Here is a 144,179-nt window from a genome sequence, read left to right as displayed (position 1 = left end):
CTCATCCGCAATCATCTAGTGTCCAGAATAGATTGTCTTTGACCTTAGAGGTTCCAATGTACTAATTGTGTTTCAGTTTCTGAAACACGCTTTGCCGTGAACGACAGCTGCCAAAGAAAGTGATTATTATATGTCACTTTAATTGAAAGTAATTCCCTCTGCTGATTACAGCCACTATTGCCCTGATCTCACCTTGCCTCTCCTTCTCTCATAATTTCTCAGTTTATGTAATGCGCCAAATTGCAAAGTGAACTCAATTCTCCTTGATCAGCTGCCTTTTACCTCCTCAAAATGACTCACTTGTGTTCGAACTCTTGAGCTTGAGTGAGAGACATGGAAAGGGTTGAGGTGACATGCTGAGACATGAGATGAGAGGAAATCCAAGTTGAATTATTCAGACCTACAGTACTGCAGCAAAGGAAATGGGTGAAGGAGAAATACATGGATTGACCCAAATGGACCAGTGTGTTCCCATTGGAGGGTCCACCCTAAGGGGGAATGTTACCATGGACAGCCAAAAGATCTCAAAGAGGAGCAGAGGTGGGTAACGATGCGTTACATTTACTAAATTTAACTTTAGTAACTTGGGATACTTGTTGTACTTGTTGGAGTAGTTTTAATGCAACATACTTATTACTTTTATCTGATTGTTTTTGTTATGAAGAAACACAACTTTTAGTCCGTTACATTGAGCTAGATTTCACTTACTACTAAATTCTATCTACAGGTATTGATTATTACTTGCACAGTCTAATTTGTCAGAAACGATTGAGTTAAATGACTCTGTTTCCCCAATCCAACATAATATCCTGTGACGTTTGACTCCATTTCACCAATTAGAGTCAGCGAGTCACATGACTGTACACAGTCTCCATGGCAGTGCAGCCACACGCCGAAGCAAAGTTTTCAAAGTGACTTATTTATGTGAAACATGGCAGATATTTTTATTTACCTGATGAATAGGCTCCAGCTCACCCGAGTGAGCGAACGAGTGAGAGTAAGTACAGACAAATGATGTATGGACTACCAAAAAGAACAGCTACTCTATATTATGCAGTGTGATTTCTGTCTGTCTAAAATGCATGTTTTTGGGATGTGGGAGGAAACCGGAGTGCCCGCAGAAAACCCACCCAGGCACGGGGAGAACATACAAACTTCACACAGGAGGGGCCGGGATTTGAACACATCCCAAAATCATGAGTGGTAGGTTGATTGAAGACTCTAAATTTCCCACAGGTGTGAATGTGAGTGCGAATGGTTGTTTGTTTATATGTGCCCTGCGATTGGCTGGCGACCAGTGCAAGGTGTACCCCGAAGATAGCTGGGATAGGCTCCAGCGCGCCCGCGACCCTTTGTTTCGGTCAAGGTCTTGAAGTCTGTGAATACTTCCTGAAGTGTACCTCACCCTGTGAACATGCACACTGAGGAGACAACGTTCTCTAGACCTTGTGTGCACCCGATGCACTTTTAACGGAGGGAGTGAGAGGGAAGCGAAGAACTCGTCTCCAGCTCCCAGAGATGGTGTGCCGCTGCGGGGATAAGTGCTGCAGGAGTGCGCGGCCTCCTCGTTCAGCGATGCTGGTGCTCCTCTGAGACCGAATGAATCCTTTTCATCTCCTTGTCTCCGCAGGGTGAGCAACAACAAACCATCCATGGAGGACGGGAGGAAAACATAGAGGCAGAAAAAATTTGGGCTAAGTAGGGGAGTAAATCATCCCAGCGAGGGGTCACCCTATTTTGTTCGTCTGGGGCCATTCTTTCGAGCAGAGGTTGGAGATGAAAAACCAAAGCATTCTTTTTCTTACATTATCTGTGATCTATTCTCTACATCAAAGCATCTGCTCAGACGATAGGAAAATAAGTTTCTGGTATTGATGGTGTGAGCCAAAATGAGAACGGGACTTCAAAAGCGGTGATTGGTTTTGACAACATCAGGAACAAAGGAAATATTCAAACATTACACGAAAAAAAAAGGAATTCTTTGTAACCTCCACCTCAACCAGCTCTCTTTCCCTCCCTCGTTCCTCTGTTAATTGCTGCTCCCAGAATTCTTATTTCCCTCTTGTGTCTTCCTCCTGGGCACCCCACGTCCCAGTCTGTCTTCTTTACTCTCGTTCTTATCTTGTCTTTTCGCAATCTCCTTGCCTTCCTCATCTCCTCTCTTCTCTCCATTCTCTCTCATCTCCTTCACACTCCTCGCCTTCGCTCTGCCTACATCCCGGGATGAGATGGAGGCAGCTGGCCGTCATGGAGGCAGTGACTAAAATGACGATAAAAATCAATGTTTAATTCAGATGACTTGAGGCCATTGACAGAATAAGCCAGGCCTTTCATCTATAAAAAGGACAGAGAACAAGGGAAAAAAGAGGATTCATGGAACCATAATCTTTGGTAGGGAGCTGTATCCATCGCTCCTCTGTTGCCACCCCTACATAAAGTAATCATAAATCGTGTATGTGTGAGAGCGAGTATGTAAATGTTTTCCCCTTTCACCTGATGTTCTTTCTTCCTCAGGTCTTTCCGTATCCATCTGTACCCCTCCTCTCTTTCTTACACTTTCTGCACATGAACACATTATATAATCATCATCTAATCTCATAAGCGAAGGAATGTCCAATATGCAGCAGCACTTACAGTAAATAAGTTCGCTTAAGAAAATCCTTTGATGCTTGCTGAACTGAACTACTTTAGGGCTTGTTTAGAAACATATTTTTCCAATATACTGTTTGAACTACAAATTGTATGAGCTCCGGGGTGTTCGATTTTAGACATCCCACGGTAAACAGGTACAGTCGTTGCTGTCCAAACCAGTCTTGTCGAAACTGTTTGGCAACTGCTAATTAAATAAAGGCGACAACTTCCTGAACTGAAATTCAAACCCAGAACCTCAGACAAAGATGTAGATGTGCTGACCACACACACACACAAAAATATATATATATATTTTTTTTTTTTTCCCCATCTTTTTAAAGCAGTTAGGGGTTTAAGTTCAAGGGACAGTATTGTTTGTTGCCTAAAAATGCACAGCTTTTTCACATACCCTAGAAATTTCTTTGTTTTATAATACTTGTAGCGACAGTGTACTGTATTCTTATAAATTCATGCATTCACACGCACATATATTAACACGCACGCCTGTCAGCATGTGTGTGTGTGCGTTCACACAGACAACATCACGTGTACATGGTGAGCATCAACCCCGCTGTCTCTGTGTTCAAATGTCAGACCTTTAACCTTTTGCATTTGGCCTCAGGTAGCATCCAGTCATGCAAGTGGCTGCCTGCCACATGCAGGAGATCAAATATGGCAAATAAGACATAAAATATAATAACTAACATAAAATGCTTTGAGCTGTTGTGGAACAGCTTGAAGCGTCATGCAGAGAGAGGAGGGACTCGCTTCCCCATACAGGTGGTGAACAGAAGGTGAAGGCTGGGTGGCGGGGAGGGGGGTTCTGAAGAGGGTGTGAGGAGAGGAAGGGGTGGAGGGAGGAAAACTGTAACTCTTGTTACATAATGACTGGAATGAGAAGCCATTGGAGGTATTTGCTTCTTCTTCTTTTCCTTTCGGCTTGTCCCTTTAGGGGTCGCCACATCCTTTTCCATGTAAGCCTATCTCCTGCATCCTCCTCTCGAACACCATCTGCCCTCATGTCTTCCCTCACCACATCCAACAACCTTCTCTTTGGTCTTCCTCTCGCTCCCTTGCCTGGCAGCTCCATCCTCATCATCCTGCTTCCTGTTGTCTTCAGTGCCACTGGCTCCAATCCGTACATCATGGCTGGCTTCACCACTGTATTATAAACTTTGCCCTTCATCCAAGCAGAGACTCTTCTGTCGCATAACACACCTGTCCCCTTCCTCCACCGGTTCCAACCTGCTTGGACCTGTTTCTTCACTTCCTGACCACACTGACCATTGCTCTGGACTGTAGACCCCAACTATTTAAAGTCCTCCACCCTTGCTATCTCTTCCCCCTCCACCCCTCTCATTCATGCACATACATTCTGTCTTACTTCGGCTAATCTTCATTCCTCTGCTTTCCAGTGCATGCCTCCACCTTTCGAACAGTTCCGCCACCTTCTCCCTGCTTTCATTGCAGAACACAATGTCATCTGCAAACATCATGGTCCACAGGGATTCAAGTCTAACCTCATCTGTCAGCCTATCCATCACCACTGCAAACAGGAAGGGGCTCAGGGCTGATCCCTGATGCAGCCCCTCCTCCACAATAAACTCATTTGTCACACCTACACACACCTCACCACTGTTCTGCTGCCCTCGTACATGTCCTGTATTATTCTAACATACTTCTCTGCCACTCCAGATGTCCGCACGCAGTACCACAGTTCCTCTCTGGGTACTCTGTCATAGGCTTTCTCTTGATCTACAAGGACACAATGTTGCTCCTTCTGACCTTGTCTGTACTTTTAAATCAACACCCTCAAGGCAAATAATGCATCAGTGGTACTCTTTCTAGGCATGAAACCATACTGTTGCTCGCAAATACTCACATCTGTCCTAAGTCTAGCCTCCACTATTCTTTCCCATAACTCATTGTGTGTCTCATCAACTTTGTTTCTCTATAGTTCCCACAGCTCTACACATCACCCTTGTTCTTAAAAATGGGCACCAGCACACCTTTCGTGTATTCCTCAGGCATTTTCTCCCCCGCTAGAATTCTGTTGAACAAGCTGGTCAAAAACTCCACAGCCACCTCTCCTAGATGCTTCCATCCCTCCACATGTATGTCGCCAAGACCAACTGCCTTTCCATTTTTCATCCTCTTAAGTGTCTTTCTAACTTCCCCCTTATTAATCATTGACTACTTCCTGGTCCACAACACTTGCCTCTTCTACTCTTCCTTCTCTATCATTTTCCTCATTCATCAACTCCTCAAAGTATTCTTTCCATCCATCCAGCACACTACTGGCACCAGTCAACACATTTCCATCTCTATCCCTAATCATCCCAACCTGCTGGAAATCCTTCCCATCACTATCCCTCTGTCTGGCAAACTTTTATAAAGCCTTTTTTCCTTCATTCGTGTCCAACCTGGTATACATACATACATCATATGCCTCGTTTGGCCTTTTCCACCTTTCCCTTCACCCTACGTCGCACCTCCATGTATTCCTTTCTTCTCTCCTTGGTCCTCTCAGTGTCCCACTTCTTCTTAGCTAAGCTCTTTCCTTGTATGATTTCCTGTACTTTGAGGTTCCACCACCAAGTCTCCTTCTCTCCTTTCCTACCAGAAGATACATTAAGTTCTCTCCTGCCTGTCTTTCTGATCAACTTGGCTGTAGTGGTCCAGTCTTCTGGAAGCTCCTCCTGTCAACCAAGAGCCTGTCTCACCTCTTCTCGAAAAGCCACACAACACTCTCACATTTCTCCTCTTCCACCACATGGTTCTCTGCTCTGCCTTTGTCTTCTTAATCTTCCTCCCCACCACCAGAGTCATCTTACACACCACCATCCTATATGCTGTCTAGGCACACTCTCCCCTACCACTACCTTACAGTCACTAACCTCCTTAAGATTACATAATCTGCACAAGATGTAATCCATCTGCATGCTTCAACTTGCACTCTTGTAGGTCACCCTATGTTCCTCGTCGTTATCACCCCTGTTTCCTTCACCAACATGTCCATAACAATCTGCACCAATCACGACTCTCTCTCTGTCTGGAATGCGCAGAACTAGTTCGTCACTGTCATATCCTGTTTTGTTTGCTGTGTGGAATTTTCTGTTATGTTGCCGTCCCTGGGTGCAGGTCGGTGGGCGGAGTCTCTCGCGATGCAGCTGCTGGTGATTTGTCATCAGCAGTGTATTTAAGCATGGGAGACGCAGGAAGGAAACGCTGAGAAATGGTACTTCGCTTGTTGCATTACCTTGCCAGCTTTTTTACATTCTCGCGCATTCCCACATTCATTCCATCCTGCCAGTAGTTATTTTCGTCTGTCTTTTTCTAGTAAGTACTACTTTGTTTTTCTGTTCTTGTTTCTCTTCCTCGTGTAGGTTAGAGTTTGTTCTCCAAGCTTCCTTTAGTGTTTTCCTCCTGTGGCTCTCCGTCCACCGTCCTTATTTAAGTACCGGTCCGGTAGATGGTTTTCATGTTGCCCTTCTGTCATGTCACTTTCTGTTTATAGTCATCTTTTCACATCAGCATGCTCCCTTTGTTGAATAAAGTCTGTAAACACGCATCTTCTGTTGTTTTGCTTTGGGGTCTAAATATATTGTGTTTGACGCAGCCGTAACAGTCTAGCTCCTTCCGGAATTTCTCTTTCACCTCGAGGTCACATCCTACCGTTGGGTCATAACATAACACCCTGAATTTCAAGTTTTAGCTTTATCACTTGATCTGACACTCTTTTCACCTCCAAGACATTCTTTGCTAACTCTTCCGTTGAAATAACCCGTACACCATTTCTCTTCCCATCGACACCGTGGTAAAATAATTTGAAGCCTGAAGACTTCAAAGTGCCCACATTCAGTTCTACGCTCTGTGCTTTCCTCTTCTCTTTCTGCCTGAGAACCCCCTTCCACCTCTCCTTCGTCTTCGACCCACAGTAACTGAATTTCCATTCAATTCAATTTCCATTGGAGGTATTTTCTTCATATTAATTTAATTCAGCTCTCACTTACAGCCACTGAACGTAACATCTTTTATGAACAAAATCTACTGCAAGGAGATTCCATTGCCTTTGAATTATATTTTTAGGGAGCTTAATCACCTTAGTCATAAAGCTAACCTGAACATTGACGGTGGAAACTCTATAGTCTCAGGCACTTGAGGTTGTACTCTTCAGAAATGACCCAATTTTGGGCAATTTATCTCTACAGAAGTTTGAACCACCTTCAGGACTGTTGTCTGCATATCACCCCACGACAATACAATAAGAACTCAGTTCATCGAGTATTAATCGATTTTCCTGAACAAGGGCTGATCAGATAAGAAGAACATGAGAAGTGGTTATATTAAGTAAGCAGACTCCCATTCAAGTATTATTGTTCAATGTTAGAATTAGAAGTGGTTAACTTATAATTGTACTTATTTATATAGCTTAGACAGTTAAAGGCGAAATTTGCATTGTTAAAAAAAAAAAAAAAAAAAACTACGTCATATACTGTATGTTAAAACTGTATGACCGGACAGTAAATTATTTAAATGATCTTTTGAAAACTCATCCCTCTCCAGCCCTATGTAATGCCTCTAATTTAATTTTAATTATTATTTTAAAAATTGGCCAGGCACGACAAGGAGCTCCAATCGGACACTGTACAGATTGAAATCGTGACCCTGGACTGTGTCTATCATTTTCTTGTGAATGCGCTGAAAATCGCATTACAGCAAAAGACTTGCAGTAGCTCTATGGGAACTGAACCTATGGAAAATACAAAAATGGCCAATCCCTCTTTTGCCAACAACTGGCTTTACTGCGAGAAAGCACAAGCAGAGCAAAAAAAACAAACAAAACAGAAGGATAAAAAGGGGAGGTGGGGGGGGGGGACTAAGCTATACATAGGACATGAATTTCAGAGCAGGCGGCAACTCAGGGACCGGATCAGACTCATGGTTGACATGGAACTGGCTAAGTTTCTGCACGACTGAACATAACTGAACTGTTCGCCCCTCCAGGGTCTCAACCAAGCCAGTTGTGGATACTAAGCTCACTTTGGAACTTAAGAAAATCATTGAAGCTGAGGTAGGGAAGATCATTACAAGGTCTGAAGTGCTCAAAGGCCAGGGATGCTTATGAACTTGATACCGAATTCATAAACAACATATTCTGATGCATGCTAGCGTATGTTTTTAAAAAGGCAGCGGGAGCAGAACTGAGTTCGGTTGTACTTTATTGAAGTATTTAACAATGTTCTCACGTTATTTTTTGATCATTCCTCATCCACAAATCCCTCATCTTCTGTATTTGAAATGAACAGCTGGGCAAGTTCTCAATCAAACACACCAGGTTCCTTCTTGTCATTGTCGGAGTCAGTCTCGTTGCCGTGCGGCTCCTCAGAAATGATCCTGGCTTTTACGAAAGCTCGAACAACAGTGCAAGCAGACACGTGAGCCCAAGCATCCACAATCCATTCACAAATTGTGGCGAAACTCGCCCGGCGCTGCCTCCTAGTCTTAGTAGAGCTGCGTTTGCCATTTGTCATCCATGGGTCCCACGCCGTTCGCAACTTCACTTTGAACGCCCTGTTTACACCGATGTCCAGCGGCGTTCCTTCGTCAAGCCTCCCGGAATGATGGCAAGCTCCGAGTTATTGCACTCAGTTGAATGGTGACTTGAGACGCTTCTCCCGGCTGTTCTTTGCTCATTAATCCATTGCTCGAGTTGGTCTTCCAACTCGGGCCACCTTGCCTTTTTTCCGCGTTTTGTTTTTCTTTTTTTCCACGGAAAGTCAGCTTCGTCTTCTTGACTTGGCGAAGCTCGTTTTCCTGCTTCCTCCACTTGCAAACCATGGATTCGTTGATCTTGAATTCTCTCGCGGCTGCGGCTGCTCGATTCCCATGTTCCTCCGCGTAATTGATAGCTTGCAGTTTAAACTGTGCTTCGTAAGCGTGTCTCTTCATAGGGGCCATTTTCGGGGCTCCTTAGCCAAACCGATGCCCATACCGGAACTATATACCCACTGGGGGCGTCTTTAGCCTCCTCTGTCATGCGCACCCTTCCCCCTTTACGTCCGCATGCTGTCCTCAGTTATGTCCGCCTTCCTCTATATAAGCAGCGTGTCGGCAGGAAATGCTCCCAGTCAGTCAAGCGGAGCGCTCATTAAAGTCACACAACAACATTTACAGATTTTGGAACTTGGTAAACACACATAGAGCGCGCCGCATTATAAGACGCCCCGTCCATCCATCCATTTTCTGAGCCGCTTATCCTCACAGGGGTCACAGGAGTGCTGGAGCCTATCCCAGCTATCATCGGGCAGGAGGCGGGGTACACCCTGAACTGGACGCCAGCCAATCGCAGGGCACATATAAACAAACAACCGTTTGCACTGACAGTCACACCTACGGGCAATTTAGAGTCTTCAATTAACCTACCACGCATGTTTTTGGGATGTGGGAGGGAACCGGAGTGCCCGGAGAAAACCCACACAGGCACGGGGAGAACATGCAAACTCCACACAGGCGGGGCTAGGGATTGAACCCCGGTCCTCAGAACTGTGAGGCAGACGCTCTAACCAGTCGTACAGCGTGCCGCCAGCCCTGTCCATTTTCGAGAAAATGTAAGACTTTTAAGTGCGCCTTATGGTCGGGGGGTTAAATTTGCCGCTGCGTTTAGTTATTTGCTGTTGTGTTTTGCACTTCAGGGCCACTGAAGTAATAACCCATCAGCAGCAAATTGAGAGAAAGAAAATTACTTTTGGAACAGGAAACCTGGTTCATATTTTTGAAATATGAACTATGAACACAGTTCTTTTTTAGAACAGTGAACTGAACTTTTTTTGAACTAGTTAACCCTTTCCCAACACTGACGTTACTTACATGCAGGGTGCTTAAAAGTTTTGCACAGTCTAGTCACTGTGTGACATATGGCCAATATACTACCATCTGATCTGTAAGTGGGTACACGTTGAGACATGTAGGTGAAAAATATGGCAAATGTGGTCATAGAGGAATAACGTGTCAAATGGGCTATGTACCCAAACAGAAGAGGGTTTCGTAAGATACTCAAGTAATAAAATATTTGATAACTGCAGCCCTACATTCAATTCCCCTATTGTATTGTCATATTTGTATTGTTCATTAAAACCCTTGCTTCAGATCCCTGTGCAATAACCTGCAAAAGATTGTTCCTAAAAAATTAGAAAGCTGCTCCTCAAATGTTTCTCCACTTACCTTAATAGAAGCCAATGTAGTCATGGGATCCGGCAAATCTTTGTAATTCAAATGTCGAGTTAATTTTTAGAATCTGGGTCTCTTTCTTTAACCTACTAACCCATTTCTCCTCCTAATTTAATGTTTTCATGCAGTGTAGTTTCCAGGAAAGCAGGTTCTGAGACAGCAATACACAAAATAAACTGCATGAAAATCTATGGTTGCTTATAATGCTCGTGAATTTGGATGACAATATGTATATTGGAACACATCAATGTTCATGTTATTGTTTGTGTTGCTTTTGGAATTAAAAAAAGAATACACTCACACACACACACACAGTGGGGCAAAAGCGTATTTAGTCAGCCACCAATTGTGCAAGTTCTCCCACTTTAAAAAGATGAGAGAGGCCTGTAATTTTCATCGTAGGTATACCTCACCAATGAGAGACAAAATGAGGGGAAAAAATCCAGAAAATCGCATTGTCTGATTTTTAAAGAATTTATTAGCAAATTATGGTGGAAAATAAGTATTTGGTCACCTATAAACAAGCAAGATTTCTGGCTCTCACAGACCTGTAACTTCTTATTTAAGAGGCTCCTGTGTCCTCCACTCGTTACCTGTATTAATGGCACCTGTTTGAACTCGTTATTAGTATAAAAGACACAACCTCATTGTGGACAGGTCACACTCTAAACTCCAGTATGGCCAAGACCAAAGAGCTGTCAAAGCTCAGAAACAAAATTGTAGACCTGCACCAGGCTGGGAAGACTGAATCTGCAATAGGTAAGCAGCTTGGTGTGAAGAAATCAACTGTGGGAGCAATTATTAGAAAATGGAAGACATACAAGACCACTGATAATCTCCCTCAATCTGGGGCGCCACGCAAAATGATCACAAGAACGGTGAGCAAAAATCCCAGAACCACACAGGGGGACCTACCGAATGACCCGCAGAGAGCTGGGACCAAAGTAACAAAGTCTACCATCAGTAACACACTACGCCGCCAGGGACTCAAATCCTGCAGTGCCAGACGTGTCCCCCTGCTTAAGCCAGGCCCATCTGAAGTTTGCTATAGGGCATGTGGATGATCCAGAAGAGGATTGGGAGAATATCATATGGTCAGATGAAACCAAAATAGAAGTTTTTGGTAAAAACTCAACCTGTCGTGTTTGGAGGAGAAATATTGCTGAGTGGCTTCCAAAGAACACCATACCTACTGTGAAGCATGGGAGTGGAAACTTAATGCTTTGGGGCTGTTTTTCTGCAAAGGGGCCAGGACGACAGATCCGTGTAAAGGAAAGAATGAATGGGGCCATGTATCGTGAGATTTTGAGTGAAAACCTCCTTCCATCAGCAAGGGCATTGAAGATGAAACGTGGCTGGGTCTTTCAGCATGACAATGATCCCAAACACACCGCACGGGCAAGGAAGGAGTGGCTTCCTAAGAAGCATTTCAAGGCCTAGCCAGTCTCCAGATCTCAACCCCGTAGAAAATCTTTGGAGGGAGTTGAAAGTCTGTGTTTCCCAGCGACAGCCCCAAAACATCACTGCTCTAGAGGAGATCTGCATGGAGGAATGGGCCAAAATACCAGCAACAGTGTGTGGAAAACCTTGTGAAGACTTACAGAAAACATTTGACCTCTGCCAACAAAGGGTATAAAGAAAAAGTATTGAGATCAACTTTTGTTATTGACCAAATACTTACTTTCTACTATAATTTGGTAATAAATTATTTAAAAATCAGACTATAATGCAGCCCTGCGACTGGCTGACAACCGGTTCAGGGTGTAGCCCGCCTCCCGCCCAAAGATAGCTGGGACAGGCTCCAGCAGCCCGCGAACCTAGTGAGGATAAGCGGTAAAAGAAAATGTATGGATGGGTGGATGGATGGATGGAGGAGAAGCGGCTCAGAAAATGGATGGATGGATGGATAGTTTTAAAGCATTACAGGTCACATAGGAGACTAATGGATTACTCCTTACTTCCAGTGCCAATATTTAATATTTAACTTACAACCCCATAGATAAGCTTTGCATCTGTCCTGTATTTTGAGCTAAAATGGTTAGTACCATACAGCAGTGGCTACCAACCAGGGGTCTGTGGCACACTGGTGTGCCATGAGAGATCACCAGGAGTACAGAGGGAAATGATCCAATTTCACTTAATTTGTCTGAAAATTACTATTTATTCATTACAAGTATATTATTATTTATCTATCTATGCCAGCAACATAAGGTGACAGACAGAACAGTTAGATTCCATAAGATGGCAGAAGGTACAATAATTTTCAGTCAAGTAAATTTGTGAGTTTATGGAGACGAGATCATCATTATCTCAGTATACTGTACATACTTTTTGGGACATTTTTGTTTGGTGGTGTGCCAGGGATTTTTCTCATATAATATGGATGCCTTGGCTAGATAAAGTTCAGTAAACACTGCCGTACAGGAGGTATTTGTACTATAAACTGTATATTATGTTACAAATCCTATATCGGATAAACGGCAGTAGCATGAAGTGTGGGATAGCGTGTGAGATCCCCAGTCTGATTGAAAAGAGGTAGTCTATTAGTGGTGATCGGTATGTAACTTGTCATTAGTCATCCAATCACAGACCTCCTAAGTGTGTGAATGTTTTACTTATTAGCAATATGAAAGTTAAAAACATAAAGACTGTGCAGCTGCAACAAGCAATGAGGGGGTAAAAAAATTACAGGTTTAGGCAGTTGCTCTTGTTCAATTGTTCAGGCAAACGTAGCATGAATATCCTTTGATAAAGCATATGTGTTGAATAATGCCTTCTTTTCTTCTTTTGCATTTAAAAGTTTGGAAAAAGTAAGTTTGAAATTGAAATATTCGTGTTTCTTTACTTAGTAAAACAGTATACCTAAGTCTTATAAAAACACGGAAATTAATGTCTATACATGGAGATTTTGTATATTTGTCACTGTTTCAAGCGTTTGTGCTGTGATAACACTAATAGACACATTGTAAACATTTTCTGTCCTATATTTTGTTGTACTCGTGCAGTTATGCCAGTATACGCGGTGACCTTACAAGCAGCTAAAAGAATGACAAGTGGCCAAAGTACAAAGAAATGTCAAGCTGAACAGGGTGATTGCAGGGAGAGGGAGGGGGCCGACAGGAGAGGCGGCGGTGGTGAAGGGGGGGGATAGAGACGCAGCAAGCCTGCAGTGATGAGGACATCGCCGCAGCTCCTGTCACTTCCTATTAGCTCCCCATACACACTTGCTGTAGTTGTAATTAATTCATTGCGCGCTCTAAAATGTGAGTGTTAAAGTTTGTGTGTGCATGTGTGTGCGCATGTATTTTATGCGTGTGTCATGCTGGGGGTTAATCCAATAAATTGCGTCTCCTCTCACTGTGACTCCATTACCCATCCGTACGTCCTGTCATGCCCACTCACGGACCACACCTCAGCGATTGGCCAGCTTTATGGCAGCTGCTGAACAGCATCAACGTGGAGAAGTGTAAGGGCCCAACTTTTGTGAACGGCGTAAATCCGGAGCAGCGCGGCCCAGCGGATCTGAGAGTGTGCGTGTGGCCACTGTTGGGGTGTTTACAGCCGATGTGATGCGCGCCCAATCAGAGTGGTTCCTCTCGATCCGTTTAAATGTGCCGCACTGACAGTCTCGATAGAGACGTCACTGTGCAAAAGAGGACGATGCGTAATCTCAACGATCCGTTATGAGTGGAGCATTGTCACTGCTCTTGGGTGTTTTGGCAACAAACCTTTAATACCCTTATTAAATACAGACTCTTCTTTTCCTTTCGGCTTGTCCCTTTAGGGGTCACCACAGCGCGTCATCTTTTTCCATGTAAGACTACCTCCTGCATCCTCCTCTCGAACACCAACTGCCCTCACGACATCTCTTTGGTCTTCCTCTAGCTCTCTTGCCTGGCAGCTTCATCCTCATCATCCTTCTACCAATATACTCACTATTTCTCCTCTGGACGTGTCCAAACCATTGAAGTCTGCTCTCTCTAACTTTGTCTCCAAAACATTGAACCTTGGGTGTCCCTCTGATGAGCTCATTTCTAATTTTATCCAACCTGGTCACTCCGAGAGCGAACCCCATCATCTTCATTTCCGCCACCTCCAGCTCTGCTTCCCGTTGTCTCGTCAATGCCACTGTCTCTAATCCGTACATCATGGCTGGTCTCACCACTGTTTTATAAACTTTGTCCTTCATCCTAGCAGAGACTCTTCTGTCACATAACACATCTGACACCTTCCTCCACCCGTTACAACCTGCATGGAGCCGTGTCTTCACTTCCTGACCCCACTCACCATTGCTCTGGACGGTTGACCCCAACTATCTAAAGTCCTCCACCCTTGCTATCTCTTCTCCCTGTAGCCTCACTCTTCCCCCACCACCCCTCTCATACATGCACATATATTCTGTCTTACTTCGGCTAATCTTCATTCATCTGCTTTCCAGTGCATGCCTCCATCTTTCTAACTGTTCCTCCACCTGCTCCCTGCTTTCACTGCAGATCACAATGTCATCTGCAAACATCATGGTCCACGGGGATACCAGTCTAACCTCATCTGTTATCCTAGCCATCATCACTGCAAACAGGAAGGGGCTCAGGGCTGATGCCTGATGCAGTCCTACCTCCACATTAAATTCATCTGTCACACCTACAGCACACCTCACCACTGTTCTGCTGCCCTCGTACATGTCCTGTATTATTCTAACATACTTCTCTGCCAATATAGACTTCTGCATGCAGTACCACAGTTCCTCTGTGGGTACTCTGTCATAGGCTTTCTCTTGATCTACAAAGACACAATGTAGCTAGCTCCCTCTGACTTTCGCTGTACCTTTCCATCAACATCCTCAGGGCAAATAATGCATCTGTGGTACTCTTTCTCGGCATGAAACCATACTGTTGCTTGCAAATACTTACTTCTGTCCTGAGTCTCGCCTCCACTACTATTTCCCATAAGTTCATTGTGTGGCTCATCAACTTTATTCCTCTATAGTTCCCACAGTTCTGCACATCACCCTTGTTCTTAAAAATGGGCACCAGCACACTTTCCTCCATTCGTCAGGCATCTTCTCACCCGCTAGAATTCTATTGAACAAGCTGGTCAATAACTCCACAGCCACCTCCACCTCCACAGTAAGGTCATCAGGACCAACTGCCTTTCCTTTTTTTCATCCTCTTCAATGCCTTTCTAACTTCCCCCTTACTAATCATTGCCAATTGCTGGTCCACCACACTTTCCTCTTCTACTCTCCCTTCTCTCTCATTTTCCACAATCATCAACTCCTCAAAGTATTCTTTCCATTTATCTAGCACACTGCTGGCACCAGTCAACTTATTTCCATCTCTATCACCCTAACCTGCCGCACATCCTTCCGTCTGGCCAGCTGTATAGATCCTTTTCTCCTTCTTTAGTGTCCAACCTGGCATACATGTCATCATATGCCTCTTGTTTGGACTTTGCCACCTCTACCTTTGCCCTGTGTCGCATCTCAATGTATTCCTTTACATTGAGATGCGACACACTTTTTTTTAGTAAATATTTATACCTTTTTATCTTAAGCACTCTGCCAGTCAAATGCATGTGTAATAAGATTAATATGTTATTTGCATTTAAATGTGTATTTAGATCTGGGACCATAGTGACATCAGACAACTGAAATGTCAAATGAGTATGTAGATCAAGTTAAACCATTTCTGAGCTGGAAGTACAGAATCGGAAAAAAAAAATGTCTCTTTAAAACTCTAAAATGATATATTTGGAAATTCTTGAGAGATTAGAATATTGCTGCTCGAATATGCAGAAGTAACATTCATTTGCTGTATGTGTTGAGAAATAAGGGACAGTCTATGCATTAAAATTAAAGTCGGGGAATAATTGTGGATTTGTTTGTGCTCAAGGCTCCCGACAGTCTAAGTCTCAAGATCAGAGGCTAAAGAAGCAAAGCCAATGAATGTACTGCATGTGGTAAACACTCACAAAATTATCCTTGTATTATAAGAGCATGTCTTGAAACAATTATAATGTAGTTTTTTTTCTTGTGTGCACCACCGTTTGTACAAGCACCGCACAAAACTCTGATAATAAAGTTATCACAAATGATGAATGTGGTCCTGTCTTGACTGAGCCATATGTACATTGTTGATAGCAACGTCAGTGTAAAACACACATTATTTCAAAGCTGTTGTTTTAAAAGAGACATATTGTGCATTTTCTTTCACAATTAAAAAAGTTGCAATGTGTCATGAAAACATATTTGTGCCACGCTTTCATCAAAATACCAAGTACAATAAATACATTACACTTACATCCTCTAATTTTTGCCTCACTTATCCCGTTTTGAGTGAACAGCCCGGTCTCATGCAAATGAGCCACTGCGCATACAGTATGTACTGTGAGGCCAATGTCGAGTACAGTTTTCCATACCTCACTTGCTGAACACCGAGTCTAGAAAGTGAGTGTGAACTGCAAAGCACACAGGAGCCTTCTCAACGACATGATGGATTTTATTTTCACTCATGTAGTCAGCACTTCATCACCAAGCTGCCAAATGACACTTTTCAATTAATGTGCAGGTGAGTGTATAGGGCACATGCAGCCAGCACTTTGCCAAATACAAATACCTCCGCCAACGACCCTCACCTTGTCCACAACTTCACTGACCAATCGAGGATGTTCCACTTATCAGATGCCGATAGTGTTAGCCAACACGAATCTGAATGAGAGCAATGTTCGCACAGCCTAGCTGCAGTACCAAGTCATGGGTGAAAAACTCAGTGTGGGTTGATTAACTGTTTAAAGAAGATGACTTTTGAGATTATAAATTCGAAACAGATCACTGACAGACCAATTTTTGGAAATAAGCAGCTAACAAAAGATTACTCGGTTGTTTATTTTCACACTTGGTGGGTGGGCAGGCACGCCACTCCAGAGACCCAACTATTTGTATACAATCAATTGAAAAGGAAATTTTCCATAAGATTTTCCCTGTAAGGAAGATTTCAACATGTGGTTACTTTAAAAGGATGGTGGATTTGAACACAAGGCTAGATGGACAACACTGAAGGCATCATCTCCTTAATCTAAAACCCTTTAGTAATCCACATGGTATTAACGCCATATTATGAATTTAAATTCATAAGTATTTATATCTGCGTCACATACTTTTGAAAAGGTCTTACACTAAGGGGACATTACAGTTTTCAAGAGCTGAACAATACAAGCTCCTAGTAGAAGTGTGTCTAACAAAACAAAACCTCTGTGTCAGATCCAGGTCTGCCCAGAAACCTGTAGGTGGTGCTTGACGAAAAAGGCCCACTAATCTGAGAGTGGGCCCCGGCCCAGATCTCACTGAGTGGAAAGCACCCGGCCATCTGTGGGTCTACACACCCTCCTGGCACTGTGCACTACAAACACACTTGCACAATGACTCAATGGATGTGCTTTGAGTGCAGCAATGTACAAGGAAATGCACTTTGCCAGAAGTGGACCGAGCTAAATGAAAGAGATGAATGTGACACCAAAAGACAAAGAGGACTTTCAAAATCAAAGCTGCGTTTTTATTTGTCTGCTCCGTTGAACAGACGATATTACGGCTACACCTGTCTAACGAGCAAGACGGCTTTCAGTATCATCTCCTCTGGAAGGTGGAGCGGTCGTGTCGACCTTCTGCGTTGGCTGGGTGGGAGGCCAGGAGGACACCCTGTGCCCTGCCCTCACCCGCCGCGGGGCCATCTGGACAGGGGAAACACACGCAGAGCACCTGGCCAGACCTGGAACGTGCACAATGACACGTGCATGGACACACCTACGGCGCTGCATAGCATGGTTAGGCATATGCCTCTACCCACGCCTGCACAAAAATTAGGCAGCATTCATAATTTTATTCTGACTCAGCCAATTATATTTTGGATCTAGGTCTTCATTAAGGTCTGACCAATGAAATGCATGTATTTACATATTTGAAGAGCATTTTCAATTTATTTTGAAACGCAACACAAATTACTTATTGTTTATCAGGTCAAATGAAAACTCAAGACAAATACGACCGAGGATGTATAATTTGACCAAAACTTTGGATAACATGCAAGTCTGAAGTTCCAGGATCACACAAGACTTGAGCAAATCTACCGACTTCAGCTCAGTGAGAATGTGAAAGATTTACTCCTCCACAGTTGTACGCCACATAACGGAAAAATGGGGGTCTGCTGTACCTCAACAGTTTTTACAAACACCCCCGCTCCCACACACACACCTTTTCGTCTTAGAAAAAAGCCCTAATTATTCATTCATGTCGATGATTAAACATGCATATGTGTATTGTCATTCAATCAGGTCGCAGCATTCTCAGGGCACTGAATCGATTGCAATTTGACTGTTCTGGTTGTCTTAGAAGACGTTTCGCCTCTCAACCGAGCAGGCTTCATCAGTTCATGCACATACGCTAAATAGGACAGCACTGGCCTGAGTGTTGGTGTGGAAACAACTATTTACAGGATAGCTAGTTGAGTTAATTTGGGGATAAAATTCTGGATTAGGGGATAACTACACTATTTGGGTAAGTGGAAATCCAACTATTTATCCCCTAAATTGGGAATAAAAAGTTTGAAAATGTGTCAAATTGAAAAAGAGCGCCAAATGTTAAGCAAACGCTGTATGATTTGATCGGTTGTGGCCAACAGCACTTTGAATGTGCGTGCAGCTACGAGCATGGAGGTTATTTGACTACAATTAACACATTTTCAGGCTTAAGAAACCATCCTTCCATCCATCCATTTTCTACACTTCTTATCCTCGCTAGGGTCGCGGGCGTGCTGGAGCCTATCCCAGCTATCCTTGGGCGAGAGGCGGAGTACACCCTGAACTGGTCGCCAGCCAATCGCAGCGTACATAGAAACAAAAAACCACTCACGCTCACATTCACACCTACGGGCAATTTAGAGTCTCCAACCAACCTACCATGCACGTTTTGGGGATGTGGGATGAAACCAGACTACCCAGAGAAACCCCACACAGGCAGGGGGAGAACATGCAAACTCCACATAGGTGAGGCCGGATTTGAACCCGGGTCCAGAACTGTAAGGCAGACGTGTGGTTTTTGAGCATGAACGGCCTTTTTAAGGTCCTGCCACTGCATTTCAATCAGATTCAAGTCTGGACTTTGACTAGGCCACTCCAAAACCTTCATTTTGGTTTTTTTAAGCCATTCTGAATTTGACTTGTTGGTGTGTTTTGGATTGTTATCCTGCTGCAGAACCCAAGTGCGCTTCAGCTTGAGGTCACAAACTGATGGCTGAACAATATCCTTCTGAATCTCTGCGCCCTTTGCACAATGGTCATTACATCAGACTATTGTTCTATTAGTCATTTCAAATTGTTCTAATTCCTAGAGGACTCTGCATGTTTTTGCACATTGTCAAAAAACCGGCATTACCACATTACTTGTAACCTTTTATTGCTCAGTGACCGTGTTTTTTATGTCTTTATGTCTCAAAGTATTCTCTGCCAATTGACTGTCTGCTGTCGTACTAGAGCGGCTCCAACAACCGGAGATAAATTCCTTGTGTGTTTTTGACATACTTGGCAAATAAAGATGATTCTGATTCTGTTAAAGAGCAGAATTAATGGTTCCACCAATCACAGCACATTGTCCAGGTCCTGATGGAGAAAAGCAGCCCAAGACCATCACACTACCACCACCCTGTTTGATTGTTGGTATGATGTTATTTTTCTGAAATGCTGTGCTACATTTTCGCCAGATGTAACAAGACACACACCTTCCATTTTCTGTCAATCATCTGTTGTCAAATTTTGTAAAAAAAAATTTTTGCAAATTTCAACATCAATATTTTGCTCTTAGCTAGAAACGTTTTAATCATGAAATCAAATTAAATGAAACAACAAAATAATTGATCTGAATTAAAATTTTCCTAATTGTGACGCTATAACTAGTATAGTAGTCCAGGATGGAAACATCTCCTGTTCTGGAGGAAGTCTGAGAATCTCCTGAAGTCTCCAATAAAGCCACAAAAAGTGGCTAGATTTGTTACTTACTTGCAAAAAAAAAAAAAAAAAAAAAGGTCAATGGAGGGGTCGAAAAAGTAGCTCAATAGCGCGACAAAGGTTATCATTTGTTGATCATTTGGCAAAAGTAAGTCGCCGCTGGTTCGTTGCACACCCTAGCTCCACTCCAGTCGCACTGCCAACGAAAGCCGTACTCATTTGCGTTTGCCATCATGTCATTCACTTAACTCGAGAGATGACTGTTTAGCAGAATATACATTTGCTACATTATCACTCCGACCAGCATAACCCTACAGTACATTTTTGTCGACTCTTCAAAAAAGACCTCACTGACTTCTGACCTGGTATGCATGTCATAGCCTTTATTTGTTGTTGGTTTTTTTGCCGATCATTTTGACATTGTTATTGTCTGGATGCAAAACTTTGCGATGCAATTTCACCTGACATTTGACTCTTGCAGTCCATGTGCCTGCCATGCAAAAGTTTCTTTCTGTGGACTGTAAACTAACTTTTTATTTCATGTAAACCATTTTTGAATGTTGAAACAAACAGCAGTTTTAGCCAAAAGGTTAGCCCTTGCTAACTTAGCTTAGTTTAGTTTAGAAACACGGCAGTGAGTTTCAGTACTCATGCACATTAACACCCTCAATACAAGGTTCACACAAGCATTGGTTTACTGTCATTATTTAACAACGTTTTATGGCATCTTTCTGTTTTTTTTTTTTGCTAGAAATATATACAGTACGTTTAAGCAGCAGCTCCTCCCCATCTTCAGTCGGTTACCGTCTCTATAAATGACGTGCAGTCAAGGACAGATACATGGTTAAAAACATAAACTAACTGTGACACTACCAAAATGCATCCATCCATCCATCCATCCATTTTCTGAGCCGCTTCTCCTCACAAGGGTCGCGGGAGTGCTGGAGCCTATCCCAGCTATGATCGGGCAGGAGGCGGGGTACACCCTGAACTGGTTGCCAGCCAATCGCAGTACCAAAATGCAAAGTTTATTCATTTATCTTACCAATGTCAACATCGCTCCTTCCATCCAAGTCTGCAGTGCATGCGCAAATCACATTCAACTAAAGAAAATCCTTTGGTCAAAATTTTAAATTTCAATTTGGTGCCCTGTAATGTAAAGAAAATACAGTTACATCGCTTGAAACAAGCAAACTAATATTTTTTACCAATTTGCATTTGAAAATGTTTTTAAAAACAAATGACAACTTTGTTATACTGTTTACAGTGCAGCGGATAGAAAATCACAAAACAAAGTTATAAAATGTTACACACTATATTTGCAGTTTGTACAATCTACTGTATGTATATTGCACACTGCTGTGGCACAGTTTTACTTCACACATTGGTGCAAAAGGTCAATATTTAACATAGTGCTTACATAAATGTATTAGCACTCACTCACATTATATTCAGCCAAGGCGGTTTGCATTTTATTAAGTGTTAACTCGGTTTCAAATGCCTGTAGTGCTTTTGTGTACATTAACCAACTCACTGCTGTGCACATTTCACATCAGCTGCAAATGAAAACTGTCGTGTCGCCAACAAAACGTAATAGTTTGATGTCGTTATTTGAAGTTGATAATGCATTTGAAAGCATTTGATGCCCCAAAAGCCAGTTTCAGATTGTGATGTGTAATCTTTTGAGCTGTTAAACAGGGACGGATATGTGTGCGTGTGCGTGTATATGACTTGCAAAAGGATCTTTGTACATTATATGTATAATCAAGACGACATCAGGAGACTTTATCTGAGCTGGAGACTCCCACTCAAACCCACACATGCCTTTCACACAGCACTCGTCTGTCTGTGGTGATGTTAATGTTAAGCCCCTCTGCTTCTGCCTGTAGATGAGTGTTTTACATTTGCTTCCAACAGACTCTGCCTGCGCTGCTTTGGAGAGTGCTACATTTGGTTAAAAGCCATTATTATGGTAATGTGAGGGTGCTTGAGATAATGGCAAGATGAGAGCAACTCGACTGCTTCTGACATAACAACCCTACTTTATCTATCTCTTCAGCTTCTTCCCGCTCGCACTCGCTGTCCCGGTTTTTGGCCCACTTTCTCACCCTGACTCACCTTTCTCTTTTCCTGATCGCAAAGCAATTTTTCACGAGATGCCGAGCTCGCAGCACAGCTATTTTATCATCACAGTAGTCCAACATTATTGCGCGAGGGTTTCTGGTGTTTGACCGTCGCCTGTCAACCATTTTTGTGGCATTAAATGAAAAATGGTATCGCATCTAGCTATAGCTGTGTGGCAGTTAAGTCCAGGTGATACATGTGACCCGAGGAGCTCGTCTCTGAGGAGAAGGCAGAATCGCAGTGAGCGCCGCTTCAGCTCAGACAAGAGAAGCCAACGTGTAAGTCACCGGCAACAGATTTTTCAGGTCACTGGCATTGAAAAATTGAAAGATTGTGATGCTGACAGATAGAAAGCAGAGCAGGAAGAAATGGAGTGAGAGAGTCAAAGAGAGGAAAAGGGAGCAAAAATGAGAAAAAGAAACAAGGGTGGGCGTGGGGCGAGGGGGATTGAGAGCAATGTAATGCCATGCACATCGAATTTTCCTTAATATGATTTTGTGTTCTGTGTCTATTCAAGTCAGCCCTGATTTGGTTGTGTGTTCTAATCGCATCAGAGCAGGGATTTGCTCAAGCTTTTTCACTGCTGTTGTGTTGCCCCCCCTTATTGCAGTTGGCATCAGCCGTCATGACACAAATCCCCTCTGATAAATTAAAAATGATTGATTCAGAGTCAACGATGGAAAGTGCACCGCAGGGAGTGAGCAAGTGTCTCCACTTGTATATGTTTTTGCGTGTGCTGACTTGCACTCGCAACATGGAGCGCAATCCTTCCGTTCCACGCAGGCGTATGTTGTGTGTCTTCTGCTACAGTGTGCAGGTCTCATCTGTATGTACGCTCTGCGAGACACAATTGTGGGCTTATTCCACAGGATTCCTGTCAGCTGAAAAGAATGTGAGAAGATGGCAGCTACCCGACGTGTGAACCTCAAAGCCATCATCGTCGATGTAATGCTCTAAGCGGCGCATCGTGCCAACATCAACTAAATGCGTGAAATCCTGGACCAAGAAGTGTGAAAATCCGCCAAGAACACGGAGCGAGCTGTGAATATCTACATAAGCACAATAACTTACAGTCATACGCCAAGTAAAAAGTGTTGCAGGTTTAATTACGGGAGCACATGCACGTCTAGTTTGTCTTACATTCACTTATTGCTCCTAAAACAGATATACTCACTTCTACACACACGCACATGCACATACTCGGGTTGCGGGCTCTGGCTCCCCCAATTAAGCGGAGGAGTGTTGTGGAGCATCGGTGTCGGGGGATTCTGCTTTCTTCTCCTCTGTCAGGTCCCATCACAAAGGCTCCTCATTAGTGTCACCCTCAGCTGTGCCACCACTTTCTCCTTCCCTCTTCCTCACTCCCGTCTCGCTTTGACTTTTCCTCTTTCCGCATCTTCATCTCTCCGCCTCCCCGCGTGTTTGACTTACTCGCACACCTTTTATGACTGAATACTTCCACAAAAGCGGACGCTGATCACCCTATCCTCACTCCTGCCGTGCCTGGACATTGTACATCTTGCTGCTTCAAACCTATACATTGTGTGCCGAGCAGTGGCGGTTCTAGGCCATTTTTTAGCGGCGGGCCATACTGGGTGCAAGGGTTTTTCAGGGGGGCCTGAATACACTCGTCGACGGGAGGGATATCGACATTTTTGACAAACTAGTCCAGTCACATCCTATACAGCCCCCCCCCCCCCCCTCCCCCAATTTGGCTGATGACCAATCCAGGGTGTACCCCACCTCTCACCTAAAGTCAGCTGGGATAGGCTCCAGCTCACCTGTGACAAGCAGTATTGAAGATGGTTGGATTGATCTTCATCAAGTATTATTAAATATTTGTTTGAAAAAATTTCGGTGTGTGTAGTTATTTCTCAAGAGGAGATATAATCAAATTTAAATCAAATTAAACTTCATTGTGATGATGTTGATGTGCCAAAACACTGACTCAGTCATTGTTTCTTTAAAAAAAATTTTTTACATGATACTTTGTCATCATATAGAGTTTTTGCTTATGTTAGTAATGTCAAGATTTTATTCTCCCCAAAATGTATATATATATATATATATAATAGTGCAGCTTTACAAGAGTTTAACTTCATTAGAATGTTTTCCTCAGAAAATATGTTTTTTTTTTTTTGTAATATGATTGGTTTATTCTTGTAAAAATATATATTTTTTAAACATAGGAAAGGGGAGAGTTGCCCGCAATTAGATGTCAAATTGTCTTCTTGTCAGAAGATTTAAAGATTTTTTTTTTTTTTGCAGTTTAATTATGACCTAGTCTTAATATTTTTACCCACGTTATTTTTTTCCCACTTTCAGAGTAGCCCTGATACTCCTTCATACACTTGTTATAATGACAGCAAACAGGTGTCTTTTTGGTTCTTTGCGGCAATTCGGTGAAAATGAGTGGAGAGATCCTTCAACAAAAGCAAAGGTTGCAAAGTTACTGTTGATCATTAAACCCCCCGGAAGGCTCGGAAGCAATGTTGATTTGTGCCTCGACAATGCAGTATCATAGACACATAATGATGATAATGATCAATGCTCTGCCAACAGCGCAGTACCAACAGCATGAAAACAAGGCAACAGGGGAGTTGGCGTGGAAGCGTGTAGTTCAGAGATCACGGCGTGCGACGGCGAGGACGGGATGTGTGGAAAAGAGGCAAGCAAGATAAAACAAGGCGATTGTTGTTTGTTTGTTGTTGCCGTTGTTCCCCAGACTAACAATTGCCCCCTTCTTACAGCAACCCCTTCTGTTCCTCTCGTCCATCTCTCTCCTCCATTTGTGCATCTCATTTTATTCTGCAATTAAGAAATCTTGCTTTGATTTCAAGGAAGGGTTATGGGTGTCATATAGGGGAAGTGTGTAAATTTCACTCGCAAAGTCCCCAATCCTAATCTGAACCTCTCTATAGTATATACTATCTGCCTCGCTTTCGCACTGTCTTTTTTCCGCACAATTTGCTATCAAAGACATGATAATTAGGCTGAACACAAGTTCATCTGGCTTCTATTATTTCTCTTTAATTAATAGTGTATAATAATGACATAGTTACTCCACTGCACTTTGTGACTCATTGCATGTGTGTGTGTGTGTGTGTGTGTGTGTGTGTGTGTGTCTGTGTGTGTGTCTGTGTGTGTGTGTGTGTGTGTGTGTGTGCTCGCGCGCACAAATACTTGAAACCAAGCCCTGCATAGATAAAAGGCGCAAGTGTGTCAAAAAGTTGCAAACTTTTCTCCCTCTCCTCGCCTCCTCCTTCCCTTCCTTTTCCTCTCCTCCCTTCTCCTCACTCCTCGCCTGTGTAGCTCCTCACTGCAGACCTAATGAGGACATTTCTGTCACGGTCTTCAATCTCACACACGCAGCTGCCAGCCTCGACCAGCTACAAGTCGCAGGTAGCCCCCCCAAACAATGCATTGAGAAAAACAAATTGAAGCACGTTTAGTGCAGTGGGCGATTGAGGGAGAAAAAGCAGGAGGGGAGTAAGTGAAGGAAGACTTAAAAGGAGACTCAGCGAGAACAGAGCAGGGCTGAATTCACTAATCTCGGTGAAGGCATAAAGTGAACATGCCAACCACCTTCGGCTCCAAGCAAAAGAAAAAAAAATCCGTTGGTTTGGTGATAAATAGGATTTAAGTTGGGGTGACAGCTCTTCTGTGTGAGCGCGTGCACGTTCGCTTCAATGTATGCTCACATCTGTGTTTGTGTGCGCATTGTGCACATAAGCACATTCGACTGATACGCGGCAATGGGCATCCTTCCAGCTAGCCCCGCATGCTTTGCTGTGCGCCGCTTGTGACTTATCTCTCAGAAACAAAGATGGATGTGTCAGCGTGCTTATTAAAACATGCTTTTAGCCCTGGCCGCCACTCTTCAGGAGGAAATCGCTTTCTGCCGGAGATTGACAGAACAGAAAAGAGAAAACAACATCCTCATTTAAGCCCAACATCTTGGACATGATTGCTCGCTTTAAGCCGGGTGTTCCTATTGAGTTTGTTTTAATTGTTGTTTGCTTTTTTTGTGGGGGGGGGGGTTTCACCGCTCCAAATTTATAAGCCATGGTTGGAATCTTTAATTACCTTCAATACGTGTCCCCTTATTTCAAACAATTGCACAGATAATGTGGCACAGCACAGTGTTTAAGTGCTGTTTTTCCTTCCGGCATCCTCAAAAACAACCCAGTTCAGTCAACAAACTTCTTGTTGGTTGGCCTGTTTTTTTGTTTATTTTTTCAAGGTGCCGAGCATCCGATTTTGACGAGGCCTCTATCACACCATCGTGCCAACATGATGTCATTTTAGAGAGGAAATGAAAGGCCTTGTGGTGACAAATCAATGCTGACAAGAGTAGCTGAAGAGATCCATCCAAGCTTCACACAGGATTAGCTGTGTGCCATCGTACAGAAAAACATGGCCCAGGTGTTGCGATTTACACCACAGTGGAAAACAAAGGCATGGGGTGCAGAGGAAGGCTTCTCTTAATGCCTGGCAAGATGATGGACTCTCTTCATTCCGTACAGCAGATTAGGCATATTCTATGAGCCAATCACTCCCGATGATGTGAGTACAGTAACGCAGTAGGGGGGAAAGTGGGTTTGTTTTTTTTTGTTTTTTTTTTAGCCTATAGATTTATAATTTAAGACGGAAAAGCAATATGGAATGGGAAACGTTGTCATGTGTAATGATGCGTCTTTGGAGCTCCGCTTTTAAGAGAGTGAGTGTCATTTGAACCGAAGTTTGGTATGCCGTTGATTTGAAACAGATGCTTTATTGATGAATCACATGGCTAAACTGCCATTATCACATGTCAGAGAGGGAGAATACACATGCCATGGAACCTCTGAGGTTCCTTGAAGTCTTTTTTTTTTTTCAGATTTGGAAACAAATGATGAGGACACTAGTTACCCCACGGTGGCATCCTAGTTAGCACACCTGCCTCACTTCCGAGGTCGGTGGTTCGAATCCGGGCTGCGGCCTTCCTGTGTGGAGTTTGTATGTTCTCCCCGTGCTAAATTGGGTTTCCTCCAGGAACTCTGGTTTCCTCCCATATTCCAAAAACTGGAGGTTTACTGGAGAGTTTAAATTGCCTTTTGGTGGGAATTGTTGTTAGTCTATTTGTGCCTGGAGGAAACGATTGGTTGGCCACCAGTCCAGGTCCCACCCCTCACCCAAAGTTAGCTGCAACCAACAACCTCTAACCACTATCATTTTTTTTACATGTAAAAAGGACAAACCACCCAACCTTCAATGCCGAATGATACACGTGTAGACTGGTATACATGGTCTACCTTTTTTTCTTAACATCCCAACTCCTTCTTTTGGAATAATTTTCACAAAAAGGCAGGCTTAATTTCTGCCCAGTAATTTCAAGAGATTTGTTTCTAAATACATTATAGAAATACATTTATATTTATGTTTGAAGATAATTGCTGAAAACATGAAAAGACAAGGGACTCTGTAGTACTAAATTGCAGAGAGCTGTTAAAAAGTGTTTTGTTTTTACCATTTCTGTGTTCCTAATTTTTGGGGGTGTGGCTAAAACAGCCGCCCAGTGAAGTGGTTGGGAAACAAGGATGTGTTCCCCCTGCCCCACTATACAAACACTTGCGAAAACTAACTGATAAAGTGACAACTTTGTTTGGTTATGCTAGACCAGTGGTTCATAACCTGGGTTCGGTGAGGCAGTCGCTGGGGTTCAACGAAGGACTCGACACACACCGTGTGTGGGTGTGTGCAAGTATCCGTGAAAGCCTTTTTCGACTGCATTTTGAATGCAGTGTTCATGCCGTTCAAAACGTGTCAAGGTGGGCGTTTACCACTGCGCTGCTGCGCCTCGAGTTGAAATGCTTTGGGTTTTTTTCAAACTATATTTCTTTAACAACATTTCAGCGTTACACTTGAGTTGAGTAGCATTTGCTGTGGCATCAGACAGCACATCCAATAATAAAAAAAGGAGCCCAAAAAAAAATTATCGATTAAGCCTTTTCGAGGATTGTAGAAATAACGAAAAGGAACAGATTTTGTTGTGAATTTTCACAACGAAGTCCGTTCCTCTGGCATGCGAGTGGCACTTACCAAGGGGAATGGCAACAGCAAAATTCACATTCACTTACAGTAGATTTTCATTGAATTGAGTTTTTGGTTTGTTTTTATGCTTGAAATTCAAGTTTTGTTGGTTTTGTTCTTTTAACAATGATTTGGTGTGCAACTGATGCATGGTTCATTTTGTGCATAACCTGGATGACTGAGAATCTATACAGGGTTACCCGTTTTTAATTTGAAATAAATGATATTTTATTTTTCAAATTAGGAAGGGTTCCGTGAACTCCAGATGAAACTGGCGGGGTTCCGTACCTCCAACAAGGTTAACAACCACTGTGCTAGACTACTACATATTGCTAACTTAGAAATGGGAGGGAGAAAAAATTGCCATGCTGCCGAAAATATGCCGTGATATATTGATGTCATGCATGATGGCAGGCCAAACATCGGACTGTAGCGGCTTAATTTTCCAATAAATATCGGTTTCATTTGAAACTGTACAACGTCAGGGCATACGACTTGACTCCACCAGTACTTGTCTGATAGCCATGATGAAGTCACACAATGGTAATTCTTTGTGTTCCGTTTCCTCATTCCCTTCTGATGTCTTGCCATAGGAATCAAGGTAATCTCAGGGAGGACACTAGGGAAGAAGTGCATAGAGCATAGAAAGTAGGGACAGAAAGCCTGCCAGCATGTGAGCTCTAAGCTTATATAAGTCAAACTCCCTGGATTTACCTCTTGAACTTGGTCCATAGCAGACAAATTATGCTGAGGTTTTCTGTCTAATTCCATGCAAAGTCGCCACAGACTGGAAGTGTATATGGAGCTGCATGATGGCTCCCAAACTCTGAGACTGTATCGACCATGAAAAGTTGACTATGAAGTTGCGATGGTAGCGGTGCAGCCATTCCAGGTCTGAACAGACACAACAACTACATAACATAGAATCAAAGTCCTTGAAGTTCTAACGAAGTAACAGGAATTTTCAGGTTTGAACTTTCTTCTTCTTTTTCGACTCAGCGCTCTACTGATCAATCCCGAAGAAAATGTAGGGTATTTCTCTATGTCAAAGCCTCATTTCTCTTGAAATGATAGCAACCAGTTCAAAAGTGGCTGCAACACAGCCTCAGTTCAATTGAAGAGTGAAGTAACCAAAGCCAGTCAGACAGGCACTGTGTACGGACCGGGGCTGAACACAGGTAATGCAAGCTGAACCAAGCAGTTTGTTCGACCTGTCATGCACACAGCTGAACTACCGAATGGAGCACTGATATGAATGTAGAAAGCAAAGGGAAGCTGCAGAAATTGAGTGGAAAAACCAAGTTGTCATCTCTCTGGAAAGGTTTGTATATTTCTAAACTCCTCAAAGGCAACTTTTCGTCAGTGTCCTCTGTGACATTAGACCTCCTCTTCAGAATATATTCTGTTCCAAATTTTATTTTGCTGTGCTTACAGAAAAAACTAAACTCTGACACTCAATACGACACATGGTGGAACGCTGAGGACCACAGTCTTTGGAGTCTCTACCCAACACTAAAAACCTCTACCAGTCACATTTTAACAGCTCTCATTCAAGATCCAATGAATCAGTCATGCACAGCACAGTATTGTCTCCCAGCAATAATGTTCCTGGGTACAATAGTCCGTTTAAATCAAATTCTGCTTGGCTTCCCCTTCGTACGGTGTGAACCAAATTGGATCTAGTCTATCTGTCTGTGACCGCCAACAAGAGATAATCTCCCAAGGGTTCCATACAAACTCTGCAGCTGTTCAGTCAACAAATCAAGTTTGACCATAAACAGGGATAGTGATGTACTGTAACTAGGTAGCTTGTAAACGGATGAGTGTTTTAGCATGTACTGTATGTGTTTAACATGTCGTCTAAAAGCAGCACATCTTTTTATTGCGTGAAGAGGAATTTCGTCACAACGTCCCCTTGTGCACTCAACTTTTTTTTTTTTTTTTTACTTTTTTGTACTGGAGCCTGCTAGATTGTCCAGACATTTTTTTCAAATGATCAACAAAGGCCAGTTTGCTTCACAGTGTGTTCATTAGCACTGTTTCACTCACTAGCTTGATGCCACCCGTCCTACGAAATTTCTGCCAAACTCGAACAGAAGAGCGCAATCACATGTTGTTTGTTGTTGTGAATCTACCTGACGTGATTGGGTTTTCGTGGTGTTGAGGCAAAAAGGTGGAGTACCCAAGTGCAAGGAAGCGGGGCGGAAAGGCAGGAGTGCAGGAATCTCAAAAAGGTATTAATTTCAACAACAACAAAAAAGGCAAAGAAGGATCATGAACACTAAACACTAAATTAACAAAGTAAAAAAAAATCTAAATTCAAATTTACAAAGAAACACATGGAAACAAAAGACCACAAAGAAACATGACGGGAATAAAGAAAAATTGGATATGAAGACAGATGACAATACACCAACACAGACTGAAAGAAAGGACGGGAACTAAATACAAGCAAACTGACAAGACAACGATGACCATCTGGACAAGACATGAGTAGCTGGAAGTAGCTGATTGGTAGACACAAGGGACAGGGCTGACGAGAGCAGGTGGAAATGAAAACCTAACGCGCAAAAATAAGACATTAACATTGACAAGGGACACGGAAAAAAAACATGACATGACAAAAAAAAAAAATCTAATCTAATCGAAACAAAGTCAACAAAAACACGGATCATGACACCTATCACCAGATACAGGCATGGAGCAAGCACAATATACAGTATATGCGAGAGGGTACGTTTCTGGCATAACAGTTTTATGTCAGAGTAAGAACACTATCATCCATCCTATGAACAAGTATGGACCCCTCATTTCTCACCAAGTCCAGTACCAGATGATGCACAACTCTGTCAGTTGCTAATAGGGCCTCAGGTTTAGGAGAGGTGGAAGGTGCACGCTAGAAAAGCCTCTGTCTACTTCCTGCCATGTCCTGGGGGGACAGCCCTGGCCTGTCCCATGCCCTCACGTGCCACCCTGCCCAGTCGTGTGGACATCTGCCAATCTGACTGCTGTCAGCGCCCGCTGTGTCTCTGTGGCTAATGACTGCTGACACCCCCGTAACCCCGGGCTTGGCGCTGCGCTGAGTGGTAGGCATCTCGTTTGTGCGGCGCATCTACAAATCACCAGACACATTGACCTATTCTTTTGGCTTTAGCGTCAACGTCAGGCAGCCGCCCGGTGCCTGTTCACGCCGAACACCTCCAGATGGACCCGCGTGCCACATAAACCATTCAGTAGAACTACTTCAAAGAGACAAATGAACATGCTGGCTAACACAGCTATCAGGGGAGCTGGGAATTAACCCCTTCAGCGAAGCTCCTCTGAGACGACTTCAAACACTTAACTATGCCAGGGGCAGGAGCAGTAAATGATTACCGCAGCAACTGCCTAGAGTGGTTGCTATAGCGACAGCTCCGAAGAAATTCAAAGCATTCAATCGGAGGCCTCTTATTAGCCAACATAGTCCAGGTTTTCAAACTTTGGTAGAACTGTGATCAGCAGAAGTTCCTTGTAAACTTTGAGGTAGACACATCATCTGCACATCAGCACATCAAGCTCCGACAGGCCCGAATTAAATGACTCTGCTGTTGACCAGCCACGCTATGGATCCGCTGTGTGCTATATATCCTAGACATATTATAATAAAATTGCTAACTTGGGGCCAGCTCCCACTTTCCAACGTCTGCCCGCACTGATTTCATTCTGCCCCAACGCGCACATTTCGTACTGAAAGACGCAGCGTGCCTTTATTTCTGTGCATGCTGCAATGAAGACAAGGGCGCTCTAAACCTACCCTTCAGAGGAAACACATGAGGATGAGTGCCTGTCTTCAACAAAAAAAGAAAAAAGTGACACAGTTAAAAGAGTGAAAAGAGCATCGGGTCAGTGAAGAGTCCCACTGGTTTCAAGACCATCAAGTGCTAGCTTGCAGTCTTTATATTAGATCATTGTATAGACATTATAAGAAAGAAGGGCCCAGGGCGCGTTTGTACGAGTCCCAGTTATTATAAATTATGATTACCTATGGTGAGATTATTCTCAGCTTCATAAAGACCAACGTTCAGAGGCGTGCAAGTGAGTGTACATGCACTTTTTGTTGAACTTATGTATGCATTACATTACAGTCCAGGAACCATCGGGCGCGCCGCTGCACCAAAAGATCCATTTATAGGGCCTTTGCGTGGTCACTCTTTCTCAACAGTGAGAAAGAAGAGGTGATGGAACAGTATGAGAGTGTTGTGGACTTATAAGCCTCTGGGCCTTTAAGAGATTACTGCCTTATTGCTTTGAGACTTTCCAACTGACATCAACTGTGTAACATCAACAGCTGACCACGCACACACAAATGTGAGCACAAAACGAAGCAGTAATAAACCAAAGTCAGTGGCATACAGCAATGATGCAGCGAGTAAAAAGAAAAGGAAAGCTCAGAGAGAGAAAAGGTCAAAGTGACATGTTTCATACAGAAGTGGTGCTAAGGTCGATACAAAAGCAGAACAAGTAAATATAGAAGAAAGATGTCTGGGAGCAAGGGGAGTCAAGCGGGTGGGTGATGAGGTTTTAATGTCCCATGGAAAGGTTTTTCCTTTACCAGTGTGGATCTCACAGGGACCTGAGAGGGGGGTGGGGATGTGTGGGGGGTCCACCTATCCATGCAGCAAGTGTGGAAAACCCAAAAGGAAACAAAAAAGTGGAGGGACCTCATGATGTGGAGAGTGGTGTGAAAGAGATGGTGGAGGAGGAAAAAAAAATAGGCACAGGAAGGGGATGCGGTGTGTGTGCGCGAGAGAGAGAGAGAGAGAGAGAGAGAGAGAGAGACGAGGTAGTCCCTCGCCCCCTCAACCTGGTGACTGTGGAAGAGAGAGGAGAGCCTGACTGCTGCTTCTTCTTGCCACCCACAGAGCAACAGTAGCCAGGGGAGCCCTGCTTGCCTCCCACTCTGCATCCAGCATCATGCAGCAACTTTCCACCCACCGCCATGCGACTTGCAGGCTCTACCTATTACCTCACCTACCCCCGCACTCAAACACACACAGACGACTGATTCATCGATAAAGATGGAAATGAATTCAGAGACAAATGGTGTGAATTCGTGTGACATGGCATGGTGGTGTCACTGCTCCTCTGTGAGGTTTCCACTGGCATTTATTATGAGTGGCAAGATATCTGCAGATTTGTCACAATGCCATGAAACAAATACAAATCCCAGTGTGTAAGAGTCCTACAGTATTTACATCTGGTTTTACAAAAATATGTTACCATTCCACAAAAGCAACTTTTCCTCATTCCTCTACCCAGCAAAAATAGATTTTTTTGTGTGTGCAGTTGTTTGATTTGACTAATATTTGTGCTGTTTCAACTTATCACCCTGCCCATTCTCGTACACCGAAATACACAACCTCTTTTTTGTTTTTTAAACTTTAATTTGCCTCTTAACTCATAATCACCCTCCCTGTCACAAAACATTTTTTTTCTTTGTGAATTAATTAATGACTTGTTGTGATCATGATTGGCAATATACTGCCCTCTACCTGTTTGGAGTGTGATTGGGCAAAACTGTGGTTATGCAACTTTTAACACCAAGTACCAACATAATGGCCAACAATAGACTACAGTAAAAAGAAAATAATAATAATACAGTGGCCGAGAATTTAGTAATTGAAAGCACATTTACTGCATTAATATAACAGAACTGTACTTTAAAAAATGTATTGAAATTGAAGTAAAAATTTACTGTACAGGAAACTTAAAAAAAATACTAAAAAAAAAGCCTGTACTGAATTTTTTTTTAATGTTTAAACGAGTCGTTATGAGTTTTGAAATGATCCTGAATTAAGAGATTTGAGTTTAATTCAGTCCTTGCTCCTGCTCGTAACTCAACACATTTGTATCTCAAACCATCTTTCCCCATTGAAATGAATGGAAATGCTATTAAAACCAATTCAACCCCCCACACATTTTTGTAATGTATTTTTAATAACAAGAATAGCACCCTATAATATTATACTTCATACAAACATACAGCTGTAACAGAGTTTTTGCCAATTTTCTTCCTTCAGTTCAATCAACATTGTGTTGCTCCGTCTGGTGTGCACACATTGGCCATCTGGGGGCCGTGTAACACAAGCACACGGATGCACATGGGGCCATTCAAAACTCCTCAGTAAGCAACAGTAATATTAGTTGTTCTTCCGGAGGATAGAGAATATATGCCTGTAAGTATTGTTATATTTACTGTCTACTTGTGTTGCTCCACCCTTTGTGTTCAACTAACTATCCATCGCGTAGAGCGTATGTGTCAAACTCCGGCCCGGGGGCCAAATTTGGCCCACAATGTAATTATATTTGGCCCGCAAGACCATATCAAATGTGTATTAGAGCTGGCCCGCCAGCATATAGCAGATGCGCCACTAATATTACAAATCCCAGAATGCTTTGCTAGTGTGTTGGCCCATCAGTCTAGACCGGCGAGCGCCCCTTCCCTTTCTGTTGCAGTCGTTAGCAACTATGCTACCAGTCTCCTCGAGCAAATTTGCACTTCCCCTTCCCAAAAATGGCCAAACAAAAGATGGACAAATTTTAACTTCCAAGACAGGTGGGAGGCAGATTGTTTGTCGTGTGCGGAGCAACGTGGCTCTAACAAAGAATATAACATCATTGAATTAATGTTTTTTTTTTTTTTTTTTTTAATGCCTTTTATCAACTCCTAGGCAGGGACTGTTAATAGTTTGAAGTTTGGATTTTTATTGAAGGACATTCTTATTTTTCGGGGTTGTTTTGTTGTTGGCCTTTGAAAAAAGATTTACATCAAAAAGAAAGGTAGTTGGAGATAGATAAATAGAAGATGGAGAGTCAGAAGAATTCATGTTATCTATTTAAATATAAAACAGCAATACCACTGATATCTTTTATCGCAAATTAGATTTTTTGTGTTTATAATAAAGTTTGTTTATTCCAGATTCAGTGTTTAAGCAAAATTTAAGTTTGTTGTCAATGATTTTTCATTAAATATTGAGTTTGGACGGCGACGTTGTCCCGAATTTTAATTTTGGCCCACCATGAACTTGAGTTTGACACCCCTGGCGTAGAGGGTAATAACACTGCGACACCGATGCTGTTAGTTAACCCGCCTTTGGCGTTTTGCATTGTTTGTTAGCATCATGCCAAACGAACTTATCTAAAGAAAAGCTATGTGGTTATTTTAAATACACAACGTGTAATTCTTTTTGTTTTATGTTTAGTTGAACAGTAAAGTTCAAGTGGAAGCAGCAATTAAGAGCTACAAACCTCTTTTTGTTTTGAAGAATTCTTCATTATCGGCCATACTGCTGTTTGGTGTAAAGTGAGTTGAGTTCAATGGCACGATACAGCGCTCATATCGCAAATCTTTGCTCGTAATTCAAAGCAAAACAAAAAATGAAAATCAAAGTCACTCGTATCTCAAGGCAGCACTGAAGTCCTAAAGGTGGAAGAATAGAAATATGATCCTTATCCATGTACCATCCTTGTCAATTGAAACTTTGAACCATTCATTTTACTGGAAATGCAGCAAGGCAGTTTGGGAAACATGGTGGCAGATCTGTTCAAAGAGGTGACTATAACCCTTAAAACACCCAAACTCGCACTCTCTAGCGAGGGAGACATACTGAATCAGTGTAATCACACCCAGAAATGCTGAGTGGGTGGAGGTTAGCCCTTGGGCATTTCCCCCCAGTAACAAACAACCTCATTACAAAAGCAAACATGCGTACACATGCATGCACAAAGGGCTTCCCTTGTTGTAACAGGCTCCATATCAGCGCAAACAACAACACCTAAATGGAAAAGCAGGTAAAACATGTATTATTCACGGAGCTGCCCCCTCTTAGTGCACCATGTTTTTATGAATCACTCACTGCACACTGCGAAAGTAGTTTGTATCATAAAGAAATTATGTCGAGGCAGATTGTTACAACTATACTCCAGATTCATTTAAATGACACAACACTTCCAAGCACTTTAAATTATAGAAGCGCTATACAGAGTACAGTATGCCGTCCCGCCAAAACCTATACGTACAAATTGGGTCAGTGTCATATTTTTTCACAAATCGATAGTATTGGTCAGTCCCACATGGGTCTGTAATTTTTAGAAATTATTGACCAATCCTAGGGGTTGAAAATGACTTGCTGTCTTTGACGATGCAATGTCAATGGGGGGTTTCCTAAAAAGTGACAGTTTTGGAGATACAGTACAAGGATTACACCCTCCGCCAGCAATATGCATATCGATATCACTTTTATAAGTAGCCGATAAATCCTCCAAAAGAGGAAAAGCTTTTCAGGATTTAGTTTTGTTTGTGTTGCTGCTACCAACCCATAAAACTGTAAAGATTACGTTGAAGAAAAACCCATTAAAGTTAGATTGGCAATGCAATATTCACGAAGCCATATCAAGAAGGTCACATTTCATTATTCAGCGCATGCAGTAGTTGCACTGTGTGTGTGTGTGTGTGTGTGTGTGTGTGTGTGTGTTAACGGACTAACCTACTGAAGCAGCGGATGTGGGCGATAAAGGGCTTTCCCGATGACATGAAAAGTAGAAAGCCAGAAACTCTTACGTAAATGTACATTCAAAGGCTCTTATCTACACCATACACCTCCTACACACACACACACACACACACACACAAGAAAGCAGATGTTATATAAAGATAAATAATGGAATTATCAACACTGGAATACAAACTGGAATGTGTAATAATCAACACATCTTCAAAGGAACAAAAAAACTTCAAACACATCACTTGGCACCTATAGTAACATAGTTTAGTTTAAAGTATTTATATGGTCTACATATCATATTTTATACATTGTTTGATTTCAACTTATTTATATGCTTGACACCCGACTTTAATTTGTTCTGTGACCATGCTCCTAACTCAAAACACTCGTATCGAAATTTGTATTTTCCTATTGAAATGAATGGAAGTGCCTTTAGCTAATAAGTTCCAGCCTCCCAAAAAACATCTAAAATGTTGCGGTGACCCACAAGAGGGAGACATTCACCACGGGCGAGTGTCTTAAACGAAGTGGCAGGAGATACAAGATCAAAGGCAGTTGTTGGCTTCAAAGGGAGAGGTTGGCAGTTCGATGTGAAAACACTCACTTCGTATGTGGAGAGTAAAGTGACATGACAGGTTCTGGTTTCAATGAGCTTTAAAGAAGAAAAATAGCACTTTCCTGTATAATATTTTCATCAACAACACTGATAAAAAACACTTATAAGGTCATTAAACAAAACAAAGTTGTATTCCTTTATTTGGACAGAAAATAAGTAAGTAACCGATGGGATTGATGTCTCCAAACAGACAAAAGTTCATCCAGTGAGGTTGGTGGGTCATGTAAAAAATGAGCACCAAGCAACAACCTCTGATGCTCATTTGAGAACCACACCAAAATTGTTACGCGCGCCCCTGTTTATGTGGTGTCACCATTGTAACTGACCACCTGATGGCGAGCGTTACTACGATGTGGCCTGCAATGAAAACAAGTTCGGCTAACATCCATCCATCCATTTTCTGAGCCGCTTCTCCTCACTAAGGTCGCGGGCGTGCTGGAGCCTATCCCAGCTGTCATCGGGCAGGAGGCGGCGTCCACCCTGAACTGGTTGCCAGCCAATCGCAAGGCACATACAAACAAACAAGCATTCGCACTCACAGTCACACCTACGGGCAATTTAGAGTCTCCAATTAATGCATGTTTTTGGGATGTGGGAGGAAACCGGAGTGCCCGGAGAAAACCCACGCAGGCACGGGGAGAACATGCAAACTCCACACAGGCGAGGATTGAACCTCGGTCCTCAGAACTGTGAGGCTGACACTCTAACCAGTCATCCACCGTGCCGTTCGTCTAACATAATAATAATGATTATAATTATTGTTATTATTATTATTTTTGTTATTATTATTGCAGTATAATTACACCAATTAGATTAATATAATAAAATCAATAAATAGATTATATAATAATAATAATTATCATTATTGTAATTATAATACCAATTATATAATAATAATTATTATTATTTTATTATTATTATTATATAATCTATTTATTGATTTTATTGTATTAATCTAATTAGTATAATTATATTCCAATTCTTATAATTATTATTTTTGTTAAATCTCTGGCACACAGATAGGCTTGCTTACGCACTGTGGTATCCTAGATACAATGGCAATCAATACTATCACATTCCAAAGATTTATATGGACAAAGTAGTCTAAAAAGTATTTTTTTTTTATTAAATGAATAAAATGGAAATCAGTGAGAGTTCATTTTCAAAGAGCAACTCTCTATTTTTATTTCAGTGGCTGTGCCTTTCCGCTCCGCTTGGTAACCGCAATTTTATTCTTTCACCTGTTTAATGCCCATTTGTTAAGCTCGCACTCAAACACTTCAGTGTGTTAATGCTACCATTTGTCTGCTGGGTTTTGTGGAACACTGTGAATCATTTGTTCCGTTATCTACCAAATTGTCTTCATGTTTATGTTTCCTGGTTGGTAGCGCCCTCTTCAACAAGCTGCATGCTGTTTGTGTCTGTCATGCAAATTAGAAGTCCTTGTTGTATCCCCGGCCTTATTAAAGCACTTATTGGAATGTTAATTAAATTTGGCTTGATGTTACATTATTATTCATTTATGCTACAATTAAGCCAGAGTGTATCTTATAAAGAGCCAACACCTGAGCGATCACTGCTCCTTTATGTTGCTTTTAATGTTTTTTAACTGCTCTTTTTCTTTGCCACCCTCTCTGTCGACACGTTGACGCTCAGTGGAGTTATTGTGACTCACAACCTCTTGTTCATACGTGTGTGTGTGTGCGTGGGTGGGTGGGTGTATGTGTTGTCCTGGTCGGGGGGGGGGGGGGGGGGGGGGGAAATTGGTTTGTTTTTATTGTTCACCCTGTGCGTGAGGTCGTCCCAGGCAGCTCACGATGAGTGTGTGTCTCTCAAAGGCGACTCTGCAGGATTCCCTCATTCACTGTCTGAGCGCTCAGACGACAACAGGCACGACCATGCGTGGGCGTGTGTCTATGTGCGTATCAGCGTGTGCAGGTGAGAAATAAAATGTACTTAATTTAAATTTAATTTAAATAAAATAAAACATCCTCTCACACATGCTCTCTTACCAAAAACAAATACATTTGGTGTATGCGAGCGATGTTTTGGGGAGTGTGAGAGGGTTTTTTCGGTTGATGTAAGAGTCTTGAGTGTTTTGAATTCTTTGGGCGTGTTTAAAACTTTTTTGTTGTGTGAAAGTTTCTTATGTGACTGAGAGGTGTTTTGGTGTATGTGAAAGTTCTTTTGGGGTGAGCTTAAAATCTTTTTGGTTTAAGAAAGAGGTATTTTGGTGTATGTAAATGTTTTTTTGGTGAGTATGAGAGGTTTTGTGTGTGAGAGAGTTTTTCGGAGGTATATTTCGGTGTGAATGAGGTGTTTTGTTGTACATTTTTGTTGTGTGAGTGAGACGTTTTTTTGTGAGTGAGAGTTTTGGGGTTTGTGTGAGAGATTGTTTTGGTCTGAATGAGAGTTGGATTTGAGAGTTTTGGGTGAATGTGAGAGGTTTTTCCTGTGTGAGAAGGGTTTTTGGTGTGAGTGCAAGTTTTTTGTTAGAAAGTGAAGGTTTTCTTTGGTGTGAGTATGAGATGTTTTTTGCGTGAGTGGTCTTTTGGTGAGCGTGATACGTTTTTTAAGTATGGGTGTGAATTTTTTTGTGTGTGAGAGGTTAGGGTTAGCAGTTTGTGTGGGTGTGTGAGAGAGGTTTCTTTTGGTCTGAATGGTTTTTTTGCTGTATTTGAGAAGGTTTTTATATATGTGAGAAATGTTTGTGCATGTGAGAGATTTGGGGTGAGAGTTAGATGTTTTATTGTGTGCGTGAGAGTTTTTGGGCAAGTGCGATAGTTTTTTGGGGGCTGTGAGTGTTTGTGTGAGTTTTTTGTAAGATGTTTTTTTTTTTGGATGAGTGAGAGAGGTTTTTTTGTTGTACGTGATCGGTAATTGTGCGATATGCATGGACTGTTCAGATACAAAGCGGGGAAGACAAAATGTGAGTACAGCGGCGAATATATCGGCACTGCTGCCACAGCGTTTAAGAGCCTGAAAATGCAAACGTGTCTCAAAGCAGAAGTATTTGCAAATGACAACATTATCGTTTGTGTCACCAAAACAAGAATGAACACTACTGCGACTAGTGGAGTCGCAACACCACAGTGGTCATATGGAAATTGGGAGACTAAAGAATGTTAAAATCCATCAATTTTGGGGCCAGAGTTTTGTCAGAGGGGAGCACACACACACACACACACAAACGCACCATATTGTCTAAATTGATTTATTCTTGGTATTTATTAGATGTATTGGTTAATTGTAAATGCTTTTGTATTCAGTATATTCTTTCATTGTATTCTCAAGTCTGACCAGGGACTCGTCAAATCAGCTCGTGATACGCCCTACGCATTGTAACACAAGTCTTACTACAGCACTGTGTAACAACTGTATGGAGGGCGGGCCACAGGGGCATCCAGGCAAAGTGTTAACGAGGCAGCGGACCCCTTAGATTCTCCGTCCATGATTTGAGCGCTAGGCTGGGCAAAGAGCCACGATTTTCAAGCAACGACTACAGTGAAGCGCTATCATGTAAAAGACAAAAGCTAAGCAGAGCTAGCTAACAGCGCTATTAGAGTTACCTTCTGAGAAGTCGCACATACTTAAACATTCGAAGAAGTTGTCCATCTGGGAGTGAATATTTTTTGGGCAATGTGTCCACTGCATGTGTACATATTCGCTACACAAACTAAAAATTATAAATCAAAGGATTATGGTGAAGTGCTGCCTCCATGAGTGAAAATAAAAATTATGTTGGTTTGTCTTTATGGGGTTTTGCTGTTTTTTTTTTTTTTTTCCACTCTCAGTTGTTGGAAAACAAGGAGCCGCTCACCAAATCTCAACACCATAGCTCCGCCCCTGGACGAAAACCATCCTCTCCATTGATCCTGGCGGTGCGAGCAGTGGCTCATTTTCATGAGACACAACTGCCCCGAAAACTGTGTGATTTCAACTCGAGTGTTAACATTAACATTCGATATTTGGAACTGTTCTGAATTGTGGGGGGGAAAAGCATACTGTAATTTCCTTAGAATTGTGTCCAGATGTATAAAGAATTTCTTTAAGATGGGACAATTGATCTCATTTTTGGAATATCCATGTCTATTTGAAATCTAGCCAGCGACTTAAGGCAAGTTACACTTAGTTGGCTTTGTTCGTGGAAAGTATGCATGCATACAATATCAAAAGGTCTTACAGCAACATTTCTGGATCGCTCGCAGCATTAGGAAGAGATGGGAACTTCGGTGTGGCCCCTTGTTAAACCTCCCTGTGTGGAAAGCACTCCGGGGAGAGGATATCCTCTTGTCTGTGCGTGTAATGCAGAAAATTTCCAACCCGGAATTCACCCCCCGTAACCCTACGCATGGCAGCAGTGCCTACCCCCCACCACCACCTTAAATCTGTCTCGGTTATGTAAAACGCAAGGCGAGGAGGATGGGAAAGGTCCCCTGAGAGCAACGTTGTCATCATACATTAAACAGCACCCCAGGTCTGACTAAACACCAGCTCATTAATAAACTATGAGTGGTTAAATATAGACCCCCACCACTCCCCACTTAGCCTCAGTGTTCTTGTTCTGACAAGAGTCTCTCCATATGGAGAACAGCAGAGGACGACTGCAGCATCCTGCCTTGCGATGCTCCGCTCACTTTGGGTTCAGCACCAAGGAGAGCAGCACTACCGCAGCTGCAACTCTGTGTGTGTGTGTGTGTGTGTGTGTGTGTGTGTGTATCTGCGTGCGTCCATTCTGAGCGTGCACCTCTGTGAACACAAACCCCACTAAAAGGTATTGATGTCAAAACTCCACCGACTCATTGCTCACGTCTTTCAGCCTGCCCTTCGCTCGCTCTATCCATCCTCTACCTCATCAGTCTGAGCTTTTGTCCCTCCTGTACCCTTTTTCATTGTAACCCCTCAACATCTATCACTCACTCCTGACCTCTCTTTTAACACCCTCTTCTTAACCACGTGTAATGTCAGCGCTTCCCTCGTCTCCATCAGCAAATATTTCAACGTTTCCTCACCTCATTGCTCCTGTAAACACTTCCTTTTTCCACCTCCATTTTCTTTTCTTTCCTAAGGACTTCTATCCATCCTGCTGTCTGATTTAAGCCACCAGACTACTTTTTACTCTTTCCTCTAAAGGGCAGATGGATTTCTTTTTGTGAGCCTGAAGAGCAAGAAAGATGAGCGGAATTCCGAAGCCCCAGAGAGGGACAAAGAGGATGGGGCAAGAGAAGTGAGGGATGCATGGAGAGTAGCGCACACCTTGAGAACATCGTGCGCTTTTGTCAGAAAGACAGCAGAAACATGGCAAACCTCGTCTTAGTACTGAAAGTCCTAGGTTGAATGATATATTCAGTGATGCAAATCCCTATCATCACGTCTCGGGAACATTCTGAATATGTTGTCAGGATCATTTAGTCTCATCTCAGTCAAAATGAACACACGCCACCAGAAAGACTGCGAACAACACTAATATTCTTAATATGAAGTTTTGTATTAAAGAATTATGTGTAAAATAAATCTGTACAGTAGATTACAATTTCTGCTGTTCAAGAGGGTCTTTTGTTAAAGGTCTTGCTGCGCTTGCAATATATAATACACAAAAAATTCTAATGAAATGATACTAATCAATTAATCGCCCAGCACTAACACAGATTGATCTAAATGTTAACAAAAGAAATTGACGAATGTAGGCTATACGACAGCATAACTGGGCTTGACAATAATAAATGACCCTAACTGTATGTCTGGCAGGACTGTTTACCTTGCTCACTACTGCACTAAAGTAGACCAATCAAATGACATTACATTTACACACGTCTGTGCTGTAATGAACAGCCTTCCATTTATAGGAATACATAATCGGATAATAACTGTAGTCGCAATAACCAGATGGTTACCTAGCAACGACAACTATAGACATGCTAGCGCTGCACTCTGAGACATTCCTGTAAATTCTACAGTTACCGTATTTACCACATACCATACAGTAAATAGTGACACTAAAAGTGATTATACAATAATTAAATGTAGTTTCCACTGCACCAGAGGATTTTGGTTTATGTCAAACTATATAAAAATAGAGTTACTGTATTTATTTTAATTGATGTTAGGTCTGGGGATGAGGAGGGCCTGAGGACAGCCTGGGCCAATCTGTCCCATGGCATCAGGGAGGCCAAGAGGGAGTACTCCAGGAAGATCACCCACCGCTTCAGTGACAGCAGTGACACCAGGAGTCTTTGGGGAGGTATTCAGACCATTACGGACTATAAACCCTCCCCACAGAACTGCAACAGCTCCACCTCTCTGCTAAATGAGCTGATTGACTTCTTTGCTCGCTTTGAGGCACACAACAGCACCCCTGCACATAAGACTCCTGGTGACCGAGTGCTGACACTGACCCGGGACAGTGTGAAAAGATTTCTCGATAGGATCAAAACACAAAACGCCCCGGGCCCAGACAACATACCTGGTCATGTTCTGAGGGACTTTGCAGCTGAACTCACAGATGTCTTCACGGACATCTTAAACACCTACTTGAGTCAGGGTGTTGTCCCAACGTGCTTCAAAGCCACCACCATCATCCCAGTCCCGAAGAAGTCGTCTCCCTCCAGCCTCAATTACTACCGTCCGGTAGCGCTCACTCCCATCCTGATGAAGTGCTTCGAGCGGCTAGTCATGCTCCCCACGTCAAGTCCCCCACCCCCCTTGGACCCCTTCCAGTTTGCATATCGGTCCACCCGGTCAACCGATGATGCCGTCTCCGCCGCCCTCCACTCTGCCCTCACACACCTGGACTCTAAGGACTCATATGTCAGAATGCTGTTCATAGCATTCAGCATTCAATATCACCATCCTTCAACAACTGATCTATGAACTGGACCAGCTGGTGCTCAACACTTCGATGTGCAACTGGCTGCTGGACTTTCTGACAGGGAGACCACAGGCAGTACGGATCGGCAGCAACACATCCAGCACCATCACTCTGAACACGGGGGCCCCTCAAGGTTGTGTGTTGAGCCCCCTCCTCTTCACCCTGCTGACCTATGACTGCACACCGAAATACAGCTCCAACCTCTTCATCAAGGTAACAGACGACACAACTGTGGTGGGTCTCATCAGCAACGGGGACGAGACAGACTACAGGAGTGAAGTGAGCTGCCTGGCCGGGTAGTGCACGGACAACAATCTCTCCCTGAACGTGGAAAAAAAACAAGGAGATTGGTGTGGACTTCAGGAGAGCGCACTCCCAGCATGCTCCCCTGAACATCAACGGTGCTGCGGTGGAGAGTGTGTGCAGCACCAACTTCACATAACCGAGGACCTCTCCTGGACCAGCAACATCTCATCACTGACCAAGAAAGCTCACCAGCGTTTCTACTTCCTGCGCAAGCTGAGAAGAGCCAGAGCTGCGACCCCATCATGTGATGTTCTACAGAGGGACTATAGAGAGCATCTTAATCAACTGCATCACTGCGTGGTACGGATCCTGCACCGCATGCCACCACAAGACTCTCCATCGCATCGTGAGGGCGGCTGAGAAGATCATCGGAACCTCTCTTTCCTCCCTGCAGGACATTTACAGCACCCGCCTCACCCGCAAAGCCCTGCGCATAGGGGGGGATGCCACCCATCCGTCACACAGCCTCTTCAGTCTGCTGCCATCAGGCAGGAGACTGCGGAGTCTTTGGACCAGCCGACACAAAGACAGTTTCATTCATTAGGCTGTCAGGAATCTGAACTCTCTGCCCCTTCTGCCCCCTGTACCTCTTCTGTCCTCTGCCCACCATTTTATGAAATGTCTGACAGAGTGGACAACTTACGGCAAAAGCCCATAGAAACACGCTAACGCTGGACAACTAACAGCAAAAGCCCATAGGGACACGCTAACTAGCTAACTGGCGAACTAACGGCACAAATCCTTTGACATGCTAACGCTCCACTAACTAGTAGTGACAACTGTACAGTGACAGCTACAACAGTGTAATTACCAGAAAAGAAACAATTAGATACACAACAGGAAGTTTTGATCTAAAATGTCAATGATGTGCTTGAATTCAGCATAATAACATAAACCTAGTTACAAAAGAGAGGTAGTTCAGCCATGATGTTAGCACCACTCGGTGAGAAATACGCCAGTGCCTGACAATGAATGAATATTTAAACAAAAACATGAAAAAAAAGAGGCCATTTGTTAGTCATGAGGTATAAAAAATATAAGTTGTGTCAATACATGTGCATGTTTTTCTGACTGTTTTTTTCGCATTGTTTGTATTTTGTTCAGGCCGTATAATCATATAGCCGTATAGTTTTCCTGTATTTTTGAGGCGTGGCTAAGACAGGGCCTAATTACACACTTGGGCCCCAGCATGAGTCACGGTCCCCTGCACTTTATAAGAACTTGAGTGCCTTTGTCTGCATCAGCGGTTATCTGGCGCAACTGCGACCTGCAGTTAGCTAGCAAGCTATGCCTACACCCTTTGGATGGTCTGCTGGAGCGCCCATTTTAGAGCGCCTCATTGTCGGCATTGAGTGTGTGTACGTCATGCATTTTATTTTTAAGTCTGACTTGACCGCTAGTGTGTGGACCTGGGCGTGGGTTGCGCCTTGTTGTCGCTGCATGGAACAGCCGCACGACAACCCGTTGGGATATATTTAATCCACAAGAGGCTTTAAACTGATACACCGCATTTTACAGTATGTTTAGACATTACCTATAGAAGGATTTTATATTAGGTAGCAATCATTTTGTCAGGTCCTAGTAGTGGTATTTTATTGACAGTTGAGCAGAGCATGGTTTCAACGCATTCAGTGGACAGGCCCAGAACGGAAAGAGCAGATTTATTTTACTTGACGATTTTTTTAAATCATTCAGATTTGGCAGGGCTATTAACACCACTTGTCTATTGTGTGTCAAATTTAGAAGACATTTTCACTTTACAGCTACTTTTAGAACTATGTATTGCTCAGAATAAGCCTGTGTTTATCACTGTCATCTAAAGGCACAGAATAACATAGATGGTTTTCTAAGGTAAGCTAATCAGATGGTGTTGGAAGTTCCTGGAGGCTGTGAAGGTCAAAAGCTCCACCCCTGCTTGGTGGCCAGTTGTCTGTCTGCCCAATCCAGTGGAGCAGGCGAGGGTGGGAGATTGGCTTCTTTTTTTTTTTTTTTTTTTTTTTTGGAAGGACAAGAGCCAAAGAATAGTGAAATTTATGACACCCCCAACCCAGACAACAGGAAGATGTTGCATCGCAAGGAGAGTGCTGGCCTGACAGCCAGGTATGAAAAGGAGAGAGGAGGTGTGAAGTTGTCAGTGGAGGAGAAATGGAAGAGGGGTGCATGGAGGAGATGTTGCTCAGAAGGTGAGCCAATCTCCCTGCTCACTTGACCCCCTCCAATTACCACAGCGACGGTTAATTAGTGCAGAGGTAAGCTCTGGTAATTACCACATTGTGTCTCAGACAAAAGGCAACACACGCACGCGCAAACATGTTGCTATGGATACTTCCCCATCCTATCTATTGCTGCACTTGAGGAGAGAAAATGGAAATAGATAAAAGAGTTTAGAGGAATAACAAAATGTGGAGACAGAGACCAGGCAAACAAACGCGCTACAAAGCAAAGCAAGAAGTAACAATGTTTAGTTCAGAGAGGGCGGCTGGCGGTGTGTCATCCACGTTAACAACTAACTCTGTCGAGGAATGACAGTTAAGAAGGCAGTCATCATGTGCGTCAGTAAGGGAAACATGTTCAGCTCACCAGCTCACAAACATTCCGGGTGGCAAGAAAAACTTGCTGGAGTAGATCATATACGCACAGTATGTTTGCAACAAGCTGAAACATGTATTTATACAACTAATAAAGGAGGCTAAAAGTTACATTTCTCTCCTCTGATGCCTCTGAGCCTGCGTAAAGTAACACTTGTGAAAATATATTACGAAGAATCGCAGCATTCTGACCACTTGCACAATCTGACGAGATGCAATACAAGTGCTTTATCAAAAAACAGGTGCCTAACTCAAGGCCTGGGGGCAAGATACGGCCCACTGCATCACTTCATGTGGCCCACTAACGCAAATAAAGTGTGCCTACCTCACATTTCTTGCTATATAGGTTTGCTCTTTTCATTTTGGGAGAAACTCTGTTGTAAAATTAAAATTTTTCTTAACTTTTAACTGACATTACAAAGCATACAGAGCACTTTTGTTTCACCAAATCCCTTAAATTGAATATTTCTACACTAAAACATTTCACACTTGACTTGATTTCAACTTGAATTTGGTGTTAATCTCAAAAACAATCAATTGCGTCAACAGTACGTAATGTCTCGGGGAAAATGTTTACCCGTTAATAGACAAGAGATAGAACAAGCACTTTGTGAATTTAAGACATAAAAACCTCACATGCAAGGAGACAAATGATGAATGGACTGCACTTACAGTATGTAGCACTTTATCTACAACATGACAGTGCCCAAAGTGCTTTACAAAGCCCGACAATCACCCAGTCATACACACATTCATAGATCAATGGGCAGCTGCTGCCATGCAAGGCGCTGCCAGGCCCACTTGGAGCAAATTTGGATGCAGTGTCTTGCCCAAGGACACTTCGACATGCAGTCGGAGCCAGGAATCAAACTGGCGACCCTTCGGTCACTGACAACCCACTCTACCAACTGAGCCACAGCCGCCAAATACAACCTATGTTTCCTTAGGCGAGCTCATATATACAAACATGAACAGGCAGTTATCATCTGCCTCAAGTCACTGCCTCCCCCAGCAGACATCTTGCTTTGTCTAAAGTGATAGTACAATATAAGGGGGAGAGAGAAACAATGTCTACTTTCTAAACTTTGCACTAAAATAAAAGATATGATGTTATAATTACAAAATAATTAATTCTAAATAAACTTAATAAGGGAAAAGGCATATATTTTTCTAACATGTAATAATATGATGAGGTGACAGTACATTCATATGGTTTCCACAGTAATAACTGACCTCTGAGGGAAACCATAACTCCAAAGTGGCCCTCAACAAAAAGATAACGTTTGAGACCCCTGCTTTACAATTCCAATAATGTCTTTTTTGATACTATCAGAGCGATATAGTTAATGTTTATTAAGGCTTTTGTTCACAACAAACATTCATTCATTCATTCATTCATTACCTCTGATTGAAAATTGGGCATTGGCATCTTTGTAAAGGATCCTTTTTTTTTTTTTTTTTTTAATAAATACAGAAGTATATCTTTATATTGTGTAAGTGGAAATAATGCTGTGGCTGGTTAAAAGGTATGACCAGACGGGAACATTTCCGGTTATAGTAGGCGACAGCGGGGCCTATTTTAGATACAACCCCAATTCCAATGAAGTTGGGACGTTGTGCTAAACATAAATAAAAACAGAATACAATGATTTGCAAATCATGCTCAACCTGTATTTAATTGAATACACTACAAAGACAAGATATTTAATGTTCAACCCGATAAACTTTATTGTTTTTAGCAAATAATCATTAACTTAGAATTTTATGGCTGTAACACGTTCCCAAAAGCTGGGACAGGTGGCAAAAAAGACAGAGAGTTGAGGAATGCTCATCAAACACCTGTTTGGAACATCCCACAGGTGAACAGGCTAATTGGGAACAGGTGGGTGCCATGATTGGGTATAAAAGGAGCTTCCCTGAATTGCTCAGTCATTCACAAGCAAAGACATGGCGAGGTTCACCTCTTTGTGAACAAGTGTGTGAGAAAATAGTCAAACAGTTTAAGGACAATGTTCCTCAACGTACAATTGCAAGGAATTTAGGAATTTCATCATTTATGGTCCGTAATATCATCAAAAGGTTCAGAGAATCTGGAGCAATCACTGCATGTAAGCGGCAAGGCCGAAAACCAACATTGAATGTCCGTGACCTTCGATCCCTCAGGCGGTACTGCATCAACAACCGACATCAATGTGTAAAGGATATCACCACATGGGCTCAGGAACACTTCAGAAAACCAATGTCAGTAAATACAGTTTGGCGCTACATCCGTAAGTGCGACTTGAAACTCTACTATGCAACGCAAAAGCCATTTATCAACAACACACAGAAACGCTGCTGGCTTCTCTGGGCCCGAGCTCATCTAAGATGGAATGATGCAAAGTGGAAATGTGTTCTGCGGTTCGACGAGTCCACATTTCAAATTGTTTTTGGAAATTGTGGACATCGTGTCCTCCGGGCCAAAGAGGAAAAGAACCATCAGGACTGTTATGGACGCAAAGTTCAAAAGCCAGCATCTGTGATGGTATGTGGTTGTGTTAGTGCCAATGGCATGGGTAACTTACACATCTCTGAAGGCACCATTAATGCTGAAAGGTACATACAGGTTTTGGAGAAACATATGCTGCCATCCAAGCGACGTCTTTTTCACGGACGCCTCTGCTTATTTCAGCAAGACAATGCCAAACCACATTCTGCATGTGTTACAACAGCGTGGCTTCGTAGTAAAAGAGTGCGGCTACAAGACTGGCCTGCCTGCAGTCCAGACCTGTCTCCCATTGAAAATGTGTGGCGCATTATGAACCATAAAATAGGACAACGGCGACACCGGACTATTGAACAGCTGATGCTTCTACATCAAGCGAGAATGTGAAAGAATTCCACCTAAAAAACTTCAACAATTAGTGTCCTCAGTTCCCAAATGTTTATTGAATGTTGTTAAAAGAAAAGGTGATGTAACACAGTGGTAAACATGACCCTGTCCCAGCTTTTTTTAAACGTGTTGCAGCCATAAAATTCTAAGTTAATGATTATTTTCTAAAAACAATAAAGTTTATCAGTTTGAACATTAAATAGCATGTCTTTGTAGTGTATTCAATTAAATATAGGTTGAACATGATTTGCAAATCATTGTATTCTGTTTTTATTTATGATTAACACAATGTCCCAACTTCATTGGAATTGGGGTTGTGTGTGTATATGTGTATAAATATATATAAATATATATATATATATATAAATATATATATATATATATATTAAAGTTGACTCGGATTTGGATTCTTATGTTGGTTTAACATGGACCACACACTCACCAAAGCAGGACAATTAGTCATTCTGACCAACATAAACCTCTCAAACGCACTCATTTGCATATTGTGTGATTCAAATAGACACACAAACGTCTTCCTTATTTAGATGATGTGTTACATAAGCTGTCGAGAAGTGTATATCTCAGAGGTGCTACACTTCAGCAGCCCCTCAAAGGTCACATGACGAGCCATGTTGGGGTTAAAAGACATGACCTTAGTGCCCGCAAGCGCCACATGGCATACTATACTACGTTTGAAAGGCTCATAAATGGGCATACAATTCTCTGAAGTGTTTACATACTGGAACACTCCTGCACAACAGATGGCTTCGCTGGTCTTTATAGGGTTGATGGCGCCCCCAGGTGTTTAAAATATACATTACATATTGTTTGACACTACAGTACAGTAGTTTCCATGGCACGGTGGCTGATCGGTTAGCAGAGGCGTGCAGAGTAGCCAAATATTGTACTCAAGTAAGTGTACTAATACTATGGAATTAAATGACTCAAGTAAATGCAAAAAAAATAGTCCTCTAAATTATTACTAGGGTAAGAGGAAGAACATTCCCAGTGAAAGATCTACTCAAGTAATGAGTAACTTCTCATTTATTTTATTTTTTTTTAAATCAGAGCATGAACGTCAAATAAAATAACTAAATTAAACATGAATGTGCAAATTCAGATATAACCGAACAATATCACTTCATCTAAAACAAATAACAGCTTTATAAAAGAAAATAACAAATTAAGGCAAATTCAGCTCCAAGAAATGGTTATAATATATTGTTTCTATTTGTTCAACAGCACAATACTGTAAGATGACCAGGCAGATAACAAAAGCAGGAACAAGGCTGCAGTGGATATAAAAAGTCTACACACCCCTCTTCAAATGCCAGGTTTTTGTTTAAATAAACAGCTGAAAATAAACCTGATTGACTTGTGACTTGGAGTTTAACTTGCTGCAGGTTACCACTCCAAAAGAGATGTTCTGTTTTAACTGGTCTTTCACCTGGTAAATAAAGTAATAAATAAAATAAAAAATAAATCTGGTTGCATAAGGATGCACTCCCAAAACTCATGTATAAATGGGCTTGTGACTATAAAATAGGGCTAATGTTGCCATATGCAAGTCAAAACAACTGCAACTTAGCGCAAGGTGTTTTCTCAAGTTAGAAGTGGGCTGAAATGTCCAAGTTTGGGCAGTGATAAAACTACAATGCGTGTTAAAGCTGTTGTTTTCGTAGTCTGTAATGTAAACACGAGTACCGTGCGGCTGTCACTTCTCACTGTGATTGAGCCGCGAAGCCCAATAGAAGACTTTGTGTGCGGACATGTGACTTTCTTGTGTCGTTTGATTGGGGAACTTGAGTCAAACGTCACTGTGGTAACATTTGATTGGACCAACCGCGCCTTTTGCAGAAGTCGAAAATGAAAAGCCTAAAAATAGATCGCGCACTCAATTTGTGATAAATGAAAGTATCGAGCGGCATGTAGCTTATTGTAACGGAGTAAGAGGACCGCTTCTTCTCAACATAAATACTCGAATAAAAGTAAAAAGTATGATGCATTAAAACTACTCTGACAAGTACAATTTATCTAAAATGTTACATGAGTAAATGTAACGGAGTAAATGTGGCGTGTTCCTTCCCATCTCTGCTGGTTAGCACATCTGCCTCGCAGTTCTGAAAATCTGGGTTCAAAACGGCCTCGCCTGTGTGGAGTTTGCATGTTCTCCCCGTGCCTGTGTGGCTTTTCTCCGGGTACTCTGGTTTCCTCCCACATTCCAAAAACATGCATGGTTGGTTAATTGAAGACTAAATTGCCTGTAGGTGCGAATGAGTGTTTGTTTATACTGTATGTTGCCTGCGATTGGCTGGCGACCAGTCCCCCAAAGATAGCTGGGATAGGCTCCAGGACGCCTGCGACCCCAGTGTGGATATGCGGTATGGAAAATGGATAAATAGTTTCCATAAACTGATATACTTTGTTACATACAGCTTCCATTTTTTTAAATAGCAAGTAATTTGAGGACTGCCTGCGAGCGACATGCTTCCTCTAATGTTACAAAAATACAGAAAAAAAATAAAGTTTTGTCAAAGAACTACTGACAGCAGCTTGAGTGGATGCCTTTTAAAATTCAAGGAAACCTTACAATAATTTTGTTATTTTCTTCACATAAATGCAAGCATATCGATGGCGAGTGCTGTATTCAAAATTTACTTCATGTAGGTTAAATTAACCTGAATTAACCCTGACCCCCTCATCGAAGTTCTTAGTCATGCAAGTTTAGAGTAATAAGCTATACAACAGAGCCCGTTAGACTAAAACCACAGCAACATACAGGAAAGACTAATGACATTTAAATGGATGAAGATTATTTTTAATCATACTAACATTAACCTCCACATAGAAATTCAGTTACATTTAATAGATGTATAAAAAAAATTAAATGACACGTCCGTCCATTCTCCTTTATTAGCAGTTTTAATACTGATACATGAAGATACCATTCCAACGCACACACCTTTGTGATTCACATGGAGTTTTGAGAATTTGCACAACTATACATGTCGGTGTACGATACTACTATAAACTGAATGTAAACAATAAATATTTTGAAAAAAAATGTTTTGTTATTCAAAGTATTCCAGCAGTTGGGCCATCAAGACTTTCCAGTCAATCTGGTTCTACAGGGAAGCAAAGTGTAAAAGTCGCCGTGTCTGGAATAGTCTTTGTGTGTAATACATGAATAAGTCTCTGAACACAAAGTTAAAAAAAACCAACCAAAAAAAAAAAAAAAAAACTTCATTGGAAACTAAATGACCCTCCACTTTTAAAACTATACTTGATCGAGACATTGACCTGAAAATGCTGGATAAGAAAACAGCTGAAAGCCCAGAGAATAAGATAAGGCAAGCAAACTCGCAATATTTACAGTCGTTTTTCTATTTACATTATCAGTGGTAGAGGCAGACTTTGTCTCCCCCTACTGCTTCCACCTTGTTTCACACTTTCAGCATCTTGCTTAAAATCCCATTAGAGCAGGCAGCACCCAAGGAAAACAGAACCCAATAGAGCGGCGGCCTGGTGGGACACCTGTGGAGCCCTGTGAACCAGAAATACCACAGCCAAGTCCCAACACTCTCTCCGGATAGAAAACAAAAGGGGATGAGAAGAAAAAACTGCCATTAAAGAGCCAAATAAAAATAACAAAACAGCAGTCACAGCTGAGCAATTCGAGTGATATGAATGGAAATATGTGGAAATAGCATGGCTCCACCTATCTATTTTCTATAGTGTATGTCCTTATTGGAGTCATGTGTGAGCTGGAGACTACTCCAGCAACATTTTGTGGAAGCTGAACTGCTTGCCAGCCAATAGTAGGGCACATAGAGAAAAACAACTATTCACACTAACATTACCACCTATGGGCAATTTACTGTCTGCAAGTCACCTAACAGGCATGTTTTGGGAATGTGGGAGGAAGCCAAAGTACTTGGAGAAAATCCACACAAGCACAGGGGGAGCATGCAAACTCAACACAGGACCTATCGCTCTGCCATTTTCCTGAATTCAAGTCCAGCAGACAAATGATCATAACTTCATCCAACTTCAGAACTCCAAAATGAAGTCAGCAAAAGGTTGCAACTACAGTACACAATTGGAGTTTTTGAGGAAGGAAGCCATTGCTGTAGGGTGAACCTGAGCTCGCTGAGCCAGATTCACTTAAAGCGGACAATCTCTTGGCTGTGGGGCCCACAGGTCAGGGCCAATTTTAAAAATATGAAGAAGTAGGAATCATATATTTAATTTGTGCTACTTGCCTAATGCATGTCAGTCTACATACTGGTCAAGTTACTTTCTCATCTAATACAGTCACACTCTACATCTAAAACGAGAAAAGAACATGAATATAACTTTTAAATAAAAGCTTAAAAGAACCACTGGGAACACTCACTACACAGAGAGACAAATTAAGAGAACCACAGAGTGGGAAACATCAAAAACTAAATGCAGACAGCATTTGGTGCTTAATGTTTTTGTGTTCATGTGGAGACCAGACATAGGAGGGGTTGCTGTCAGGGTGTGGGTGGAGAGAGTGTATGCCCGCAGACATAGAGGCCCTCATGGGGGTGTCTCTGCACTGGATGTGGTCTTTTTCTTTGGTGCCTTCTTCACTATCTTGCATTGTGCCTTCCCAAGGGAGAAGCGGGATGGGAAAGAGGAGAACAAAGAAAAGAAAAAGAAAAAAAGAACAGTTGTTGAAGTTGTAGGACAATCTACAGGATTGCATGAGAAAGCAAGTCTCACACGAGAACCCCTGTACGAAGACTGTGGCTAATATTTTCACTTGACAATAAATACAATGAATGCGCTAGTATGCATCAAAACTGGTAAAGCAGAGCCGGGATTCAACTCAAACTGATGTTCCTGAGACAAGGAACCTAGCTCAAATCATTTGACAATGACATCATTTGACCCAACATCTTCATGGACCTTGTCTTAGTAAAATGAGGTCCATGAGGAATTTGTGTGAGGCGCATCCGCACTGAATCGCCTTCGCATTCTACAGGTGTGTCAGTGGCGTGAGGACTGAGTGTTTTGTTTTTTTCTACTTTATTGTTATTATTATCTTATTTTTATTGTTGTTATTATTATCTTATTTTGTGTACCTCTGTCTTTGCAGCAGGTTTCTTGGTTGTCTTGGTGGTGGTGGGCCGCTTGGGGGGCTTTTCTCCTGCATCCTCATCAGAGTGTTCAGTTCTTGCATCTGATTGGTCTGAGCTGTGTTGGGATGATATCTCATCTGCAAGGGACGTGTGAGCCATAGAGCGAGCTGTGGATTTGTACAGAAAAACTGTAATGAGAAACGTATTTATGTCTTTGATCTATTTTAAACTGCTGATGCAACAACTGGTTGTGATTTTTGCTAGTTTCAAAGCTTTGTGGTGATTTTATAATACACAAATAAATGGAGCAACACTCCACAACAAGACTTTCAGGCTCCTGAGGTAATGACCGGATTACCTGTGTGCCTCAATGTTGAAGTCTATTATGTTGGCCCAACAAATTATTTGATCGATGACAATAATCAAAATAGTAAGGCATAAAGTAGTCACATTTAAGAATTTTAAGAACCTTTTTAGGGTGACTTAAATGAAATTCAACACTTTACATTAACAAAATGTGACCCGCACCTAAAAATGTATTTATATTAAATTAAAACTTCTGTTGATGTGATGTGTGATGGGCTTATCTGGAGCCTTCACAACAGAAAATATTAGGAGTGTCCCAATACAACTTTTTAAGTTCCAATATGACACAGATATAGCAGCCTTGATTATTGGCCGATACCGATATTGATCCAATGCGATATCAGCATGAATCATACATACTTTTACCTATTTTGTAGTATGGAATGTTACAAAAGGCTTCCATCAAGTGATATTACTCAAACTGAGAACAATAGTCAGCAACAGTAGGTATGAGGAAAAACTGACCCATTCATTGATTATCAATTAACCTTAAAGATAAGAATAATATACTACAATTGAATAAAATAAATAAAAATTCAATTAGAACATGTGGGAAAATAACCTCAATAAAACCCATAAAAACAAAAATATAAATTGCAACATAACCACTATGATTAACTTAAACATAAGCATATTGTACAATTGACAAAATAAAAAGAAATTAAGCCCTCAAAAATAACCTCAATAAATCAAAGAAATACAAATTATACTTGTAAAGTGCAAAATAACAATTCAATTCACTTCAGTTATTTTTTTACTGTCAGTATATTGTGGGAACAGCATTTGATTCCTGCACGTGCGGAAATACAATCTTGAACTTGTTTATGAATCTGTGATATAGTTTTACCGACAGTGTCGTGGCAGGTAGGAATAATGTAGTGAGGCCTCAACATGCGCAATTCAATATTTAAATAAGATATTAGTCACCCCACCTTTTACCCCGTACCAGGGGAGCTTGCCATGCTTTGCAAGTGTTTCGCACAGCATTGGTTGTTTGAGAGAGCAAGAGGTGTGTGTCTTCGCCTCTGTGGTCTTCACAGAGAAAATTCACATGCGGTTTATTGTGACGCTGCTTCAAATGCGCAATGAAGTTGGTCGATTTCAACTTGCTCGGTTCTGTGCCACCGCGGAAAACAGAACACCAATGTCTTTTTTGGACGAAAATGGAAAACACTGCCACATGGCCGACATCACACTTACTCCTTAGCATGTTAGCAGATGCTGCTGTTGTCCTGCAACGGACCGTTTGTATAAAGGTGCTTATATCAGAGATTTTAAAGCAAGTCTGATAGAATCAGATACTCATTTTTATTTTATGACAACAGACCGTTAACAGACATTGGATTGGGACCACCCAAGACAATAACCGCCGCATATTTGCGATTCAGCATTTGCAAATTTGCCTGTCAGTATTGCTTTGGCACCATTTGGTGGCATCTTGGTGTCAAAAAAGGATGCTGAAGTCAGTTGAGGAGTTTCATTTAAAAATTATTAATGCTTTGCCCCCCATCTTGTGGCCTCTAGAGGCAATTACAAATCTTTTGCGGGTGGGATGGGGGGGGGCTCTACAGGCTCAGCTTATTAAAATCACATGACATCAAGCCCAAGTTGCCCCAGTTTGAAATTAGTCTTTTGGTGGGGTGAGTGGCATCCAGCACAATGAGAAGTACTAAAGTAGTTACACAGATATTTGCGCAGTGACGGACATGTGATCTTACTCTGTCGTGTAGCGGCGCTCTTGGCCCGGGGAAGCGTGCTGGCCCCCGAGCTCATGTCGTCCACAGAGTCTCGTCTCATGCGACCGTCTGAAGAGTGCAGAGACAGCTCATCCTCGGTGTTGATGAGTGTCAGGTCCTGCATGCTAAAACTGCGCAACTTGTCTGACAACACACCCTGGCCCTGCACAGCAATCAACAAAACACGCATTAGCTACAGTATGTGACAGCAACACAATGGTTGAGGATTATAATGTTGGGAGTAAATCATCTGAGAAATACAGTGCATAGCAATAACTAGATACATAAATATCTAGATGCAGTTTGGGGATAAAATATTTGCCTCCTTCCTGATCAGTTTTTTTTTTTGTTTGCGTATTCATCACACAATGTTTCAGATCATCAAGAGGGTGTACCTTTACATCTGGTGTAAAAATAGTAACATTTGATAAAAATAACATGATGGCAGTGTGATGGTCTGGCTGCTTTTCTTTTTTTAGGACCTGGACTACTCACTGTGGAAAAATTAATGGAACACTGAATTCTGGTATCTACCAGAAAATCCTTCAGGCCAACGTCTGCTCATCAGTTCTTGCCCTCAAGATTAAGTACTCTGCAGCAGGACAATGATCGGAAATATATGAACAATTCCACCTCTGAATGGCTTCTTTTTTTTTTTTAAATAATAAACATTTATAAAGTAGGTTTTGGATAGACCAAGTCAAATTTCAAACTTAAAACCAATTGAGATGCTAGGATATGTCAGTTAATGCTCGAAAACCCTCCAATATGATCAAATTAAACCAATTCTGCAAAGAAGAGTGGACCAAAAATTCCTCCACAATAACACCACCAGGTATCGCAAGAGCTTGATTTTGACAACCAGTTATTAGGTTCTGGGGGCAATTACCTTTTCCCATATGGCTATACAGCTTTGGATGTTTTTCCCCTTAATAAATAAAATGCAATTTTTACTTTGTGAGATATTAAAATTGGCTTTATGATTGGAAACTTGTGATAACTATGACAAAAATTCAAAAAGTTAAACTTTTTATGCAGAAAATCAGGAAGGGGGCAAAGGTAGTTTGTCATGGTACTGTAATACTTGCAATACATGTTCATTGCGTGACCACATTCCTAACTCAAAACACTCGTATGTCAAAACATATTTTCCCATTGAAATGACTGGAAATGCAATTAATCCGTTCCAGCCTCCCCAAAAACTAGGGATGCACAATAACTGCTTTTTTTATATAGTTTATATCAGGGGTCTTCAATGGATTCCAGGCCAAGGACCCCCAAACTGATGGAAAGCTGGAGCGGGGAACCCCTACTTATGTACATAACTGTATTTTATATCAAACTGGTCCAATAAAAGAATTCATATACATTTAAAATTATAGTATTATATTATTGTATCATATGTATAGAAGAATAAAAATGCCTTTATTGTCACTATACACAAGTACGATGAGATGTATTAATGTACTTTATTGTGCAATCAATACTATAGTATTGATAACTCAAAATGTTTTCTTGTCAAACGAGTAATATACAAATTCAAATATTCATGTCTTTTTTATTTTAAACAACATAACAGACAATTATTCATGTTAATGGTTATTGGAAGAATTTGGAATTTGTGGCTGAGCAAAGAGTGCCAGGGCGAGGAGGAGTGTTGATGCTGAGCAAGCTGAGACGAGAGTCATTAGTGGTTATGTGCTTGCACTTTCCCCGGCAAATGAAGTAGGGCCATTGTGTGTTTTGATATTAATTCCATTTGTAGATAATATATTGTCCAGTGAGTGAAAGTTGTAGAGCAAGATGCATCGGAGTGGTGTTCCGTTGGGGTGAGCATTTACCTTAGCTGTTTGCCCACAGCGACAATTGTGATTCCGCATGTGGCCAAGCCGCCCCCGCTGCTCCTCTGTCGACTTGAGCTGCTACGCGAGTCAGCTGCTGCGTAAGCCGCTGGGTCTCGCCGCAAGCGTCGTAGTTACGAAAAAGTCACTGGATGGTCGTAATTTCAGCAAGTGCTGGCAATCATAAGCTAATTTACTGCGGATATTGACTATTTTTGGTGTGGTAGGTGAAGAAATTTGGTCATAATATCCATGACTGCAAGGAGTCAATACAACTTGCACACCAGCAAAACCACTTCTGAATGGCTGAAGAAAAACTAAAAAAAAAAAAGAAAAACTTTGGAGTGGCCTAGTCAGTCCTTAACTGAATCCTACTGAAATGCTGTGGCATCCCCTTAAAAAGGCGGTCCATACACAAAAACCCTCCAATGTGGCTGAATTACTGTAATTTCTCGTGTATAATGCGCACCTATGTATTATACACACCCCCAAAGTTGACCTCAAAATTCTGGAAAACCCTTCTACCTACGTATAATGCATTTTTACAATGCATGATTTTGCTTCTACCATGGTCAAAACATGAAGTCCATCCATTTTATTTACCACTTATCCTCACTAGGGTCACGGGCTGCTGGAGCCTATCCCAGCTATCTTCGGCGGGAGGTAGGGTACACCCTGAACTGGTCGCCAGCCAAGCGCAGGGCACCTAGAAACAAACAACCATTCACACTCACCTTCACACCTATGGGCAATTTAGAGTCTTCAATCAACCTACCACGCATGTTTTCGGGCTGTGGGAGGAAACCCACACAGGCACGGGGAGAACATGCAAACTCCACACAGGCGGCGCCGGGATTTGAACCCCTGGTCCACAGAACTGTGAGGCAGAAGTGCCAAGGAGTCGTCTACCGTGCCGGCCAAAACATTAAGTATTATCTGTATTTTGTTAGTTTTTGTCAAATAATTATTGTGAAGCACTTTATTTGAACACATATTTTTTATTATTATTACTCTTTACTTGCTCTTATTTTGAAATTCACAGCCCTACTTTTATTTAGTAAATGAGAAAACACACAGTTGTGCTCATATGTTCGATTACCCAGATAGAATTTGTAAGATGTGTACAATGGAGGGGGCTCGGTTATGTTCTGGGGCTGCTTGCTATAATGGCACAGGGTGTCTTGAATCTCTGCGTGATACAATGAAATCGCAAGACTATCATGCTATTCTAGAGAGAAATGTGCTGCCCAGTGTCAGAAGGCTTGGTGTGAGTCGCAGGTCATGGGTCTTCCAACAGGATAATCACCCAAAACAAACTGTTAAAAACACCCAATAGTGATGTGAACGGCAGTTTTGAGTGTACTGAATCATTCGAATCAGTTCAATAAAAAGATTCGTTCACCGAATCATTCAGTTCTTTTTCACAAATTCAAGTGCTTCTTCATTCGTTTAATGAGCCATCCCTGAGGTTCATGTTCACTCAACACTTTCACCGAAGGACTATGCGTTGTTGTTGTCATGTATTGTAAACTAGGAAAGGTGGAGAGATTATTAAAAAAAAAATTAAACTTTGGCTAAATGATCACCTACCCATCTATCTCTCTCTCAGCAAGCTCTCGAACACTCTGCTTCGGTTATGACTCGTGAACATGCGTGCACCGAGCTCAGCTACCGAACATCCTTCCGCGTCCACTTATGTCCAGCGAGGCTCTCACCAGCCGGCATGACTTTTCTGCATTCCACCGCGGTGGACAGCGTCGCTGACACCAGCCACCACTAGACGGGCTTCCTGCTCACTCACCTAACTGTTATTGTCATCTGATGAGTGGAAAGCGGCTTTGAGTGTCTTCAGAAGCGCTATAGAAGTTTAATGTGTTGTTATTATTAATATTATGAAATAAAAAGCTTTAATAATCGTATTAGAGACACAGAGGGAATTATATGTAAAAACATTTATTAATTTACATTTATTTTAAATGTGTGCTAGTTTTCATGTGCTTGACTGACTCAACATTAGCCGTTAGCTTGAAGAAACGGCTGCTAGTGAAAGCTAACCCCGTGAGGACGTCTGGACTTGCGGTTAAAATCACTCATGAGTACGTTCACTGCATAGTACGCCGCCATTCCTTGCGCAAACGAATCACTCATCGTACTAGTACATTGCTCCTTAGTGGATCACAAACAAAGAAGTTCCGCGAACGATAAGTTCCATGAACGAAATACTCTTCAGTTCCTCGGTACATCAGTTGACTGAACGAATCACTCAGTTCACTTAAGCCCCTCACCTGAAGGAATCACTCTTCAATTCCTCAGTACATCATTTCAATGAACGAATCACTCAGTTCACTTAAGTCCCTCCCCCGCTTGCACGGCGATGTCTGACACTGGTTGCTCATTGGTCATTCGCCGAAGTGAGTGAGTGACAACGCTGGCGAATCACAAACCATATGTAGTACATATAATGAAGTCCCACCCCCGCCTGCACGCTGGCTGCTCATTGGTCATTCGCCGAAGATTCAGAAGTGAGTGACAGAACGCCTCAGCAGTTCCATTTCTGCTCCCAGCCGACTTGCTTGCTTGGCGGCGTGTGGCGGCTAAAAGAACGAATCATTTCATAAACTGATTCGGTTCAGTTCGTTCACTAAAAAGATTAATTCTTCTGAACGAAACAACACTAACACCAAAGAATGGCTAAGAGCCAAACATGGGACTATTCTGAAGTGGCCTTCTACGAGTCCTGATCTAAATCCTATTGAACATCTCTGCAAGGAGCTAAAACATGCCATTTGGAGAAAGCACCCTTCAAACCTGAGATAACTGGAGCAGTTTGCTCCGGTTTGCTCCAGAGTAGGCCAACATATCCCCTGAGAGGTGCAGAAGTCTCAGTGAAAGATACAAAAATCGTTTGATTGCAGTGATTGCCTCAAAAGGTTGTGAAACAAAATTCTGGGTACCATTATTTTTGTCCAGCCCTGTTTCATGAGTTTGTCTTTTAAAATAATTCTGTTGACCCACAATTCAAAAGCAATCTCTGATATTCATTGGTTAATTTTCATACACAGTATTTTTACTTTTATCAGTTATTTCTGTGACCACTGTGGGTTTTACATTCATTAACAGTGGGGTACCAAGGTCAAGTTTATTGTCATATTTATATAAAAGTACAATGTACATTCCAATTTAATGAAATATGTTGTGCCCTGGCACTCTCTCAGCCGTAATGTTGATAGCCAACTAATAAATAAAACACATGACATACTGTACTTCCAACTCCAATATTGACAACCAACTAAATAAATAAAACAGCACCAATGAAACAAAAATGCACATAATACTTATCATGTTGAAGTGTTAGGCCTACTATTTAGTTTGCAACAATTTTATCCTCGTGTGTATGTTCCACCACCGATCTCGAAGTCTCGCGTGTAGACACTACTGGGTGTGCGCCGATGTTACCAAAATGTTTTTGAGGGGACCAGAGGCGGGACAGTTGTCGTCAAAAAAAAAAAAAGACTTGCTTTGGAAATTTGTGTCATCTGGGGACCCAGTTTTATCGAAAAAAAACGACATTTAGTCGGACGTTTAAATTTACTCCCGCTTCCTTGTTTATCAGTCAGGTCACTTTTGATTGGCTACCTTCCGTTTCACTTCGCAATTTACGGTATCATGACTCGAGAAGTAGTCAGCTTTCTCCACATACAAAGATTTTTGGTTTTAAATATTTAACACGTTCAATGTCAGCTCAACCTGTTTCGAACAAATTCACTCTTAACGCACCTCAGTCCAAAGGATAATCTTATAAAACATCAAATAGTCTGGCATTTAACGTCCTTGGCCTGGAAGGGGCTGAATCGGGACAAAAGCAGCCTGATTGTCTTTGCGTGTACCGGGCCTTAGACATGATACACAGCAAAGCTCCCTCACCTTGGTGGCTGCAGTTACTGCAGCATTAGCAGCCAAGTTGAGACCCCTCTTTCCAAATCTCATCATGGTTTCATAACTCCTGTCTTTGGCCTGTGCAATATAATCGTCAATCTCCTGCAACATGTGACATAAATTAAGATAAGACAAAAAACACAATTGAGCCAAATACAAAAATCTGATAAATTAGGAAACCATCTGAGTGACTGTCTTACCTTTTCCTTGTTGGACAAGGTTGGGTGGACAAACTTGCGATAGAGAACACTGGAGCCCTTGGTGTATGGGGACAAGAGCCAGATCACAAAGGCGATCTTCAACTCAAAGTAAAAAGGAAACCTGTAGAATTAAACAACGGGGGAAAATGACGCCTCAATCACTGTTTGAGCTCATTTTAAAAAAGAAACAGTAGTGTTAAACATATCCAGCACACGTGGTGGCACTGGAAGGCTCATGAATGAGTCAATTGATATTATATAAGAGTTTATTTATTTAAAGCGTGCTAGAATGATCATGATCTGACCGACCATGAGCGGCTCCTGACTCACCAGGATAGGAACAAGTCTGTGGCCGTCTCTGCCGTAGAGAACAAGGCAAATACTATCCAGTACATCATCCACTTCACCTGAATGCATAGAAACACACAGGAAAAAATATAATAGCACCTGAACGCTCACAGCATTTAGGAATCGTGCCAAGAAACAAGGCATTTGACAAAATGTGCTCTTGCTAAATGCAAAATATGCGAGTCATGCCAATGCACATCAGTATGCATGGTTTCATCTCCCAGAGACAAAGGGAATGTAGGGCATCACTGCACAGAATGGAATGACTTTCGTACAAAATTATCTTAAAACAACTATCAAATCTATACACATACTGTAAATATGATTCAAAAATAATAAAGTTGAATCCAGTTACACCAAACTGGAGCAAACAGAAATTGAAAACAGTTCTAAAAATGGTGTCATACACACACGCTCCTTCTGTTGCCGTCTGCTCGAGTAGAGACAGAGAGAAAGGTGGGTTGCTATGGTAACCTACCAGGAAGGAAGAGATTGTTCACAAGTGCGAATCCAGGCGCCGGGCCAGTGTACTGATGCTTCCCCCCCCCCCCCCCCCCCCCCCGCCCCCCCGGCGGACCTCCTTGTTGTCATCCTTTGCAGTGATGAGGCAAGCAGGGGGGGAACTTGTTTAAGACTCACACATGCACTAAGGGTTGTCACTTAACTGCTGGCAACTCGCAGAAATGGCCATCTAATAATAAACTATAAATCTACCATTATAGGTACAATGGATATTAAAAAAGTGAAGACATCCATGTTAAAAATGTTTTTTTTTTTTTTTTTTTTTTTAAAGTTTGAAATGGTAAAATAAAAAAATGAATTGCATTTCAAAATCTAAATGTGATGCATTATGCATACATAAAAATATATGAAAAATATAAATAAAGGATATTTCAAAAATAATTTCAAAACTACATTAAAAATAAGACCTGTGCAATACAACTGAAAAATCAAATTTGTGAGGGGAAAATATAAAGATTTTAATTTATATAATTTATATACTGTAACTTAAATGTTTTACCCTGGTTCCTATTATCAGGAGAATAATTGTATTTTAACATGGGTGTGTTCACTTTGTTTTCACTTTCTATCCAACATAAAAACTTACTGCCTTTACGAAATATGCTCTGTACACCTAATGAGATCAAATACAAGAACATTATTCAGCTTAAGGGGCAAAAGTACAAAAAAAAACATCTGTTAGTATGATCCAGTTATATCCCAAGCAATAAACACATTGTTAAATTACCACCCCTCTGACAATATTGAGGAGTTATTAATTTTGCAAAGGCAGAATTTATGAAACAGAAACCTGTATTTGATGAGGTGCATCTTATCTTATGGCTGATGAACAATAAAGCTGATTTATTTCAAATGCAACTTTGCCTCGCCTCTGTGTTATCAATGGCTTAGTAATGTAATACATTTAGTATTACTTAAATTGGTTAGCAGGCTCGACACCCACTGGACAAAAATCTGCCCTGTTGTTTTGGTCAACCCAGCTAACACAAGCCACTAAGAACTCATCAGTGGAGGTAAATACAGTTGACAGCATCCTGAGGCTAAACATCCTGAAACTAGAACAGCAGAAAGTGGTCTAAAATGATGCGTTTGGATTTGGAACTAGCGGAGCTACTCACATATTCCTTCACATTCTTCGTTTTGACAGCCTTGTATGACGCATACGCTGGATAGAGCGTCCCAAAGGCCAGGCTGGGGGGGAGACAACAACAAAAAAAAGAAAGTTCAAGTTAGAGGAGATAAAACACAAGTGAACACAACCTCCTGATGTTTATTCTGAAACATAAAACAAATTACTTTCGGCTTAAAAAGCAGGTGAGCCATATTTTATCTCGTACTGTAGCTTTCTATATACTAGCAGCCCCTTTGTGCTGATGTGATGGGCAGCGGTTTATCAAAACACACAAACATGATGCATGGAGTCAGGAAGTGAGATAAGAAGTCTGCCATGGGTGTGTTGCTTTATTTCTGGCATGCATTCTCACCCTCGTGGTGATTAGTTTTGAGGAGACAGAAACAGTGAGATGACAGCAGAGAATGACCACTGAAACTGCAAGCTTTATTATTATTAATATTATTATCATCATCATCGCAATAGTATGTCCCATTACACTAACTCACGATTGACGCTTTTGCATTGCAAATCCAGGTACTATTTATTGCATCAACCTTGTAATGAGGAGCCAGAATCAAAGTATATGAATTTCAATATGCCATCGTAATAGAGTTGCGTCTATGGATTAATTAGCCTTTACCAATTCTCTAGTCAACCGTCATAAAGAAAGTAAGTCTATTAAATCAGATTACAGTAATCAGATCTCGCAAATCTAAATTGTCTCTATTTTGTGCAATGTACTTCTTGTACAAATGTCTTCTCTTTCATGCTATTTTTGTATTTTCCGTATCCACTATTGCTGTTGAAATGATGCAATTTCCACATTGTGGGCCTACAGTAATAAAGCTAATTTTATATTCTTATTCCTTTAAACTTATAGGCCACTGTTCTGAGGTGACGTACTAGTTAACTTCCGGTTCCGGACGGCATCCTGTGTAGCTGTGTATTATTTTCTCTCCAGACACTTATTTGCCTGCTGTTTTGCTGTCCGCTACAATGTGGTTCCAGACAGACCAATTAGAATGGCTTATCTGTCTTTCTCCTGTTTATTACTCCTCATCCTTCCTTCATGACAACAATACTTGTGCATCTTATTTGCTGCCGTGGAGGTGACAATTACTGATTTATGAGTTGACACGAGACACATAGCAAATTTTCACCTCTGCGGCTCCACATTGTGTTTAGCCGCATTTGCTAGCCTAGCCAGCCATATATTATCTTGCACTGTTGCTGTGCCTGAGCTAATACTGTGGATATTATACAGCAATACTTTACTGCAGGGGTCCCCAACCACTGGAGCAGTACCAGATATTTGGGAGAATTAGACACCAGACCACAACCGAGAGATAGTGAACCAGGCTCTTGGGTCTCACAAATGTTCATCTGATTGAATGGATGGATTGCAGAGACTCCAAAGTTTTCCCAGAAGTTAAAAACAGTTCTTCCATTTTAACTCCCAGTGAGTCCTGATCCTTCTTTACAAACAGTATAATGCATGTAATACACACTGTACATAGATTCTTGTTTCACAGCACTTCGAATCTCTGGCTTGGGTTTGAAGTAGGTCTTCTGTCGCAGTACATGTGAAATCCTTCACGTGCGTGACGTAAGTGCACCCACTGAAGAACTTCAATACAGCAGATGCCCCACCTCTCCATCATTACAATGTGTTCCATCTTGAGGCCTTCCACCTCTGGTGCAGCACTGCGGAAGGGCCAGATGGATGCTGTCAGACGGTAACCATTTGCAGCTCTGCTTATGCAATCAGAGGAAGATAATTATAGACTCATGAAAAAGCACTAATATTCAGACACCTTGCGAGTTTAAAGGATTAACCTGGCACCTTTATTTGGCTACATAACGCTGTGAGGAGCAATGGAGCAGTATAGTGAGTCAGTGACATCTGCTGACTTTAGTCGAGTCATTCCTTGTCCATTAAGAGGCCTGCCTAAATGCTTGAGTCAGCCTTGAACGTCCTTCCATCACATTGTCGTGTTCCGTGTGTTAAAACATGCTTCTGCTGCAGTCCTGACAAGCGGGGCATCCGTTTCGCCTTCGACAAACTAATGTGACCATGTGGCGATGAGAGCGTTACATATGAACCAAAATCCATCCTTCCTGAGTGAGCAATAGGTTTGCTGGAGCGAGTCGTCCCATATTAAACTGTTTTCGGGGCCAAATAAGATGCTAAAGTGCTCACAACTCCAACCAAAGCTGTCAGTTGGTAACGTGACTGACTAGCTGTTAGCTACCAGCGACTGCTAGCTTTCAACGCGTCGTGTTCATTAATTAGCGGTTAAATTGAGCGACGTCATTTTAGTGTAATTCAGAAATGAATGACAGTTTGAAGTGTTTCTTTCTACGTGGGCTGGGTAGGAGCACTGCATCACAGTTGTCAGGGGAGACAGCCTCGTTGTTCAGCCGGCCACAACAACAACATCAAAAAAACAGTCTCTCTACTCACACAACCATCCTCGAAATCATCCACGACACCATCTTGCTGGACCTGTGGTCGCTGGCCTTTTCCGCCTCGAGATTGAACCGGTGACTCGCTACTCGTGGGCTGCGGGCGCCCCCATACCGCTCGTGGACGCGGCTTGTGGCGAAGAAGCTGGGGACGGGGAGAGAATCGGCCGGCCGGCCGACCGTCCGTCAGGTGCGGTGGGGCAGCGGCCAAGGATGTGCTGCAGTCTCTCTGACTGGAAGCTGCTTTGCGTCTGCGTCGCCGTGTGAGGCTGCTGCAAGCGTGAGTGCTTCTTAAAGCAAAAGTATGTCTTTGGTGCCCCTCCCATTCACTCGCACAAACACAGCCACCCAACACCTCCATGGGGCACTAGAAACACATTTTGATTTGGGGGCCCTCTATTTCTATTTCTATACAACATTCCAAGTGATAAAGCACTAAATGGGATACTGAATTTCATCTAAGCCTACTAAAAGTACAATCTATTTACTGTAAAACTGTCATCTGCTTATATATATCTCCATCCATTACTGCTGAGAGGTACATACAGGTTTTGGAGCCACATATGCTGCCGTCCAAGCAACTTTGCTTTTAGGTATGTCCCTACTGAGTTCAGTGAGACAATGTCACGTCTGCACGTGTTATAACAGCATGGCTTTGTAGTAAAAAAAAAAAAGTGCAAGTAGTATGCTAGACTGGCCTGCCAGCAGTCCAGACCTGTCTCCCGTTGAAAATGTGTGCCGCATTCTGAAGTGAAAAATGCCACAGTGGAGACCCCGGACTGTTGAGGAACTGAAGTTGGACATCAAGCAAGAATAAGAAAGAATTCTACCTACAAAGCTTCAAAAATTAGTGTCCTCAGTTCCCAAACACTTACTGAGTGTTGTTAAAAGGAAAAGTAATGTAACACAGTGGTAAACATGCCCCTGTCCCAGGTTTTCTGGAACGTGTTGGAGGCATCAAATTCAAAATGAGTGAATATTTGCAACAAAAGAAAAACAAAAAAGTTTATGAGTTTGAAATTTCAATATCTTGTCTTTGTAGTGTATACAATTGAATATAGTTTAAAATAATTTGCAAATCATTGTATTCTGTTTTTATTTACGTTTTACGCAACATAACCAACTTCACTGGAATTTGGGTTTATACAAATACACCGTATTAGTACATGATATAATATATATAGTGTACACAACATCAAGGCACAAGATAAATCACAGTAAATACATCTAGATGTAAGGTACATAGTTGCAAGCAGGTGGAGACTGAGTCCAGATAGACTAAGTTCAGCACAATATGGAAATACATAAGAGCAGGATGTTTGACAATGAGTAAGCACATATGTTTTAAAAATACGAATAGAAGTGATCGGTCCAAGTGAATAAGGTGGAATATTCCGGTCAAACTTAAAATGCACAGCAACGGATTTCTTTCCTAAATTATTGGTGAAAACAGGAATCAATTATCATTCATTCATGTACCTACCGTTCCGCTTATCCTCACTGGGGTCGCGGGCGTGCTGGAGTCTATCCCAGCAATCTTTGGGTGAGAGGCGGGGTACACCCTGAACTTCTCCCCAGCCAATCACAGGGCACGTAGAAACAAACAACCATTCACACTCACATTCACACCTACGGGCAATTTAAAGTCTTCAATTAACCTACCCTGCATGTCTTTGGGATGTGGGAGGAAACCGGAGTACCCGGAGAAAACCCACGCAGGCATGGGGAGAACATGCAAACTCTAAACAGGCGGGGGCGGAATTTGAACCCCGGTCCGCAGAACTGTGAGGCAGATGTGCTAACCAGTCGGTCACCGTGCCGCCAGAATAAATTATCAGTGTGCCTTAAATAATACTGTGAGCCAGAAGAGGCTCTTTTCCGGGTTGGATCTTGTGACGTTCCGCATATAGCAGATTGAAGACTACATTGTTCTCAGTCTTTGTACGTTTTCAGCAATGGTCTTCAAACATGTATCATATATTTAAAAATGAATCCCTGAATTAACTTTACAGGCCCAAAAGACTGAATTGTATTGAATTTATTCATGAAATGTGTGTCCACACAGAAGCATCCATCCATTCATCCATCCATTTTCAATACCGCTTATCCTGTTCAGGGTCGCGGGGCTCTGGAGCCTATCCCAGCTGACTTCGGGCAAAAGGCGGACTACACCCCTAAATGGTCACCAGCCAGTTGCAGGGCACAGATAGAGACAGACAACCACTGTCACTGAGTGGCAACTGAACCCACACCAAAGTCAGGCAAATGTATCATTACACCATCAGTGACTCGAAACACAGAAATACTGCAGTATATATGCCAGGCCTGTAAATGGTGCCGTAACCAACAGGAAGTCACCAAAAACAGAGAATAAGAAACCTGTGTGATGTAAACATCTTGTAATATCTGCAACTCTGAGTTTGGGTTGTTAATGCATAGTATGTAACTTTTGGCACACCCCACCCCAAGCTCCAATTCTCTATTACATCAAAAGAACACTGCTGTTGCATCAATATGATGTAGACAACGCATGATATGCCCCTTATATGATTCTACAACATTTAGTTATTTGTTTTTTTTGTTTTGAAGGACATGCATCATTTCAGTGCTGTAATTTCCAATGCGCCACCAAACGGGCCAGCATGGGAAACGAATAGGGCATTCACTAAATATAAAAAATAAGATACTGACAAATACAACAAGATGTTAGAGGAGCTGAATGGCCCAATCAGGATTGTGTCATCTCTAGTATTGGCTTGGGTGAAAATGATTTTTTTAAGCAAGAAATGTTGTGGATCATTGCTTTAAGGGCTGGACCTGGTTGTGACAAGATGGAAAAGCAAATGGACATTTAGGCGTGTGGAGCTGCTGGGTGTGAATTGTAGCCTCTATCAGTACATGGAGTACTTTCTGTTACCGTTGATGGAAATAAAGCGAGTGAAGTGCATAGTCACAATGTCGTCCTGGACGGTGGACCACATACGTACGAGGTAACTACACACGACTGCTACTGGAGGACAGGAAGTTTCGCGACTCTGGCGAAGGTAAATGAAGAAGCCGACGAATAAATAATTGATATGCATAATTGATATCCAAGCTCTTCGACCGGATGAGCTGCACTTGCACGTCTAGCTCGCCCACCCCGCAGTCCTGGGTGAGGGAGATTACAGCTATATTATAATACAGCCCCTCGCGGTGTTATTAGGATTCCCCCCGTTTCTAGGCAGGACACGCCCTGTTGCACTATTAGTGGCTCCAGAACACGCGCCGCTGCACTATGATTGGCTGTTCTATCTCTGCAGAATACGCGCTCCTGCTTCCAAACAGGAAAAGCGTTCACGTTTCCCACTAACCCTTAACCCACGCTAATCCTAATGTTAACCCATCCTAAATCGCTTAAAGCCTTAGCCCTAAACCTAACTATAACAAACTTGTTTTTATTTCGTAAAAATGAGACACGTTTCGGACGGTCATCTCGTTGCATCGGCGTGGTCTGCCCTTCTCGCGACGCAGGAGCCAATCAGGTTGCAGTGGGGCGTGTCCTGCCCTGAAAATTTGTGGGAATCCTAATAACATCCCCTTGGGTGTCTCGTCAAGACGCATTTGTGGCAATTTCAAGGATTTTGTGCAAATTTATCAGTTGTATAACATCTTTTGGCCACTGACTCCCTTTTGATGACGTATAGGTTGGGGGGGGGGGGGCTACTTGCTCGTCCATATTGCACTGGCGTCGGACACATCTGATCTCTATGTACATATGAAAGAGGCCTGGGACGGATTTGAAAAACAATCGTAATTGTACTGTTCACTCTGACATGAAAGATTCACCTATTTGCTGATGGTTTTTTTTTCTTTCAGATTTTTAAAACTTTATTTTTGGGGGACATTTTTTATGCAACAACAAAGTTCATCAACTGTTACCAGATTTTTGCTATTCCCGGTAGTGCCCAGTCCCTATCCCGTGTATAGTGGAGGTCCACTGTAATACCAAAATATTTCTTAAAAAAACACTTTCAAATGGGTAAATGCTCCAAGTAGCGACTTTAGTTCAATATTTCACAAATACATTTTATTGATGATCAACAAAACAAGCAATTAGACAATGACATAGTTGCTTTATGAAAACACACACACGCACGCGCGCACACGCACGCACACACACACACACACACACACACACACACTTCTCTTAACTTTATTGTGAAAAATCAAACAGACTGCTAAGATCAATATATATTGATACAATGCTAATGGCCAGTAGTTCTGTTCAGCTGCAAATGTGATTTTAGAACAATGTTGTTGGAACTCTTCAGTTATTCAGCCTGGGAAACAGTTACCCAAAAAAAAAAAAAAGCTTCTTCTATGAAATCCTCCTGATCATTACCTATGCAATGATAAAGGGGGGTATAAAAGAAAATTCTCCTTAAAGTATAAACTAAAAATACAAAACTTTGGTCTGCTTCCTTCACTGGCTGCTTCACAAATCCATTTTCAGCCACTGAGGGTAGAAGCACCCAGTTTGAAAACTGCAAGAACAACAACAAAAATCTACAAAAACAGGTTAACCTTGCATCTATTGAAATACATTGTCATTAAAATAGAAACATGAGTCTGGAACGCACATATCAGTTTCTTATATGGTCGCTGAACATCTGCTCCGAAGGCACGTCAGCTTTTACCTCCCTTGCTCACACATTGTACATATACAATGGAAACAACAAAAACAAACACATTGACCTTAAATACAAAGTTAATCAAAAAAAAAAAAAAAAAAAAAAAAAAAAAAAAAACAGACAAGTTTGCACTTACTGTGAGACAGCGATTAAGGACTTCCTTCATTGGCGCTCCAACAAGCACAAAAAAACAGGTCTAACCCCTCCACCAAATTTGACGTTCTATTCCACCATATACAAACTGTCACTGCCCTTGAAAAACTACACTTGATGTCTGTACTCTGTAGTTTGATAGTGGGTGTGTGTCATGTCAAGGTCTTATGTGGTGGAGTGAAGTGGTCTTGGGAGGCTAGTCGTCACGGCAAAGAGGTCAGCGGCTACGGGCGGGCTAGTTTTGGGTCATGCGCCTTTAGTGTGCCGACTGCGTCCTTCACTGCATGATAAATGATGTTTTTCACCTACATAAAAAAAAGACAGCATTAGTTACCTGCCTGCATACATAATCACTGTCATATGTGCCATATATACAATTATATAATGTGCATTTTGTATTAGCTGGTTTGGTTCTGACAAATTCCACATTACTTATAAACCCCACTAGGGGACAGTATCACATTGCAAACACTCCTGTTACCGCTCCGATAATGTGGCTGTCAAGTATTTTCGAAGGGGAAGTCGTTTTTACTTTATTTTAGTTTCATAAAAAAACAAGTGGTTAGCTTCTCTTTATGACAGTTGTTAATTTTTAAATTTTACATAAAACATTGTAGTTAAAACATGTTTTAGAAATCGAATTCTAGTTGATTTATTTGCCCTGGGTCACAGGTAGTGTACTGGTACCGGATGCGTGGTACAGACTGCTGCCTTTCATGCAGATGGCATGGGTTTGAATCCCAGCCAGTGCCCAGCTACTGCTTATCCCAAGCCTGGATAGAAAATGGGTGGGTTGCTCAAGTATCTGGCATAAAACTGACAAAATCATGTGAGTGACTCGCTGTGACAAGCTCAGAGTGACGACGACAACAACAAATCCTATGAAAAACCCGCCCCCGAAAAAATAAATAAAAATCAAAACTTAACAAGAGCATTCAGACAGCAAAGAATTGTATCTCGAGCACCCGGGAAAGCAGGAAGGATGGGTAACTGTTCGACATAGATGCATGCACGGCTGACAGATCCTCCAACATTGCGATCAGAGATGCTTGAAGCAGCAAGTGACAAGTTGCCGCTTCTTGGGGGAATTTTCTAAAAAAACATGCACTTCAAACGCTTCTAAAATCCTCCGTAACAAATAAATTAATTAATTTATGATGAAAGAACATGACTTGTTTGACTGTCTACACTGCTCTTCTCACAAATGTTCTATTTGCATTGTTTTTTGTAGTGCAAGTGACGAAGTTAAAACAAGACGTAATTTGTAGTGGGTCAACTTGGAGCACACCATGGAATTTCTGTCCATACGATCTGATTTGTGGATATTTTTTGCAAAAATTTTTCAGTTAGTCGAAGAAGGGCTTTCCTTAGTAGAAAACGGATGATGAGTGTGGCTGTGGACGTAGATGCGAGTCGGAAAATAGAGCATTTCCCAGTGAGCATTGACATTGTCGCCGTTTAGTGTATTTCTTAAAACCCCATAGCAACTGTTGATATAAAAAAGTTGTGCATCATTGCAGTTTTCTGCTGCAGTTGAACTTCGAAACGAGCGAAACCACGGGCTGCTGTGACTGACACATTCGCGTTCACCTCTTCCTCGCTGTCCCTAATGAAGTGGCCCATTCACCCACAAAAAAGGGGGGAAAAAACAACAGCAATGTTGTGCTGATGTAGTTTGCTTTGCTTGTTGGTAAAATGTAAATGATTGTGTAGTCTTGCAGTTTTGTCCAAAGAATGAGCATGAACTGAGCTAAGCTACGAGGCTATCTGTCCACGTTGAATGCGTGTATATGAATTGTAGGGCAATCTATACACAACTGTACTATTTATTCAAGATGACAGCTTTAAAGATTCATAGCTTTGCATTGCAAATGAGAATTTGCGACCATTTATGAGTATTTTCCAAGACAGACTAGATTTGTGGGGGCGGGGGGTCTTATAACTTCAGGCATCTATTGCATCCAGTAGAATTAATTGTGTAACACGAAACTTCATAGTAGCACACAATAGCTTTATAAGTAGGTGCATAAAAAGTTTCAGCTAAATCCATCTAGTCGTTCCTGAGAAATAGCGTTTGTAATGAAATAATGTAACTATTACCAAATTCCTGTTACTGTGGCAAACAATGGTGACATTTTTAAGTCCATAATGGGTTGATATATTAACGTCCAAATTTGTATCGCTTAGCTTCCTTATTTCCCTTTTTAAAATAATAGACCATCCCTTAAAAAAAATTATGAAATTTGGACAAACATTTTGTCAATGCATGCTAATAAGAGCCTTTACATGAGCATCTTCATAAGAAATTAGTTCAAAATCGATTTTAGCATGGCCAATTACATTAGTGTATGAATTTCTGTAGCGATACAGTATGTTGAGAAATGATGAAGTTATACTGTTTTACTCAAATTTGAAGGCATTTTTTTAGCCGGATTTCTGACAGGCGATACAACACAAAAGCGTTCCCCCCACCCACACAAAACTCAATTTCCCGAGAAGTAGTACTCAGGCTGAAGAGGCCGTTCTTTATGGAAAACTTTAAGCCATTTTCACACTGAGGCAGATACAATGACATCATCAACTAGTGTTATTGCGATTGGTAGTCCAAACCTATACCATAGGCCAAATTTATACCATTTAACGCACATATTGCACACCCCCTACTTATGCCTATGTTACTAGGTTTTTTTAAAAATTGTGTTTTTGAGTGTGTTAATGTGTTTGTACTAGCAGGATTACACAAACCGCATCAAATAAATTTCAACAAAGGTTTGTGTATAAAGAAACAAATGAGTGATCCGAATCGGCACCAAAATGTCATGGTTTTGCGAACATTGCTTGAGTAGTTTTTGCATGATTGTGTTAAAGCACACATACCTGGGTGCAATTAAACTGTCAGCACGAAAAAAAAGGGCGTGTATTTTGCCCACCTACCTGAAGCTTGTCTTCATGGTTCGTATGAGTGGTTGACAGGTGTCGGAACTCCTGTGTCAATCTGAAGCAATGTCTCACGTGCTCTGGAGACACAAAGTCCTCAGCCACCTTGATACAACTGTACAAGTTGTGCACCTGAAAGCAGAAGAACAAACAACATATTAACTGAAAAGGTAAACAGACAGGCATATATCAATAACTGAAGGCAGGGATGCATGTTGCCATGTCTCTCCATATACAGGCCTTTACCTGGTGTGGAGCTCCAGCAGGGATAAAAACAGCATCACCTAAAAACTGAACAATGGCCCAGCCCTGGACACCATATTCTTCATTGAGTCTGCGGCGGAGAACCTGGTCCAAGTACCAGCTCTGATCATGAATGGGGTCGTGGTCGAGAGGGTTCTCCTGACCCTGCTCCTCTCCCACCTTGGCAGTAAAACACACGTGTCAATTGAAAAGCTTGCAGAGGTACCGATGCTGCAACTTAACTGATTTATCAGGGAGGTGCAATCAGCACAGTCTCCACTGGCTGCTAACCTTGCGCAGCAGTTCTCTGATCTTCTCTGCATCCTTGGCAGCGTAGATGTGCCAGAGAGCTCCGGGTTTCTCATTTTGTGTGTACACTCTCCTCTTTGTCATTTCATCCACATCTCCCTCCTCAATAGTGGTCATGACCTCTGGGTGTTCAAACAAAACACCGACACACAATGACATCAGCAGAGTTTCATACATCAGTACTCTTCTGTCTTGTTTTGTAGACACAAATTGCCCTGATGTAATTTTATTAATGCATTTACGAATTTGCCTATTTATGATTTTCTGCAAGGTTACAAAAAGCCCCCAAATTATTTAGTTTTCATGGCTAATACATTTACAATATTACAATTTACTAATTCTTGAATAACATAAATACAGCAAAAATATCAATACTGCATACAGTACTGTAATATTGTAGGTATGTGCCTTTCTTGGTTAAAATGTGATCACCCCATGAGGTAATTTACACTGTTCAAGTGTTTCACTGCGTAAAGTACAGTATCCCTGCATAGTTTGTGCTCCTTAACACCTCAAGATGCCACCCAAACGCTGTGCTCCTTCATAAGTCTTCTGGCAAAAAGATGAAGCGCCCCAAAAAAATTAGAATGCCCCAGAAGATAAACCTCCTGGATATGCTCAAGGAAGAAAAAGGTTGAGGCGCTATCATGGCATGAACGAAAGTACTGTCTGTACATACGGCTGTGCACCCACTGAATTCCGCGATGCCGCCAAAACTACTATTGAGAGTTGGAGACATAACACCCTCTTCATGAGCTTGAAGATGCACCAACAGCAGCTGCCTATGAGAAAGCCAAAATATACGGCGTTTCCCCAAGCATCTGAGGAAGAGATGTAACTCTTCTGTGGAGTCATTGCTTCATCGTCATTTGTCAGGCATTTAGAGCTACTGTAAAATAGTAACAATATGAGGACTTTTGCACAGACATGAATGGTTTACACACTACACAATCTCGCTTACTGGCACATTGACAAAAGCAGACTACAACATGAACCGTTTCTAAAATAGGTGAACAAGGGATTCAGAAAAGCAAAAAAATATTTTTTTCTTATGGGTTTGCTTTGGTATACAGTCTCTATGCGAGGACCATACCAGCACGTGTATGAAGGTTAAATCTTTCGATCGTACATATGTTTCCCCCAGTGTGCCAAGTGACACCATGTGAGTTTGCTTTCTTGTGAATGTATTTTGTAAACTGCCATTCTCCAATGCAAAATAGGAAAAGGCGAAAGCAGACAGTTTATCTGCATGTCAACTAAAGACTGGAATAGGAGAGAGGCGACACCTGCCAGCTCTAGATGCCCTTCAAACATTTCTCCCAAAGAGCACACCAAGTTCACAGAAACTGGACATATTGCAGCTGCAAAGAAGTGTAAGCAACATTTTTGCTGGAGGGTGGGTGAGTGTGGTCAAGGAGGTTCTGGCATTGATAAAGAAGAACGTGACTTCTACAGGGAGAGTTTTCAATGATAATTATTCATTTGCGGTACTAATAAAGATTATGTTCATATAAATACAGAAGAGATTCAAGGAAACCATTTTAGACTCTACCCCTTACGCAAAGATAATTGCAGAGCAGGCAAATAAAGTTTGTCAGGATGTTTTTTTAATTGAATAAAATAAACATTCTTTAACAGCTTCTGTAGATTTAAGTGTGTCCCCGCTGACATGCACTGCTTCCACAAACAACACTGCTGCAAACACAGTGGCGCTATAGTTTACAAAATAAGTCAGTGTTGCCAACTTAGCAACTTTTACAATTCCACTAGCGACTATTTTTTTAAAAATCGACTAGACTTATTCTTGCTACAAAACAGACAACATAAGCGGAATCATTTTCAGTTTTTTGGATAACAAAAAAGGAGCGCAGTGGAAGGCAAGACATGGAGCCCATTTATATGTTGCAAAAGCAGTGATTTATCAAAATGTCAAACTTTTGACCTGAGGTACAGCGGCTGAAATAAGTATTTAATACGTCATACGCCATTTTCTTTCTCATTAAATATATTTCCAAAGGTGCTATTGACATTAAAATTTTACCAGGTGTTGGGAACAACCCAAGTAATCCATACATATATAGAAAGTACAACAAATAAGATCATAAAATAAGTTGTGCAATATTGTGAAATGACACAGGTGAAAAGTGTATCGGAGGCGTCTTGAAGCTGTCATTGCAAACAAAGGCTTTTGTACAAGGTATTAAATAAATACCAGTTGGCACGTTCAATACTTTTTACCTGTGTCATTTCACAACTTATTTTCTGATCTTATTTGTTCTATTTTCTTTGTATGTATGGATTACTTGGGTTGTTCCTAAAATCTGGTGAAATTTTCAGGTCAATAGCACTTTTGGAAGTATATTTAGTGAGAAAAATGGTTATGTGTTAAATACTTATTTCAGCCACAGTATGTGCTTCCAAGCCATAAATATACCTGTATGTAAGAGTGTGACCAAACAAGTGTGATCAACAAAAAGATTAACAGTATGGCTCGGCTGGTCCGTATAACGGCTATTTTTATGTTAAATTGATGAACATATAAAGTATTTATTTATTAACGATCCTGTTTACATTTTGACAAAAGGGACAGTTTCTCAAGAGGAAACATTAATTTTTACATTATCTGTAAAGAAAATTGATTTTATTTATGTATTATTTCTGTCTAAGTTGATCCAAGTGAATGCAGGAAAAAAAATTGCTAGAGAAATATATGTAAATAGATATAAAGCAAATCCCAGAGTTTTGTTGTTGTTGCTTTTAAATGTCATCATTTGTTTTTCTATAAGCGAAGGTGAAAAATTTATTAAAATCAAAATCAGATTTTGAGAAAGAAATCTTAGATTTTATTTTAAGGCCATATCGGCCAGCCCTGTTACAGAGTGAAGAGTGGAAGAGTCAAGAGTGGGAGTTAGTCAGGAAGAAATGCATGCTACTCAAGTGATACAACTGAAAGTCTACACACCTTTGCGTCCATTGATATCTGCCTCTGTGAAGGAGAAATGTTGCCAAAATGAAAAGGACAGATACCCACTGAATTTTCTTTTACGGGTCCTTTGTAAGCCAATGATGAGCAGGTGTGGCAATAAACAACAGTGACAAGGAATAATGGATGCTTTGGCTCTTAGTCAACCTGAGAATATTATTTATTGTTGTCTACCGCCAATTCAGCTCCAACTCACCACCAACTGAATTGACATGGCTCAAATTATTGTTATCCATCTCAAGCAATATATATTAAAAAAATTTGGATTAGCAGATCCTGGATCCTCTAAAGCTTTGAACTAAAAAAAAAGGCTTAAGGGAAGACTGCACAAGTGTTGTTGTGTGAATTTTAGTTGTTTGTTATCACAGAACCCATTTGTGGGGTCAGAGGTCTTTAAAGCTGGACCTGAAAGGGCAAGTTCTAGTTCATCCCAAAGGCAGGGTTGAGGTCAGAGATTTGCACGCTTGGGCACAGTCATACTTTCACAGAATGTGGCCTTCCTCAAACCACAAAGTTGGAAGCATAGAATCATCACAATGTCTTGGTAAGATGAAGAATTAAGATTCAGGGGGAACTAATGAGTCTAGCCAATCCTATGGCAGCTTAATATTTAAAAATGGAGCTCAATACGTTTCTGGTATATCTTATGGTGGGAAATGGGCATTAATGAACAATTCTAAGAAAATGATGGTGGTATTATAGCACGTATGAGTTGAGAATTTGTTTTCAAATGAAAACATCAAAATTGACACAAAAAAGTGGTGTATGCTATCTGATGAGTGGGTACCAATTGTGGGTACCAATTGAAGTGTCATTTCTGAACTATAATGAAGGAAGAAAGGGGGTGTTGTTGAGTGTGCAAGTCCTCTGACCTTTCTCTAGGTCTCCTTCTCCAAGAGGTATTCCAACATAAACCATGACATTGACTGCATCTGACACATCAAGATGAAGGTTGGTGGTGCCCACCTTCCTGTCTTCTGTCGAGATCAGTCCTGAAAAAACAACAATCTTGTAAGAGACGGTCAGAGAAACAGAAAACAAAAATGCAACACAGTGGACCCCCGCACACTCGCAGTTCAGCACCCGCGGATTCACTCGCTTGCAGTTTTTTTTCCAGATAATTTTTATTTTTTTGTAATTTTTCTATTTCTTTTTAGGAGGGAACCAGTCCATATAATGCTTATTGACAGTTTATTCCTGCTTATTCAAAAATGTATGGGAAAAAATCCCCCCCCCCTCCCCAAATGCCATTACAATTGCCGTCAATTATACACTGATTTCGCTATTCGCGGTCAATTCTCTATCCCTCATGAATAGTAGGAGTCCACTGTAATGGAGCAAAAATTAAGAGAGTGGAATGATTAAACTTGGCCACGTCTTCCCACCATAAGCATTGTACATCTTGGGTCCTAGATCTGGTCGTACAAAAAAGTTAGGCAGACGGGCCGCAAGGTTTAGCCGGCCATCTCTTTTAGTGTACTCGGGCAAGGGAAGGTTGTCCATCAAATCGTCAAACCTGTGAGACAGAAAGACAGACACACACGTGAATAGATTCCTAAACAAACGCAACTCTGTTAAAAAAACGATATTTGCAGACTTGGAATTGTTTTTTTTTTTTTTTTTTTTTTTTTACTCACCGTGTGGGCATCATATCCCTAAAGTCTTCTCCTGGAGGCCAGTCCTTTAATTTCAATACCATTGGGTTACCTTCACCATCTTTCAGTCGCTCTGCAGTTTATAAAAAATATATCAATGTTGACTGGAGGCATGCAATGCAGTCCAAGGGAAGAAAAAAAAGATAAATGTTCAACGTATTGGAGAACTCACTGGAGATGATCTGGAAGCCGTCCCAAAAGTCTCGCACCTTCACATCATTAATGATGGCACAGTTTCTGCAATTGACCAAGTCTACATCCTGGTCCCCAAACTCCTCACTAAAGGCCTCAGGACGCCATAACTCAGATTTCAGTCTTTTATGTATCCCAGACACCAAGACAGGCTAGGCATGAAGGAAAAGGAATTAAGCTCAATAATGTGAAGCCATTTTTAATGAAAAATGTTCCACACTAAAGGAGAGAAAAAACAACATATGGAACATGAATAGTGGTTCTTACTTGTCCCTGCTTCCAGCACTCTCTAAAAATCTTCCAATTGTTGCTATTGCTGGGATCCTGGAGGCAAAGGAGTCGCCCATCACAGAGCCAGGAGTGTGAGGTGTGTGGTTCCAAAACACTGAGGCCCATTATTCCATCTTTACGAGCTCCCAACACACCAAGATCACCTCCCTCAGAGGGTCCGGTACGGCGGCCTTCTGCCTTCTTGGTCTCCACAACTGAGGCGATGATGTGGTCCAAGAAGTTGGGAAGGGTGCTCTTCAGCTTGTCACTCTGAGTAAAGAAAATTATAAGTAGTTTACAAGCAATGCACTTACAGAGAATACCTTTTGAATTGTAATGTGTTTTTAGTAGTTTAACCCTTAACAATTTCAAAGCACTGTAATTTTTAGGTTCTTTAGTGAACCAGTAGTTGGCAACCAAACAGTAAGAGTTCTGCCACACCACCCACGCACGCGCGCACACAAATGAAGAGTTTACACATACGCCTCCGGAGGTAAAGATGGACGGGAATGGTACCCCGCTCTCTCCATGTCCTTGGGGAAGCTTTCCAGGTCCAGAGTTGAGCAGGTCCCGGAGACTGGAACCTTCAGGTTTGGAATGGGTCACGCTGGAGCCTAGTAAAAGGCTGTTAAAGAGCTTGGGACTGGAAGCCGAAGGCCTTGACAGGGTACTGAGTGAGTCCAGCCCAAAATGAGGCCGACTTTCCCGATTCATAATGGCGCGAAGTGAACCAGATTCTGAAAGGTAAAGAAGACAGCGATGTAAACACTTTGAAATTGAAAGACTAATTAATTAATAACAGTTCAGGTTATATCTCTTTCACCTCACCTTTTGTGTCATCCTTGGATTTCTGTGTGGCCAAGTCTGCCAGCCAGTGCAGAGCAGAGCTGTTTCCCTCTCCTGATGTCCGCAACTCCTTAGCGGAGGACTGTGCAAGGTTACTGAGGGATGTTGTACCACTGGTGGAGTTACTATTACTGCCCATACTTTCCCCAGCCCCGCCACTGGATGATACTGCTGTTTGTGGGATTTCAGTTTTCATAGTTGATGTTTCGCTTTCTGACTTTGGAGTTGTGCCAACAGCAGAGGCTGTAGCTCCGGGAATGCCAACACTGTTTGGCGTTGTCTGCTGAGACAAGCAAACCAGCTGTAAGAACGTATTGAACACAAATTACAATAATTATGTGAGAATCATGACATTATGATGCACCTGTGAAATCCCATTGGGGGCACTATGGCGGACTAGGGACTTAGTATGTCGACTGGCACAGGGGCAATTGGCTTTGATACCCCACTTTCCTCTTGCTAAGTGCACCATGTCACCTATGTTGTAAAGAGCTAAGAGAAACAAACAGTATTAACAATCAAACCTCATGACATCAAATTTACAGTTCAATCTTTATCTACAAAAGCAAGTTGTTACCTGTCCCAGGAATAATCTGTGTCGGCATGAGGTTCTCTGGCTCATGTGGTTGGCCCTTAGCACATTTCAACCAAGAGAAAACCCCATCCACTGGACCCTCTTCTAAGTCTAAAATATATAGCATATGGTTATAACACCACACTCAAAACATGTATTTAGGGTGGATTTAAATTGTACATACCCTGTATAATGGGAACCCTAAACTGACAGAGGAACTTCTAATTAAAGCCCACCAGTATAAATATGACGACTTACCATCTCTTGGTCTGTTCCTGCGAAGCCGATAGCAGTCCAGACACACTCCGAAGCCACACTTGCGGCACACCCAGTGGATGTTGAACAAAGTGGTCTCACACACGTCACACATTTCCCTCACACCTCGCACAGCACGTTTCCATGCTACTTTCTCTGAAGAAGCAGAAAGTAACGTAAATTCAGGATAGTCAATTAACATTTGAGTACCATATTTTCCAGACTATAAGCCGCTACTTTTTTCCTGCGCTCTGAACCCTGTGGCTTATGTAACGATGCGGCTAAAATATATTTTTTTCACTAACGGCTGTCAGGGGGCGCAATAAGTGCAAAAACAAGACAGGCCTAACTTGTTTAAACGTACTGCCAAAGTTGTTCAAACGTAATGCAAGGCTAAATGCTTAAAACATGACCGTTTCCCATAATGCACTAGGGTTTGGGCATGCGCAGATGCCTCCAGCATGTAAGACAACGCTAGTTTTTGGCGCACTCAACGCAAAACGCAGCACGACACGCACGAACGCAAACTTTTTTTTTTTTTTTCACACCCTCATCATGGAAAGTACAAGAATGTATGATGCAGCTTTTACGTTGGAAGCCATCGATCTGTCTATTCAGGAGGGAAATAATAGAGCTGCTGCACGTAAGCTTGGGGTTAACGAATCAATGGTGAGACGTTGAGACGGCAGCTTGAAGAACTGATGCAATGCCAAAAGACGACAAAGGCTTTCAGGTCATGAGAGCAGATGGCCCGAACTTGAAAATGTTCTTGAGGACTGGGTGAACACACAGAGAGCAGGCGGCCGAGGTGTATCCACCATGCAGATCCGACTGAAAGCTAAAAAAAAATAAATACAAAAATTAAAACAAACGGCAGAAAAATGTGTATTGAAGGTTTTCAAGGTGGACCATCATGGTGTTTTTGATTCCTGAGACGAAAAGATCTGTCCAATAGGGCGCGGACGAGTGTCAGCAACTCCCTCCAGACTACGAAGAAAAACCTCCACAAATTCATTGCAACAAAAACAGCCGAGAATTCCATCGGACCAGACGACATCATAAATATGGATGAAGTGCCTTTGAATGTTCGACCTGCCTCTAACTGTTAACAAGACAGGAGCGTCATTCATTATGGTGAAAACAACTGGCCACGAGAGAACGCACTTTACGTGTGTTTTGAGCTGCACTGCATCCGGACAAAAGCTTCCAACAATGGGGATTTTTAAGCGGACGACTATGGCAAAAGAAAAACTCCCAAAAGGCATAGTCAAAGTTAACAAAAAAGGGTGGATGATAGAAAGCTGAATGACTGAAGTGTTACAGTTTGCGTCCGGCAGGATTTTTTCACCGGAAAAAAGCATTGCTTGTTTTGGACAGTATGAGGGCCCATATAACAGATTCTGTGAAAGCAGCCATCCAGAGATCAAACTCAATTCCAGCTGTGATTCCTGGAGGTACAACAAAGTTTTTGTAGCCATTGGAAATCAGTGTGAATCGTGCTTTTAAATCGGCACTCCGAGGTGAGTGGGAGGCTTGGATGGCCAGCGGCGAGATATCTTTCACAAAAACTGGCCGCATGCGAAGATCACCCTTTTCTGAGGTCTGGCCAGTGGATCTTAAAAGCGTGAAGCAGTTTGAAAGAATCTACGATCAATGGATTTCGAAAGGCTGGACTGCTACGTGAGGAGAAAAGCACAATGTCAGCGGTAAACTGTGTCTCGAGATGAAAATTACATTGAGAGAGACACCGACAGAGACTGAAATGGTGCGTGACGGAGATGTTCTGATGCTCTTCAACTCCGACACTGAAGACAACGACTCCAGTGGTTTCAGTGAACAGGATGATGATGAATAAAAACAATGACTTTTCTGTTATGTTTGAGCCGTTTTACTGCCGTGTTACAGGCACTGTTTGGAAAGAATTAAGGTATGTAAATGAACAATTACAAAATCTTTGTGTAAATATCTAATTTCACAACGTATATATCCGCGGCTTATAGTCTGGTACGGCTAATATATGTTTAAAAAAAAAAAAAAAAAAAAAATTCTAAAAAATTTAGTGGGTGCGGCTTATATTCCGATGCACTCTATAGTCCGGAAAATACGGTAATTTTAATACTGTATTTCCTAAGAATAAATAGATCGCTTTGTACATACGGTGAGGTTCCACCATCATCATGGCCTCCTTCTCGGACATGACCAGCTGGCAGAACTGGTCACCCACATTGGCCAGGATATACTTGGACGTATCAAGGTCAAGGCCCTCTTGTACAGCGGGTGCAGGTAGCCACAGACCCATTGCCATTGAGTCGCTCTGCTGCGGGCTTAGGAAACCTTCAACACGCAACATACCCTTACGGGTGAAAGCCAACCTGGTCACAGTAAAAAGGATTAAAAAAATGATAAATTATCTGCCTTATTGATGAAACATGATCAAAGGTACGTAGCAAATACTTGCTATAATGGTGTACCTTCGGAAGTGGAAGAAACGACAAGCCACATTTGGATCATCATCTTCCTCACTATCGTCATCTGTGTTGCGAGATTTACGGTAGCGCTCCAGGCGACACTCACGGCACTTGTGCAAGTGAGGGGCCACGTTGATACACGAGCCATCCTGGAGGAAGGACTCACCAGACTGCTTAAGACGGCGCACTTTGCTCTGGTCTTTCAGTACAGACTGGCCCACTGGAAAAGAAAGTAATGTTAAATTGATTACTATTATATCAACTTTTATGCTTTTGACTTTCTTAAAACAAGGCTACCTTTGAAAGGCTTATTACGTGGACGGCTTTTAGAAGCGCCTTGGATTTTAGCTTTCTGCAGCATGGCTCCATCTTTTGCAGACTGCGATGATTCTCCATGGGCTTGGCCTTTGTCTGGCCCCTCCTCATTTTCACTCAGGTCTGACAGGTCACTGTTACTACTTAGGTCCGAGTCACGTTTGGTTGACTGTGCTCTTTCCTCCAAGGCAAACTTCTGAGTCAGGTTATGGTCAAAAGACACAGGCAGCTGATCTATTCTAGCGGGGCCAGTTGTTAAAAAGACAGAGCTGCCTGCCCTAGCAGGGCCAGCTGTACCAAAAACAGAGCTGCCTGAAGTGGATGATGGCATCTCCGCATCTACCTTTTCGTCTTTTATCAATGCGTCTTCATTCTGGGCCCTTTGACTCGAGGTTGGTGCTAGAGAGGTCGAAGAGCTGGGTGAAGCAGCAGATGAGCGCGCTAAGAAAGGTGACGATAGAATGGCCTTAGGTGGCTCTGCCATAGTGAAAAGATTGGGCTTGTTGTCAGAGTCAGACTCAACTCTGGAGAGTCCAGCAAACGACGTATGCATGTTTTTGTCCCCATACGCCAAAAATGGATTCGCTGGATCTTTGGAGCCCTGAAGAAAAAGGTTCTGATGGCTCTCTGAAGGATTAAAGCTAGACGACATCACCACAGCCCCTGTCAATGTACCATTATTACAACTCTTTAAAATATTTTGTAATCCAGATGCTGCTGTGGAACCACCTATGGCAGAGCCCCTTCCCGCAGCAGAACTACCCATGCCTGGAAATGCTGGTGAAGAGTTACTCAGCACACCATTTCCTGTTGGATGAATGTCAGGCGTTTTGGTCTGCAACGGCTTTTTCATCCCTTCTGGAGCAGACCTGAAAAGGCTTGTGGGCTCCTTATTGAGGGTTTCTGACACTGCAGCAAAGTAATTAGTATCCTTGGACTGGCTTTGAGCACCAGCTAGGCCTGGGTTGGAGTCTGAATTCTTTGACATGCACTGGAAAAACAAGTTTTGGTCTTGCTGGGATTGAGTCTCACTCTTATCTCTGCCAAAGCCAAATCCAAAGGGTCTGGGAGTGTCCTTGGAAGTTGCAGAACCAGTAGGAGCTCCATTGGTCTGTGAGGTAGCCTCTCCAAATACAGGAGCAGCAGGTAGAGTTGATGGTAGCCGATAACCCAATGCAGTCTTAGATCCCTGCGACATAGAAAAAGCCATTGTAGATGCAGTAGGTAGACAGAGATATCAATGATATATAGACTCGATATAATTTGCAGTGTATGCTACTGTGTTTCTTGTAAGACTTCATAAAATGACATGAACTCCACAATGTCAACATTTTCTGGCCTTTCTTGTCAACTGTTGAGCCTTGTGCTGTGTCTCCCGTCGTTTCTTTTGAGGTAAAACATCCCCCCCCCCCCCCCCCCCCATGCTCTCCCACTGCTGAGGTATACGGCTGAAACAGTACAAATAGTAGCACCTGTTGGGTCTAGGTGCTAATGTGCCATCCGCGTCAACTCGGTATGGTTTGAATCACACCACATGACTGGTTCAGCATGGAGCAACTCACATTAATTATTATTGACTATTCGTATTGTCTGTCAAAACATGGATGGATGCAATTTATCGAATTCTATCGACCTCATCTCATGCCTGTCCAGAAGGTTATTTTGAAATATGTATCCTTATCGTTTTATCCTAATTTAAGACAGTATTTTTGATGGACCGTCATAGCAGCTAAACAGCGAGACAGATGCCGATGAACCAAGCCGCCTCGTGGCCGACCCCTCAGAGCTCAGCCACCACAATCTTCTCCCCTCGAGTTGCAACATTTGTGACAGTTTCTTGCCTCGCGGTTTGGCATACGGGGGTTTCTTCCTGATTTGTTTTCCCATTGAACAGTCTATCAAACGTATTTTCTATTGATGTCGATCACGTCTATCGCAATACATATATTTACCGTTTTATCGCCCAGCCCGAGGTGCTATTGCTATTCAGCACAGGAATAACTACAATTTTCAGACAAAATAGCATTCATGACCCTTTAAAAAAAAAAAAAATGTTCATGCAAACACTATAAAAGGTACAAAGACTTCTGGTTGCCTTACCTCAGTCTGACTTCCCCAAGTGGGAGCCTTGGGAGGAAAGCCTCCAGAGCCAGACAGAGCCACACTCGGGCTGCTGTCAGAGGAAGACCAAGAAATGGTGACAGGCCCAGGAGAAACAAGAGCTGCAGTTTTGGAAAAGGATTTGGAGGCCTCTTCTCTGACTGGCATGGGGGCTGGGGAAGCTTTGAGGACTGGGGCTCCAGGGACCAGGCTTGGCATCTGGCCTAGAGAGGGGAAAGCGGTGGCAGAGAAGGGAGAGGGTGCTGGTTTGAGGGGAGGAGGGATAGGGGTAAGAGAAACCGAGGTGGTCGAATCTGCTGCACCTTGTGTGGAGAGCATTCGACCATTTTCTTTTACATGGGTGTAATAACGCATTTGGGTGGCATTTGACGGATCCATCTGGACGGATGAATTGCCGGGGGATGACACTTTACCCTGAAGAAAGCTCCCCTCTGATGTGCCGCCATTTCTGGTTGTGCTGCTGACTCTTTCACCAGAGTCTCCTCCCCACATGTCTGTCCCTTCCGTCAAGTTTTTGATGGAATCGTCACAGCTCTCCTCATCAGCTCCCAAATCTGCTGCTCCTTTAAAACGCTTCAAATTCATGTCTTCCTCCTCAGAGGAAGTCCTGCGTCTGCGACTATTATCACCCTTCAATGTTTCACTGTCCATCTTTCGCCAGCCATTCTTACCAACCTAGAAAACAATGATTGGAAGTTACTTAATGCAAATATCAAACAGTATTCAAAAGTAAAACATGTGAAGAGGTTTGGGACAAAATATCACTACTGCGATATACTTTATCTCTGAAGGCACAATATCGATACACCAAAATCAAAAATCAAATTTGGCAGTCAGATACTGAAATACTGTGTGTGCGGATGTGCACATTTTCATGATTTGAACTTAATGTGATGGGAAGCCCAATGTAATACTGTGCATTAAAGCGACCCATCATTACAAGCAAAATATTGTGATGATATTGTAGTAGTTATAATATTTTGAGGCAATTCCAACCATTACTGGGCCATATTCTCCCATATGTGTAAAGGCCTTTTCAAACTGCACTTGGCAAAGCGTCTGATGCCCTCGTGTTTCCCATTCACTGTGTCAACACGTTTTGACATGACGCCAAGCGTCGCGTCAATGCAAAAGATGTCTGAGGCTCAGCGTCGCGTCATTTGATAGAAAAATCTTCGTGTGTGTTCTTCGTTGGATTTCGTCGCTTCTTCGTTGGTTTTTGCCACTTCTTATTCGGGGCCGGAGGACTAGGCATCGAAACTGGGAACCGAAATTTTTTAATTTGAAGAATTCCGGGAGAACCGGAACGTCTGTTCTCGAGACGAAGGGAAGGGAACGAGTGACACCTTCCGAAAAGTTCAACTTTCATCTCATCAGTCCATATAATAATTTCCCAAATGTCTTGGTAATCATTAAGATGCTTTTTTGCAAATGTAAGACGAGCCTTTACTGTGCATCCGGAAAGTATTTTCACTTAATTTTACTTTTCCACACTTAATTTCACTTTTTCCACATATTGTTGTTACAGCCACTTCCCAAAATGAAATAAATTCTTTATTCCTAAAAATTGTACACACACCATTTCTTGATTGTACAGGTCTGGAGGTAATCAGTCTTGGGTGTGATTAGTGAATATTAACCAAAAATTGTGATTAGCCACAATTAACTCATTATTTAACAAGAGGGGTCATTATTTTTCACACAGGCCCAGGTAACTTTACTTTTCTTTCCTTAATACATGAAATTACCATTTAAAGTTCACCTGGGTTAGATTTGTCTGATATTTACATTTGTTTGACGAGCTTAACATTAAAGTGGGGAAACTACGCAAAATATAAGAATTTGAGGAGGGGGCTAATACTTTTTCACAGCACTGTATGTAGCTTCATGCCAGATACGCACTCTGGGAGGAGGGTTGCTCCAAAATGTGGGCGTTTCCTGTCAAGTCTGGCTTTTAAAGTATTCTCCTGTCAGCTTCAGCACATTTGCTCGCATGCATTTTAGAGGATGTAGTCAGTCAAGCGCCCGGAAAGGTGCAACATCATATTGCACTTCAAGTTTGGATGCAGATACAGTGTACGCCACATGTACAAATAATATTGTAAATTACACTCCCAGAAAGCTATTAACTGTATTTAAACTGCTGTTGTCACAAAGTATTTATTTTTACATACACCTATATTGACATGAACGCTCAGCTTTCCAGACAGACCAATCACCCCCAAACCGGTGCTTATGAATTCAACAATCTACTGTAGAGGACGCCTCCCCAACGACTGTACACAGAGAGACTGAACAAAAATATTTTAATGAGTTGATCAAAGAGAGAGTACAGCATTTTAGTTGTGAAATTTACTGGTGGAGACTAGCGGTGCGTTTGTTTCCGATGCTCACCTAAAAGGGGCAATTTCTGCTTCAAACGGCATCAGAAGACAAGCCTTTGGAGTTTTTTTTGTATTTTTATTTTTGTAAGATCAGACGAGCTTGTTAAAAGAGAACAAGCACAAGGCACCCACTAATTACAGCAACTACAGTCATTGTAATGGTTCAATCGTGAGTTGCATATTTAATCATTTGTTTCTATTTGCATGTATACCGGTCCATCAAAATGCATGAGTAAAACTGGTCTGTGGTGCAAAATAGGCTGGGGACCACTGATCTAGCGCGGCAGACAAGTCCCCTTTTTTATTGATCGACCTCCAAACATAAATTACTTTAATTTGAAAGATTTCATACTGAATTTGAAAAATGCTCTCCTTCAAAGTGTGTAGCCAGAGTGGTCCACACATCCCGACTGGCCGACGACACACCCGCTACATAAGGTATTTTCAAATTATGAATGTGCTAAATCTTTTTCAGGGATTTAGATGACATTCACAAGAAAAAGTACACATTCCAGGATTGCAATGCAGCCTACGATGTCAATGAATCCCAGCACTTTGGTGTTTCTGCATTTATTCCCAGGTTACATGCAGTGGGTGTGTCAGTAGTCTAGACATGAGAATCTGCGTAGATAAAAAGTGTACAGGCCCAGGTGCAAAGAAAATAATAATAATAAAATAAAATAAAAAAATTAAAAATACAAATTATTTTTAAAAATGTACATGGTTGTCTTGCTTTTCCTTTCGGCTTGTCCCATTTGGGGTCGCAACAGCGTGTCATTCTTTTCCGAGTAAGCCTATCTCCTATCCAACCTCCTCTCTAACACCAACTGCCCTCATTGTCCTCCCTCACTACATCCATCAACCTTCTCTTTGGTCATCCTCTCGCTCTCTTCTTGCCTGGCAGCTCCATCCTCATCATCCTTCTACCAATATACTCACTCTCTCTCCTCTGGAGGCATTCAAACCAACGAAGTCTGCTCTCTCTAACTGTCTCCAAAATATCTAACCTTTGCTCTCCCTCTGATGAGTTCATTTCTAATCCAATCCAACCTGGTCACTCCCAGAGAAAACCTCAACATCTTAATTTCTGACACCTTCACCTCTGCTTCCTGTTGTCTCTTCAGTCCCACTGTCTCTAATCCATACATCATGGCTGGCCTCACCACTGTCTTGTAAACTTTGCCCTTCATCCGAGCAGAGACGCTTTTGTCTCATAACACACCTGACACCTTCCTCCACCCGTTCCAACCTGCTTGGACCCGCTTCCTTACCACACTTTCCATTGCTCTGGACTGTTGACCACAAGTATTTAAAGTCTCCCCCCTCGCTATCTCTTCGCCCCTCTCATTCATGCACATATATTCTGTTTTACTTCAGCTAATCTTCATCCCACTCCTTTCCAGTGGCTGCCTCCACCTTTCTAACTCTTCCTCCACCTGCTCCCTGCTTTCACTGCAGATTACAATGACATCTGCAAAAATCATAGTCCATGGGGATTCCAGTCTAACCTCATCTGTCAGCTTTTCCATCACCACTGCAAACAGGAATGGGCTTGGGGCTGATTCCTGATGCAGTCCCACCTCCACCTTAAATTCCTCTGTCACACCTACAGCACACCTCACCACTGTTCTGCTGCCCTCATACATGTCCAGTATTATTCTAACATACTTCTCTGCCACTCCAGACCTCCGCATGCAGTATTACAGTTTCTCTCTGGGTACTTTATCATAGGCTTTCTCTAGATTTACAAAGACACAATGTAGCTCTTTCTGACCTTCTCTGTACTTTTCCCATCAACACCCTCAAGGCAAACAATGCATCTGTGGTGCTCTTTCTAGGCATGAAAACATATTGTTGATCGCAAATACTCACAACTGTCCTGAGTCTAGCCTCCACTACTCTTTCCCATAATTTCATTGTGTGGCTCATCAACTTTATTCGTCGAAAGTTCCCACAGTTCTGTAAATCACCATCGTTCTTAAAAATGGGCACCAACACACTTTTCCTCAGCCATCTTCTTACCCACTAGAATTCTGTTGAACAAGCTGATCAAAAACTCCACAGCTACCTGACCGAGATGGCTCCATACCTCCACAGCTATGTCACCAGGACCAACTGTCTTTTCATTTTTCATCCTCTTTAGTGCCTTTCTAACTTCGCCCTTACTAATCATTGCCACTTGCTGGTCCACCACACTTTCCTCTTCTACTCTTCCTTCTCTCTCATTTTCCTCATTCATCAAGTCCTCAAAGCATTATTTCCATCTATCCAGCACACTACTGGCACCAGAAAACACATTTCCATCTCTATCCTTAATCATCCTAACCTGCTGTACATCCTCACAAGCTATAAACTCATCTGAAATCTCCCCTTTCATAGCCTAAGAATGTGGAGAAAGTTATTTTACTCAACTCAGCAATTTCTTGAACTTAAATTGACTTTTTGACAAATTTCAAATCAGGTTTCCGAACTCATCACAGTACAGAATCTGCTTTTATCAAGTGCTAAATGATGTAAGGTTGACTACTGACTCGGGAAAGGTGTTAATTCTGGTCTTGTTGGATCTCAGTGCGGCTTTTGATACGGTAGGTCATAATATACTGCTGAACAGGTTGGAAACATGGTGGTTCAATCTTACCAAATGGTAATGACCTACGGTGTCCCTCAAGGGTCAGTTCTTGGACCCCTCCTGTTCAGCCTGTATATGCTACCCTTGGGTCAAACTCTTCAGAACTTTAATTTTGACTGTCATACCCATGTAGAAGAGACACAGTTATATCTACCAGTGTCTCCAGATGACTACAGTTCAATTGAGGTCTTTTGTCACTGTCTAAAACATAACTGTTTTATGAAAAGTTTTGGAATGGGAGGAAGAGGATTTCTAGACTTGTCGTCAAACCCTACGTTTGAGCCGATCAGGAGTTCAGAGCCAGTTTGACTTACACGAGCGGCTATTTAACAGCTGCACAACAGGAACTGAAAGTGGTCCCTACTGGGTCGATGCGACGGAGGACGCTGGGGAAGGCACAACACAATATCGCGCAGAACACATTGGAAATACAGAAGGGTATGTGTATGTATATAAATACTGTATATATTTGCTCCAGCAGTCATTACTAGTGCAAAACCCAGTGTCTTTCACAGTCACCAGTACATGAAATGTAAACAAGGTTTCGATCTGGTATAAACTTACTCCAAATTACTTGAATCAATTTGTACCGTTTAGTGCATAACCACCACCAATCGTAGAGTCATAGCACATGCAAAGAAGTCCTCACCGCCTTCCAGCATCGCTTCTCACATGAATCATGGGGCGACCCAACTGCTGAAGGCAAAATTGTTGGCACCGCAGCTGGTTTCAGCCTGGGTCGAACTATGTCCATGTATCAAATACTGTCTGCTAAATGTTTCCGAAAACACACCGGTTCAAATATTACGTACGCACGCTTGCTCGGCAGCCACAAATATCCAGCTACCCCCCACCTGCCAATTGACTTCCGGATCCACTGGTCATGTATTGCTTCATCACTTGGATAGCTAAAGAAGCTCTTGACTCCCCACAACATTAGTAGAACCAGCTGCCTCACAATAAAACATTGTGAAACAGAAAAATACACGAATAAACTGCACAAAGACGTCTGTGTGTGTATGTGTGTGCCAATGCCGAATGAACATAGGGAATGGCTCCCGTTAAATCACAGTCAAAGATAGCCAAAGATGGACAGTCGTGAGATTTATAACACAGACGATACATTCTAAGTTGCTTTTATCGATTAAACTGCTGCATATCTGCTACATAATCACCTCGAAATGTCAGTTATAGTTTGTAACGGGGTTCTAGAGGTATCTAGAGGAATTTTTTCATATCTGACCTTGAAACATGTCAAATAGGACAAGTATTATTGAATCAGCTGCATTTCTGTTGTGTCCATTGTATTCTTCAGGTAATATACCTTTCGTAGCACCAGGCATTAAAATGAAGAAATTGAAGAAACAAGTCCACTGTAATTTTTTGTTCCCCCCACATGACTGTATATGTAAGGGAAAATTTATAAAGCCTTACCTCTTCGTCCCCCAGCATGACATGTATGACGCGGGGGTCCACCAGCTGCTTTTCTTCATTCTATAGCATAAAAGTGCAGTGTTAATAAATCATGATTTACCCACTCTCTCTCTCTCAATTATTATACAAGTCAATTGTCAACTAAAACAATCACCTTATCCAACATAATCTCCATTATGTGTGAGATCAAGTCGTGTTGTGAGACAAGTCCCAGAGCCCAGCATTCCTCAAGCTCTGGCTGGTACACACATACCCTTCGTCCTTGAATTGTGTACGAGCCTGTGGGGGGAAAAAAAAAAAAAAAAAAAAAAAAAAGTAAGGGTTCACATTCAAACCCTATCAGGTCTTTATGGAGAAAAGTGGATCTGGATAGTGAATGCCTTATGAAGCCATATTTAAGGTGGACTTAGTATTAAAAATACAATACAATTCAATCCAAATACACCCAAACCTTCAACACAATTTCGCAAGGAATAAAAGCGAGAACACATAGGAGTGGGATTGACGTTTGAACACTTCTTACCCTTCCTGAGAATCTCCTGCAGTTCAAAATCACTTCGCCAGCTGGAGATGGCAGTCTGCACAGAGGGTTGCTCCAACAGCAGTGGATGCCTTATGTCTTTCTCAACCTGCAAGAGAACACAAAACATTGTTCTCAATGCTCTATTGCTTCTAACAGACACAACATCCACAAATACAGTTTAGATTTTTGCGCCAATTTATTTCAAATATCATTATTAGACTTTACTGATCGGCCTGATGGGTATCGGCCGATAATTAGCTTTTTATGCTGTTCGGCTTTAATGTCATAATTTGCAGATCCGATCGATGACGTCATTGATCGGCTCCGCAAAAGACATTTACTCCGCGTCGCCATTGTATACAGTATATTTGAATTCAAAAGCTAGTTTATTTTTAGCCTTGTCACATATCTTTGGACGTAATACTGTAAATATCTTGCAACCAATAAAGTTATTTAAAAAAACATGTCTGTGGTGTGGGACAGACAACACGTCTGAGACAGACAACATCTAATGCGTGGATCAGACTACAAGACAAATTCACGATTGCACTATGTCAGACTACTGCAATAAAATCTTGTATTCAACTCAAAGGCAAATACACTCGTTAGCCTGGCGACGACATCGCGACGCGTGTATTATAAGAACAAAATGGGGGGAAATGTTGTCACTGGTGCTCGGGAGATTACGTTCATTTAAGGCTTGCTTGAGATATGTTCGCGTACTTTTAATACGATACGGCTCGCAAACAGGCAACAAAGCGTTATGTAGCCTAGCAAGCTAATGCTAGCACTAACGGCACTAACGTGCGTAAACATGCTGGCATTCTGTTGAATCATGCTCGAAAGTTTCGGTGTGCATGAAGTAATTTAATTAGAATATAGTAATTCAACTACAGTAAGTTAGCTCTCATTATTTCTGTCATGTTGGTTTGACCTCACTGAATAGAATACATGACCTGACAAGTGATTTCCAACCCTTATATGTGCCTTCACCCTTAGTGAAGGCACATATTTTACAATTGGATAATCTCACAGCAAACCAACAAAAATGTCACAAAAAGTAGATGCACAGTAATTACTGTATATACTTCCTGCCATTTAATAGAAGAGCATTTCTTTTTTCTGTCTGTCATTATGCCTCACTGGTATAAATAGAGGAACAAAGATACATTTCTTGTAAATGAATAATTTTTTGAGCAGTTAAGTAAAATTTGATAATTTCCCATGGCACCCCTAAAGATTGCTCATGGCAGACTAATGTGGCAGACTAATGTGCCACGGCACACTGGTTGGGAATCACTGGACTAGAGAATGAATACTCAGTATACAAGTATATACAGTAAATGAAAAAGTCATTTAAAAAGACATTGGTCCATCTTGTGATCGGGTATTCTTTTTTATTTATTATTATTTTTTTTTTTAAACTCGCCGATCGGTGAACGGCCACAAAAATCCATGTAAAGCCTAATTTTTATTGTTTAGTCCTAACATTTTCTGTCATGTTTGATATCATCATTTAAAATTGGGGAAAGACAAATAATAAAAGTCAAACTAACATACACACCTCAAACCGGTGGATAGACTTTTTGTCAGGTAGGAACTCAAGACTGTTGGTTCCAAAATACTGCACCGGAAGCACAGATCCTAAACCCACTCTGTCCACTATTGAATGGAAAGCCTGTGGAAGAAAAAAAAAACAAAGTATACCATTGATTTTTGCATTAAACTTGACAAAGCAAACTGTAAGTGGAAAAACGCATAATCTAATTCAAATCAGGGAAACCCTTGTTTAGGGTGCCATTGCAGCAGAAGCCAATAACAATATACATCAACAAAAAAACATTTTATAAAACGACAAATTTATTAAGTCAAAGTTTCAAATTAGGGACGCATCGATACAGACACCGCATGTCGCCGCTATGCTCCTCCCTGCTCAGCTCTGACCAAACCAGCCGTGCTACTATCACAAAGCAGCAGCGGCATGGCACTTTGGGCAAGAATAAGTAGTCATCGATGGTGTCATAAAGTATAACTTCTGATGTCCTCTCAAGAGTTTTAGTTTATAACTTGTGGTAATCTCAAGAAGCAGTCTTGTATTTCTTTTTACTCACTTTATTTTGTAGTTAACACAGAGGTGACACAGATCCCTGTGTGTAGATCCACTTGACTCCATGTTTTTCTTCATAGTGTCAGACTGTCATAGTGCCATAGCCAGACTGAGCTACCATATCACTAAAATGCCTTGTGTTACAAGCATTATCCATCCATATTCCGTACCGCTTATCCTCACTAGGGTCGTGGGCATGCTGGAGCCTATCCCAGCTATCTTCGGGCGAGAGGCAGGGTACAACCTGAACTAGTTGCCAGCCAATCGCAGGGCACGTATAAACAACCTTTTGCACTCACATTCACACCTATGGGCAATTTACAGTCTTCAATTAACCTACAATGCATGTTTTAAGATTGGATCAAAAACTATGTTACAAAATCCTGAAAACAAGCAATAAAACCAATAACAAAAAATATGTATTTAGATTCCAACATAACCACTGCTTAACTTAAACAAGTATATTCTGCAATTGAATAGATTAAATAAAAAAATAATTAGAAAACTATGGAAAATAACCTCAATAAATACTACAAATTATACTTTTTAATCGCAAAATAACAATTCAAGCTCAATTGTTATTTTCTTACTGTCAGTATATGGTGGGAACAAAATGCGGTTTCTCCACATATGCTGCAATGCACACAACAAGAGACGTGCATTAACAAAGAAAGTAGAAGTCATGATCGAATTTTGTTAATATAACTAATTTCTCAGAGTTTGAAGAATATATGCCTGAGTGTGTTGTTATATTGCATATTTGTATGCGTTTAGCCTTTGATGCTCACTTTTCGTTAGCTCGTCAATGGTGTTTTTTGTTCATTGTGTGTTAGCTTTGAGCTAGCGATAAAAACTTCTTTTTACAGTCAACTTCAAGTGGAGTGTCAATAAATGACTTGAAGCAAGCAACATTCTCTATTACTCCTTACTACTATGTTAACACCTTAGCAACCAGTATTTGTGATCACGTGGGCTCTGCATGCCTTACTACTATGTTAACACCTTAGCAACCAGTATTTGTGATCACGTGGGCTCTGCATGCCTTCCGGACGCTGGTGGATAGAAGTGCTGGATCAGAGCATGGAATGGACTGCTTGGAGTTGTAAAAATTTGTGATTTTAGATCCAGTCCGATCCGATACTCGTTTTTTTTGCTGATAATGGAGCAATATTCGATCTAAAAGATCGGATCGGGAAACCCTGACATGAAAGCTAAGCGGACGGAAGTAAATACTGAATGTGTACTGTAGCTTTGTAACTTTGGTTGAAACAGTTTACCCATCTACAAGTGTGAACAAAACCTGACACTCACCAGAGCAGGCCAGGCTGTGGTTGATCCAGAAGTCACAGTAGCAGCACTCCTATTGGCCCAAACAATTGAATCTTCCACCAACAGAGCCTTAACAGCTTCATCGTACACCTGCACCCACGAACACCGCTGCGAAGCATTCTCAAACTCCACAAATACCTGCAGGTGAAAACTATCCATCAGTTACCCACAATGCAAGTCAAATCCATCAATTTTCCGTACCCGTTACCTTCACTAGGGTTTTAGCCAAAATGTGGTTTCAGCAAATGATGTGCATTCATTTTGAAGATCTAAGAGCCTTGACATTAAATATTACTTTATACACTGGCGTGCTCACATTGTAACCTCTACAGCCTTAACAAGGTTTACAAGGTTACAAACGGCACACAATGAAAGACTTTGAGGGGCTTAGAAATGTCATGCGGCTCAAGAAGGCACACTCAGTTACCGCCGTACTTGCTGTCATTAAATACAGTGCATCCGGAAAGTATTCACAGAGTTTCACTTTTTCCACATTTTGCTATGTTACAGCCTCATCTCAAAATGGAATAAATTCAAAATTCTACACACAACACCCCATAATGACAATGAGAAAAAACTTTATTCAATATTTTTGCAAATTTATTAAAAATAAAATACTAAGACATCACATGTACGTAAGTATAAGACTTTGCTCAATACTTTGTTGATGCACCTTTGGAAGCCTCAAGTATTTTTTAATATGACGCCATACACCTCTCTCTCTTAGCACACCTCTCTTTGGGCAGTTCCGCCCATTCCTCTTTGCAGTACCTTTCAAGCTCCATCAGGTTTGAGGGAGACTGTCAGTGCACAGCCATTTTCACAACTCTCCAGTGATGTTGGCTCAAATTCAAAGCTGGGATCTGGCTGGGCCACTCAAGGACATTCACAGAGCTGTCCTGAAGCCTCTCCTTCATTGTCTTGGCTGTGTGCTTAGGGTCATTGTCCTGTTGGAAGGTACATCTTCGCCCCCGTCTGAGGTCCTGAGCACTCTGGAGCAGATTTTCATCCAGGACATCTCTGTCCCTTGCTGCATTCAACTTGCCCTCACTCCTGACTCGTCTCCCAGTTCCTGCCTCTGAAAAACCTTTCCACAGTATGATGCTGCCACCACCGTGCTTCACTTTAGGGATGGTATTGGTCAGGTGATGAGCGGTGCCTGCAGACTCCAGGTGGTTCGGAACGTCTTCCATTTAGCGGTGGTGGAGGCCACTGTGCTCATTGGAACCTTTAAAGCGGCAGAAATGTTTCTGTACCCTTCCCCAGATTTGTCCCTTGAGACAATCCTGTCTCAGAGGTCTACAGACAATTCCTTTGACTTCATGCTTGGTTTGTGCTCTGACATTCACTGTCACCTCTGAGACGTTAAATAGACAGGTGTGTGCCTGTCCAAATCATGTCCAATCAACTGAATTTACCACAGGTGGTCTCCAACTAAGCTGTAGGAACCACTCAAGGATGATCAGTTGAAACATGACGCACTTGAGCTCAATTTTGAGCTTTGTGACAAAGTCTTCCCCCAAGAGTTCATGCTTTTACGGCTGCAAAGGGTACACTAACATCATATTAAACCATATGGATTTAGATTGGAATAACACTTAAAACATGTGTGAGTCAATGCATGTAAGCCAATACTTTTGGCAATATAGTGTATGTTTTACATTTTTCCAAATAAGTATAATGCTGCGGATAAAAACAATACATGAACAATTTTTGTATTTGTATCCATGCAAAACTTTACTCGTGATAGTAAAGAGAAGTACTGTGATAAAAAAAAAACCTTACAATCAATGTACAATGGTGAATTGAGCTGTGATAAATCTTTGCTGGAAACCCCCACTTTTGACATAAAACCAAGTTCCACAGGATAGTCCTAATGCACTTACCACACTTTTGACAAAGAGGTTTTCAATTTCTTAGCACGTTTGTCTTATGACTTAACACAACAGTGATTTCCTTGAATATAGTGTAACACAACAACCCTAAAGAAATCCACTGGAATGAAGCATCAGCTGAGGTCTGTTGACTGCAGTGGCCAAAATAAATTTACAAGAAATACAAATAAGAACTCAATAAAGAAACTCCTCGCTATATTGGATGTAGGGCTGTCACTATCAAATATTTTTAGAATCCATTATTCTATCAATTATTCCATCGATTAATCAAATAATTGCATAAAATGTATTTCAAGTTCATTACAAAATATTTTTTTCCTGATTAGTGTTTATGATCTGATTATTGCCATTTATTTGGTATTGTTTTATGCTTAAACAAACTAAATAAAAATTAGGCAATATCACAAGAGGGAGTGATGTTTTACCAACATTGTTGAGACAGCTGCAAATAACAATTATTTTTACAATAGATTAAGATGACTTTTATTTCCATAAATTGAGTAGGATTCAGTTACTGGTTTGGGCCATAACAGAAAATGGCAAAAATGTTCATCATTGTTTTCCAAAGTAAAAGCAAATGTTTTCAATGTCTTCTTTCATGTAGGAATACAGAAATCTCAGAATATTTACTGTTGAGAGGCTGAAATCAGAGGATTTGGACAATTATAAATTAAACTATGGCTGCAAGCGCTTAATCCATTATCAAAATAGTTAATTAATTTGATGATCGATTAGTTTTCGATAAATCAACTAATTATAGCTCTAATAGGTTGCATATGTTTGATGGAGTAATGTATATTGGGAAGTAACATCTCAGCGTTCAAAATAATTTACAGCATCGACGAAGGCTCTGCCATAGATTTTAAAAAAGTATTATCTTGGGGAAGGTTTTCTTCAACTACCTAATTGGTTTCATTTATGTAGGTCACCCACCTTCATCCACCTCAACGTGTTTCTTAGGCAGCCTTACACAGCGCAGAATGACCATCTTTGCCAAATCCATTCCAATGCTTGAAATGTTGATTGAAAACACTGTCGTCGCTGGTAAACAACGACCTTAAATGAAGTGTTTCGCAACTTATAAGGCCGCTAAGTAGACTAAATACAGCTGGCAAGCTAGAAGCTAATGTTACTTGTCATTGCAGAAGGAGAGCACAAACAATCTAATAGTCTTTCTTTTGCAAACATTTAATCCGAGTAAAGATATTTCTTTTTGGGTGCTGGAGACTTTTAGTAATATTTCAGAAGGTGGTTGACACGCGTTAATATGGTAGAAAGCGAACAATGCGAAGGCCGGAGAATCCTCGGTCTCGAGTTTGGCTTCAGCCGACTGCCTGTGACGTTAGCAAGCTCGTTGGTCGGACATAGCAAAGCTGCTGCTGTGTCAACAGATGTAGCCGCATTAACGCAAGCGCAAATCGGGTGAGAAAACAAAACAACAACTGTGAGATATTAAGACTTCGCTGGTTGTTATTTCGGTACACTGCGCGACAGCACACCGTATGTAAACACCGACCGTCAGTCCCGCAGCAGGAGTTGTTGTTGTCGCCTCTCCTCCGCTAGCCTCCGGGACGCCCAGGCCAATGACGCTCACTGCCCGCACCGTCCCCCGCAGCCAGTCCCGGGCTCGCGGCGTCTGCTCCGACTCGGATCCGTTGGCAGTCCCTCCGTCGCCGAGGAGCAAGAGTAGACGTTTTCCAATCAATTCAAGAGACTCCCCCATGTTTCGCCCGCAAACTAGCTGCCTCTATCGAGCCAGCATGAACGGTGTTAACTTCCTCGCTCGGATGCGAACTCGAAAGTGCGAAAAGACGAACAAGGGAGGGGGGGGATAGCCTATAGCCGCCGCAAATTGTGCCGCTAAATACACCGCAAACTGGAAATCGAGCGGCGTACCGGACGGCGACAGGGAATTGACAACGACTGAGATTATTATTGTCCTCGGTGATGTACGCGACTACCCTACTACGTCCGCCATTGAGCCCTGCAACAATCAAACGCACTCCTCGTAGGCAAGCAGCACTGCGGACACACGGATCATGTCTGGGCGAGCAGCGACCTCTAGTGGCTAAACTCCAAATTACACTCCGTACCACTGCGGAAGGGTGGCTAGTTGCAGGGACAACAAAACCTCGCCCGCAGTTCTTCCTCGTTTCTTGATGTGATGAAGGAGATCGGCGTCACACACATAATAAGTTGAACGAAACGTTCAACACTCGCGCTTCTCTGATCTTCAGATAAACACATTTCACCCAGTAAACGGCAATGCAATCAATGCATTTCCGTGCCACTGCTAACTAAAACCACAACAATAAAAGTCCACTTTCTTTCATGAATAAGGAGATCAGCGTCTCACACACACACACACTACGACGTTAATGCAACGTCGAACACACGCCCTTCTCTGATCTTTATACAAACACAATACTTCACCTAGTTCAACTGTTTTAAACAGAAGTGCAATCAATGTATTTATTCTGCTGACCTAAGCACTACCAGAACCACTGACCTCAACTCGAATAGTTTCAACTCGAATATTTCCCCCCAGTAGTCGATTACCTTCATTTCGGAGCATTTCTCTGTTTAGGTGGAAATATATATTTAGGTGATATATTTTGGGTCCAATCAGGTTTGGGCCTCGATGTGCTGTCTAATTTACCCAGGGCCTTCAAAATCAGTAGTGCTGGCCAATTGAAACTTAAATTAGACTAGATTAGCAACGGGACTGATTCTGTAACCGATCATATTTCAAATGTGTCCTTACTTTGAAAAAATATATCTTTATTTAACAATACAAGTACGATGAAGTCAATTATACAGTGTAATATGTACATATTGTATACACAACAAACACAAAGAATAACCTTACAATGAAACAAGTAAAAATGCCAGGGGTCAATCAAATTCATCCTCACAGGACCACAGAGCTGGCCCTCGATGACGTCAGCATTTTTCCGTCCTCCGGTTGACCAGAGCTTGCTACAGTCAAGTTCGACTCGCAAAAAAAAACAAGTTTGTAGCAATCTGCTTACATCAATACATTTAATAATCGTGTATTTTTTTATTTTATTTTTTATAATGTTGATACATGATTTTGAACTGCTCAAAATTATATACCGGGTACCTTGCACAGGTGCATGCATACTGTGATATATATATATTATTGTTTTTTAATTTATATACATTTTTGCATAGTATTGGAATGCCCTCGGACGTGCTCACGGATGACATAATCGTTGACGCCTTTCATTCGCTTTATTCTCATGAGCGGTAACATTAAAGACTCTGACTTGAGCCAACGTTCAAGCTTATGTCCCTTTTGTACTTTCATCTGAAATGTTCCTTTGCGCCTTCATCTTTGTTGACAACTGCCAATCATTCAGAGTTAAAGATATTACAGGATTGACGCTTTCCTGGGAAAATACGTTGTTATACTTGCCCTATTAAAAGTGACCACTGTATGGCGCTAAACAACCAAAAACATATCACTGTGAGATGGGAGTCAGATGCAACAGAATTTACCTTCAGGGTCAGCAATGAAATATTAACTTGTGTTGTTGTTTTTTTTTCCCGTTTTTTTTCTCGTGTTAATCAAATCAGATAATCCTTTAGAATGGCAGTACGGTGTCCTAGTGGTTAGCGTCTCTGCCTCACAGTTCTAAGAGTGTAGGGTTCACATCTCAGTTGTCCTGCGTGAAGTTTGTATGTTTTCTTCCACCTTCCGAAAACATACGTTTGGTTAATTTGTCAAATATTCCATACGTGTGAATTTTAGTTTGTTTATTCAGGACTCGCCCTGCGATTGGCTGGCTGGCTGTACCCCACCTCTCACCCATAGTCACCTGGGGTAGACTCCAGCTCACCCGCGACTCTAATGAGGACCAGCAGAATAGATACTGGATGAATGAATCTTTTAGGATGGTGACTCGTATATTGGTAACAAATCACATTCATTTATTCATAGCGCTGTAATTTTGTGTTTAAGATACAAGCTGGTTTACTTTCAAATTGTTATTTCAAAATAATTCTTCCCCATAGGAAGTGATGTCGAGTGAAACAATCTGTGTTTCACTCTACAATCAAACAACAATAAAAATTCCCATGGAAATGTCATACACGTTAAAGAGAAGTTAACCACTATACACTGTAATAAAACTAAAATGAAGTCCAGGCATACCTTCAACAACTGCAGAAGCCTCTCTGTGTGCGCCTGCATGGGGTCAGAGGTCATCCTAAAACAACCTTGAGCCTAGTGGCGCAGATCCAATGTTACTTTCCATAGGCCATGTTTCAGACTGTCTGACTCTGCTGTTGGGTAAAATAAGGTGTTGAATGTTTTATGAGTATGTCCAAGTATAGATGGTATTATTATTATTTTTAAAGACCTAATTGGTAAAGAACTGTGGTTTACCTCTGGTTTCTATAGGCTTTAAAAGCAGTTGTCGGGGTGCGGGCGACTCAATGTTTTCCACTGACTAGACCTCTCCCAAAAACTGCAGAATTTGATTCTGATACTTGCTAGCTGTCAATAATCAATAACGTTGTCTTTATTCACCAGGCTGGTATCAACAATGTCTTTTATCAGCCTCATAGTCTCTTAATTTGAAAAAGGAGATCAACCTGATATAACACAGAAGCTTGACTGTCACATAATAAACAGGAAGGTGTATTTCTGGAAAATGCAAGCATTGTGTAGTGCAAATTAATGTATTTACACTAGGACTTGTCCGGTAAAATCATTTGTGAATAGATCTCGTTTTATTAATTTTATTACGACAACATACTGCACTATATCCCCTATAGTGCTGGCTTGTCCTCATTAGGGTTGTGGGTGAGGCGGAGTCTATCCCAACTCACCCTGGACTGGTCGCCAGTCAAACTAAGGGAACACATACAATAGACAAAAACTTTTACACTTACATTCACAGCAATGGACAGTTTAGAGTCTTTGATTAGCCTAACATGAATGTTTTGGGATGCGAGTACCGGGTGAACATGCAAACAGTCCACCAAGCTATCCAGCTGTATCTTCTATGGCTCCATAAATGTCAGTGGTGCAGATGTGTATTTTGCTTTTGTATCATGATCGTGTTACCAAACGGAGCGCCACACAGATGTGTCCTGTTTTGAAAAACACTCCACGTTTATTCATGAGTAATACAAGAGTTGCAATACAGTATATACAAAACTTCAACATTACAATAAAATAACATACAAATATTCTTTAAAAAAAAAAAAAAAAATTGTTATAAAACAAACCAACTCCTTAACTGTTTCAAGCCATTATTCCTGTCAGCCTGAAAAACATTTTGTATTCACTGTGAGGTTATTTTGGAAAGAGCTGCATGTGCAGTATAAGGTTATATAAAATAATGCCTTCATGCCTAAAAGTTGGTGAAATTAATTTGGTGTCTGTGTGTGAATGTTACATTTGTGCTACTGTGGCATGCACTTGACTGACATAACACAGATGACATTTGAATTCATTTAACCTCAAGACATCAGAAGTGTCCCCCCCCCCCCCCACCCCCCCATTGGTCCAACGATCTGCTACACTTGCCATCGAAGAAGACACCAGACACTAAAACTAAAAGGCAACACGATAAATGCAGTCTTGACAGGGAGGAAAATCCTTTGCATTATGAGGGAATAATGCAGGAAGGTTTTTCAGTCCAGCAGTACTAACATGAGTCCCAGTGTTGAATTTACTGGCAGCGCCCGTGCTTTGTGGGTTACTGGAGCTTCATGCAGCTGTGTGGTACGCACTCAGCTTGTTCCTCCAGCTCGGGGCAAGGGTCACCAGCATTGGCCGGTCGGAGAAGGATGTAGCGTGTGCGATGGCGGACGCCGCCTTTGGAACAGGGGCCAAGACACAAGCCCCATGATGACCAGAGAGACACTTCACAGTCGAGCGGTGTCACTGTATTAGTGGGGGGGGGAAAGAAATGTGCTCATGAAATTGCAATTCATTGACTTACCACTAGGAAGAGCAATAACACTGTAATTAAGCATGGAAATGACAATAGCCATAGTTTTAGTTCAGGATAAATGGATACAAATAGGATTGATCATAATCATCATCAGAAACTTGATCGTGGCCAGGAAAACTGGACTTGTATGTGACAACAATTCCAATGTTGATTGAGTGGTTGGTTATAAACAAACAACCATTTGAACTCACATTCAATTTGCAGTCTTCAATTCACTTAACTTTGAATTTGGGAGGGAACAGGAGTACCCAGAAAGAAAAGAAAAACACCCAAGCATTGGGAGAACATGCAAACTCCACACAGAAAAGCCAGAGTCGAGATTAGAATCCCAAAACCTTAGAGATATGAGATATGCGTAAACAACTAGGCCACCTTTATTGTTAACTGGGCCATACCACCGAATTGGTGCCTTTTTTTCCCCCGGCAAAAAATAACTTGCAAAAACACATGATAAAATGTATTTTAAAATAAAAAAAAATATATCAAGCAGAGCTTCCCGTATGTTGATCTGATTGCATATTTGATAAGTGCAATTTAAAAGATTAATTTAAACTTGAGGATTGGAAAAATAGCATTCGTTGCCTGTCCTGGCTTCCTAGAATTAGACTTTACCATGAAATATAATAATAGAAATCTTTTAGACAGGTTATATTTTATAGGTATTCTACTTACTTCAAATATACTTTTAAGCTTTATTAGCACTGAAATACTTTTCAACTTTAGTTTAAGAGACACATTGTGATCACCTCAGGAAAAATATTTTGTTTCTTTGTGTTTGTATCCAACGTGTGTTCTCATGCAATCGAGTGGCACGTACACATCCCTATATTATGTGGTATTGTAGAAAAATAAAAAATAAAAATACACATACATTGTGCATATACAGTATACAACTGGTATACTATAGCTAACAGATGGGCAAAATGTCAGCAGTTTACAAATCAATGAAACGCAGTGACGCTCGCTCATAATGAGGACTATTCAGACTGGGAGGACAGCTAACGGTCTTCTGTTGCTGTGGTTTACAAAATCTGGGGAAGAGTCACACGAGAGCCTTTTATTAGCAACTGTGACAAGATATTTCAGTAGACACAGACAAGCACGGATATTCTGATGACTAGTGCTTATTGTGCAGTATGGTGATGGTCACTGTAGCTAAATATTTCTAGCAGAATCCCTGAAAGACTGTGTATAGCGCCATGAGTGTGTTCTGTATAAAAAGAGGCCCAGAGACGCCCCCTTTCTGATGAAAGTCAGGCCTGATTCTCGGATGTCGCTAAAAGATTATCCTGACCTGTGGGGTCTCTCAAATTTTAAAGCTCGGTTAAGATGTTAAAAACTGTTATGTATGTACACCACTTAAGGTTACCACAAGCACCCCCCAGTATGATGCAGTTCAATTCTCCAACACTGCTAACCTCACAATAAACATTGTTGAAATATTATAGCGCTGAAAAGGTTCATCAAAAGTCAACATTATTACATATTTGGAATGAATAAACATCAGGTAGATTTTGTATTCTCTCATCTTGATCCTTCTCTAGGACTCACCTGAGAATCTCTGAGGACTAATGGAGTTTGGGAGGATATGATTGGACATGGGGACGTGGCGGTGGAGAGATCTGCTCTGCCGTGTGATCTTTATGCTGGCAATGGGTGGAAGTTCCTTTAGTCGTGGATAGTAGAAGGAGTTGGCGGGGTGGTTTGGCATCTGAGAGGTGATCTGAAAGACACACAGAAACCAAAACAGAGTCAGGCATAATTCACAGAGAGAGCCGATAAATGTCCAATAGCCCAACTTTTGTTATGTAAGAAGGGTCTTTTTTTTTTTTTTTACTTTTTTTTTTTAACTCTACTCCAGTGGCTTCAGGTCAGGTGAGTTCTGCCAGGCTCTCTCATTTAGGGGAAATGTGGTGAAATCCCACTCTATTTCTCATACTAGAAAATGAGATTTGACTTCATCTTGTCACACAGTGGAAATAATGGACATGAATCTCTCTCTTTATATTTAATGTATGCAGTATACAATATATCCTTAACTAAAGATCGAATAGGCACCTTGGAAACAAGCCGATTTACCTTTGTGATGTTTTCTGGGGGGCTGGTGGGAAAGTTGGGGGAGGAGAAAGTGAAGCCGTTGTCTGTCCCGGCGTCATAAGGTTGCAGGTCAATGGTCACGTCCTGTTTCCAGTGGCTGCCCTCGCAAAGGTTTAGGCTGTCCACACCAACGAACCAGTCAGGGCTGGGGATTATCTTCACCATCAGAGACAGCTGAAAAAACATGATTATAATAATTCTATGAAGGTGTGTCTGCATCTCACCAAGTAGTGTTTCTAATGTTATGGTTACCTTTGAGTACCTCTCTCACACTCTCAGTCAGAATTTACCATTGCTAAGGGCAAGAGGTACTGTTTTTTTTTGGTGCAAATACAAGAATGTATTTTCATTTCTCGCTGTTACAGTCCACTTGCATTGGGGCCTATTGACCAACCAAGTTCAGCAGATGAATCTGTATCTATAGGTCAGGATTGGTACACTGTGATCTCGCACTTCATTATTTCTCAATACGTCCAACAGATGCAGTATGTTTAGGATTTACTGGCCTTGTGCAGAGGTCTGCACAAGGCAGACATTTTTAAAATGTTCATGCATTGGATTTTATTCAAGTTGTTGAGTGATTTCATTGTATGACAAACCTAAAGTAAAAACCATCTCAACCCAAGTCTTAACCCAATAATAAAAACAAAACACACGCACACACAAATGTGTATGCCCCCACTTAGCTTCCTGTACTGGGCTGGCTCATGTGTGACGAATGTTTCAGTGAGTTTATGACCTCAGCCAGGAAGTGGCCTGGGGGTTCGCACATGCTGAGGCGGCTGACAACCAGAAAGCCTTAGAATCTCATTTGCATGTAAGGAGCTCCTCAGAATAGGACAGCTTGACATGAATGGCTTTGGATGATTTGGAAAGGATGTTTTGGACTGTTGGGTGACACTCGAGCAGACATCCAACGACTTCAACAGGAGGATGTCGAAGGGGCCCCTGTTGCTTTTCAGAAATCCTCCAATGAGCCCTCAATTCCTTTATATATTTCTCTCCTTCTCTGCTTACATCCATGCCTCCTCCAATCCTCCCATCTCCATTAGGCCTCCCAAAGGGTGTCCCTTGTCCTGGGCCCAATGTTTCCATGTCAAAGGTCCCACAAGACAGCTACCTTTATATCAAGAGAGAAAACTCGTCTACCAGCTAGGGCAGAGATGGGCAACTGGCAGCTACATGTGGCTCGCAGCCACACTCAGAGTGGCCTTCAATTAATTTTGGAACATTATAAAAATGCTTCCTCCACCATACATGACCAGTTCTAATATGTAGTTACACCATTCACTACTAGATGGCAAACATCGCTTGGTTGCGATTCCACAGGTTGTTTACCATTAGAGAAGAAGAAAATACAGACGCCGTCAATCATGGTTGGTTTCGTAACGCTGGTCATGGAGAAGGAGAAAATATTGCATTATTACTAGGAAAAGCATGCTAGCATAAACAGGTAAAATGCCAGCTAATGCTAACCTCTATTTGACAATCTACGGAACTGCACACAAGTCACAGTTTCAGGTTAATAATGTGCAACATAAATTTAACCTGACAGTTAATTGAAACATACATTCAACGAACTACAGTTTACATTAACACACTTCAACGATTATGATTAATGTCCTTATAACGGGAAAAAAGTTCAGCATTGTATGTCGCAATGCGTGCTGGGTAGCGAAGAGCGAACAATGTATTGGTCCATCTCAGCAGAAGTACAGTTTTGTTTTTTAACTCTCCAAGAATTTTTTGACAGTTCATTTAAAGAGTGCACGAGGATATACTTGTGGGATTCCAGTTTTGTGCACTGACAGAGAGGAGGAGGGCCTCGAAAAAAAATGCATCCACAAAAGCTGAATAATAGATTATGCTGTCAACAGACTCTCATCATTCTGTCATGTTCGACAAACCACACAACTGTTTGACCCGGCATTGCCTTTCCGCCACATCGTCCCCTCGTCTAGAAGCATTCAACCCATTCAAAAGCAGCCACAAGCATTGCAGACAGATGACAAGCTGACAACAACCAAACGGGATTGTTTATGATTGTCAGGGCTCTCAAGTTCAGGCAGTAGAACATCCAATAAAGATATGTAGGTCACCAGACACATACCCATGACTAAAAACACACCACTGTCACTCTTATTCATGAGCCACATGTGCTATACTGTACACATAAAATACCATTTTATTTCAATATTCAAATCTGTGGATTCAATATATTTTTTATTGTTTAATAAACCAGTCAAATTTAGTCCCAACTACAAACTAGTCCACGGTTGACCTTTCAAATTTATAATTTAGTACAGCTACTATGTCGTGACAACCAAAGTTGCACAAAATCAAATTTGCAATCCTCATCCCACAGTGAACTCCTCACTGGAGTTAATAAAAATACCCGGGGCTTTGGTTCAAGATAGAAACTTAGCTTGAAAAAAAACGTGCTTTTACTGTATTGCATGTACCATGCATGATATTTGCCGACTTAAAGAAACTCGCTATGTACTGTGTGTAATAAGTTACGAATCCTTCCATTTTCTTTCGCACTTATCCTCATTAGGTCACGAGTGAGCTGGAGCCTATCTCAGCTGACTATGGGCTAGAGGGAGGGTACACCCTGGACCGCGGCAACATGTTTTTGTTTGTGAGAGGAAGCCATAGCACCCGGAGAAAACCCACAGAAGCATGGGGAGAACATACAAACTCCACACAGGAAGCCCTGAGTCGACATTCAAAGTCCCAAACTTCAGAAACGTGAGACAGATGTCTTAACCACTCGGCTACCGTGATGTCCTAAATTTATTTAGGAAAAAGTATTTTTGAAAATGATCAATGCTGATATTTCCGACTTCCTGGCAGGCTTGAACACAGTTACTATTAATCCGCTATGGTAACTACCGTAAATATCAATGAATAAAATAACTTTGAATTTGGTACACCACAAATGACGATGCATGTTTGTGCTAAACATGCTACTGTGTTATTAAGATTACACGGATCGGTTAGTCCATTACTAATAGAGACCACTAAAGTAGGTGATCTGGCAACAATAAAAACATTATCAGTTTTTATTATTTTAATTGAATATTTTAATGTGAAATGAGTACAAATTGTTACTTTAAATAATTTGAAGTGTTACACCAAGAGGCTGAGTGGCCTAAACTGCATGACAGCTTAATCCAGATATTTATGCTGTTTTGGAATGATGAAACAATATCTGACTTTGGCACAGTGGTGCAACATTACAGAAGTGTTGAGACTTGTGTACACAAAGTGGCATCACACTGGCGTCATTTCTATTTCCTGAGGTGTTACACCATCTTTGTAGACTTAGGGTTGTACCTTCTTATTGCACATCCAAAAATCAGATTGGTGTCAGTCTTCATACCTAAAAATAGTTCAGGGAAAGTAAAACCTGTCTGAAAAACTGTCGTGGTGCTAGAAGGGCGAGACTTTCCAAAGAATTAGCTGTATTTATCTTGTAATGTAACTCAAGAAAGCTGATGCGTGCAGCACAACTATTGATTTAAAGTCATCTCATAATCCGACCGAGTTCAGTGGGACCGGCGTCAGGCGTACAGAGCCCAGACTGCGCAGGATGCATGTGGGCGTTTGTGGCTCCAGGGCCTCAGCGCTGGTTAAACACCGGTCTGATTAGGTGGCGGAATCAGTGGTCAAGCGTTTGGTGAACAATATCACAGGGAAGCTCAGCAATACATTTCAATGAAGACAATTTTATTCATTGTCAAAAAAGTCTCAAGGGTCGTGGTGTGTTGTTAGGAATCTCACACACGTTCCTGTTAAGACACGTTGTAACATTATTGGCTCCTTCATTGCGGGAAGGGCAGGCTACACAGATGGAATGAGATGACCATCCCAAACATGTATCACATTTGTACGAAATAAAAACAGGTTAGGTTTTTATTTTTTTTTTATGGTTAGGTTTAGGACTAGGGTTGGGGCGGGAACTAAGGTGGTTTAGGATCGGTTAAGGTTAGATTACGGTGGGTTAGGGTTAGTGGGATTCATGTTAACGCTTGCCACACTTAAGTCACATACTCCTTTTCCCGTCTGAAAGTAGTAGGGCATGTTCTACCGGGATACAACAGCCAATCATTGTGCAGCGGCGTGTCGCAGGGCCAATAATATTGGAGTACAGCGTGTTTTGCCAGGAACCCATGTGGGATTCCTGATAACGCGGTCGTGGTAGTGTGGGGACGCCCCAAGGCAGTTCATTGATTGGATGCCAAAAAGACACGAAGATTGACATCCTCAATGGGCGACGCAGCAACAGATGAAAATACAGTATATTATTGCTGGAGAGCTGCCCTTGACCCACGCACCCAACTCCCAACCGAGTGGGCACGCCACTGTTGCGTTGTACTACGACTCCAACATTTGTATTTGGTCGTGTTTATGAATTTCTTTTCGACCGGACAAATTCAGGTTCACTCTCCTCTTTTCTTCTGCCATGAGGTAACAGCAATTGAGTTTGAAAAAATAAATAAATAAATAAATAAAATACGGAAAGAATAAGAAAATTTTCAATTTACAAGAGGAGGATATAAGACAACGCCTGAAAAGACAACGGCCCTTGTTCTGAAGTAAGTCGGACGACTCAAATTCGGGCTTGAAACGTTTAATTCGCACACTGGATGCCTAGTTTTAGTCAAGCTTTAGCCCAGTTACATTGTGTCACACTGCTATGATGTCACACTATTTAAACAGCTGACACAGCAATTGCCTTTCCTTCGACACTCCCTGCAGTGCTCAAAGTTCACAGCTCCAAACCATACCGTCCTGAGGTGAACTGGACCGTTTGTAGGAAATGTGGCTTTTTACATTGTCGAAGCATATGTGTGTGTTTTTGTGAATGAGTTTTGCTTCAAGTACCAGTGAGTTCCTGGGCAGCATGAGCAGCTCAGTGGAGCTGTGCCCGATTCCGTTCGGGATGCCGGCTGTCCGGTACATGCTGCCGACTGAGCGTCTCTTCCTTGCCTCCTTGGCCGACTTCATCAGCTCCACCGTCACGCCAACTTCAGCAAAGTGCTGCACCCCTTCACTGGCTTTAGCGCCCTCCTCCCAGAGCCGAAAATGGCGATTATGGCTCACCGCTGAAGTGAGAAAGACACACAAGAAAGAAGAGAAGACAGCAGTGAGATTCTTACGCTTTGGAATGCTTCCCAATGTCAGTGAAGGACCACAGAGGCTCTGCCAGACGCTGAGATCATTTCCACCGCGCTGGAGTCTGTAGGTATTTCAATGACTGTCTCCAACTTCCTGCATTTAAACAGATAATTCCCCAAAAAACTACTTACCGTAAATGCATATCTTTGACATGATTGCATATTTTCGCCATAAAGTGCAGATAAAACCAAAGGGGTTTAGTGTTAAGAGGGTCTCTGATTCCTAAAAAAAATAAACTTTTAAAAACAATAAAACCCTTACCGATTCTTTTTTTGTGCAAAACCATTAGTTTCACACTCTCAACTTTAGTTCTGGTTATCTATGAAGGGACTCACATTTAAGTTAAAATGGAGTTCCTTATTGAAAACCACAGAGCCACTGGCCTGGACCTGTGGTTTTAAGGCCAGAGTGGGGTTAGCCAGAAACACGCTGACAAATGCTCTGATGGTTCTGCCTTACCTCACTTTGCAAGGTTCACGCACACACAAGCACACGCAGTCATACTTAAATAATCTTGACACGTGTATAAATGCACAGAGCGCACCGAGCCACACACACACACACACACAACGTGACCAGGACACTTTACACGCTATCCTGTTTCTCCCCGTCCTCTCATTACCTATGCCCATGATTGCATTTCCATCTAACTAGGATCACATAAGCATCAAAACCTTGAAATTCAGTAACCCATCACATTTCTTTTAAGCCCCACCAAGATGTTAAGTCACCCCGTACTCTCGTCATTTTTTGACACACTCCATTCTCCCATTGCAGTGTCCTTGTCCCGTCAATAGGGAGCCTCGAACTATTCTCTACACATCTTGACTGCTTACGCCCTCTCAAATCCACTGATGACACACTGTTGCCACTATGGCTGGATCTAAATCTCTGGTTTATGCCTCTTTATGGCGTAAGTAGGCCATCATCTTCTGGCAAGGTAGGATCGGTGCGGCTGAAACTGAAGAAAGCCGCAGTCGCCACAGGCACTGACGCACAACTGTGGTCTGGCACAAACACATACGGACACACACATGCATAAACATCAACCATCCATCCCTGCTTGGGGGGAAAAAACAGCAGAGATGAGCTTGAATTGTTTCCAATTCTGCTCCGAGTTCTGAGGTAAGGTCTAACCATGCCCACGCCCCGAGAGTCATCATCCACCTTCTCTTAGCCCCAAACCTCCACTGCACTCTTTATCGCCAGCACTGTGGTAAACCAGTGGAAATGTGCGGGTGTAGGGGGGAATAGAAAAATATTATAGATATGGCTGGACAGTCAGGAGACAGTTAGAGAAACACAGAAACCCATCTGGTAGCGTTTAGGCCGTCTGCTCCTCACCACTTAGCTCATTAACATCTCGCCATTGCTCGTGTCCGTGAGCAGAAGTGCGTGCTGACAGCAAGGCCATAAATTGACACTTCATGGAAAGCAAAAAAAAATATCAATCAGTGGTCAATCTGAACGGTTTGGAATGGAAAAGGATGAAGTTGGAATGTCATCGACCACAATGGACCACACTCAATTAAACAAAGTGGCGATGTTGCACTTGGGGCAAGTGGGACAGTGAGTCACCAGATGCTGCTGATGGCACTGTGGGAAGAAACCATCCTTCCATTTGCTATACCACTTATCCAGACGAGGGTCATGGGGAAGCTGAAGCCTATCCCGGCTGACTTTGTGCAGGGGGCAGGGTTCACCCTGGACTGGTCGCCAGCCAATCACAGGGCACATGGTGTGAAAGAGCGTGTGAATGCTTGTTTCGCTAACGGACAACTCACGAGTCTTTGATGAACCTAAGAAACATATTTTTGGAATGTGGGAGGAAACCAGAGTACTCGGAGAAAACATTCAAATTCCCCACAGGAAGGCCAATGTTGAGATTCGGACCTCAAACCTCAGAAATATGAGGCAGACATGCTTAACCTCTCACCACCGTGCTGCTGCTATAGATTCAATTGCAAAATCAGTGTGTTGATTAACTTCTCTGGTGTATGATGGAAGCATGAAAAATGTTGGGGAAAACTACAACGCTGAAGTCATACAAAGCATGAAAATTCCAGTTTATTCCGAGGTAAAAAAAAAAGTTGTATTTTATGCCAGTATGTTCTCACCTATGAGTTTGGACCACTGTGCAGGGGGCCGGAACAGTGGATACTGCTTCGGGAAGGCCTGTGGGCTCCAGTGACCCGTAAATACCACAATGTAGGAAGCAGGACCTCTGGCTGTGCATTCAGTCCTGTTGAGTGGCTGCAGAGGACCAGCAAAAGTGAGGCAGAGCTTCAAAAGTACGACCAGAAGCTGCCGCAGCCAACTGCTCTTCAGTTGTTGTGGTGGCATCATCTGAAAGAAACAGACGGGAAATATGATTCAATACACAATGTGTTGAGTGCATCTTTTAAATAACACCGTTTATCGCTTCTGACAATAAAGTAAATTCCTGCAAAAACAGAACATTCTCAGTTACCAGACGTGCTTGTTTTTATGTTCTGTTGTGTAACTGCTGATTGTCTTGTTTACATGAGCCGGCCATTGTGCAACTTCATTTGATGGCTATCAATTAACTCAATAATGAGGCCAAGGTGGCTTGATGTGAAATTCACACAATCGCCTACACTCAGGCTAAAAAAACAAAGGAGGGAGGGCTAGAAAACCCTCATCCTACTTGTCAACATAGTTGGGACTGGACCACTTGTAAAACGGGTTGTTTTGACATTTATTTGTTGCCATGTCGTCAAAACAACCTGCTGGGCAGACTCTAGTCCTCTTCTTAATGAAGAACATTTTGGGAGCTGCAGCAAATGCACATAATCAACAGTTACACACAAACATCCAAGGCTAGGCCTAGTCTAAGCATTGAACTAAAAAACACAATGTTGCAACTTTAACTGCACGGGTGGGATTCCCGGCCACTGCCTTTCCCAAGCCTGGATTTTTTTTTTTTTAAATGGTTGGGTTGCGTTAGGAGGGGCATCAGTCATAAAAACTGTGATAAACAAATCATGTGAGTGACTCAATGTGGCGACCCCTGATGGGACAAGCCGAAAGTCGCATACAAAAATAGCTAGAGAGTACACCTCATAAAATCGTCACGTACATAACTAGCTGATGTCATCGTGAACATTTAGGTCACTGATGCGGGACAATCAATCAGAGGCATTGAAATCTTGCTATAAGCTCATAAAGCACATCATCTATCTTATCTAAGCTTTGTGAACCGATTTAACCCCTTTTGCCTTTTTTTTAATTCCTCTATAGCCCTTGGCTGCGTGTCTGTGTTTCTCTACACCGGCGCTGAAGCCGTACCAAAAATAAGACAATATGGATAAAATCCCTAATGATAGACACAAATCCAGTCTGCTGAGCTGTCCAACTGACCTCAGCGACTGACCACGCGCTGGCCGCCATGTCATACTGACTTCCTTTAATAAGCGGCGCAGCGAGGCGAAGCCTGTCTGATGTTTGCATATTTGTGTTAACACACCTTCTCATCATCTCCAAACCATGCAAAAGTAAACGCAGCGCTTTTCTTTATTTTCATGCAACTGCACTGTTAATTCCGTCAGTGGAATATTTCTGAGCAAAGCACTTTTGTTACACATCCTCCATGTGTAGTGGTTCACATGACGTTGCGCAGCTAGCATGGTTATTGACTGGTCACCAATGGTATAGAGCAGGGGTGTCCAACTCATTTTCACCAAGGGCCATATTGGCATTATCGAGGCCGTCGAAGGGCCAGTTTGATGACAATAAATGTAACTAAATGTAATGTAAAATAAATGTAACGATATTCTTCAACTTATTGTTAAATAACTGTATTTATTATTACTTATTGCCCTGGTATTATAACATGAATCCTAAGAAACCCACGTTGCTCATCAACCATCAAACTATTTAAGTAAATAAAGAAAAATATCTCCACGGTGGATGACTAGTTAGCACATCTGCTTCACAGTTCTGAGAACTGGGGTTCAAATCTCGGCCCCGCCTGTTTAGAGTTTGCATGTTCTCCCCGTGCCTGCGTGGGTTTTCTCCGGGTACTCCGGTTTCCTCCCACATCCCAAAAACATGCATGGTAGGTTAATTGAAGACTCTAAATTGCCCGTAGGTGTGAATGTGAGTGCAAATGGTTGTTTGTTTGTATGTGCCCTGCGATTGGCTGGCGACCAGTTCAGGGTGTACCCCGCCTCTCGCCCAAAGATAGCTGAGATAGGCTCCAGCTCGCCCGTGACCCTAGTGAGGCGAAGCGGACCGGAAGATGAATGAATGAATGAATCTCCAAACTCAAGTTATGACGTTAACGGTTTTCAAAAGGTTTTTTGTTACGCTTGATACTTTTGCACTACTCAGAACATCGGGGACAGTTAGCATTTTAGAAATACAAATCGGCCTGGCATAAAGTGCAAAGGGAATACGACCTGCTAACGGGAAATGTGTGAATGGTGAATACTGTAAAGATTTGTCTGCATGAATACAGATTACCCATGGACACAGCAGCAGAAATATACACACATTTGTTTTCCAATCTTTGTTGAAAAATTAATAAATTTTTCGCTTCCTCGACATTTCGGGATCATTTGTAGACGTTTCTCAAGTCACTTATGAAAGAGCTCTACACCGATGCGGGTACAGTACCACCTAGTGGTAAAATCCCATCACTTGGCGGTAATTTGTAAGGCAACAATGTATTATGGGAAATGTAGTTGATGGTGAATACACGTGGAAACTGCTCAATTGACCTATTTTAAGACCTCTCAGGACCCCGCCGGCCACATAAAATGACACGGCGGGCCACATTTGGCCCGCGGGCCATGAGTTTGACACAGTGTATAAAGTTTCTACAGAAAATGGATGTACAGCGAAGCCTGTTTAGTGCGGGGGATATGTTCCATACCCATCCACAATAGGTCAAAATCTGCGATATTAGATACCTTTTAATGTATACTGTAGTTGTACCCCTCCCACACAATTTAAACTTATATAAATATCAAAACAAACTTCTACAAAACACACTTTTTAGACACTTCCTAAATGTACATTGAACACACAAAAAAATTAAATACAATTTAAGAGGCATTTTACTCTTGTCTGGTGTTCAATAAAAAAAGTGCATTGACGACTGTGGCTCTCCTTTTTCACACGCAAGGGTACTACAGTCAATAAGTATACTGTACAAGCTCATTAAAAACAATGGTTAAAATAATAAACAAATGATGAACCACAATATATCGGGGTAACATTGTACATTCTCCTTTTAACCATTCATTCATCCCACCATCCAATTCCTTTTTTGTTTAACCTGAACATCCACTACGTCATTTATCCTACCCGTCCTCCTTTTCTCCACTTACCCTTCCATCATCTTTTTTCTTCATTCAGTCAGTCAACAATCCCTGTCTCCCAACATTCTTTCAACCATTATCCTTCCTTTGATCATCCATCCATCCTTTTCCTTTCTCCCATCAATTATTCATCACCTTACTTTCTTGTGCAATTCATCCCTTATTCCCCATTATTAACCCCATCCTCTAACTCTGTGCATTCTTGCCACTATCCTTCTTCCTTCATCAGTCCCTCCAAACATTCCTCTCACCATCCATTTTTCTCCCGTCACACATCCTGTGTACATGCCTCCACCCTCCCTCCTTTCATCCGCCTCTCATCCCACCTTTCGCCTTCCTCCAGGCCAAGCTTCCTTAAAGGTAATGCAATCGTATTTGTTGTATTATTAGCAGATGTTTTGAGTTTTTAACATCGCATGTGTGCGCGTGAGATGAAGAAACAGGAGAGTGATGGACTTCGACGACCAGCTGTGTCGTTTCTGCGTGCTACTATACTATGACTAAATCTAGGAGCAGCTGCAGAATGCCCTCAGTTAAATTTGGTCAAGTCAACGAGTACACAAACAAGCATGCGTGTGTGCACATTGTCCCTGAGGTCTATTTCAAGAGGTCAGATTGTGTTACTTGGCCCTTGGAGCTGCAAAACACCAACTCTTGACTCTTTTTTCTTGAGTGCAGGCCTGCACGTCACAAGTGTTTTATCAATTCCCGGGCTCCACTAAGCGTGTGTGGAGCACGTCACGGTTTTAAGAGCCTGCTGTAAAAATGCTTGCTGGCTAGAGACTCACAAAAAGAAAAACTGTCACGTGATTGTCTCACCGGCTGCAGGAGTCGGATAAACAGTGAGATGCAAAGCGACAAAACTTGCTTAACAAGGTCACTTTCTGTGGAAATCGCGACATAGTAAATGAAACCGTCTACACGGTGATGTCCGAACACGTCTGCTCTCCAGCTCTTGTAACTTGTATATTGACTTCTACTCATGGAATAAGAAGTGCGGATTAAAAACCTAAGGTACAACGGGAATAACGCTGTTAAATCATTTAGGTCCAAGCACCAGGCGTGGTAAAGGCCCTATTCCCCCGCTGTACTGCAGGTTTTTAAGCGATCTTTGTTGTTTTTACAGTATACAGCCGGTCCGAATGTAGAGTTGTGAGTCTTCACCAGTCTAGTACCAAAGTGTGCCGGGCAGCAATGAGCTCTGTTGGAAGAGATGCAGTGTAATTCAGAACAAGAAAAAGAGGGTAAACATTTCTGTCAAAATAGGACGCATGAAAAAGTCTCAAGGACCCTTGAAAACAATTTAACGGGAGGTTGGGCATTTTGGTTTGATGGAGAGAATTTGCCATTTTGGGCAAATTCCTGGGCTCCTACTTTTGATTAACTCCAATTCGGGAGTTCGTCCCATTGAGCCCCAATAGGAAGCGGGTATACTAGACGGATGGGTGACACTAAAATTTGCGATACATGTCATTTTGAGGAGGGCCCATTAATCGCTGCTTTCACCTCTAAAATAGTAATTGTAAAGAGTTTCGTCCCAACACTCACAAATGAGGGATTCAAATCAAAATTAAAATCAGCGGCACGTAGACAAGTAAAACCGATAACAGCAGGAAAACACAATGGATGAGAGGAGAATTAGCGTACCGGCGTGCTAACCAGGCTAATGGCTAACAACATCTAATTAGCTGATTCCGGGACGTCGTTTCACTCTGGCAGCCCGCGCAGTTACAAGAACATCCCGCCTTCGATGGCTTGTGTGTAAAAAGAAATGCAGCTCACCGCAAGATGTTAGAGCATGTTCGCAATAATGTAAACATTCCTACACTCTAATCATTCCATCCATGGGGATTTTTATACAGTGGATTATTTCTGACATGGGGCAAGTGTGGTGCAGTATCCGAGTGCAGCACACCGGACCGCCAGAATAGTTGGAAAGTACTTTAATATCACCTGGGACAGGTCACTTCAAAGGCCGGATACTGAGCAGTTAACTTCGCATCAAGATGGCGAGGCTTTGAAGATTGGGAATTTATCTTGTGGGCAAAATCATGCAATGCTCTGTAATCTTCAGATAGCAGGCCAGGGATGCTCACACTTCATTATCGTCTTAATCCACAATTCACACAGACCAGGACGGGGAACCTCACACTTCATTGTCTTTGTAGCAGAATCCCAAACAGCCTCGAGGACAGGCAAACAAAAATGGTCACGCAGAACTCGTGGTTGAAGGCATATGGCAGAACTATAGGTCGGAGGAGGAAAGTGGCGGGGATTCACGAGGGGAGTGTTGGAGCTTCTTGGATGGACGAGTGCCAAACAATCTGATGAGTAAGTCATCAACAAAGCCTTAAACAGGTGGGTGTGGCTGACTGGCAGAGGTGGGCGTGGCTGACCGCAGCTGACAGACTACGACAATTTCAATCAAACACGACTGTGGCGCTAATTATGATGAAGCGGATCAACGGCAGCTGGTTGACCTTCCATAATAAACAAATAAATGAATTTTACTATATTGTTTTAAGATGAATGTATTTTCCCAAATTAATCCAAACAAAGCACTTTAAGTCTATCCGTTATGACGTGATGTGTTGCTCTATTGATAAAGATACTTTTGTGCCACAACTCGTGAATTTGGCTCGTGCATCAACATCAAACAATAGCCTGGAAATGGAAACAGTGACTATTCATCAGGTAGCTTTGAATGGATTTTTTTTTCCTGAAGTAAAATCACTATTTAAACATTGCATTTTATGTTAGCTTGGGTTATCTTTGTCTGATATTTACATTTATTGGATGATCTTAAACACTGAAGTGAGGAAACTGGGAGAGGGGGGGGGGGGGGAAATAAATTCAAAAAAATTTACAAAAAGAATTTGAGAGGAGGGCAAATACTTTTTCTCAGCACCGTAAAATTTAGATCGGACGTCAGTGCCAAAAGAGTCCATTGCTTATTTTAGCTTCAAAGAGTGAGGATTACAACAAGAGTTCTGACCTGGATTTTCAGCGATGCGGGTTACTGGAAGTTCACCACCTGGAGTCAGAGGTTTTCCTTAACGGCCACTGTCCCGTCTGTTCTGTGTTGAGGATGGAAAAGGAGGTCAGTCCTGTCAGGCTGTTTTTCCTCATCACTCACACACACATGCCTTTGAAAGAAATTCACATATCTTTACACACACACTATGCACCGTATTGTCAGTAACAAAATGCAAGTCAGTTGCGAAAATAACAGCCACCATATCAACCCATTCTCAAGGATGAGATTCTGGTGGTGGGGGGGGGGGTCTTTTGCCCTTCCCTCTGAACACATGTTACACTACAACACACTTAAGAGACATTTTATTTATTTCCACACTGGCACACTGAACTCTATCAGTCAACACACAGTCATGACATGGACTGATGACTGCTGCTAAAAATATATGCACCACACAGTCTTGAAATGTATTTCGGGTACGCTTATTTTGAATTCCCTCTTACACACACTAAAAGCTGATCAATGCACACAGACAGACACACAAAGTGATTTTTTTGGGCTCTTTCTCCCCCAGACAGGAGACATAATAAAAGCAAGGGATGTGGCTCAGGGCCAAAAGTGCCGCCGCACGGGCACACCTCACTGTGTAATTACGGCAGAGTCATGCAGAGATAATACATACATTAACCTCAGCTCTTGTACACAGGCACGGAATTATACACGCACAAGCGCACATTTGCACACGCGCAAAGTCAGGTCAGATGTGGGATTTAAGAAGATGCCAGCAAAGTCACTCGCCGTATCTCTTCAGATGTGCTCAGAGTTGGCAAGCGTTGACATATAGAGAGAGATAAAATACACTCAAGTTTGGAACAGAACTTGACTGTCTCATGCAGTCAGAGAAAGGGAAACAATGACAGAGTGGGCAAAAGTTCAGAGAGGAAAGTCAAAAGACTGCAGCTCTTCAAAGCCTCCACTGCAAGCAGGAGGAGGAACCTGAAAGAAATATTCTCAAATTTAAGGTGAGACCGCCAAATGGGAAATGGCAGTTATGGTCCGTATTCAATCGTGTAAGAAATTTGCAACATCGGCACATTATGGATTCAGCACACCTTTATTGAGCAAGGAACCAACCATATTTGGTAACATATGCTGGAGATCAAAATGGACCATGTGTATTTTACTATTTGGCATTGGAACCATGTGACATCTTCCAGCCAATCAGGGGCACAAATTCGACTGATGAAAATTGTATATTTACAGTAATATTTTTGACTATTTTGCCGGTTTTATTTTTTTTAACACCACAAATTATTCTATTTCTTTTTATCCAGCACTATTTTATGAGTAGAAGAGTGGGTGTCTGCATTTTACCTGGTGAATGCTTGAAGGTCCCCATAAAGATAATTAAAGCAGGGGCGCCATAAGGGGCTGACAGGGCCCGAGAACAGAGAATTGAAGTAGAAGTAATCTAGTTGGCTACATATAAAAATCTTAAAACATATAAAATAAAAGTATAATATTCTGGTATATTAGACAGTACTGTAATTATATACATATTGCATAGAAAAAGTCTAAAAATCCCTGTTCAAATTTTTTAGAGATAAATAAATATACCTTTTACCACCATTAATGTGTGCACAACCTCTTATAACTGGGAACGTAGCAGTGTTCAGAATGACCAATTCAATTGAAACCCATGCTAAATGGAAGTTAGCATCACATCTGCCACTACTTCGCGCACCAAATACAATTAAGCTGTTCTAGTAGGCTTTTCCTGACATTTTTGTTGTCACATCTTACAGCACAAGCCAGACTCCACAGAGAGCTTACACGGCTCTCAACTAGCTCTCCGTGAATAGTAGAAATAGAAAAATGCATATGTATGTGACTACATATACTGTGTGTGCATGCATGCATGCGCTTATAAATGCAATAAAATAAAATAGTAGCTAGTAGTAGAAAATAATATTTTGCAATGTACTCCAGCATTTTGGCTGTAACAAGTAGGATTGCAGTGGAAGTACTTTTTCTTATTCGTGGCAGTGATGTTTGGGAAAGCACCAGTTAAAACATATGATGAGGTATAAATACATAATAGGATATGAATCAGCATACTGGAATATGTGATAATACAGTGGCTTTTAAAACAAAAATAAGCACTGCTATTCATGCAAACACTCCACAGTGCAACATGAAAACTTCACATGCACTTGAGTGAAATTCCAAATGCAGCGCCAGGTCTTTTTCCAATTTGCATCCATATAGGGACTGAACGAAATTGCCTCTCTGCGTGGAGGGAGTGAATGGAGGCTATAGTGTGTCCTACCTGTGTTGGTTCAAGTCAATCAGAGGCTGAGTCGCGCTGCTGCCCGGCGGCCCGTTCGATACCTCTGCGAGGACGCGAGCTCCACGTGTCGACAAAGCTGTCACTGGTGCAACCTTATCAACCTTTACCGGCTTTATCCCCTCACTCTCCTCCCTTCTCTCTCTCTCTCATTGCCGTCTAACGCGGTCGCCCACCTCCCTCTCTGGCTTTCTCCTCCCCCTCCTCTCCTTGTATGGGAAGGAGGTTAAAGAGCCTTGCTCCTCTCCTCCACTGTCCCTCACATCCATCTCAGCCCCTTTTTCGCTCTCTGTTGATCACCACTACATTGGGCTCACTATTCTGCATTGTGTATTTGTGAGCAGGTGTAGGTTTAGCAGAAAGACAAAGCAGGAGAACTTAGAAATAGAGTCCGCAATTGTTTCACGATTGGAGAAGAAAAGCCTGCATGATGTGTCAGATCCAGCTGTGATGACAGCTGAGAGGCTGCTTTTCTTCAGGTCGGTGTGTGCATGCGTGTGTCAGACACGTAGTCAACAGTTCCTACAGCTGCTACGCACATGGACAACTCGGGAGGTTTTTGTTACGGGCTGCCCCTCACCCATCACCATGTCAAAGCTCACACTAAATGAGGCTGTGTGTGGAAATGTTTCTGTAAAATAGCTAAGAGTAGAGAGTAATATATAAGTCTACAAGTGTATATATGTATATGAAGAAAAAAGCCCACGTTGTTGATTGTCAACGAGCTCAGTATCTCACACTAATGAGAAACAGCACAAATACACAAGTGTGTGCATGCATGAGTGGACGCACAAAATGACTCACTTTCCGAACTCTGCAATGACCCCGGGCACAGAATAGAGGGCATTTAGATCTTGATGATTACCTGGAACACTGTGGTAATTTACAGTACAGACACACACACACACTGTGTGAATGAGCCAAAGGTCCAAAGTAGTTCTCAGGTTGCTTCCTGTCAATGGCATGCGCACGTCAATGGCACAAGAGCCAAGACAGTGAAGCAATGCAGGGGAAACCAAAGCTAATCAATTACTTCAATGCTTCAGTACCACAAACCTTCGAGACCTCCGGGCATAACATCAAAATAGAGTGGAACCTCTGAGGTCAACACAATCTATTCCTGGACGCTGGACTACCTGCTCCAAAAAGCAATTGTGGAAAATTGATGAATTTGTTCCAGGGTCAAACTCTCACCATCATTGAACCTTTAAATCAGTGAGTCTCAACCACCGTGCATGGTGACAGGCAAAATATTTAAATGCTCTTCAACTCGACCTGTGAATCCATCATTATTTAAATATTTGCACTTTTGTTTGGTAGTATGTTGAAAGATGTTTTGAATGTAAAATACTGTATTTGTCTTGGCTTAGTAAATGTTGAGGAAAAGCTGCTTGAAGTACATTCTCAAAGCCCATCCGTCCATCCATTTCCTGCAGCATCACATTAGGAGCCTATCCCAGCTTACTTTGGATGGTCGGCCGAAAATTCATAGAAAATAAAGTCTGGACACTCTTTGAACTCACCGCACTGCTCTGACATTGGTTAAAATGAATGCCATGTTGTCAACCAGGGTCCCCAATCCCAGCATTGTCATCGGTAGGTTTTGGCCTTTTTGAAAGTGGATTTTTGACAAAATGGTTTGTTGTGTGCAGAGGTGGGTAGAGTAGCCAAACATTGTACTCAATTAAGTGTACTGTTAATTTTGAATATTATTACTCAAGTAAATGTAAAAAGTGGCCCTCCAAATATTTACTTGAGCAAGAGTAAGAAGGTACTCAGTGGAAAAAAAACTGATGAGTACCTGCTGATTTTTTTATAAAAAGTCAGAGGATAAACATCAAATAAAATAAAAAATAATATATAGGAGTCCACACACACCTGCCACCATTTCAGTTTTTAACTGCCCAAAATACAACAACACATGCATTGGCCCCTACAGAAAGATTATTTGCTTTATTCACTTAAATGACTGAATGAAGAAGCTGTTTGCTGACCAGACTTGGAAGTATGTGTGTGTGTGTGACCATAAGATAGTACTAATGATGCTAGATGCACTGCCAAAACAACAACAGAAACATCTGCAACTTACCGCAAGGTGTTTTCTCAAGTTAAAAGTGGGCTGATATAGCCAAGTTTAGGCAGTCACAATTTCAGAGCTGCATGACAAAGCAGTCTGTAAATGAACACTTGCACGGCTGTTTTTTTTTAACCAAAATTAGTCACTTTGATTGGCCCGCAAAGGCTTTGTGTGCAGTCATGTGACTGACTTGTGCCATCTGATTGGTGAATTGAAGTCAAATGACACGAGTGAGCATGTTGGATTGGCGCAACGGCGCCCTATGCGGATGTCAAAGATGAAGTCTAAAAATAGATCACGCTCGTAATAATGGATAAATAAAAGTAGCAAGCGGCATGTCGATCATTGTGACGGAGTTAAAGTATCGCTTCGCCATATAAATGGTCAAGTAAAAGCAAAAAGTCTGGTAGTATTCAACAACTCTGACAAGTAAAATGTATCCAAAAAGTTACTTAAGTAAATGTACCGCCGTAAATGTAGCGCATTACTACCCACATCTCTGGTTGTGCCGACTGCGTAGGCTGTTACACTCATCACAGACTTGGCATCCGGATGCATTATTTCCTAAAAAAAACAAAAACAAAGATATATGGGAGGTCATCCCTACAATTTTTTTTTCCCCCAAAATTCCTCAAAAGTTGGTAGAGCATGCGATACAAAGGTATAAAGAAAATGGAACTAAAAATTCATATTGTATAAACGCATATGCACCTAGGGGTCGTGAAAAAGGTGTTCTTTCATTCCAATATGTAACGTAAAATGTATATAGAATTACTGGTATGGTACATTTTCGCTGCTCACCCAAGAATCATGTTGTCGTAGCAGGCACCGCCATACCATATCACGTATCTATGCGGATGGAATTATGGTTATGGGCCACGGACCGGTGAGAGCATGTGTTACATCTATTTTCTTCCCCTGGATATCTGGGTAAATTACAATCTTACTTCCCACCACAACGCGATCTCAAGTTGATCTCTTTAAGACGTTTCACTCGGAACTCACTCTTTCTTGGATCGCTACGGACGCTAGCTTGATCCTGCAGCTGCAGGCATCTCCAGACAAGCAGCACAACAACGGCCGGCGAAAAAACGTCGTCTCGTGAACTTGACACCAAACTGTTAACCAACGACTTGATTCATCAAACACTGTGGACTCCGAGGAGAGCACTCATGCGGGAAAACAAGCTCCGCAACGACAACACCGCTCTTACCCTCGTTCCCCATTTCTACATGCCGACTCCTTTGTACCTGTCCAGTCATAGCAGGACAGGGCCGAAATGGCACTAAGTCATGGTAAGACTGTAGCATTTGCAACAGAACTATGAAAGTGTTATACCTACCGTATCATTGAGCATTGATTTGAGTCGATTAGCGTCTTTGTTCATTGCGAATATGAGAACACGAGTAAAATGGTGATGAGGCGACGTGAACGTTCAATAAAAAATATTCAAATTGCATCAGCTCATTTACACAGAGATTAATATTTATTTGTAAAAACTAATAAAATACAGATAAAAACGTCATGTTTTGAGCATGGCTAGCAGCAAATCAATAGTACATGTTATACATAGGTAGAAGGGTTTCCTTGATTTTTGGGGTTCATTTTGGGGGTGCGTATTATACTTCAGTGTGTTATACACATGAAATTATGGTCATATGGAATGGAAAATTATTATTATTATGGAAAATCTAACATCATTGGTTTTAACAGATGAATAATGAATTTGTGTCAATAAACCTCAGGTCTTAATAATCACATCCTATTTCTTTTATAGTTTACTAACTGGCCACGAGGATAATCTCATATTCACATAGAAAATGTATCCTGTGAGTTTTCTGTGGAAAATATCCCTTATATATGGCAAATTTTGGAAATATTCAGTTGCATTACACTGTATTGCACAGAGACGTTATGTCAGGCTGGGTGACAATATGGCGACAGTGCAGGTCACTGTCCAGACTCTGTTTTCTATGGGTTCATCTCATTTCTCTCATTGCAATGTTTGGGGGAAATGCGATGATCGTTCATCAATGACGTCATTTCATGGGGACGTCTACTAAAAATTACATTTCGTCATTGACATGTCACAAATGAACCGTATGTGTGGCTAAATTATTACTATCACCACGTCACCTTTATGCGTTGTTTCTCAAGTGGGAATAAATTGAATATAATTGATACTGTTATTCCTCAAAACTTTGCAGATGCAAAGACGATCATGAATCCCAAGCCCGTCTCCACACAGCCCCCTCCCACAAGCACAGCGCATATTTGGAGTGCCTCGTAAATATGTACAAAGTGTTGCTATGTTGCTTATGTATTATGTTGACTGCAAAACCAGTGTAGAAGCAACAGAACGTTTTCTCTCTTTGTGCCCATTTGACAAAATGAAAACCTAATTACTATACAAATCTTAGAAATAGGTGGTTAGTCACGCATGGTAACCAGCAGGCTGTGTAATAAAGACATTTTTGGTATCAAATTTTGCCCCAAATAGAACAGACACTCAGCAAAATGTGTATATTCAAACTCCGTTTATGATCCAGCTGTTACACGCCCATTTTCATTCACCCATTGAGCAGCTATAAGACTTCAAGATACATCGAAGGTCTCTCAATTTAAACGTGTCTGTGGAAACTCCTCGATAAGCGTTGAAAATTGAGACTGTGTTTAATATGGCAGCGTGAGAACATTACTTTAAATGTTTCGAGAAGCGAGGAAGGCTTCAATTAAAGGAATTTAGATGAGTCCTTTGGCTTTAACCTAGACTCTTTGCCAGACAATCACAGGTCATATTAAAAAAAAAAAGAAATTTTTTTTTTTTTTTTTTTTTTTTTATATAAAGTCTTCAATTCACCCAACATCCAGTCCCAGCCTCTTGCCCAAAGTCAGCTCGGATAGGCTCCAGCTCACCTGGAACCCTAATGAGGAAACATGCCATAGAAAATGGATAGATGGAATTAACTTAACATGCATGTGGAAATCAGAGTGGAGGACCTGGAATATAAACCCACAAACAAAAACAAGGAAAACATGCTCCAAACAGAAAATCTTGAACACAAATTTGAATCAGAAGCTGTTTTTTGTTTGTTTTTTTACTCTTAGGCAGATGACAAGTGTAAAATTATGCTAACCACTGTAATATAAAGAAAATCAGTATTACACTCTTGTCATTTTCTTAACTTTAAAGGAGACGTTTTTTTTTTTTTTTTTTTTTTTTTTTCAAAAATTCAAAACAGTTCCCAGACATTTGTACATCTCTGTGACATTTGTTTGTCAATTATTACAACACAATCTACAGACGCTGTTCTTTGTCTTGCTGACATTAGCCTGTTTGAGAGGGCGGTGCTGTGTCATGCAACTGAGCCAGCCTTCATCCCGCTCAACATACTGCTGGGCCTATGGCAGATTTTGTTAACATGACGACTACGGTGAAGCTAAGGGTGGCTGCACTTACAGGCCCGAGTCTAAAAAAGCGAGCGTGAACTTCAAAGCACACATGAGCTCCTACAAGACAGCGTTGATTCTGTTTTCCCTCGTGAAGGCAGCACTTCATCACTGAGTCAGGGATTTGTCATCAAGCTGCAGAATAATACAATTTGGCTTTGATGTACCGTTTCAGACTGGGTAGTGCGGCGGCCGGACTCTGGCCATTGAAAGTGGCCCTGGATCTTTGACCAGGCTAGCTGCCAAGTGATGGACGGAGAAACTGGGTGTGAGCTTGGTTATTATATAAACTAACGTAAGGGTGTGGCAGACGTCCCCAACGCCTTGCTCACAGGTACAATTTCAGAAATAGGCAGATAACAAAAGATTCAATTGTTTAATTTAGACTTGATGGTTGGGCAGGCACTCAAAAGACCCAAACATTTGTACACAATATAAGCATTTAATAAAAACACAATCTTCAATGAATGATGATTGAGTGTTGTGTAATAAAAGAAATATACTCCCTAGTTCACGCATACTTTACATCTTTGCACGTTTTCCCAAAGTAGAGAGTGGTCCTTATTTTGGAATCAGTCACAAAAAAGCCAAAGAAAAAACACGTCAAGCAGGTTAATCCTTTGATGCTCACTGAGCGCTAACCCTAATCTTCATTTTCACAATTGTACTCCCTTTGAGTCATTCAAATTTGAAGGTACTGCAGATTTCCAAGGAGTGAATGAATAAAATTGAAAAGGTATTGCGGAATAGCAATTACACTGTGGAAGTAAGAGGAGCTTGCAGCATGTAGCGAAGATGGTAAAAGACGGCTAGTTATATTCTATACCCCAAAAATCCGTCTGTCCATTTGTAATTACATTTTAAGAGTGTTTTTGTATGTAGATGAGATTTATAACTTCACCATAGCAGCAATTAGCTTTGTACATAGAAAATGAGGGAAATGGGCTCCTGGGCAAAAAAATGAAGTCATGCACCCGCATGTGCGATGTAATCTGAGCTCTGTTATGATAGCTGCTGCGGCCTTGTGTGTTAGCGCGTGGCATGGCGAGATGGCAGCACAACGTGGAGACTTGAACTTATGTAGAATCTTGAAAAAAATAAAAATAAAATAAATGAAAAATAAAAAAAAAATAGGGCTTTGACACTAAACTGGAGCAGAACTCCAATTGTGCGTCTGGCTGGCACACATGGCACAGCAAGAGGCCTATGGAGCTCTTTACTTGCTCCTGCACGTTAATGTTAGCAGTGATTGAAAACACTGCCAAAAGTAGCAATCAAGGGCCTCTGAATTTTCAATGCGCTTATCACACTTGAATTTAAACAACCACTCAGCAGCCTCTTGACTAGAATTAACGGGCAATGATGTCATCTGAATCATACCTTCTTGTTACTGAACTTTTGAATCTTTCTGCTGAATTAATAATTGGTCAAATGCAGCAGGGTGAAAAAGTGGTTCATTTGTCTGGCTCACAGTTGTGAGGTTCGGGGTTCAAAAATATTTACTTTTCAGGCAGGGCCAGACTACACTGTCTGAAACACTATCGTGTCAAAGCAAAAAGGTAAGCACAGCTGCAATGAGTTTTGTTGGATCTACAGATTAGCCTTAGCTAACAGCGTTAGCTTCTGACAAGCAGCACATAGTTGATTACTTGGTGAAGGTGACGACACAGGTGGGGTGGAGGAGAGTTATTTGTTTTTGGCCACATACACTACTGACCTGCAGACTATTTGACAAGGGTAATTCAGTGGGCTTGGTGATAAAGTGCTGCCTCGACGAGGGAAAATACAATTCATCCAGTCTTTGTGGGGGCTTGCCATGGATTCATGGATCAGCATGCACTTAACATGTAAAGCTGGAATTCTTGATCCTTGGGTTATTTTTTTTGTTACAGACATGCTATTAGGAAACCTAGGAATTTTACACACAGTGGCTATTAAAACCTCTACACACCCCTACTCAAATGTCAGATCTTTGTGATATAAAAATTATAAAATATATATATATTTTTTTTAAAGTTGAAATGTTTGACCAGAATTCCAAAACGTATGTTTGGCGCAAATAAACACTGCTCATTACCAAAAGAATACCTCATTTCCTTTGAAGCATGGTGGTGGCAGCATCATGCTTTGGGACACTTTTTCTTCAACTGGAACCGGGGCCTTAGTCAAGGTGGAAAGAATTATGAGCAGCACCACATGCTAGTCAGAATTGGCACAAAACCTTCAGGATTCTGATAAAAAGCAAAAGAAATGTCAGGGAAAGTCTACTAGAACAGCTTAACTTTGAGGTTAGTCATGCCGTGTGCTGACTACCATTTAACATTAGTTTGAATGTGGTTGGTTCATTCTGAACACAGCCACATCCTAGTTATAAGAGGGTGTGCACATTTGTGCAACCACAGCTCTCTCAGTTGTTTCACTCAATCTAAAAAAAATAAAAAATAAAAAAATAAAAAAATAAAGAGAGAGTTGTACAGGATATAAGTGACATATTGGTGGGAAAAGGTTTTAAATGATTTGTACTGGTCTTTTTTCTTTCCACAAAAACCTGGCATTTGAACTAGGGGACTTTTTATATCCACTGCACGTCCCCTTTATCGCAAGAAGTAGTTGAGATGTCAACCAATGACATGCTTGATCAATGTTTCTGCATTCATTCCAAAATCGTGCAAGAAGGCAGGACCTAAAGAGAAATGTGAGTCACAGTGCAGTGGAAGAATACTGTACGAATTGCCAACTGAGATCATGTACGTTGTGTGTACCTGGAGATCCTCCCCACCCGCAACCCCCGCAAGGAAAGGGAGAATTAGGCAAACTCCACTCAGATGTTCCAACACACATTCAAACCAGATTCTCCTGTGAGGCATACGTGCTAATCACTACTTCACCATGTGGGTCAATTAAATAAATTAAATCAGTTCTTACAAAGGATTGAGAGCCAGAGTTGGAAGAAACTGCCTCAGCACAGTCGGTTAATATGAATATTTCAGGTTGTATGTAAACGTCAGGTAAACGGATAGGGGTTAGCATGTTTAAATGCAATTGCAATTTTACAGATTACCTGTGAAAGGTTGTGCCTTACCAGCCAACAACACGATGTGTTCCAAAGGCGTGTTTGGAAGATCAACTTGATTTGGTGGAAAAATACCCTTATTCCCGGATGGCTCGCTCCTGAGGGCATTCCATTCCCTTGAGTTCTTTGAAGTGTGTCACTGTTGCCATGTGGCGAAAACAAAGGAAGTGGAAGCTCTGGCCTTTGCAAATGATGGCCATCTCATATTGTCGTCATTTCTGTTAATTACCTTGGCTAAGGCCTTTAATGACTTAACTTTAGACACAACAGGAAGACCCTGGTACATTCTGATCAAAGTCACAATGGTTAACATTGTTGGATTTAAGGACATTTTTTTTTTTTTAGTATTTTCGTAATTTCTCAGAAGCACAACGAAACCAAGTACCGCATGCATAGATCCATAAAGGCTGAGCAATCCTAATTTGGATCAGCACCAAAATATACACCTTTTCAGTTAAGATACACTAACTTTGAGTACAATAATAAGCTTTGTAGGTGGAATTACTTCCCATTCTTGCTTGATGTACAGCTTCCGCTGTTCAACAGTCCGGGGTCTCCGTTGTCATATTTTACACTTCATAATGCGCCACACATTTCTAATGGGACACAGGTCTGGACTGCAGGCAGGCCCGTCTAGTACCTGCACTCTTTTACTATGAAGCCATGCTATTGTAACACGTGCAGAATGTGGTTTAGTATTGTCTTGCTGAAATAAGCAGGGTCGTCCATGAAAAAGACGTTGCTTGGATGGCAGCATATGTTTCTCCAAAACTTGTATGTACCTTTCAGCATTAATGGTGCCTTCACAGATGTGTAAGTTACCCATGCCATTGGCACCACCACAGCCCCATATCATCACAGATGCTGACTTTTGAACTTTGCGTCCATAACCGTCCGGATGGTTCTTTTCCTCTGCGGCCCGGAGGACACGACGTCCACAATTTCCAAAAACAATTTGCGATGTGGACTCGGACCACAGAACACTTTTCCACTTTGCATCAGTCCATCTTAGATGAGCTCGGGCCCAGAGAAGCTGGCAGCGTTTTTGGGTGTTGTTGATAAATGGCTTTTACGTTGCATAGTAGACTTTCAAGTTGCACTTACGGATGTAGTGCCAAACTGTATTTACTGACATTGGTTTTCTGAAGTGTTCCTGAGCCCATGTGGTGATACCCTTTACACATTGTCGTTTTTAGATGCAATGCCGCCTGATGGATCGAAGCTCACGGGCATTCAATGTTGGTTTTAGGCCTTGCCGCTTGCATGCTGTGATTTCTCCAGATTCTCTGAACCTTTTGATGATATTATGGACCGTAGATGATGAAATCCCAAAATTCCTTGCATTGTACGTTGAGGAACATTGTCCTTAAACTGTCCGACTATTTTCTCATGCACTTGTTCACAAAGATGTGAACCTCGCCCCATCTTCGCTTTTCAATGACTGAGCAATTCAGGGAAGCTCCTTTTCGAAGAAGAAGAAGAATTTGATTTATACCTAATCATGGCACCCACCTGTTCCCAATTAGCCTGTTCACCTGTGGGATGTTCCAAACGGGTGTTTGATGAGCATTCCTCAACTTTCTCAGTCTTTTTTGCCACCTGCTTTTTTGGAACGTGTTGCAGCCATAAAATTCCAAGTTAATGATTATTTGCTGAAAACAATCACGTTTATCAGTTTGAACATTATATATCTTGTCTTTGTAGTGTATTCAATTAAATATAGGTTGAACATGATTTGCAAATCATTGTATTCTGTTTTTATTTATGTTTAACACAACGCCCCAACTTCATTGGAATTGAGATTGTACTAAGAAACCACAGCGGCAGCTTAAAAACTCCACTCTGACAGTAGAACTGTTCCGGCACAAAAGGGATACAGATCCTCCATTCTGCTTGACCGAACAGCCGAACAGGCCAAAATTAAAGAAATAAAATGTACACCTTCACCGAATGCGCCGTCCTCTATACGGCTGACTTTGGTCTTTAAAATATACATTAACTACTGAAAAATTAAGAACAATGGAGAAACATATTGATGATATATCAACCTTTGTTGAACCAAGGGACGTTTTACATTAGAAAAATCTCATACCACAACACCAAACAAAAATGTCATAAAAAGTGGATACACAGATTAATTTTGTACCTTTGGCCATTTATGGAAGATAATTTAATGCTTCTGCCAGTCACTATATTTCAGTGGTATTGATTAAAAAAAGATACATTATTTGTAGTAAATTAATAGTTTTCTGAACAATTAATTGAGATTGGATAATATCCCACAGCACATTATGTGGCACAGCACAGTGGTTCGGAATCACTGATATACAGTCCCCTCCAAAAGTATTGGAACGGCAAGGTCAATTCCTTTGTTTTGTTTTGTATACTGAAGCCATTCGGGTTTCAGATCATAAGATAAATGAGACAAAAGTTCAGGAATCCAGCCTTTATTTCATGGTGTTTACATCCAGATGTGTTAAACAACTCAGGACAGAGTACCTTTTGTTTGAAATCACCCACTTTTCAAGTGAGGAAAAGTATTGGAACAGACAATCTAACTTAATTTGGTGGCATAACCTTTACTTGCAATAACTGTCAAGCCTGCGAGCCATTGACTTCACCAGACCTTTGCATTCTTCATTTGAAATGCTTTTCCAGGCCTTTACTGCAGCCTTTTTCAGTTCTTGTTTGTTTCTGGGCCTCTCTTTTCAGTGTCCTCTTCAGGAGGTAAAATGCATGCTCTATTTGGTTAAGGTCCGGTGATTGACTTGGCCAGTCAAAGACCATCCACTTTTTCCACTTGATGAAGTCCTAAGTTGTGTTGAAAGCGTGTTTTGGATTATTGTCTAGTTGCATGATGAAGCTTCTCCCGATTAGTTTGGATTCATTTTTATGTAAACTATCAGACAAAAGTGTTGTAGACTTCAGAATTCATTCTGCAGCTACCGTCATGAGTTACATCAGTAATAAAGCCCGTTCCAGAAGCTGCCATGCAAGCCCAAGCCATGACATTACCTCCACCATGCTTCACAGATGAGCTTGTGTGTTTTGGATCCTAAACAGATCCTTTGTTTCTACATACTTTGGCCTCTCCATCACTTTGGTAGAGGTTAATCTTGGTCTCAACAGTCCATAAAATTTTGTTCCAAAACCTTTGTGGGTCATCTCTGTACTACTTTGCCAAATCCAATCTGGCCTTCCGATTGTTTTTGCTGATGAGTGATTTGCATCTTGTGGTATGATCTGTATATTTTTTCTCTCGAAGTTTTCTGCGAACAGTGGATTGTGATACATTCACCCCTGCCCTGTGGAGGTTGGCAGTGATGTCACTGACTGTTGTATTTGGGTGTTTCTTCACAGGTCTCGCAATGTTTCTGTCATCACTGCTGTTGATACCCTTGGCCGCCCTTTTCTATGTCTGTTGCTCAGTACACCGGTAGTTTCTCTCTTTTTCAGGACATTCCAAATTGTTGTATTGGCTATGCCCAAAGTTTGTGCAATAGCTCTGATCGATTTTCCCTCTTCTCTCAGCTTCAATATGGTCTGCTTTTCTCCCATTGACAGCTCTCTGGTCTTCATGTTTTCATAACAGCAAATGCAGTTTTCACAGGTGAAACCCAAAGCCTAAAACAAGCACTGTCTAATGTTTAAGTCTTCACTCTAAAAGGCAACACCTGAGCAACTAGAAACACCCATCAGTCACATGTGCCAACAAAAGGTGCTCTGTCATGAGTTGTTTAACACATCGAGATGTAAATACCATGAAATAAAAGCTGGAATTCTTACCTTTTGTCTCATATTCATCTTTTGATCTGAAACCCAAATGTCTTCAGTATACAACCAAAAAAAAAAGGAATTGACCTTGCCGTTCCAATACTTTTGGAGGGGAATGTAATTTAGAAAGCCCTTATTTACCAAAGGGCACTGCAAACAGGACCACCTTCTTTATATTGCTGCCAATTGAATGTGATGCAAAAACTGTCATTTAATAGCTGCCATCATACAGTATTAAACCACTAAAGACCTGGAAAATTGAGAATCTACACAAACATGGCAGGGGTAATAATGCATGAATCTTAATGATTTAAATGGGAATTCAAACACTTGGAGGTTGTTACAATTTGAATGCCATCTAGATTCCAGCGTCAAATATGCCTCGAAAGTTGTGCAAAACCTTGTAATTGGAATAGTCATCATGCAGGACATTACTCGAGGCGTCGGCATTTCATGCAATACATCAGTTTAGCCAGCATGGGAAGATCGGAAGTGTATTCATTTTACTCAGGCTTTTTGATGGGGGCGGGGTTTCATGACAAAAGAAAGACCATCCTGAAATGGGTTACGAGAAGAACGTCAGACAACAAGAGGAAGAATAGACACATTTAAAGACCCTGTAAAGTGAAATCAGGTAGTCGTTTCTATAAATTATATATGTTCGAAGATAATTGTTGAAAACATGCAAAGGCTGAGAACTATGACATACTCAGTCGTAGAGCTACAGCAGAAAAATGTTTTTTCACCATTTAGTTTTCCTGATTTTCTGTGGTGTGGCTAAAACCAGGCCCAGTGACGCACTTTGGCCCCGGCAAGAGTTGGTAAACCCTCCTATCATATTAAATTATTGCAAGTTAATGCATCCACTCAGCCTTGAGGCTGGTGGGACTATCCCAGTCTGTTAGGACTCCACAGTCTGCTAGGACAGTCATTTACTGTATCAGGAGACGAATGCATCACACAGTCAGTGTAAACCCCCCCCCATTTTGTCAAACTGCTCTTCTTGATCCCAGTCCAAGCTATTGCCGCTATTTTCTGCATTAAAAACCTCTAATAATATTTCAACCTTTGCTCCGGACTGAGCTGTTTTTCCTTTTAGTAACCGGCCACCAGCACAAGGGCTGGAGGAGTTATGCAATCAGGGGCAGAAGGTACAGTAGTGAGCCAGCAGCAGTACACGGGCCCATGCTCCTATTTTAACGGTTTGGAAGATTCTCACACCCGATCAATTCCACTGGGAATTCAGCGCCATAATTCATCATCCGTTGTGGAAGTGAACAAATAAATACTGATAATCTGGCAACTCAGCATGGCAGCTGACAGCGCTGAATGTATTGCACAATCCCGTTGTGGACGTTTAGAGGTAATGAGGCAGAGTGCGTTTAAAGTCGGTCTGAATATGGCCTGCAAAAATACGGCATGCATCCAGGGCCTCCTCCTACTACCAAAACTTGTATCCACGTGCTCTTACGTAATCTGTCTATCCTTCACCTACAGACACACACTATTCACTGAAGTGGTTAAAATGCTCACACGCTATACTTAAGTACAGATACGTATGTAATTTAAAAAAAAAATTAATTAAAAAAAAAAAAAAAAGTAAAAATGGTAAAAGTAGAAGAAACTACTGAACCCCTGTACCCAAAAGTAAAAAAAATGCATATTTTGAAATGTACTTAAGTACAAAAGTTATTTCCTGTTGATTATATACAATACTCACTTGGATAACTTTGCACACATTTCCCTCTTGTATTAACTTACATAGTGCTTGTGGTCTTAAGGGAAGCAGAAAAAAAAAACTCACATTGCATTGTTTGAGAGCTAGCGTTGGCACAATGTTTTAAAAGCATAATAGTCATTATTATGCTTTTAAAACCTCGTGTTCCCATAGCTCTGCTAATCTTGTGAACTGACTGAGAAAAAAAATACTTAAGCAAATCAAATACCTTTGCTAATGTTAAGTAAGAAAAAAGGCTAAATTAGCAAATAATTGGGGGGGAAAAAAGACAGCTTGTACTGTATGTGCTGTATATGTCAGATTGCACGGGGACTAGACAAAGGCTAGAAACATGTTTTTTTTTTTTTTTTTTTTTTGGCTGGCACAAGACAAAGCATATTGGCCATGAATCAATCCTGTCGCAGATAACATCATACAGTTCTTGTAAGGCCTTTTGCTGTCGTCGTAAATGCGCTCTGGTTCACGATCCTCCATTTCGCTGCTGTCCCCGCTTTTGTAATCCCGCTTTATAAAACTCCATGATCTCAATCAGAGCCCAACCGTGGGTGAATTTACCTCTCTATTTTTTTTTTTTTTTTTATGAGTAGGAAGTACAGATATTGTTTTCCAAATGTATGAGTAAAAGTAAGAAGTTGTCAGAAAAATACTCGAGTACCTATAATCTACTTTAAGTACAGGATGGATGGATGATCTGCTCTGTAGCGGGACCACGAAGCAACAACCGTCATATAACTGGGGCTTATTGGATCTCTGCCCTGTGATAAGTTTCAAGGACTCATTGTTCCAGGGCTGGGACTCATTATTTCCAGACGTGCATCTTGGGACTCACATAGTCTCAAGTGTAGAATGATCTATGTACAACTGTGTGTGTGTGTATGTATATATGTGTGTGTGTATATATATATATATATACATACACACGTGTATATATGTATATACATGTGTATATATGTTTTCGTATATATATATATATATATATATATACGTATAGATCATACATATATATATATATATATATATATACGTATAGATCATACATATATATATATATATATATATACGTATAGATCATACATATATATATATATATATATACATACATATATATACATATATATATATATATATATATACATACATATATATACATATATATATACATATATATATATACATACATACATATACATACATACATATATACATATAGACACATACATATACATACACATATATATATACATACATACACATACATATATATATACATACATATGCATATATACATACATATATATATATATATATATATATATACATACATATATATATACATATACATGTATATATACATACATATACACATACATGTATATATACATACATATACACATACATGTATATATACATATATATACACATAGATACATATACGCATATATACACGTACATATATATACGTCTCTCTCTCTCTCTCTCTCTCTATACACACACACACACACACACATATATATATATATCTATATATATATATATATTTTTTTTTTTTCAAACCTGGATTTGGGGATCCACTGCCATTCCTCCTTGCAGATCCTCTCCAGTTCTGTCAGGTTGGATGGTGTATGTTGGTGGACAGCCATTTTCAGGTATCTCCAGAGATGCTCAATTGGGTTTAAGTCAGGGCTCTTGCTGGGCCATTCAAGAACAGTCACGGAGTTGTTCTGAAGCCACTACTTCGTTATTTTAGCTGTGTGCTTAGGGTCATTGTCTTGTTGGAAGGTGAACCTTCGGCCCAGTCTGAGGTCCTGCGCAATCTGGAGAAGGTTTTCGGCCAGGATATCACTGTATTTGGCCGCATTCATCTTTCCTTCGATTGCAACCAGTCGTCCTGTCCCTGCAGCTAAAAAACACCCCCACAGCATGATGCTGCCACCACCATGCTTCATTGTTGGGACTGTATTGGACAGGTGATGAGCAGTGCCTGCTTTTCACCACATACATCGCTGAGAATTAAGGCCAAAAAGTTCTATCGTGGTCTCATCAGAACAGAGAATCTTGTTTCTCACCGTCTTGGAGTCCTTCAGGTGTTTTTTAGCAAACTCCATGAGGGGTTTCATGTGTCTTGCACTGAGGAGAGGCTTCGTCGGGACACTCTGCCATCACGCCCCGACTGGTGGAGGGCTGCAGTGATGGTTGACTTTCTACAACTTTCTCCCATCTCCTGACTGCATCTCTGGAGCTCAGCCACAGTGATCTTTGGGTTCGTTAAGGTGATGCCTGTTAAGGTGTTAACACAACCTTGCCAAATTTGAATGATTAAAAACAATTGTCAAGTTGGCCTCTCTAAAATGAGGCTTCAAAATCGTGAAAAATAAAGCACTTGTCTCCACTCTAGACGCTGTGTGAGTTTCCGCTGAATGTACTGAAGCCACGCCCCGCTCAACTGCCAATTAAAATACTCTACGATGACCTGGGGAAAAACTGATGCTAGCATCTTTCCTACGCCTACACAACTACACGTTTGAGCTGCAAAAATATACCCGTTTAAAGCCTCCGGTGGCTGGAATGTACTGGTATCTTCTCAAGTCATCGCAGGGCTTTAATACACAGAAAAACTGAAATATCACACAGCCATAAGTATTCAGACCCTTTGCTGTGACACTCATATTTAACTCGGGTTCTACACCTTCATTAGAGTCCAGCTGTTTGATTTTACTGATTGGACTTGATGAGGAAAGCCACACACCGGTCTATATAAGACCTTACAGCTCACAGTGCATGTCCGAGCAAATGAGAATCATGAGGTCAAAGGAACTGCCTGAAGAGACAGAATTGTGGCAAGGCACAGATCTGCCCAAGGTTACAAAACAATTTCTGCTGTACTTAAGGTTCCTAAGAGCACAGTGGCCTCCATAATCCTTAAATGGGAGACGTTTGGGACGACCAGAACCCTTCCTAGGGCCGGCCGTCCGGTCATACTGAGCAATCGGGGGAGAAGAACCTTGGTGAGAGAGGTAAAGAAGAACCCAAAGATCACTGTGGCTGAGCTCCAGAGATGCCGTCGGGAGATGCGAGAAAGTTCGAGAAAGTCAACCATCACTGCAGCCCTCCACCAGTCGGGGCGTTATGGCAGAGGGGCCCGACGAAGCCTCTCCTCAGTGCAAGACACATGAAAGCCCACATGGAGTTTGCTAAAAAACACCTTAAGGACTCCAAGATGGTGAGAAATAAGATTCTCCGGTCTGATGAGACCAAGATAGAACTTTTTGGCCTTAATTCTAAGCAGTATGTGTTGAGAAAACTAGGCACTGCTCATCACCTGTCCGATAGAGTCCCAACAGTGAAGCATGGTGGTGGCAGCATCATGCTGTGGGGGTGTTTTTCACCTGCAGGGACAGGATGAGTGGTTGCAATCGAAAGATGAATGCGGCCAAGTACAGGGATATTCTGGCCGAAATCCTTCTCCGGAATGCTCAGGACCTCAGACTGGGCCGAAGGGTTGCCTTCCAACAAGACAATGACCCTAAGTACAAAGCTAAAATAACGAAGTAGTGGCTTCAGAACAACTGTTCTTGAATTACCCAGCCAGAGCCCTGACTTAAACCCAATTGAGCATCTCTGGAGAGACCTGTCAGGTTGGATGGTGAATGTTGGTGGACAGCCATTTTCAGAACTGGAGAAGATCTGCAAGGAGGAATGGCAGAGGATCCCCAAATCCAGGTGTGAAAAACTTGCATCATTCCCAAAAAGAAATACTGAGTAAAGGATCTGAATACTTATGGCTGTGTGATATTTCAGTTTCTTTAATAAATCTGCATGAATTTCAACAATTCCGTTTTTTGCTGTGTACATTAATGAGGAAACAAAATGAACTTATAATTTTAGCAAATGGCTGCTATATAACAAAGAGTAAAACATTTAAGGGGGTCTGAATACTTTCCGTACCCCCTGTATGCACACAAAGGCTATCCAAGAGATTCTGTCGGCAGAACAAGCAGTTGGTTTCCTTACAAATTTCCACCTCCTGGCCTGGCATGTACTGTAGGCCGATACTGCAGCGTTTAGTCTTTTTCTTTGGTCCATATGGTCTGTATGTGATTTTTTGGACTGAACAAACCTAACCTTCCAACTTTTACTATGGTGTGGTTGTGTAAACCCAGTGTGAGGTATAAACAAACAAAACAAATTCCCATAATACAGATACGCTCAAACAACAACTGCTTCTTCTGCGGGTGTCAAAACATGGTCAAGCGGGCTCCTCAAGGTGCCTCATGTGACTGGGTCACTGCTTTTAGTCGGTCATCATCTAAAAGTGCAGGCCTCCGGTTATGTACATATGGTAGCAATTTTAGGCCTGATAATCCCCAACCTTGCTGTAGCCTGTGGGTCTAAACAGAAGCCTCTTTCCAGCACACCCAACCTGTCCCCTCGTAAACGTGCCGTCTTGGCACTGCAGCACCCCAAGATGCCCAATAAAAGAACCGACCAACTGCGGTAAACAATTTTGTTTATAGCGCAATAAAAACAAAAAAAGCAGCAAAATGTAATCAGGGGGACAACACACTGGCAATCAGTCTCAGACAGTTCAGATGAAATGAGATACAAAGGCTATGTTGAGTTGTTAAGTTAAAGATGTAAACAGGTTTTTAATTTTTAAACTTTTATTTAAAATACGGTGTGGAGTTTACCATTGGGAATTACCATCACAAACATGATTGTTTCTAATAAAAAAAAGTCAAAAAAAAAATAAAGCTTAAGAGCCTAGTTACATTTTTTTTTTTTTTCCTTTTTTGTGTTTTTGCAGTCTGGTGAAAAATCAGTTCACAAATGAGGGTGAGAGGGAGGAGGAAAACAAAACGTTCACGTTGTAAAAATACATTTCCCAATCTTAACATAACACAAACACACACAGTCACTTTCAAGCAGTCATTCACTCCTTGTTAGATGGTTAGATGTCAGTGCCAAAAGGAAAACAAGAGAGTAGGAAAAGTGAGGTGTGGCACAAGAGAAGAGGTTAGAGGCTTCTAAAAACACACGAGGCTGTTCTACATTCAGAGGGAGGACAATTGCTAAAGGATATGTGTGCATTTCAACCCTGAGAGAGAAAAAGTGACCAATTGTTTTTTTTTTTTTTCGGGGGGGTGGTCGGAGGTCAGATGACACCAGTGTCTGCCGCACCACAAGCACTCCAGCCCTTTTGAAGGGGGGGGGGGGGGGGGGGGGGGGGGGGGGGTCTGGCAGCAGAGTAAAGGGCCCTTCAAAAGCCCCGAATTGTAGCAGAAATAGTAGGAGCAAGGGTAACTGTGGTGATGCTGCATTCTAACACCTAAGAGTGAAATATCAGCTGGAGCTTTGTGACCACACACGCGCGCACACACACACACTGTGCTTATCTGTTAGCCAGAACATAAACACACTACTGGCATGACTTTAGAGGTGGGGAGGGATTTATCTGTTTTAGGTCTTTGATCCAAAAATAAAAACTTTCAACACCAGGTTCAATTGCTGAAAAGGTGATCTAGAATTCACTAAAGGAGTATTAGAGCCACACAGCGCAGGTGGGGGGAAAAAAAAGGTACAATGAGAATAAAGTTTAAAAATTACGAGAATAAAGTAACTTGAGGAAAAAGTGGTAGTTTTAGGAAAAGTATAAATATCAACTTAACTACATTAAGAGGAGGATTGTTGAGAATGTTAAATTAGTTTCACAATAAGTCAACATTTTGGCACATCGACACCATCATCAGTACAAACAGTTTAATGTGGTTGACAAATGTTTGTCTCCGCCTAACCTGGATGCCTTCTTGTGTTTGCACAACCATCAGGTGTTTCAACAAATATTTTTTGACATTATTTGATTAACAAACACTCAGTTTTTTTGTCTCATATCCTCAGGTATCATTTAAGTTCTTTTTGACATTTTTGACATTTAGCCGTTAAAGGGGAGTTTGAGAATTTCAAAATATTTTTTGTGGTATTTGTTCAAACTGATATGACATGCAGTAGTCCATGATTTTTATGATCTGTGAAAAAAATAAAAATAAATCTGCCGTCCCTGGCCCCATCTTGTGCCGCTAATTTGACTCGCAAGAAACTACTGCACCTGAGGAAAAACAACCAAAGACATAAGGTGTGACTTGAGGTACCAATCATTTGTCATGCACCCCTGAGCACACATCCCGCTACTGTCGGATCATAATTACAGTTTTAACAAATATGTCAAAAAGTGTTGTTTTTTGTAAATTGCAATCACCCCTTAAAATTATTATCTCGCAGCAATACGACTTTGCGACCTTTTCCTCGTCATTTAACTTTTTTTTCCTCCATTTCAGTGTGACCTTAATACACCTTT

The 144,179-nt window shown here is 41.6% G+C and overlaps 4 protein-coding genes across 12 annotated transcripts in view; all 4 read right to left on the bottom strand.

The window, feature by feature from the left end:
• Window positions 1-52,645: 52,645 nt before the first annotated feature.
• Window positions 52,646-67,731, bottom strand: reep2 (receptor accessory protein 2). The gene is made up of 8 exons (XM_061685639.1): window positions 67,479-67,731; window positions 65,019-65,091; window positions 63,361-63,437; window positions 63,031-63,151; window positions 62,819-62,932; window positions 57,036-57,216; window positions 54,955-55,118; window positions 52,646-54,475 (listed from the first exon to the last, which is right to left on the bottom strand). The coding sequence occupies exons 1-8, from the start codon at window positions 67,508-67,510 to the stop codon at window positions 54,407-54,409; spliced, it is 831 nt and encodes a 276-aa protein (XP_061541623.1). The 5' UTR covers window positions 67,511-67,731; the 3' UTR covers window positions 52,646-54,406.
• A 3,689-nt stretch (window positions 67,732-71,420) lies between these two features.
• Window positions 71,421-101,801, bottom strand: kdm3b (lysine (K)-specific demethylase 3B). Of its 4 annotated transcripts, XM_061685264.1 has the most exons (26): window positions 101,292-101,800; window positions 97,863-98,018; window positions 96,009-96,122; window positions 94,445-94,550; window positions 94,076-94,200; window positions 93,922-93,981; window positions 87,777-88,149; window positions 87,454-87,677; window positions 85,336-86,542; window positions 85,042-85,258; window positions 84,728-84,942; window positions 82,574-82,726; window positions 82,319-82,426; window positions 82,106-82,233; window positions 81,724-82,024; window positions 81,379-81,632; window positions 80,893-81,165; window positions 80,606-80,777; window positions 80,416-80,506; window positions 80,164-80,294; window positions 79,651-79,770; window positions 78,758-78,781; window positions 75,778-75,917; window positions 75,490-75,666; window positions 75,241-75,375; window positions 71,422-72,611 (listed from the first exon to the last, which is right to left on the bottom strand). In XM_061685264.1, exons 1-26 carry the CDS (start codon window positions 101,496-101,498, stop codon window positions 72,531-72,533), a joined length of 5,292 nt encoding a protein of 1,763 aa, XP_061541248.1. In that variant the 5' UTR covers window positions 101,499-101,800; the 3' UTR covers window positions 71,422-72,530. The 4 variants fall into 4 exon arrangements, with proteins under 4 accessions (XP_061541247.1, XP_061541248.1, XP_061541244.1 ...); XM_061685260.1 differs by having other exon boundaries at window positions 71,423-72,611; window positions 87,454-88,149; XM_061685262.1 differs by having other exon boundaries at window positions 71,484-72,611; window positions 81,724-82,021; window positions 87,454-88,149.
• Window positions 101,802-104,892: 3,091 nt separating this feature from the next.
• On the bottom strand, window positions 104,893-123,850 carry spon2a (spondin 2a, extracellular matrix protein). 2 transcript variants are annotated; one of them, XM_061686401.1, is made up of 7 exons: window positions 123,698-123,850; window positions 121,387-121,468; window positions 115,164-115,392; window positions 112,753-112,973; window positions 107,845-108,036; window positions 107,317-107,488; window positions 104,893-105,695 (listed from the first exon to the last, which is right to left on the bottom strand). In XM_061686401.1, the coding sequence occupies exons 3-7, from the start codon at window positions 115,390-115,392 to the stop codon at window positions 105,508-105,510; spliced, it is 1,002 nt and encodes a 333-aa protein (XP_061542385.1). In that variant the 5' UTR covers window positions 121,387-121,468; window positions 123,698-123,850; the 3' UTR covers window positions 104,893-105,507. The 2 variants fall into 2 exon arrangements, with proteins under 2 accessions (XP_061542385.1, XP_061542386.1); XM_061686402.1 differs by having other exon boundaries at window positions 121,387-121,463.
• An 18,603-nt stretch (window positions 123,851-142,453) lies between these two features.
• ctbp1 (C-terminal binding protein 1) overlaps window positions 142,454-144,179 on the bottom strand; it is a 43,899-nt gene continuing 42,173 nt past the window's right edge. For all 5 annotated transcript variants that reach the window (XM_061685658.1, XM_061685661.1, XM_061685659.1 and 2 more), the window contains one exon: window positions 142,454-144,179. This exon is cut by the window's right edge and continues 2,426 nt beyond it. The gene's annotated coding sequence lies outside the window, so the exon portion shown is untranslated.

This window comes from Phycodurus eques, chromosome 9 (assembly GCF_024500275.1).
Source record: "Phycodurus eques isolate BA_2022a chromosome 9, UOR_Pequ_1.1, whole genome shotgun sequence".
Classification (NCBI taxonomy): Eukaryota; Metazoa; Chordata; class Actinopteri; order Syngnathiformes; family Syngnathidae; genus Phycodurus; species Phycodurus eques.
Note: the sequence above shows the minus strand (reverse complement) of the source record. Positions and strands in the feature narration are given on the sequence as shown.

Coding starts and splice junctions, on each gene's coding strand:
- reep2 (XM_061685639.1), bottom strand. CDS start 67,510: ATGGTGTCGTGGATGATTTCGAGGATGGTTGT. Junction 63,152..63,360: donor ACAGACTTGTTCCTATCCTG/GTGAGTCAGGAG, acceptor TTAATTCTACAG/GTTTCCTTTTTACTTTGAGT. Junction 62,933..63,030: donor CCTTGTCCAACAAGGAAAAG/GTAAGACAGTCA, acceptor CACATGTTGCAG/GAGATTGACGATTATATTGC.
- kdm3b (XM_061685260.1), bottom strand. CDS start 101,498: ATGGGGGAGTCTCTTGAATTGATTGGAAAACGTCTACTCTTGCTCCTC. Junction 94,551..96,008: donor AGTCTATCCACCGGTTTGAG/GTGTGTATGTTA, acceptor GTTCTCTTGCAG/GTTGAGAAAGACATAAGGCA. Junction 81,633..81,723: donor ATCCAAGGATGACACAAAAG/GTGAGGTGAAAG, acceptor TTTACCTTTCAG/AATCTGGTTCACTTCGCGCC.
- spon2a (XM_061686401.1), bottom strand. CDS start 115,392: ATGATGCCACCACAACAACTGAAGAGCAGTTGGCTGCGGCAGCTTCTG. Junction 112,974..115,163: donor ACAGTGGTCCAAACTCATAG/GTGAGAACATAC, acceptor TTCTCACTTCAG/CGGTGAGCCATAATCGCCAT. Junction 105,696..107,316: donor TAGTCCTCAGAGATTCTCAG/GTGAGTCCTAGA, acceptor CCACTAATACAG/TGACACCGCTCGACTGTGAA.